General features: G+C 46.7%; 2 protein-coding genes across 2 annotated transcripts; one reads left to right on the forward strand and one right to left on the reverse strand.

Annotated features, from left to right (window-relative positions):
* Positions 1 to 28,038: 28,038 nt before the first annotated feature.
* Positions 28,039 to 83,224, reverse strand: PLA2G4A (phospholipase A2 group IVA). The gene is made up of 17 exons (XM_054384430.1): positions 83,192 to 83,224; positions 74,862 to 74,943; positions 58,132 to 58,280; positions 57,006 to 57,119; positions 56,398 to 56,435; positions 55,355 to 55,496; positions 52,981 to 53,117; positions 49,022 to 49,244; positions 48,612 to 48,726; positions 43,378 to 43,515; positions 42,371 to 42,463; positions 41,828 to 41,899; positions 39,526 to 39,768; positions 32,423 to 32,607; positions 29,678 to 29,873; positions 29,314 to 29,471; positions 28,039 to 28,170 (listed from the first exon to the last, which is right to left on the reverse strand). Exons 1-17 carry the CDS (start codon positions 83,222 to 83,224, stop codon positions 28,039 to 28,041), a joined length of 2,250 nt encoding a protein of 749 aa, XP_054240405.1.
* A 43,615-nt stretch (positions 83,225 to 126,839) lies between these two features.
* Positions 126,840 to 133,198, forward strand: PTGS2 (prostaglandin-endoperoxide synthase 2). The gene is made up of 10 exons (XM_054384287.1): positions 126,840 to 126,891; positions 127,414 to 127,530; positions 127,638 to 127,781; positions 128,478 to 128,621; positions 129,170 to 129,351; positions 130,170 to 130,253; positions 130,442 to 130,688; positions 131,623 to 131,909; positions 132,066 to 132,213; positions 132,792 to 133,198. Exons 1-10 carry the CDS (start codon positions 126,840 to 126,842, stop codon positions 133,196 to 133,198), a joined length of 1,812 nt encoding a protein of 603 aa, XP_054240262.1.
* The last annotated feature ends 10,981 nt before the right edge of the window (positions 133,199 to 144,179 follow it).

The raw sequence follows: 144,179 nt of genomic DNA on the forward strand, positions 1-144,179 counted from the left end.
TGGACTGATGTTTGGCTTGATACAAGAGGCAAACAAGTCTCTTAGATCCTGAGGCTTCTGATACATGTGTAGTTGTTCCAAGACTGTAAGGAACCCAGCAGTTTGCACTGATGTAGCTTGAAGCACCCGAGTTCTGGGGATGAACTCAGTATTGCTTTTATCCCTTCCTGATCTCTTGTATGCTTGAAGAATCTGCAGTCTCAGTCCTAGGCATTTTCTAACTCCAGGCATGCCAAGATGCTGTCTTGTACATGAGAAACCCCTGACCTTCATTTAGTTCAATTTTTCTTTATTTCTCCTCTCCCACTTCCTTGCACTCTTTCTTTCCCTTCGTTTTAGGTGTATCATTTGCAATGCCTGTTAACACACCCTGGGGTGTTTCATAAAGATCACGTCTTCTCCTTCCACTCTTAATCATCTTCAAACTTTATTACAAAAAAATCTGAAAAACATGTGAAACAAAAAGTCCCAATTTTTAATAAGCTTTAATCCACATTAATTGTAATTTTTTTAGAGGCTTCTTCTGACTCAAACAAATAATGAGTAGTCAGAAGCATGAGAGCTTTCCCATCCCTATCTTTCTCTATCCTTCCTGAATCTCTGAGCATATTAATATTCCTTCACAACAGTTCTGTGCCTTTAAGCATGTTTTATGTTTTGCTTGCAAGCTGACTTTGTCCCTTTGCCTACAGTTTACTAAATGGGAAGGGGACAACATTAACATTGTGGATTCATTTGATTGATGTTGCAAATGCCAACAAATTCTGCCTGCAGATATACCTGTATGGCAATTTTCAGTCAAAGGACTGTAGGGAAAGTCAAGAAAATGCTCACCTGATAAACAGATGTACACTGGAGCAAACACTTGTGCTTCCCTTTGCAAAAAGAATTTAGCTCTCTATTTCCCCCACTTTATTTGCTTTATCCCTTCAGCATTTCTGTGAGCAAAGGATAATTACTAGTTAAATGATTACTAAAAGGTATATTACAAGTATTGCAAGCAAGCCTGAAGGACTTTCTTCTCTTTAGTGGTTATCTCCACAGTTATATCCTACGGTGTCACTAACCTACAAAAGGCTGACTGTTCCAATGTCAAATCTCACTCCTGGAAGCAATAAATCACATCTGAAATATGTAGGACTGTAGAGAGAAAGCATGAAAATTTAATAAAGAATTTAATATATTCTGAACATGTCAACATGACCTCAAAAGCATTTATCACACACCTTAAGACATTGAGCTTCAATAAGAAGGTGTCTGAATTGCTAGCTTTAATGTCAGCTAAACCTAGGCTTATAAGAGATGCCATCACCTTTTGAGTTGGGAATATATCTCTTCAATAATCACAGGAAGTCATCATATCTTTTAGTTTACCAATATATATTTCTTAGCTTGTCCATTTGTGATTTTAAAGGCTCTAACTATTTTTCTCCAGCAGTAACCTAAGTAATAAAAGGGCTATAGTGAATCTCGGAAGCATGTCAAAATACCTTCTTTAGCACATGGGGAAGTGAAGGTGGACACAGCCATTCTCACTACAGATAAGCTTGTGTTTATTAAAAATATTTTTCCTGAGTAATTCCCTTCAGTAGAATCTTGTGAGAGCATTTTTGTTAGGTGGCACAATTTCCTTGCAGCATCTGAACTATATTTGCTGTGGTGTTTTTCCTCTCTTCCCCAAGGCAGAGTTCAGTAACTCCTTTTTGTTACCAGCAGAAAACAAACAGAGAGGGAAGAAGATCTTTCCCAGGAAGCAGAATAATTATTAGGAAGTTTCTAGCACAGGATGGTTGATTTCAGTACCAGTATTGCATAGGCCAAAGCATATGCAATAAACAAAAGACACTAGGGAGCCTGATTTTCCATTCTTACTCTCTAATTCTCTGCTACAGATTCTGAGGTGAGACTTGCCAATAGAGAGCTTTTGTCTTCTCTTGTGCCTCCTTTTCACCATTCAAGTAGCATAGAGCAGTTCTTGGAAGGAAACTTCACTACAGAGTGCTTCTGCTTGTTGGCTTTTGACCTTTATTAAATAATGCTTTGAATCCTTAAACCAAAGCACCAGGACATTCCTATCCTGTGGGTGAAGCATCTGCTAATTCTATTACAGTTTCCAATACATAAGTAATTAGTGTGGAATAACTTTAATTTCCTTTCCTTCTGCAGACTTCTCCTTCAGTAAGGTGACTTACCTTACATTATGACAACAAATGACTCCTGTATAAATTCCAAAGGGCGAGGAGGCATTAGAATATGACAGCTGCCTTTCCAGCTGAATAAAATGGAACAAGAGTGACACCTAGTAATCAGTTCTGGTAAACACTGGGGTATTCATCTTTTAACTGTATTTTGTGTCCTCTAATGAAATGCTTGTAAAATCACTTAAAATGTGATTTTCCACTTACAATGGAAAGTGTCACTCATTTGCAGAGCTCAAGTACTTCACACACAAGGATTATTGTCCCACTCTTGTTAGCAAGTTTTAAAATCAATTCCAGTTTATAGGCGGGTAAAAACAGCGAGTGAAACATGGCTCCTCCAAACTCCCCCGGAGTTAGGAACAGGACATTGTTTTTTACCATAGTTGACTTTCACTTTCCATAAGTTACACTATCTTGAATTCTCAGGAATGAAGTAATTTCCACTGTTACTGGTGTACTTGACAAGGAACCATCTCCTGCTCCCACTAGATTTACAGTCCACAGCTGAAAAGGTGTAACATGGGAACCAACAACATGTGTACTGCAAACCATATGCAGCCAACTACGAGAGAGTTCTGTCAGCACTTTCAGAGGAGTGCAAGAACTGTAATGGCAATTGCAGTGTTCTGGTGGTGCTGCAGCACTTGTGAGTGCCACCTATGAGTTCTAAGTACTGGGGTTTGATGCTTGGGACAAGTTCTTTCCTATTTTAATTCAAACTACCTTTTGAAAATGTTTGCCTGCATACTCGGCTTGGTGTCATCTGCACCCTCAGCAAGTATGCAGATGATACCAAGCTGAGTGGTGCAGTTGATAAAACTGAAGGATGGGACACCAGCCAGAGGGACATAGGCTGGAGAGGTGGGCTCGGGAGAAACTCACGAGGTTCAATAAGGTGAAGTGTATGGCACAAGAACAGCACCAACAGCAAGGATTTCATCACCAGCCCCAGGGGTATCAAATGCAGGCACTCAGCCGGCCACGTGCAAAGCCTCCTCTGTGGCAGGCACCTACCACCACCACCTGCCCACCCCCCTCTTCTCCAGCAGGCATGAGGCTGTGTGGTCTGGCATACACCATGGGCTGGTTCAGCTGCTGTCCTGGGAGTGCACCCAGGTCCTTTGTGAAGAAAATTAACTCTCTCCCACCAGACCAAGGCCATGCTGTTACAATTTCACCTGAAAATCACTTTTGCCAGCACCTCTGATGAGGGTTCTTGAGGTGACCTTAACCACTCCTCCACCACAAGGGCCTGGAGGACACCTTGGGGGTGACTCAGGGGAATTCTGGGCACCCTGGAGGTGCCAGAGAGCATTTAGGAGACTCTGGGTGACCCAGATGGGTGTGGAGGATGGGGGTAGATCCTGGAGTGACCCACAAGGACACAGGGGGGTGATGGGGGACAGGTAACAATAAGACAAAAGTAGGGAGTCCATGTTGGCCTAAATGAGGCATGGGGATTGAAGACATCCCTGTCACCACTGCCACCCCCATTTCCCATAATCAGGTGAAGTTGTGTACTGCAGGGTGGCCCTCTTTGGCTTTGCACCTATCTGGCCAGCAACCTCAATGTCATCTCCCTCATGTCCAGCTGCAAGCGTCCCTGTCTTTGTTTCTGTCCCTGTGCCAAATCCCAGCCCTATCCCCACCACCAATACCTTCCAGCTGCTCACCTGTGAGATGAGAGCACCAGGTCTCAGCACTCCTTGACCACCACCCCTGACATCATTTCCTCATCCCCTTTCTCATTGTAGTCCTTCCCCCTCCCCACTATCACCACCCTGAGGTGATGCAGGGGACCTGAATATGCCCTTGTGCTCTTGTAAATCCTGTCCCACACCAGCCCCTTTTAGGTATCCCTCATCTCCAAGATACTCCACAAGACTCCCAAACTGCCACATCCCCTCCCTGTTGCTAGCTGGGCTGCACCCACACCCATCACATCCCCCGAGAAGGGCCCACCCCCAGACACCTGGTCCCTGGGTCCCCCCTGTCTCCCACAGGCAGCTGGTACTCACTACGGGTACTGGCTCAGGCCAGAACTGAGGGGGGTCCCTGGCACCCCTCCCAGCAATAAAAGGCTCCAATGAAGCTGTCAGCATTGTTTGGGACACTGGCACATGGGGAAGAGGGACACACAGGGGACACAGAGGCACAAGGAGAGGACAGAGACAAAGAAGGGATTTTATTGGCCAACTTGGTGAGCTGCCAGCTGGGACAGCCACTGCCCCAGTGGGGGGACTTTAGGTATCCCCAGGTGTCCCCATCCCCTCCAGGGTAGGACCATCCCCCCAGCTAAATAAATACTTGGGGACAGGGATGGGGACAAAAACAGCAGTGCAGTCTGGGACAGGAACAGCGCAGTATGGGAGTACTGGGACACAGACAAGGACAGGGATGCAGACGGGTACAAAAGAAGGGACAAAGACAGAGAAAGCATGAGGACAAAAACAGGGTTGGGAGCAAGAACAGGTATGGGGTCAAAAGGGCACATTAGGGTGGCAAAGGGGCCCCCCCAAGTGTGCCAGCACGGGTGGCCAGCAGCAGCTGGAGGGGCATGGGAGTGTAAGTGTCACCATCATCATCCCTGTCACCATCCCCATCCCTCTCTGGCCGCATCATACGGTCGTGCAGACGGTTGAAGTGCCGGGCACGCAGGCTGCAGGGGACAGAGGGGACGTTGTGGGGGACCCCAGCACCTGGGAAGGGGGACACCCAGGCATCCAGTGGGGACACAGGCATCCAGGTGCCCAATGTGAACCAGTATGTACCAGTATGGGCGGCGCTCTCTCGGGCTGAGGCTTCGCCAAAGCTGTGCCAGCTCCCGTGTGACCACAGTGGAGGGCAGTCCCGGGTGGGCTCTGGTACCATCACCGGGGGTGTCACCACCTCAGGGGATATCTCCCTCAAGTCCCCATGTCCCAACCCAGTGCTCACGTCTCCTTTGACTGTCCCCACCCTCCTGGGGTGTCCAGGCCCCCATGTTCCCATCATCTTTGGGGTCCCATGGTCCTCCTGGGGTCCCAGTGCCCCCATCCTTCCCAAGGGTCCCCAGGTTCTACCTGGGTCCCCATGTCTCCATCCTCCCCAGTTCCCATGCTCCCCCCACCGTCCCTGTGTCCCCACCTCATGTAGGGTTTCCGATTCATGCAGCAGAACATGATGAACCCGTTCACACATTTCTTCTTTTGGCGAGGGGGGCCACCTTGTCCCCTTCCCCGCTGTCCCTGCGGTGCCCTCCCCATCCCCACGGCCGCCCTGGGGGTCACCGTGCTGCCATCAGCCACTGCCTCGTGCGGTGCCATTGCTGGGGCCTGTGGGAATAGTCATGTTTCGGGGTGACACTGAGGCTGGGGTGTGACATCGAGAGAGAGTGACACTGGGGGGGAGGGGGGAGGGGGCAGATGACGGTCCCCACCTGCGGGCTGAGATAGATGTCTGCGAAGAGGGCTGGGGGGACACAGTGACCCTAAGCAGGGGACACACAAACACATTGTCCGGCCCCCTCCCCTCTGGTCCCCCAAACGCACCTCGTATCACTTCATCGGGGGGCCCCGGGGGGGGCGGCGAGGCCAGCAGGGAGGGGCTGAGCCCCAGCAGGCCCTCCTGCTGTGTGGGAGGGGACAGGGGGACCCCACCTTCCCAGCCCACTGCCTCCCAGGAGGGCCCAGTAGGGCCCAGCCAGGGGCTGTCGGCCCCTCCCAACTCCTCGTCCTCCTTCTCCTCGTAGGGCACCAGCTGCTGCCTGCAGGGGTTGGGGGGTGAGAGGGAAGTCAGCACTTTAGGCTGCTCCCCCATACCTCCCCGCCCCCCCCGCCCAACCTGTCACATACCCCTGTGTGGCCTGAGCACTCAGTTCCACCTCTGCGGTGTCCCCGCCACCGGGGCAGCCTGTGGGGATGGGGGGGTGTCAGCAATCTGGGGGGACGTCCCTGAATGGGCAGAAAGGCTGGAGTGGGGCCTGAGGAGCTTGAAGGTTGAGGGTGCAAAGGAAGGTATAATGGAGGGCCCAAAGTGAATGAAGAGTCCCGGGGCGGAGGGGGGGGGGGGGGGGGGGGCGCGGAAACATCAAAACTCGAGGCGGGATAGAGAGGGGATTCTGGAATTGAAGGAGTCACGGGGAGGGTCCCAATTACCTGCCCCACCCTGAAGGATGCTCAGGGTCCTCTGCAGGTACTGGATGTACCCCAGGACGCTCTCCAGCACCTGTGCCTGGGGGACGGGGGGAGGGGGAGTCCGGGGGGTCCAGGACGTGCAGCGCCCCCCCCCCCCAAGCACCCAGACCGCCTACTAGACTTCGCCATCATAGCGACAATCCCCAGCACTTCCCCCCGACTCTCCCCATGTTCCCCCTCCGCCCCCCTGCAGCCGTCTCCAAGACTCCCCCCCCCTCCTCCCCCAGCTTCTAGGATTCCCTCTCAGACCGTCACCAACCCCCTGCCCTCCTTTCCCGGACCCTTTCCCCGTACCTGAGTGCGGCGTCCCCGTCCCCCCCCGCGGGGCCACGGCACCATCTGCTCCAGGTCCGGCAGCAGCGAGCGCCAGTCCCGGCGGGGGGGCCTGAGGAGGGAACATAAAGGGGAAACACCGGGGGATACCATGGGGGGTAACAGCGTAGAATGCACAGGGGGACAGAGGGCTGAGAGCGGGCGGCAGCAGAGGAGACGTGCTGGGAGACGCTGTGGGTGCTGGACATCAGGGCACAGCCCAAGGAATGCACACCGCGGGGAGGACACGGAGGGATACCACAGGGGGACACGCCGGAGTGGGGGACATCGGGGGGTAAAACACAGGGGGAGCAATCAGGGGGTCGGGGCTACCATGGCAGGGGAGATGGGGGAATGAGCATCAGCGGGAGGAACACAGAGGGGCCCGGTGAGGCACCAAGGGAAGGGTGGTCGGGGATCCACTGAGGCGACACCCATAGGTGACGTGGGTGGTGTAACCGGCAACAGGACGCGGTGCCCCCCACCAGGTCCCGGCCCCCTCACCAGCGGCTGTGGGACTGCTTCGGGCCCCGGGCGCTGCCCCCCGGTTGCGGCATCTGGGGCGGGATAGGGGCGGGGCAAGTACCAGGGGTCAAACGACCTCGGTGGGGAGAGTTTGGACCCGGGGGACCCCAGGCCGAGTGGTATCCCCAGGCCACACCACCCGTGCTCGAAACCGCCCCAGCGAAGCCGGAGCCGGGTGCGAGGCGTGGCCTGGGGCTCGGGGCGGAGCCAGGGCAAGAAGCGCCATCGATTGGACGAGGACCCGCGAGGGGCGTGGCTCGTGAGCAGCCAATGGAACAACGAGGCTCGGCTCCGTTTTCCTACCTCGAGGCAAGCAGGATCTGGGAGCGACCCGGGCTTCCCTGAAGGAAAACTGAAGTCAGCACCTCCCTCAGGTGGGCGGAGGCAGACACTACTTTCCAGCACGGACATTTCCCCGGGAAAAGACTGTGATCACCGGTGCATCATTGCGGTGAGCATGGTCCAAAAGCCATCCCCTCCCAAGAGCAAGGTAGAGAGGAACCATGAGAGTTCCAGGAGGAAAAATCTATCTGATGGCGAGAGTGAAGAGAGACAGGATGACACCTGTAAAAACGGTACAGTATTCTGAAACACAGGTAGAGGATAAAAAATGGAAGAGAGAGAGACAACTTCTGGAGAAGGTTTGGTATTGTGGGCCTCCAACTCTACATCCTGGTGCATCCTCTTTCGGGACACCTTGTGTGAGACGATGCCTGTGATTGGGCAATAAAATTAATGAGGCTCCTTTTGGCCATTCAGCAGGGTGAGAGGGCTTTTCAGGAGCCAAGAAAATGAGTAAAGAAGGTCTGGGAGGCTGAAACAGGAGGCAGAGGTGGATGGGAAGGCAAGGAGGGAAGCGGGGCACTGTGAAGGGACAACAGTGAAGAAGGAGAATAGCAGCAAGTGCAGGACAAGTAGAGCAGAAGGAAGGAAAGGACCTGGGTGTAATTAGGGAGACAGCCTCTCACATGCTATAACAGACCAGGATTTCTCCATTTGTGCCTGACTGAAAATGAATTCCTTAATATTCCTTATATCTGATAGTCCTAAGTGCAAACTCTTTCTCAAGTTAGATGGAAACATACTTTGACATGTATGTGTCTAGGGGAAGGAAGCAAAGGTGCTACAGCTGTTGGTGGAAAGGCTGCAGCTGCAAGGAAGGTCCAGTCTTCATATAGAAAGTATAAAATCCACCAGGAATTACAACTGAGTTCAAACCACACGAGCTTATGAAATCATTGCTTCATCACTACTTAAAACTGTGAATTCCCTTTCCTGTCTCACAATCTGATTCTTTACTTTTAGCCTATGATGAAGATTTGGAATCAGATGAAGAAGTGACTGAAGAGGTACTGGAGGAGATAATTGGACCCCAGAAATAGTCACTGTTTTAGTGTCATGACCTGATTATGCTGTACCAACCCTGGTCAGCAGAGATGGTTGTGCTAAGATTCAAATAATTCCCCTGGAGTAAATAAAGGCAACCAACACCAAATAGCTGCTGAGTTTGGTTTGGTTGGACCAGAGTAGAGGGAAAATGGGAAGGAAAAAGGGAAAAGCAGAGAGAGAAAGAGGGGGAGAGAGGGTAGAAGAGCAAAGGATGAGATATCACCATTCTCTGGATCCAGCTTGTAGAATTATCACAGGAACAGTCCCAAGTTCTGCACCGGGCAGCAGGTGCACACTGTGAAAACAGGGGCCCAGAAAAGCAGCAGTGTGGAGCTGGCAGGGCGTCGCGGGCAGAGGGAGCTGTCCAGGCTGTGTAGGCAGTGTGGAGCAGAACGGTGGTGGGAGCTGGGGGCAGTGTGGGCTCTGTGGAGTGGTGCAGAGCAGAGGGAGCAGTGCGGCAGGGCCGGCTGTGAGGGCTGTGTCAAGGGGAGCCATCAGGCATGCTGTGCACACCCACGGTCCCCCAGAAGTTGGCATTCCCCCATTTCCCTCTGTGGGGCAGGGATGGAGATTTTGGCAGAAGCCAAACCAACACAATTTGTTGCTTCTTAGAATCATAGAATTGCTTTGGTTGTGTGCTAGTTTGAGGCCAACCAGAACATCTCTTGTCCTGAAAGGGACAAAAGAATGACACACACAAGCAGATTGGAGAGTGATGGAGAGTTTAAATGGAAAGGCAATTGGTGAAGCTACAAAAACACTACAAAGCATAGTGGCAAAGAACATCCTAAAGCATACAGAGTCCCTTACACAATTCCCAGAGGCTTCCAATCCTTCCCTCCTCCCACCTGAGGGTCTACCCAAACCCCCAGGGCTCTTTCTTCCCCCCTCCCACTGCTAGGCAAGTCTCAGGCTGGCCAGGTCCGAGACTGCCTCCCCCCCGCCCCCCCATTCTCCTCCTGGCATTAGGCCTAGTCAGGCCTAAGGGGCCTGAGATACTCCCCCACCGTTACCCGATAAGAAAGCATCTCCCACGGGGGCAGAGAGGGAAGAAAGAGAAAGAATATGACTCTGCAGATGGATTTATGGGGTGCAGGATTTATGGGTAGAAATACGCTGTTTCCTGTGTCCACCCCTATTGGGTGGGCACCTGGGACACCAGAGGTGTATCTCATGCAGCAGTGGCAGGGGGCACCCAGCCTAAACTGCCACAGGTTGGAAGAGTCCTCTAAGATCATTGAGTCCAACCTTCAACCCAGCACCACTATGGAAATTAAACCATGTCCTGAAGTGCTATGTCCACACATTTCTTGAACACTTTGGGGATGGTGACTCCACCACCTCCCTGGGCAGCCTGTTCCGATCCCTGACCACTCTTTCAGCAAAGAAGTCTTTCCTAATTTCCAACCTAAACATCCCCTGGTACAATTTCAGTCCATTTCCTCTTATTCTGTCATCTGAGACAAGGGAGAAAGGACCAACCCCCATCTCACTCCAACCTCCTCTCAGGCAGTTTTTTGGTTTTGAAGAAGTCAGACAACCACAGTTTGCTTTTCCCCACCAGCTCATAACACACTGGGTGTCTCCCCCTTCCCTCTACTCTTTCTGTCAACTCAGACAATATATGGGACTAGCTCTTGGTAAGTGATTTTTTTTTTCCTGGAGGTAAGATGAACCTCATTAAGTTCATCACAAAAATGTCACTGCTGGGAATAAGCTGGAAGTGACACTCAGAAATAGAAATCAGCTACACCAGCCAGAAAGGCCCCATAAGACAAACAAGCTCACACCTCGACATAATGTACCTGCTCGAGTAGGGGTGTCCAGGGACCTACTGCACAAGCGTGCTGGGCCTGGGGACCTTCTGAGGACCAACCTACTGAAAGAAAGAGGTCAATAACTGTGTTGAAATTAGAGATTACCTGGAGTGAGAGACATTGGGAAGAGTCTGCAGGTTCTTTTAAGTTTCCACCAAAATCCCTACCCTAAATTGTATGCTACAGTACACTAACCAAGCAAATTGCAAGGAAATCTCTTCCTGCAGAGCATTTCTCCACCACCCCATCCACTGGGAAAGCAATAAAGCTTTTTGTCACCTTGGATGTAGCTTCTGGTACTTCATGCAATCCAGGGCCTGACTAATAATACAGCCTTGAAAGCAGAATTCCCAAACATTCTGCTTTTGGACCATCTCACTTAATATGCAAGGTTCTTCAACTGAAGAGCTTTGCAGCCTTCAGGGAAAACATTTTACTCCTCTGTCTTTAAAGATAATATATAGAGACTAAATTCTTTTTTTACTGTAAGACCAATTTAGCTACATAAACATGTAAATGAGAATTTATCTGATGGCATTGATATCCCAGCCTTCAGGGCAGGCTTCCTAGAGCCCAAAGTGATGCACTAGCAGCATCCTCATCTCACAGAATTACAGAATGCATCAAGTTGGAAGGGACCCTTGATAGTCATCTTGTCCAAGCCCCCTGTAGTCAGTAGGGACACCTCCAACTAGATCAGGTTGCTCAGGGCCCTATCAAGTTTGACCTTGAGTGTCTCCAGGGATGGGGCCTTAACCACATCTCTGAGCAACCTTTTCCAGTATTTCACCCCCTCATTGTAAAGAACTTCCTCTTGATGTCCAGCCTAAATCTACCGAGCTCCGGTTTCAAACTATTGCCCCTTATCCAATCACCACAGCAATAAGACAAGGGGCAATTGGCACAAACTGGAACCCATGAGGTTCCATCTGAACAGGAGGAGAATTCTGCTGTGAGGGTGCTGGAACTCTGGAGCAGGCTGTCCAGAGAGGTGGTGGAGTCTCCTTCTCTGGAGAGATTCTAAACCCACCTGGACACTGTGATCCTGGGCAAGATGTTGTGGGTGATCCTGCTTTAGCAGGGGGGTTGGACTGGATGATCTCCAGACGTCCCTTCCAACTCCCCCCCATTCTGCATGATTCTTTGTGAAGGAATATCCTCGTGCTTTTCCAAGCCACTCCACAGCCCTATGAACTGCTGTTATTAGTTGCACTGTTCTCCTGGCAGTTAATGTTGTCTCCCCCAGCTGGAGTCAAACTGCAAATAAAGAGGAACATAAAAATGTCAAAGCCCCATCCATTACAAAAGGCAGAGGTTGGCAACCCTTGTTGCTGGAATTTATGAACTGCTTTTCACTTTTATCATTTTATCTCCCTTTAATGGCAAAATCAGTTAATCCTAGATGGCATCATAAAACTTGTAAACAGAGACAGACCATGATCAGCAAAGTCATTCTTGGAGCTTTGTGACACAAATCTGTGTTGTAAAGAGTGGTAGAGGTTAACTCCTTCCATAGGGCTTGAGGCAAGCTACTAAAAGGTTATTTAGCTCTTTAGCACCACTGCACTTCCTGGCCTTTGAAGGTAGAAAGTGGCCTGAAGGAACAAAGTCCTTTAATTAGTCAGCCAAGTCCATTTAGTTTTGGAGTGGGGAGGTGAACCTAAACAGGTCTTGTCAAACGACAAGATGGCTCAAAGGGTGATGACATTGGAGGGCTCAGATACTGTGGTGGCTTAGATACTGCAGGCACAAGCTGGAAACAATAATTTTCAGCTCAAATGCTCACCAGCCATCCCACCCATGGTGATGCAGACCTTCATTTGCAGTTCCTCAGCTAATGCCCCAAGGTTCCCTCAAGCGCTCCACTAATGAATGAGATTTTCATCCAAATGGTATCCTGGGATCCCAAGGGAAAGCCATCACCATCTGCTCCTTCTTCTCTCCACATGCCACCAGGGGATCACAGATCATCATGTAAAACCCTCCAACACATACCCTGCTGGGAAAAATCTCCTTTCCTGAGATGAGTTGCAGAACTGAAATGCATTGTCTTAATCGATTATTGAAACTTTAATCAGTTATGTCTGAGTTTGGATGAATAAAAGAGAAGCAACAGGGAACTGCACCTGTGCTTCTGTCAGCTAATAAAAAGGATTCTGGATCTCATCCTTCAATGTTCTCACATCAGGCTGTGTTCTCCCTATAAAGTGGGTTTCTGTCAAATGTCTGGGATGGGAAGAGTCTTAGGGAGTAAAAAACTCCCTAAAAATAGCAAAAGATAAAACAAAATCCTCAACTAGACTGCTGATCATTGTGACTCAACAGAGGTTTACAGAGGCAGTTCTGGAAGCACTTTCAGAGATGTAGATTTTTCTTATTTCATAGAATCATTACTTCTTACCCTACTACCACAGACCTTTATAAATTTATATGTTTACATCTAGTCCATTTCAAACAGCCAACAAGAGCATAGAAGAACAGAGTAAAAATAGATAAACAAAATACATTGGCAAAAAAAGAAAGGCCTTTCAATGTAATGTCAGAAAATAGAGTTCAAAATGCATTTGGAACAGGATAGAAAACAGTAAATATAATATAATGTAACCTTTGAGTTCTGCTGTCAGCCAGCTATGGGGAAATCTTCAGCACCGTTTCCTGGTTTTCCCAAAGAGTGGAAGTGAAGGGACAGGAAATTGGCCTGACTTGCAGCTTCAGTATATTCCCAGATGGAGAAAAATCAACCCCTTAAGGAAAAAATTAATAGACTTAAACAAATTAAAGTGCAAGTCTATCACTTCTTGGTCCCTCATACCATGAACGCAAGCTGGTGATAGAGAAGCTTTAAAGAAGGAGGGGAGGGACTGCTTAAAATTTGTCTACAAAATTCTGAAGTATGTAACTTCTGCTTCCTTCACAGGGGAGTTTTAGATTGGATATTAGAAATTTTCTTTTTTGCCAGAGAAGAGCAACAAGGCTGGTGAGGGGTTTGGAGGGCATGGCATACAAGGAGCAGCTGAGGGAGCTGGGATTGCTTAGACTGGAGACAAGGAGGCTAAGGGGAGATCTTATTGCTGTCAATAACTACCTGAAAGGAGGTTGGAGTGAGGTTGGCGTTGGTTCCTTCTCCAAAGTAACTAGAGATAGCACAAGAAGAAATGGACTTAAGTTGTGCCAGGGGAGGTTTAGATTGGACATTAGGAAAAACTTCTTTACTGATAGAGTGCATGCATTGGAACAGACTGCCCAGGGAGGTGGTGGAATTGCCATTCCTGGAGGTATTCAAGAAGCTGTAGACGTGAGATGTGGCACTTCAGGATATAATTTAGTGGTCATGGTAGCTGGGTTACAGTTGGACTCAATGCCCTCAAAGGTCTTTTCCAATCTTAACTATTCTATGATTTAGCTAGACAGCTTGTAAAAGGTTTATTTGCTTTTTTTTTGTTTCACTTTTATGTATTAAAAGAAAACAAATAAAATCCCATTTCAGCACAGAACATTAGCCTCAACATGAGTGAAATTCTAGCAAAGAGGTAAAATTGTTCTAAGAGTAAGTTTGTACTTTCCACTTAAATAAAGGAGTTGTATAGGAACAGTTATTAGTGCTGCAGCCAGCGTTAGAAGTCTCCCATATTTATACAGGGGACAAACCTGGAGCTTCACCGGATGACCACAGGAGGGCACAATTGCTCCATGAGAACAGTTTCTCCACATTGTAGTAAGAAAACCATTGCTGTCTTAAGTGTATTGGAGTTGCTCAGTATTTACACACATTAATGGAGCCTAAAATGAGGCAGAAGAGTCCACTTGCAGCCCTCCATCTTGCTGTGGGTTCAGCAAGTGTTCCATACTCTTGGCGTGTGCCACCAGTGCCCGTGCCCAGCGGGAACAAGTGCACAAACCTTTGCACCATCACTTTGTCACTCTGCTGTGGGAGCTTTCTCGTGCATCAAGCCAACCCCAAATGACAATGGCAAGTGTTTGCTCCTCGCAGACAGGTGGGGAGAACAGAAACTGAAAACTGCTCTGTAAGGATGAGAGCAGCACGTCACCAAACAGGGCCAAAATCAGATAGAATTTGAGGGACGGGTTTTGCACACTGCAGTTTGATCTTTGCCAGTGTGACATGGTGACTGTCAAGAGAGGGAAGAGACTGGTTTAGCCAGTCAAAAAGGCAGGTAGGTCAAAAAACCAAAAGGCCTGTAGGAAGGAAAAAGTGCAGAGTTTGGTTTTCTTGCTTCTCTTCCTGTATGATGCCCATGTCTATCCTGTCCAGGCTGTCTTCCTGTGTCTGGCTGTGAGAATGGGGCTGCGCTGGCAGTTCCCACACTCCAGCTCTCCCTCCCTCCCTCCTGAGAAAGAAAGGGTCCCTGTGGAGGACAGTTCTGGTCTCTTTACCCACTGGAAAATAAGCTGGAACTCCCATATAGGTATAAGCACTAAGCCAGTGAACAGCACTGAGTGTCAAGCTGGATGGCTGTGGTACCAGTCCTATTGCTGCCTTTACCCTAAAATTGAATTATTTGGCTTCTAGTTGAGGACAGTTTTGGCTGTTTCTGGTTTATTTTCCCCTATGTAAGAGACAAGAGCCAGGCTGGACTCGGCTTCCTCCTGAAAGGCTAGGATTGACTTCAGCATCTGCCTGCCATCTCTCCAGCTAAGTAAGAACAGAAGACAGGAAGGAAGAAGCCCACCCTCCTTTCTTTCCACCCCCACTAAACACTGTGGGTGACTCCTCTTTTGGGAAGGATTTAATATTCCCCTGTGCAGAGGAAAACGATTCAGGGGGCAGAAACCCCTCTGCAAGGTGTTACTGGACCTGCGTTAGGACTCAAATGAAGTATGCTAGGAGCGCCGCGCAGTGCTTCAGGGGGCAGCAAAGCCCCGACGCAGGCTGGTTGCAGGGTAGTTTCCTGCTCTCTGGCGCCAGCGGCAGAGCGGCCGAAGCCGGCAGCTGTCGCGAAAGCGGCAGCGAGCCCTGCGCGTCGCCCGGGCGCCGACGGGAGAGGCCGAGGGCGGGAACGGAACACAGCGGGCGTTCGAGCGCGGCTCTCATCGGCACAGCGCAAGCCCGTCTGGGGCACAGCAGCTTCTCCTGAAGCAGGGGAGCGGCCGGGCTGTAGAGAATCGCACCGAGTCCTGGAGCTGTTGCAGCTTCAGCACGTTCGCTGGGGGCAGGCCAGGAGAAGGGACAGCACCTAGCAGTGACCGCAGAGGGACTGACAGTGCGACAGGGTGCAGTGGAGAACACCACCTCCCACGGCAGGGACCTGACCTCCGTTAGCCTGAGAGACCTTAACGCAAGATACTGCTAGAGTCACTTGCCTCCCAAGGGAACAAGGCCTGCCCATATGGCCTTACCTTTGATGCTCCCTCCCCTGCTGTTGCTTTTCAACCCACGGGCCGATTCTGATGAAAGGATTTTGGTCACTGTGATGACAGCAACAGGGTTGCAAAGATGAATCTGAGCAATTCAATAGCCCCCTTTGTGCCTTCAGAAAGGAAGAATTTGAAAAGCAATAAAAACTCAAAGATGTTTGGGCATGCAGAATTGTTCTTTGCAGGTGTGAACAGGCTGTGGTTGTCTTGGATGAGAAAGGAACCACAAGATGCAGCAGGAGGTGGTGGTTGTGGTTTGAAACACTCAGCCCTCTCCCCCTATAGTAAATAGTCCAGACTCAGAGTGCATCCAGGAGAAGTGATGTTAAGGGCTGCTTTATTTGGGTGTGGAAAGGAAACCTTCCAACAAGTCTCTGGGTTTTGGGTTGTGCCTGGAGAAGGAGGCATGCAGAAACGTGATGCTCATGGACTTGTGTGGGCACAGGGGTGGAGGAGGTAAAGGATCTAAGCTGGGGCTTAGATCCTCTTCTCATTGCCAGACAGGGACGTGACAAAGAGGCAGTGACTGACCAGAGAGGATAGAGCAATGCTGTCAGTATTCATTGCAAGAATGAGGAGTTGGAAAGGAAGTCTCCACTGAGCTCCTGGTAGAGAGGCCACCAGCCCTGCAGCTTTTTCTGCTGCACAAAGCTCATGTTTTCTCCTGGGATAGCTGCTCTGATTTAACAGCGGCATCTGCAACTACCATCTCTGCAGTATCAAGAGCGCTCCAAATGACAATTTGTTTTGCAGGCCACCATACCCTGTCCATGGGCTTGCAGAGGCCAGTGGTCAGGAAAAGACAATCCCACAGCACAAATCACTGGGAGCGGGAACAGGAGGGCTCTGCCCTGACAGAGCAGGGCCATCACAGTGCTACCACTTACAGTGCCACTGCCATGTTTACTGCACTCCTTGGGGCAGGCAGGTCTCCATGTGGCTTGTTTCTGTGGCTTGGTGTCCTTCAGAGAGAAATGGCATTATTTAGCAAGACTTTCTTTTTCCAAAGTTTTCCCAGTTTTTTTAAAGATGGTTAAATGCATAATGGATTGAGGTTCCGCTTCCCTAGAGAGATCCTGGCATTAAAATGGAGCTGTGGAGAAGGAAATCTGCCAGTCCATACACACAGGTGGAATAGATGCTTGCCCTTCTCTGTGCTCTGTGCAAGCCTGGACAGACCCAGGGGAGAGGGGCCAGCCCAATACTTAAGGCTGAATTGGTGCCAAACTGATGCTTTGCTTGTGAGTGTGGCAGGCCTTACTGAGGCACAGTAACAGGTTAGGGCTTTGTTCCTCTCTTTCCTGCTGTAGCTTTTAAATCCATGTAACAGGTTAATGCATGGTAAACGGGTTAAGATGCCTGTTTTCCACCAACACAGACGTGAGAGAAAGTAACATACACACAGTGCTTCCTGTCACAGGAAGAAACAACTTTTCTTTGGCGGAGTGCCACTGAAGCCATGCAGATGTTTTCAGTGATCCTTGGTGTGTTTCTGGCATTCAGTATCTCTAGGCCAGCAAAGTGCAGGGCACTGCATAGTCAGTAGGAGTTTGGTGGTGTGAAGCCTTTGTGCGTGTGCTGTTGTGGTTCTGTAGGGGCAGAGGCACTGTACTGCTGTTTTTTAGCATCTGCTTCCTCCTCTCCTTTCTCTTGTTTGCAAATAGAAGCTCTGAACATACCAAGTCATTTTTGACTCAATTTGATGCATTCCCCACTTTCTTCTTCACTGTGAAGCAGCTCTGAGCTCTGCCTAGGCCTGGCATCTCAGGCACAGGCGGCTGCTCTGAAGAAGGAAAGGGATGCTGCCAAGAGCAGAACAGCTGCCAGCCGGCAGCTTTCCAGTTGCATTCACTTTCTTCCTCACCTCAAAGTACCATGACTGGGCAAATCCCAGTGAGTGACTGCATTCCAAAAGCAGTGCAGCCTAGAGTTTGGGAATGAAGGTGACCCTTTCCCAATTTCAAACTGTAGCTAAAAAACAAACAAACAAAAAAAACCAAACGCAAACATAAAAAGGGATTTTCTGTCTTCAGGAGACAATTAACAATTTAAAAGGGAATGAGCAGCTTATTCCCAGGGTGAGAAGGAAGGCATTGTTCCAACTGAATTTGCTTTGTCTTCACTTGAGGCAGCAAAGCATTTTTGGACATTACCTGTCTGTCTTAACCCCTATTTCATCTTAAAGGAGCCAGAAAGCATGAAGGAGACAAATGATGCTATTTTATTCCTGGAGAGACTGAATTGTTCTTCCACCTGCTGTAAGGACTGGGGCCATTGGCTGCTTCAGTTGTCCATCTGTCTTGCAGCACAAGAGTTGAAGCATTCTCCAGTTGTTCCCAACCCTGCTCCCAGAAGGTTGGCCTCAAGCTCTAGTGGCTGCCGTTCTTCACCTCCTTTGATGCAGTGGTAACAGGAACCAGGCTGGAGAGGAGCTCATCTGATTTCACAAATAGATGCTGTCCAGAAGGAGAACAAGCAATGGACCATTATTTCCCAAACTTAGATACTCACAGGCTCAAGCACTGCTCCTCTGCTTACCAGGAATAGTCACAGATAGGACTGAGGGGACTACCTGCACCTGCACCTTGGTGTCCAGTTACTTGTTGTCACAGCCAGGCATGGCTGAGGGGCAGAAGCCATTCCTCAGGGAACCCCAGTACCTCTAGGAAATGTTGATCCCAGTGGTGTCTAGGCCCATGTGATGTTCAGAAGGCCACTGAGGTGCAGGTTTTCATCACCAAGACAAGAGCAGGCAGACACATGGCAGAGCGCTGATAGCTCTGGCTTGCAGCAGAACAGGGCTCTGAGCAACCTGCTGTGCCTGCTTTCTGCAGGGAAATTAGACTAGGATGATCTTTAAAGGTCCTTCTCACCCAAAGCATTCTGTGATTCTACTTGTTCTTCATTTGAGAAGCACCGAGTCTGGAGACTATGAACAGGGTCTGTAGATGCCTTCAAGTTTTGCTGATGAGAAAACCATTCCATAGTGCAGCTGTTTCCCATGCAGCCCTTTGTATTTTACCTCCACAAGGTCCTTGACAGACCACCTCCTCTCCACATCCACCTCCAGGCAGCAGTTAAGGAAGTCCTGCAGCCCAGATGACAGTTGCTCAGGGTTCTGCAGCTCTGGGGTCCTATTGCTGGCTATCAGGTTTCTCATCTAGATAAAAAGGAAACACAAAACTTGGTCTGTTTCTTTCATATCCACAAATGCTCACACAGACCCCTCTCTGTTTTTTAAGGTTCGTTGTCCAGTGGCAGTTTCTTCCCTGGCAGAGTTAGAGATGATGTTTCTAGACCAACAAAGAACCCTCCTGATGCAGCCACAGCTATTTCAACATCAAAATGACCTTGCCTTGACAGGCGATTGCTTTGGCTGACCTAGTGAGTATGAACTACATCAGCAAAAGCAGATTTGACTTCCATAAAACAAAGGTAGTTCCAGTGTTCTGCTCCCTTATGGATACAAATGGTAACCAGATCTGATCAGAACAATGAGTAGTCTCATCCCTAGGCTAAGGAGTAAGCCATGGGAACTGCTGGGAGTTTGAGAAGACTCCTTTGCCTGCAGATAGAGCTGAAAGGCTTCTCCTGAAAATTCCCCCAGTTGGAAAAACTTGCCGCTGGAAAACTCTTGAGACACAGCTCAAAGAGAGTTCAGATCCACAGGAGAAATGTCAAGCCTGGTGCATTTCTGCACTGGGTGTATGTCACCTCTCCTCTGAGGTTCTCCTCTTAATGTAACCAAAGTTCTCTACTGGTTATGCTGATGTGCTCCAGTGCCATTTATAGAAGCAGGCCTTGTTGGAAGTAGTTCCAGATGCTGTGACTAAGATTTTACTTCATGGGAGACAAACCATGGGGCAGATAAGACAGACACTGGAATATATTTATTTGCACCTTACCTTGCTGTAATGCTCATGCATGTAAGGTGGGTCTCCTTCTGCCATCTCAGTTGCAGTGATCCCAAGGGACCAGATCACCTTGGGACTATATGGCTCTTGTTTGACCACCTGAGGTGCCATCCATTTCTAGATGAATTGTGAGCAATGCCAGAATATTGTGCTGTTAAGAGGTTTAGTCTGCTGCTCCAACAGTAGCAGAGTCATAACCTTCTAAATGAAGGCACAAGTGCTTTTGGAGGAGAGATGTCCATTGTTTTAGACTGTCTCCTGAAAGCACAGACAGAATTACTGCTGCTGCCATAGATGTGCTACCTCCACCCGTGTGACAAACTCTGTTTTGCCCAAACAGACAAGTCCCTTCCTTCAGTATGAAGTGGATCAATTTTGGGTGGGAGGTTGCATGACAAGAGATTTTATGGTTAGGCTCTGTAACAGATATGAAAGGGGCTGTTAGTCCTTTGTCAGAGGCCAACATTCCGTTTTGGGTGGAATCATCGATTCGTAGAATTGTTTCAGTTGGAAGAGACCTCTCAGATCATTGCATCCAACCATCGACCTAAGACCACCACAGCCATTAAACTATGTCCTGCCAAGCTGAAGACTCAGAAATGAGTCTGGTTTGCTTTGCAGTTAGTTTAAATTCTGCCAGCAGCACGTTCGCTTTGGCAGGCAAGGAATGCAGCACAGACACACTCCAGGGAAAGGGTGAAAGCCACAAAGTGGAAAAGAGCAAACCTGAAATAGAGCACAGTAGGAGTGTAAAAGAGTGAAACAGGAGAGTGCAAGAAGTGCAGTGATCCTGGCAGGCAGTTCACTTCATGTGGCCTTTCCTTTCCATACTGTAAAAGCAACAGAGAAACAAAAGCCTCTGGAGAGGACATCACTCTTGTTATTACCAACATGAGCTCTCAATGTGCACTTGCAGCCCAGAAAGCCAATCAGATCCTGGGCTGCATCAAGAGAAGTGTGGCCAGCAGGTCAAGGGAGGTGATTCTCCCCCTCTACTCAGCTCTGGTGAGACCCCACCTGGAGTACTGCGTCCAGTTCTGGAGCCCCTGTTACAAGAGGGATATGGACATGCTGGAACGTGTCCAGAGGAGGGCCACCAGGATGATCAGAGGGCTGGAGCACCTCTCCTATGAGGACAGACTGAAAGAGTTGGGGCTGTTCAGTCTGGAGAAGAGAAGGCTCCGAGGTGATTTTATTGTGGCCTTCCAGTATCTGAAGGGGGCTACAAGAAAGCTGGGGAGGGACTTTTTAGGATCTCAGGTAGTGATAGGACTAGGGGGAATGGAATAAAGCTGGAAGTGGGGAGATTCAGGCTGGAAGTGAGGAAGAAGTTCTTCACCATGAGAGTGGTGAGAGCCTGGAATGGGTTGTCTAGGGAGGTGGTTGAGGCCCCATCCCTGGAGGTGTTTAAGGCCAGGCTGGATGAGGCTCTGGCCAGTCTGATCTAGTGTGAGGTGTCCCTGCCCATGGCAGAGGGGTTGGAACTAGATGATCCTTGTGGTCCCTTCCAACCCTGACTGATTCTATGATTCTATGATTATTAGATTTTGGGCTTCCCCAAGGTCAGACAAGCATTGGTTCAAATGGGGAAGAGGTTCCTAGATGGTGGGAGTCGGAAGGGACCTCTGGATCTTTCCTACTCCAAACCCCCTGCTGAAGCAGGGTCATCCAGAGCAGGTTGTCCAGGCAGCTTTGGAATCTCTCCAGAGAAGACTCTGTTGAGCAAATGTCAATATGCCAAGCACTGCACAGGCTGCTGGGCCATTGATTGCTCCCAACCTTAACTGTCGGCTGTGAGTGCTGCAGTGGGATGGCAAAAACAAGTTCTGGAGGCAGGCCATGGCGTATGTCTCACCTCAGCACTGACTGGGCTTTCATCCACTGAGTCAGACCTGGCTTCAGCCTCAGCACTCGTCCCGCTGTGGGATCCATGGGCAAACAAAGTCAGGGCTCCTCTGCAGCCATTGCCTACAGCACCCTGTTGTGGGGCTATGGACAGACAGATAGACTTCCACAGCTGCATCTGCCAGTACGCAGATACTGTCTGGTTGAGGCTGTGATGTTCCTGTTGACAGCTGACACAGATTTGTTAATGTCATCAACAGTATCTGACCCTAAACCAGAAGCAGCCTGTGGCAGATCCCCAGGGTGTAGCAAACTGCAACCAGAAGGAAGGGTTTGTATGAAACCCACGGCTGCAAAGCGTCAGTCTCTGCTTCCCAAACACACAGGCAAAATCCTTGCTTCTATCTCTTTTCATGTCAGCATGTTCATTCTGTTTCACATTTTCCAGAACACACCCTAAACAACATGTTTGCAACAAAGCCTCTAGCACGTGGTCAGCACCGGCTGGATGCTGAATGTGCCTCTTACAAGAACTTCCTCATCTTAAGCATTTAATGACCAGCCTCACAGGAGAGGTGATTTTCCATCTCCTGTCAGGCCGGCTGCTGGCTCCATCTATCTATCTATTCATCCATCCATCCATCCCTTCCCCCATCCATCCATTCCCCCAACCACATCCAAAACATTGGCCAAGAAGCAGATAAGAGGGTAAATCAGGAAGTGGTAACAAAGGAATCGTCCAACTATGTAGCTTGTTCTGTGATGGTAGAAGTTCTGGTTTCACACCTGGGAAAGAATGAATTTGCCTATTTTTCCCTGTTCACTTTTGACTTGCTTATAAAAATACACCTGGCTGAGAATTAGGCAAGAACACAGAGGCCAAATGCATCCCAAAACACTCAAGTTTCTCCTTCTAGCTTGGCCACAAACTTCAAGGAGGGGGCAACAGAAGAGCATTGCTCTAATTAGAGGCAAAATGTTTTTTTGAGCATAATCATAGAATGGTCCAGGCCAGAAGGGACCTCCAAAGGTCATCTAGTTCAACCTCCCCACAGTCAGCAGGGATATCCCCAACCAGACCAGGTTTCCCAGGGCCTCATCGAGCCTCACCTTGAATACCTCCAGGGAAGGGGTTCAGTTCCCAAGGCTTTTCTGGCAGGTCTTAGGAAAGCATCATAAACAAGGCTGATGACTCCAGGTGCAAGGGGAGCTGCAGGTAGTCTCAAAGAACTGTCAGGATGGTTCCCCTCTGAGGGCATCAGACATCCTATAGAGAAAGACTGAGATGGTTGGGGTGGTTCAGCCTGGAGGAGGATCCAAGGAGACTTTCTGGTGGCCTTGCAGTACTTAAAAGGGCCAATCAGAGAGCTGGGGACAGACATCTCAGCAGAGCGTATTGTGACAGGACAAGGGGTGATAGTTTAAACTGAGAGAGATTCAGACTGGAGAGAAGTGAGACATTTTTGACACAGAGGGTGGCGAGACCCTAGCCCAGGTTTCCCAGAAAAGTGATAGATGTCCCATCCCTGGAACCATTTCAGGTCAGGTTGGTTGTGACTCTGAGCAACCTGTTCTAGTTGCAACTGTCCCTGCTGACTGCAGGGGGGGTTGGACTGGATGAGCTTAAAATGTTCCTTCTGACCCAAACCAGTCTGTGACTCTCTGATCCCTCCCTCCCCAGCCTTTGCACCTGGGTTTCCCTTTTCCCCATTTGCCCCAAGTTATTTCTTAGCCTCAGCTATATTTGTAGCATCCCTGGTGCCCAGGGTTTCTTCTGCAGTGCTGGGGTCTCTCCTAGTCCATGCTGCCTGCTTTAGGACTTTCTTTCTATTCTCATACATCCTCTGTCAAAACCTAAAGAGAGCATAAATTCTTTTGGCTTGGCCTTTGGCCCCTGATTTGTGCTTGAACCAAGTTTGTGTAGAGCAGGTAATGGCCACCTAAGGAATTTCTGTTCCTATTGTCTGAATATTGCATTTTTTGGTCGGTGTAAAGGTTAACCAGTCAACTTGATTGCCACACTGCTCATCCTTTGCATGCAAAATAGTATTGTGTTGTGGTTGTTGTCATGGGGAATTCCTTGCTGGTGAACTGGGACAGTCTTTACTTTCTACCTAGCATGAGAAGGCTCAGGGTATGAAGCTGAATAGGGTGAGTCACATGCACACACAAAGCCAGCCCGCATGGCAAGTGCAGAAGCAGCAAGAGTGATGATGGGTCAATTTCCAGCTTCAGGAAACGTCTGCATGCTTTTGCTTTGAGTGAGCAGAGCTTATGTAAAGGCTGGTGGTTGCACAACTCACTCCTCAGTGTTCCTGAGCTCCTGGCCCACTGTGTGTGCTGAGCAGCTGAAGAGCTCAGCAAACCCAAGCCTACAGCGGCTCGAAAGCAGAGACCTGTGGGTGATCTGGGCTGTGTTAAAGAGAACACAAGAGCCTGTGGACACCACTGCTGCACTTCCATCCCACAGACAAGGTACGCTGGGATGGTCAGAAAGCACGGACGCAGAGGCCACATCTCCCTGCCAAAACAAATTTTCTTGTGGCTGATGCAAACACTCCTGAGGTGAGCACTCTCCTGCTTTCCAGCTCAACAGGATTTAATTCTAAGCATCTGCTTCCACTGCTAAAACAAAAAGACAAGCAGAGATTTCAGATGCTGATCCTGGCTCCTGGAGACTGCCTGAAGGTCCTATCGAAAAGAAACACAACCTGAGGGCCAGGTTTGGTGCCAGGATTCCCCAGACACACAGTGCACACAGTCCTGCTCTTTAGGAACTGTGCTGACCTGTAAGGCTGGGCTCTCTGCAGTCACTCTGGGTTGGCACAATGGCACTTCCATACCCTCCAGGCATCACCTAAAATAATTTCTGGCACCTGAAATAATTCATTCTCCAAACCCATCTTTTGCTGCCCTCTAGGTATATTTTTGGTTGGAAACAATACCGCAGCCATAAATCAGGTGAAAGAGGGATTAAAGGAAGAGAAAATGAAAAACAAAAGGCCACCTAGACCTGCAGAGAAGGACCTGAGTATCCTGGTGGACAAGGTCTCCATGAGCCAGCAATGTGCCCTCATGGCCAAGAAGGCCAACGGTCTCCTGGGGTGTACTTAGAAGAATGTGACCAGAAGGTTGAGGGAGGATCTTCTGCCACTCTACTCTGCCCTGATGATCCAGTAGTTCCCTGTCTTTTGAGCTGGAGAGCCCAGAGCTGGCCAGACCACTCCAGATGTGGTCTCACTGGATCAAAGTAGAGGGTGGGGAGCATCTCCCTCAACCTGCTGACCACACTCTTCTGAATGCACATTGAACAGCTCAAAAATGTTACAGTTTTAACATCTATGCTAAAAGTACGGAATTGTAAGCAAAACATTGAATTTCTTGCTTATGAGCTGTCCCACCAGGTACCCCACCACAGACCTGTTCCTCCAGGTCCCACACCACTGAGCTGCCCCAGAGAAAACATCACATCAATGATCAGAATGAAATGAGGTGCCAAAGAGAGTTACATTTTATTCTGTATTGCATGGTAATACTGTGAGAATACGAACTATATGAAAGAGGGGAAAAAATATTTCCATACAGCAGAGCAGGTAGATACTGGAAAATACAAACCACAAGTATCATCACTAACAAGAGGAAGTGGGGGGGAATCTTGAAAAAGAGAATTTTACAATAAAATAACAGTACCAGTTTCTTCCTATATTCCAGACCTTAATGAAAATATTTAAATTATGCAGCAGTAGGATAAGTTTCTTTATTTTCCCTCTTAGAATCACAGAATTGTTTTGGTTGGAAAAGACCTCCAAAATCATCAAGTCCAACCATTCACCTAACACCCCCAGCACAGGAAGGACATGGAACTGCTGTATTGGGTCCAGGAGAGGCCATGAAAACGATCACTGGGCTGGGGAACCTCCCCTATGGGCACAGGCTGAGAGAGTTGGGGCTGGTCAGCCTGGAGAAGACAAGGCTCCAGGGAGATCTTTGAGCAGCCTTCCAGTACCTGAAGGGGGCTACAGGAGACCTGGGGAGGGACTTTTTACAGAGGCTTGGAGTGATAGGATGAGAGGGAACAGATTGAAGCTTGAGGAGGGCAGATTTAGACTGGGGATTTGGAAGAAATTCTTTCCAGTGAGGGTGGTGAGACACTGGAACAGTTGCCCAGGGAGGTGGTTGAAGTCCCCTCCCTGGATGTGTTCAAGGCCAGATTGGATGAAGCCTTGAGCAACCTGGTCTAGTGGAAGGGGTTGGAACTACATGATCTTTAAGGTCCCTTCCAACCCAAACCATTCTGTGAATCTATACAAAAGACAGAGGGAGAAATTCAAACCCTATTAACATCAGAAGGGATACTGCGAGTGAAATTCCATTTGAAGTGTGTTGTGCACAAAAGACAGCAGTAGCTAGATCTTGTGCATGGCCAGCAGGGACCCCATCAGCTCTTCCTGATCTTTTCCATGTCACATGCTTGCTGATGAGAGGATTTCAAAGAGGTTGGAAGGTTTTGGAGGCATGACTGCATTTTTCTATGCATTTGCAGAGTTAACACTTGCTGAGATGGCACAGGAATGAGCTGTCTGCACAGGGCTTGTCATTATGCAGTGTACTGAAAAGGTACCTTTAAAACCAGCCCTTGACACAGGAGCTACAGCACATTCTTCACCCATCAACGTTTCTGCTGTCCCCAGTAAGCACTACCATGGTCCTCTGGCAGAAACACGGTGGTCAGATGGAAAAATCACCTCTAATTTCTCTGTCTTGGTCAGCAATAAGGTATTAACTTCTTCCTTCAACAACTGTTAATTAGGAAACCTTAGCAAGAGATTTTCTAAGAAATTAGGAAGAAATTCTTTAGAGTGAGGGTGGTGAGACACTGGAACAGGTTGCCCAGAGAAGCTGTGGATGCCTTATCCCTGGAAATGTTTAGGACCAGATTGGATGAGGCCTTGAGCAACTTGATCTAGGTGGGATGTGTTCTTGCTCATGGCAGGAGGTTGAAACTGGATGATCTTCAACATCCCTTCCAACCGAAACCATTCTGGGATTCTGTGATCTTTCCTCTTGGGCTCTCCATGCACCATCACCCTCTCCCTGAAGGTATTCAAGGCCAGGTTGGATGAGGCTTAGAGCAACGTGGTCTAGAGGTGTCCCTGCCCATGGCAAGGCGCTTGGACCTAGATGATCTTTAAGGTCCCTTCCAACTCAAACCCTTCTGTGATTCTAATGTAATTTTGTGGAGCAAGAGAAAGAAGCTCCAAGAGGCTGGATGCACACATTCTTAAACAGTAGTGGAGTTCACTTTGTGTGACAATACTTGAAATTAAGATTCAGGAGCAGATCCTCCTTAGCATCAGTTACAAAAGCTCTACAAGCATTAATAACCAGCTGAGAAACCTTTTCTCAAAGATGCATAAACCCCATTTCTCTGATCCCCATCTGCTGGGTTTTTTAAGGGACACCATGTGTGAGAAATGTGGAATTTGAAACACAGGTAGATGGTGGAGTTTTGGTCAGGTCAAGACAGTCAATGATTGTTAGCGAGCAAAATCCCTTCAAGGGTAAGAAATCAACCCTGACACAGCTGGTAAGCAGCCAAACAACTGAATGTACCTCAGGGGGAGCTGCTGGAGCCTGGTCACCAACTTGGGTTTTTCAGACCACAGTGAGAGGAAAGCTTCCCATGGTTACAGAGCTGAGCAGAGTATGGGACCAAGCCCAGCTACACAGAGAATGGTGGGCGTTAGAAGGCACCTCTGAAGATCACACAGTGCAAATCTCCCTTGCTAAAGCAGGGTCACCCACAGCAGCTTGCCCGGGATCACAGTGTCCAGGTAGGTTTAGAATCTCTCCAGAGAAGACTCTGCAAGCCTTTCTGGGCAGCTTGCTCCAGGGCTCCAGCACCCTCACACCAAAGAAGTTCTCTCTCTGTTCAGGTGGGACCTCCTGGGTTTCAGTTTGTGTGTGTTGCCCCTTGTCCTGTCACTGAGCACCACTGACAAGAGTCTGGCCCTGTCCTTTTGCCCCCCTACCCTTTAGCTCTTGCTGAACATTGATCAGATCCTCTCTGTATTGTCTCTGTATCTAGATTTGTTTCTCCTGTGGTTCTCATTTCATCCCATGTTCCAAGACATACCCAGTTTCCATCAATCACAAACCAGACAACAGCCCTATTCTGAGAACCCAGGGCTTGTCCTTTTGTAAGCAATAAAAAGCTGGACACTGAGCCCAAGGAACATGATCAACCCCACCTCAGTCCAGAGTATTTAAAGTCAGGTTCTCAGCATGCTGAAATGTATCCAGGGCTTTTGCTGAAAAACTGAGTACAAAATTATACTGACACTTGGAGAACTCACAAGCAGACGTTTGCAGGAGTTGTGCACAGCCCTGCTCAGCAGCAGCAATGCTTTGATAATGTCTTTTTTTAATCCAGTTATAAAGACAGAACCAGTCTCTTGAAGGAGCAGGACCTCTGGCACATCCTCTACGTGTGGTTGTTGTTCAGATTGTTCTTGTTGAAGAATCTCCGTGCTTCCACGCTGCTGAGGGACACGGAGCAGCGAGACGGGTTCTCCTTTCTGTATTCAATGCTCTCCATCATAGCTTGCTTGATCACCTGGGAGACAGGCAACAACAAGGTGTCATTCAGGGAAATAACCAACACAGAACCAGATCAAGGAATGGTTCAGGTTGGAAAGCACCTGCAAAGGTCATCTAGTCCAACCCCCCCCTGCAGTCAGCAGGGACATCCTCCACTAAATCAGGTTGATCAGAGCCTTGTCAAGCCTCACCTAGAATATTTCCAGGGATGGGGCCTCAACTACCTCCCTGTTGCAGTGTTCCACCATCCTTGTGGTTCAGAACTTTTTCCTAACATCCAATCTAAATCTCCTCTCATTTCAAACCACTTCCCCTCATCCTATCACTGCAGACCTTTAGAAACAGTCCCTCTGCAGCCTTCTTGTAAGCCCCTTCAGGCACTGGAAGGTTGCTGTTAAGTCTCCGTGGAGCCTTCCCTTCTCCAGGCTTGCTCAGGTATCCTGCAAGGCTTTGGATGGCAAAATGACCAAACCAACACAGGAAGCGAACTAGAAAATAGCATGAACTGGAATGGATCCTAACAGGGCCAGGCTCAAACACTGTGAAAAGCACACACATAACTACACCCTAGCAGTGCTTCCATTTGGAAGATGGCCACAATGTTACATCAAACCTTTCAGCCAGGATTATTTTTCTCCACTGGAAAGCACCTTTTCAGCAGCATATTTACTTAGTGGTTTATTATTGACAGAACATCATATATGGTGACAATTCCTACAACACTGATACTTCAAGAGCTTCAGAAAAAGAGGTCAAATGAAAAGACCAAGTGCTTTTCTCATGGATCTGTGTATCTCATCCGGCTCTGTTTGGGGAACCCCTGTATCCTGCAGTGCCTGGACTCTTCTCTCCTTCCCAGGTCAGAAGGACACAAACTGACCACATCAGTTTGTGCATGCTTTCACACAAGCTCATGAAGAACTTAGCTGGGGTATACACCAGCCCTCACTAAAATCAGATTTTTCCACCGATCCAGCCTCAACTCTGAGACGTTAAAGGGGCACAAGGAAATGTAGGAAGCACTTTGGATGTCCTAACACTCAGGCAAACACTGAGGTGAACCCCTGCAGCTCCAGTAGGCAGCGTTAGGGCTTACATCACCTACTTTTCTGTTTAATGACCTAGACCCTTGAAGGCCCTTCCACACCAGCATACGTACATCTATGTTATTGAGGGTGTTGAATTCCATCAGATCATGGAGCCTCTTGAAAGCCTCATTAGGATACTGGAAGTTGAAGGTAGAGAAGGGTGTATTTGGATCATCAAAAATATCAAAGTCTGCAAAATCTTTCTCTTCCTGAGTTTCTCTTGGAACGCCTACACACAGAACAACAAAAAGACAATCAAAATGTTGGGTCTGAAGACCTCCCATCTTCTTTTTAACACCTCTTTTGAGATCTCTAACTACTACAGACAGACTCAGGAGTTATTTCTGAGACAAAACACGTCCAGTATGACATCACAAGGCCATGACAAAGCTTCAAAGGGACAGCCAGATTCAGCATCAGAAGCTGCATGCTCACCTGGAGCTTTGTACTTCCGGAAGTTGATGTTGGCCAAAACAAAATGGATTATAGTTGGGCAGTCTTTCTCTGAAGAGGTGTCCTTTGGCTTGAAAACATAGCACTCCTTCATGCCCTCTCGATCAAACACATTTGGGTCTATTTTGGGGAATGGAAGCTTGTTCATCTTGGCCCATTTCTCAGCAAGTAGAATCTCCTGAAAAGAGAACAAAGACCCAGGTGCAGGTAAAGCATCCATTGCGAAGAGAGACTCAAGGCAAATTGGGTAGGATCACAGAACGGTTTGGGTCAAAAGAAACTTTTCAAGGTCATCCAGTCCAACCCCTCTTCAGTCAGCAGGGACATCTGCGACTAGAGCACGTTGCTCAGAGCCCCAAACAACCTGACCTGGGATAGTTCCAGTGAGGGGGCATCTCCCACCTCTCTGGACAACCTGGGCCAGGGTCTCACCAACCTCAGTGTGAAAATTTTCTTTCTTCTCTCCAGTCTGAATCTCCATCTTTTAGTTCAAACTATCACCCCTTATTCCTGCCACAAGAGGGCCTGCTCAAAAGTCTGTCCCCAGCTTTCTCATTGGCCCTTTTAAGTGCTGAAAGGCCACCAGAAGGTCTCCCTGGAGCCTTCTCCGGGCTGAACAACTGCAACTCTCTCAGCCTGGCCTCACAGTAGAGGGCTTCCAACTCTCCCATCTTGGCTGTGGTCTGCTCTGGCCTCACTCCCAACAGCTCCATGTCTCTGCTGTGCTGAGAACTCCAGAGCTGGCCCCAGCACTGCAGGTGGAGTCTCAGCAGAGTGCAGCAGAGGGGTAGAATCCCCTCCCTCCACCTGCTGCCCATGCTGCTGGGCTGGCAGCGCTCGGTGCCAGCTCATGTCCTGCTTTTCACCTACCACACTCTCAACCCTGCTGCATCTCTAAGCTGGCTGGATGACTGTTGGCCCCACTCATTCCAACTCTACCCACCTGGTCCAGGTCCCTTCTGGCTGCACCACAGTTTGCACACACACATTTGCTTACTAGAAGCAGTTGAGCTCATGCCTCTTTACAGTAGGACTGATGAAGTTAACCTTTGTACAGATGACCCAGTATGGCAACCTGAGCACCTAATGGAGCCTGCTGAGCTTCACCACCTATGGTGATGATTCACAGGAAGGAGAGAGCTGCTCTGTCACATAAATCTTTGTGTGGATTTATAGAGCTGACAGCTAGAGGCAGCCATCTGTAATTTCAGTGGCAAACTGAGTAGCAGTGCTATGGAAACCAGTGAGAGCTCATAAACACCAGTCCACGTGGGGCTCTGTGTGCAGTGCCAGCACAGCAAGGCATCTGAAAGCATGCTAAGTGAAGAAATAAGTTTGGAAAAGAGGCTTTTTTTTTTTTCCCCTTGTGGCAAACCCAGTAAACACAATAATTGGTAAATAATGACTCAAAAGCATGTAATGAGGGTGTGTGAGAGGGAGGAGAGGGAAGGTCAACGTCTTTAATCTTGGGTTTGAATGAAATAGGGCCCTTCTTTGGGCAACTGTTTTGGATACACAAGAGATTAAACAATAGTGGGTGTAAAATGATAAACCAAGAGCAGAGTCATTGACTTCTGCTGGCTGATTTCCCTCTCTGTAGCTTCAAGTGCTACCACAGGTCCAGGCCAGATCTTGAACTGGAATCTGTGATGAAAGTAGAACCAGTGGGATTGCACAGGTTGCTCAAAGCCTCATCCAACCTGGCCTTGAGTACCTTTAGGCACAGGGCATCCACAACCTCCCTGGGCAACCTGTTCCAGTGCCTCACCACCCTCACTATAAAGAATTTCTTCGTAGTCTCCAGTCTAAATCTCCTCTCCTTCAGCTTCAATCCATTTTCTCTCATCCTATCACACCAAGCTATTGTAAAAATTCCCTACACAGCTCTTCTGTAGCTGCCTTCAAGTTCTGGAAAGCTGCTCTAAGGTCACTCCTGTATCCTTCTTTTCCCCAGGCTGAAGAGCCCCAAACTCTCATCCTGTACCCACGGAGGAGGTGCTCTTGATTCTGATAATCTTCATGACCTCTTCTGGACCCACTCCAGCAGTTCCATGTCCCTCTTATGCTGGGGGCACCAGAACTGGACACTGCTCCAGGTGGGGTCTTAGCAGAGAATCCCCTCCCTGTCCTGCTGCTCTCACTACTTTGGATGCAGCCCAGCACACAGCTGCCTTCTGGGCTGCCAGTGGCCATTACTGGCTCATGCTGAGTTCTCCATCAACTAACATCCCCAAGCTCTTCTCCTGAATAGTAATGAAGTTAGCTCCACTTCCAAAACCTTGGGTACTTAGAAAGAGGAAAGAGTGAGACACACTTCTGGGAGGTTTTGACAGAAGCTCCTTCCCTCACACCCCAGACTCAGCTGTGCATAGCTGGAGTGGCAGCACAGTGGTACCTGACTGACCGAACTGGTTAATCCTGACCCAAAAGGGAGCTGTGCGGCACAGTGTGAAGGCACGGCTGCCATCACCACAGCAGAGCTGTGACTTCAAACCAGCTGCATCAGCTTGCTTTGTGTCAGCTGCCTCCTGTGAGTCATGTAAACAGGAACTGAGGCAGAGTGCAACACTGTGCCTTGACATGGAGACAAATTGCTCCAGTGTTGTGAATACAACAGCACTGAGGCCTTCTGAAACCATCAAATGTCCAACCAACCTGACTGGAAGAGTAACACTGAGACAACTTTACATCTTGATCACATGGAAAGGAACGGTCTGCCTTACTTACTTTGAAAGGAGGACTGGAATCACTTGGCCTTGCTGAAAAATCAAAAGAGATGATGAGATCCACACCTCTTTGAGGTCTCAAGATAAGTGGGTATGGCAGGTTAAACGTCAGCCCACTGTCCACTATATGAATCTTCTTGCTCTTCACATCCAGAGGTTCATAGATTCTCTCAAACTCATCAGGATCTGCGTGGAACAAACGAAAATACAACAGGAACAGAGAGTGAGGAACTGATGTTCTGATGGGCTCCCCAGGGGTTTCCCAAGTACTGAAGATTCCACAGAATTTAGAAATGTGCAGCATCCCAACTAAACATACCATCAGCTCCTGCAACCTTAACTCTGGTCTTAACAACTGGACAGTTAGATGAAAACAGAGCTGCAAGGGACCCCAGAAGGTCAAGTACACCTATGTCCTGTCCCAAGGCAGAAGCAAAGGTGACTTGAGGCAAAACTGAAGGGGACAAAAGCCCAGATTTGACCCTGTCCCTCCCACCTTTACTCGGTCATCCCCAACAACCTGCACACAAAGAAAGTTGGGGTTGTTCAGCCTGGAGAAGAGAAGGCTCTAGGGAGACCTTCTGGTGGCCTTTCAGTGCTTAAAGGGGATGATCAGAAAGCTGGGGACAGACTTTTGAGCAGGGTCTGTTGTGACAGGACAAGGGGTGATGGTTTGAACTAAAAGTTGAACATTCAGCCTGGAGAGAAGGAAGAAAATTTTCACACTGAGGATGATAAGACCCTATCCCAGGTAGCCCAGAGAGGTGGTAGATGCTCCATCCCTGGAAGTATTCCAGGTCAGGTTGAATGGGACGCTGAGCAACCTGCTCTATTTGCAGATGTCTCTGCTGACTGCAGGGGGTTGGACTATCTGGTGTTTAAAGGTCCCTTCCAACACAAAACATTCTGTGATTCTGTGAAAATGTTTATGGAACAGTAAGTGACAGATTCCTGAGATACATCTCCCAGTGTCCTACAAGCCCTGTCCAAACCTATTCCTCCAGGTTCCCTCCCAATCCCCTGTCCTTCCCTGTTCCTATTCTCCAGCTGAGATATGCCTCTGAAGCCTTGACATGGCTCTGATTCTGTGTAATTCTTGTCCATGCCTGCTTCTGTCCCTTATACTTAGGACTACCAAGCCTTGCCTTTCAACCTAAGCGATGGCTGATGACCTCATACTTGCTAATAGGCCTGGGATAGAAGGGAACAGCGAACCACATCTGTATCTGAAACAGAAGCACTGGGGAAAAATCACATGTAAGCCACTCTCTACTGTTACTGTCATAGAATCATGGAATTGTTTTGGTTGGAAAAGATCTCTGAGATCACCATGGCAGAGTATTCAAAGAGCTTCCTATCTCTAAAGCCCAAACTGAGGCTGAAGAAGATGCTGCTTCTCCTTCAACCTCAATATTCCCTAGGTTAAACTCTGGGTAAAAATAAGTAATTTTTCCCAAGTGTCTGTGCACTTCTCCAATTCTCTGGATACTACTAAAGGGTCATAAACTTTTTCCCCTGACAGTTTTTTTCTTGCTCTAGATCTTAAAAACATTTCCAGTGCATGTGTTTGACTTTTAACTGCAGACTGATGCTCGTATCTGCAAAGGGCACTGTAAGCTAGGGAATGCTGAACAGCACAGTTATCACAGAATGGTTTGGCTTGGAAAGGACCTTAAGCTCATGTAGATCCTAGGACAGCTTTGACTATACCAGCTTGCTCAAGGCCTCATCCAGCCTAGCCTGAACACCTCCAGGAACAGGGCATCCACGACCTCCCTGGGCAACTGCTCCAGTGTCTCACCACCCTCACTGTAAAGAATTTCTTCCTAATCTCTATCTCAATCTCCCCTCTTCCAGCTTCAATCCATTCCCTATCATCCTATCACTCCAGTCCCTTGTAAAAAAGTCCCTCCCCAGGTCTCCTGTAGTGCTCTTCAGGTACTGGAAAGTTGCTCTAAGATCTCCTCAGAGCCTTCTCTTCTCCAGGTTGATCATCAGCCCCATCTCCCTCAGCCTGTCCCCACAGGAGAGGCTCTCCAGCCCTGTGATCATCCTCAAGACATCCTCTGGACCCACTCCAGCAGTTCTATGCCCCTCATTTGCTGGGGACACCAAAACTGGATGCAGTTGCTGCAGGTGGGCTCTCAGCAAAGCAGAGCAGAGGGGTAGAATCCCCTCCCTGTCCTGCTGCTCTCACTGCTTTGGATGCAGCCCAGTGCACAGTTGCCTTCTGGGCTGCCAGTGACCATTGCTGGCTCATGTTGAGTTTGTCTTCGACTGACACCCCCAAGTCCTTCTCCTCCATACTGCTCTTGAGCCACTCCTTGCCCAGCCTATATTTGTACTTAGGATTGCCCCAGCCCAGGTGCAGGACCTTGCACTTGGCCTTGCTTAACTCCATGAGGTTGGCTCGGGCCTGCCTCTCAAGCCTGTGCAAGTCCCTCTGTAAGGATCCCTTCTTCCAGCACGTCAACCAGGCCCCACAGCTTGGTGTCATCAGCAAACTTGTTGAGGGTGCGTCAGTGCCACTGCCCGTGTCACCAACAGGATGTTAAACACTGGGCCCAGTCCCAGTGACCTATCATCCTATCATTGTTTCTAGCACCTATTTATCAGCAATAGAATTAACATGAACGTGAAATATTTTCATGTGAAGAGAGTCCTTCAAAAAGAACTCCAACTCTACTGTCTACCATTTCAGGATCCATAGGAAAAATTTAGTGTTATGGGCAGCCACAAAGACCATCAGAACAGATGTTTTGACTTTTTATTTCTGTTATTACACCTTTGACGGCACTCTGCTAAAAAATGAGGCACCACTGTCCTCATGTCTGCCTTGTTATCTGAGGGAGAAAAGCAAATCATTGCTTCATGATAAAGGGTCAAGGATGTGTACTGATCTAATTTAGAACCAGGTATATTTATAATCATAAGCTTAAGTCAGTGAAAATATCTGAATGTTTACCAAATTCATCATCATTTAAAAAAACCACAACAAACAAACAAAAAATAATTGCCAAAAAAAGTCATAGAATGGTTTGGGTTGAAAGGGATCATCTAGTTCCAGCCCCCTATTATGGGCAGGGACACCTCCTAGATGTGAAGAAGTGGTCAGGCATTGTGACAGGCTGCCCAGGGAGGTGGTGGAGAAACCTGTGGTCATGGCACTTTGGGACATGTTTTAATGGCCATGGTGGTGTTGGGTTAACGGTTGGACTTCATGATCTTGGAGGTCTTTTCCAACCAAAACAATTACTTGATAATATGACCTTTGAAAGTCCCTTACAACGCAAACCACTGGATGATTCTATGAATTGTTTGGAAGTAAAAGAAGAAAGCATCTTCTAGAGAGCAAGGGTTGGGACAGATGGCAGCTTCAGTGTACGTATGGGAAATGAAGGGACATCTGCTACTGACGTGCACCTCCCGTAACAGTTTCCATAAATACTGAAATAAGGAAGCAGGCACCATGAGTTATTTTTTCCCCTATTGGTATTCACATACAAGTGATTTTGGAGTGTTGTAATACGAAGGCACAGAAGCAGAACAACTCTGAGTTCAGAATGGAATCATTCCAGGGGTGTAAATTTTAAAGCCTACTTGAGATCAATGAAGAAAATGCTCAGCAGAAACAGGATCCTTAGCAAAGTGAAGCCAAGTGTTGGAGATCAGGCAGTTGGGATCTCTGCTGTACAGAACCAGAGAATGGGTTTGGTTTCAAGGAATCGCTAAAGGCTATCTAGTCCATTCCCCTGTAGCCAGCAGGGTCATCTGCAAGCAGAGCAGGTTGCTCAGAGCCACAAACAACCTGACCTGGAATGGTTCCAGAGATGGGACATCTACCACCTCTCTGGGCAGCCTGGGCCGGTGTCTCACTACTCTCAGTGCCAAAAATGTCTCCCTGAAATTAATTCACATCATTAAAATCACACCTATCACATGACTGAGCAAATTGTAGACTGACTACTGAAATTTCAAAGGGTTTTTAACTGTTCTTGACCATAATAGAGCCCTCAACACAGGAAGGATGTGGACCTGATGGAGTGGGTCCAGAGGAGGCCATGAAGACGATCAGAGGGCTGAAACACCTCTGCTATAAGGACAGGCTGAAGGAGCTGAGGTTGTTCAGCCTGAAGAAGAGAAAGCTCCAGGGAGACCTAATAGCGACCTGAAGGGGACCTACAAGAAGGCTGCAGAGGGACTGTTTCCAAAGGCCTGCAGTGATAGGACGAGGGCAATGGTTTGAAATTAGAGAAGATTTAGATTGGATGCTAGGAACAAGTTCTGCACCATGAGGGTGGTGGAACACTGCAACAGGTTGCCTGGGGAGTATTGGAGGCCCTGTTCCTGAAGATATTCTAGGTGAGACGTGTCAAGGCTCTGAGCAACCTAATCTAGTGTAGGATGTCCTTGCTGACTGCAGGGGGGTTGGACTAGATGACCTTTGGAAGTGCCTTTCAACCCAACCCATTCTATGCTTTTATAATATTGCAACTACTCGTAGCTGTTGGCTTTGTTTCATCAGGCTTATGCGTGTAGGCAAAATAGTGCAGTTAAGTCACAGCTGTGGCAGACGTTTTGCCCAAAGGAATGTCAAGAATTGTCTCTGAGGTGCAGGCCCAGCATCCTATTTCAACTGAAATTAAACCCCAGGAAGTTGAAGATTGATTCTGAAGACCCTCTACATGCCTTAATTATGCAAAATTCTAATCATCTGTCATTTTTTCCATAAATTTACTACTGGCTTTCCTGTCTTTTACAACTACTCTAAATATTAAGATTACCCAACTGTAAACACCTCTGAGATGATAAAAATATTTAGAAAGAGAAGTACAGATGGAAATTACTCCACAAGCACTCCAAGGGATTTGTTACACTAACAAATACACAGCAGAGCTCCTCTGCTACTTGAGCTTTTAAACGACATCTGGTATTTACCATTGCATAATGACCAGCCAGGAAATAGGGGCTGAAGTGCCTATAGTTACCACAAGGGATGGGTGGTAGTGGTGTGCCTCTACACAGAAACATGGACAGAACATAGAATCCTAGGCTGTGAAGGTGGAAGGCACCTTTTTGACCATCAAGTCCAATCTCTCACCTAGAGCTCACAATCCCACCACTACTGCTAAGTCACTGGCACTAAACCACATCCCTGAGCACCACATCCAGGTGTCTTTTAAATCCCTCCATGGATGGTGACTCCACCACCTCCCTGGGCAGCCTGTTCCAGTGCCTGAGAGCCCCTTCTGGGAAGAAATGTTCCTAATACCCAATGTGAACCTCCCCTGGCACAAGTTGAGTCCATTTGCTCTTGTCCTGTCTCTTGCTGCAAGTGAGAAGAGACCAATCCCCACCATGCTCTAACCACTTTGAGGTAGTTGTAGAGGGTGATGAAGTCTCCCCTCAGCCTCCTCTTCTGAAGACTAAACAACCCCAGTTCCCTCAGCTGTTCCTCATAGGACTTGTACCAGCTCATGTTTGCTTTGATAGCTAAGGGAGAAAACACTTTCTATATGCTCTTCTTGAGACATGCTCCAGCACCCCCAATGTCCTTCTTGTAGCTCCTCAGATTGATGGATGTCATTAATAAGCCAAATAAAACAGAGGCTTTACAGTTTATGGTAAAGAAATTTTAAGTGGAAGCTCCACCTGTTCACTGTCCGTATCTTCACTGAGCTGTAACTGTTCTGTGGGATAACTCAGAATCATGGAATCACAACTCACATCATGAAGTCCTACTGAAGAAGGAAAAAAGCTCAGCCATGACAGAAGAACATTGAGAAATCAATTGGCTTTCACTGAGGTGGTTGTAATGAATCTTAAAGATATTAACTGGTTGTGGTCCCTAATTCTTTGCAGCTACTTTCCCAGGCATCAGATGCTTCATGGACTGGGGAAGGCTGTCAGCTTCTTGTAGAAATTACCATTTTTCTGAAAATCTTATTTTCCATCTGCAGTCCCACTTCAGTCAACAGGAAATGTAGATGCAGCTACACATCAGCCATATGGGAGATGTGAATGCACCTGACAGATCAGTCCCACTGAAGCAAACAGTGTCACAAGGACCTACAAGAAGGGTGTTGACTCCACAGGTTTTTTTCAGAGGAAGACAGGAGAGCTGCAAAAATTTTGCCATAGGGATGCCCTGTAGAAGAGCAAGGAAAGGTTTGATTTCTACCAGAAGCATCAATAAGAGAAAATGAACCACACAGGATACTCTTTGGAGAAGTCCAAGCGAGTGAGGAAGTGGTCTTAATGAAGGAAACCACACACAAAAGCAGCTTGGTCACCTCTGCCAGTAATTCCGTCAAACTAAGGGCTACTGCTGCTCCCAGTAGCAGCTACTGCTGCTTCCAATGAATCATGGAATCATTTAAGCTGGAAAAGACCTTTAAGATCCTCAGATCCAACCATTAACCCAGCACTGCTAGGTCACCACTAAACCACGTGCCTCAGCACCTCAGCTACACAGCTTTTAAATCTCTCCAGCAATGGGGACTCCACCACCTCCCAGTGCAGCCTCTTCCAGGGCTTACAAACCCCTTCCATGAAGAAATTTTTCCTAATGTCCAACCTAAACCTCCCCCGGCACAACCTGAGGCAGTATCCTCTTGTCCTATCACTTGTTACCTGGTAGAACAGACCAACACCCTTTTCACTCCAGCCTCCTTTCAGGAAGTTGTAGAGAGCCAGGTCTCCCCTCCTTTTTCCAGGCTACACAACCCCAGTTTCCTCAGCTGCTCCTCACAGGACTTATGCTCTAGACCCTTCACCAGCTTCGTTGCCTTTCTCTGGACAGGCTCCAGACTCTCAATGTCCTTCTTGTAGTGAGGGGCCCAAAACTGAACTCAGTAGTTAGAATGCAGCCTCACCAGTGCCCAGTACAGGGGGACAACCATCATGTGGTGCCCTCTGAGGCACCCAGTTCCTTCCCAACCTCTGCTGTTGATCAGTACCCATGGCTGCCTCTACAGAAACTATCTCCTGCTTTCTGGTAGGTGCTGCTGCAAGCCTCGTAAGCTGGATGGCACCACACTGAGAAGTCATTGCTTCTGGTGTTACTAATAAACACACAGCAATGGGGGCTTCCTGCAAACTCACCTGCAACAGCTGCATCTAGTTCATCTTCCTCCACAGACTCCTGCTTCAGAAGGTCTGCCAGAGGAGAGAGTGGGTAGCAGCTGTTGAGGTTCAATCCCAGCATGAAGTTGTGCACTTTGCCAGCACGCCCTTCCCTGGTGTTGAACAGGGCACTGTCCCCCACCAACGCCATCAGCATGCGCTGCACCCAGCTCTCCTGGCTGCTGTTCTGATAGTCCTGATTTCCCTCAGCGTTTTCAGTGCCTGCAGAGGAAAGTGAAAATATACAATGGTGAGACAGTTAACCTTCTGAAGTGTAAACCCAAATCACAGATTTGCAGGTTGTCCACTGTGGCTACAAATCATGAGAGAGATGTAGTGTTCAGTGGTGGCTGGAGTGCTGACAGGAATTCTGCAGAGAACATGGCATCACCCTCTTGTTATTTTATTTTGCAGAAGTAGCCATTTCACTGACCTAATGACATCATCTACTGCCTCATCTCCTAAGGTTTTCTTTTCTTCCTGTAGATTCTAAAATGACAAAGACCTGCATTCCAAGAGACAAACAGAAATATTCTGCTTGGAAGAGATCTTCAAGATCATGGAGTCCAGCCACTAACCCAGTACTGCCAGGTCACCTACCTGTGTCCCTTAGCACCACATCCACACAGCTTTTCAGTCTCTGCAGGGATGTGGACTCCATCACTGCCCTGGGCAGCCTGTTCCAGGGCTTGACAACCCTTTTGGGTTTGTCAACCCGAGATTTACTCTTTGGTTTGGTTTTGTTGTTAAAAAAGTGACTGACTTCTTCAGGTGAAAAATCACTGTTGTGCCCAAAAGGATCATCAAATTATTAGGGTGAGACCGAGACTCTGACTAAAATCAGCAAAATTCCCAGATGGTTTTGGTACCTAAAGATAATTTTCAGTAGGATCTTTTCCTCCCACTGCTCAATGTTTCCCTTTGTGCTTGTGGCTCTTCTGGGAACCTGGATTTGGGCATTGTTTAACAGATGACGCCAAGCCCTAGGAATTTCCTGTATCAAATGTCACTTGTCAAGGTGCTAGAAGGTATCTGAGAATGCTGGAAGCACAAACTAAACCCTTCTCAGGAAAATATTTGACCAAGGAAACCTTGAAAATAATGATAGTGTCAGCTTGCTGTGTGGGTAAGAATTCAAACATGCCTCTGAGCTCTGTAGCTTGCTGGTCACAGGCTTCTGGAGATCATCTGACTCAGCAAGCCTCATTTTTGGGTGTATGTGAAATTGATGAGTTCTCTGAAGCCATGTTGGGCTGACATCAAGACTGAGGATGTGTGAAGAGAATGATCTGACCATTGACTTGAGCAGGAGGCAGGAAGTCAAACCAAAGGCCCTCCTGAGGTCTCCTGTTCAATATATTGCTCTTTGGCTGAGCCACTGGCTCCTTTGAGATCTTTGGGCAAGGTAATTAAGTTTTACCAGTGGTATAAACAAGAGCTGAGCTGTCATCTGTCCTGGTCTGAGCCAATTATGTTCAGTGCTGTCACTTCCCAGTTCAGGCTCTGCTCACTGAAGCACTTTCTGAAGTTCAGGGCAGGTTTGCACAGCCAGTGGCTGCCTCTAGATGGGAGAAGCCGAAAGGGAGAGCTCCTGCTGAGGGCTGGGCTGCAGAAAGGCTCTGCCTGAGACTTGCAGAGACCAAGGGTACTGCCATAACTTGTGCCCCACCTTGGGGGGTAGGAAAGTCAGAGAGGGCACCGGCTGGGAGGAGCAGACAGGACAGGTGACCCTCAACTGACCAACAAGGGATTGCATCCCATGGATGGCATCTGCAGGAGAAAGCTGAGGGATCAGCAGGGTCAAGCCTCTTCTTCACTGGCCAGTGTCCCAGGAGGACTCTGTCCCTTCTGCTTTCCATCCTGATCTGTGTTCCTGAATCCAATTCCAGAATCCAGCTCCTGAATCTTGTTCCCATCTGCTGCTGAGTCCAGTCTGCGACTTCCCCAGTGCCTGCCACCAGCATCAGTGGTGCCACTGGTGATGCCATTGGTTGGGTTGGCTCATGGTTTGTGTCTCTGTACCTCTGTCTTTCCCAGCCCATCAATCTCTTTCCCTTCTTCCCTTTCTCTTCCCTTTGGGAAGCAGAGGGCTTCATAGAGAGCCTCTGGCACTCATCTAGCAGCTGGCCCAGCCCTGATCCTTGACACATTTGTAGGAGACTATTGGTAAGATTAAGGAAAAGCAGCTAGGGCTAGTTAACCACATCTGGAAATCTGATCAGGCCACAGAAAAGCTGATGTGAAAAGTAAACTAGGAAAGAGAAGAGGAAGATTTCCTTACCTTTCGGTTGCTGCGATTCATCTTCACTGTCTGAACTGTCATTGCTCACAAGGTGCTTTAGCCTAATATTTTCTGTTGAAAGAAACATAAAAATCACTTTAAAGTGCTACAGTTTCAATGTCAGAACAGCCAGGAATCTTCATAATACATCCAGAGAGTTTTGAACTGTCCTGAATGGGCACCCCCACTTCAAAATAGTGGGGGACAATCAGAAGGCAAGATGGTTATGAAAGCTCTGCTGCAGAATGTGTGGAAAATAAAGGTCAGTACAGTTGGGCAGGTAGAAAACAAAATGGTTTTAATCTCATAACGCCACAAGAGAGAAATAAAAAGAGAAAGGAGTGAACTTCTCTCCAAACTCTGCATTTTGTTACCCTTTACAGCTTTGTTCTCACACAACCACAGAGTCATTGCTAACTGTTCATTACTGTCTCAAGGTATTATTTCAAAGCTAAAATGACTATGGACAAAGCCATCCTTCCACAGACGACTGAATCTTGCTAATTGCATTGGCACAATAGATTAATTAGTTCCCAGTATTACCTAATTCTTCTTCCATGGTGGGTCCTTTGTTTTGAGAGTTGGAGACGCCAAGCACTCTGTTAAATAATATAGAAAATGCACTGCCCCAGACACCTGGAAGGGGAAAAGCAAACCATGAAGAGAAGGCTGCTGGAACTAAAACCTATTTCTTGCACTATTGAAGCAGTTATTTGCTTTCTGAACACACCTCTCATTTTGGAACATGCTAAGTCATAAGCTCAGCTGTACATAGCCAAGAGGGCAAATGGGCTCCTGGAGTACATCAGATGTGTGTCCAGCAGGTCTAGGGAGCTTCTCCTCTCCCTCTTACTCTGCCCTGGTGAGACCACACCTGGAATACTGTGTCCAGTTTGGGGCTCCCCAGTTCAATAGACAGGGATCTGCTGGAGAGAGTCCAGTGGAGGTTAGAAGGATGATGAAGGGGCTGGAACATCTCTCCTATGAAGAAAGACTGAGAGACCTGAGACTGTTTAGTCTGGAGAAGAGAAGGCTGAGAACGGATCTTATCAATGTCTAGAAAAATCTGAGGGGTGGGTGTCAGAATGAAGGTGCCAGGCTCTTTTCAGTGGTGCCCAGTGATAGGTCCAAGGGCAATGGACACAAACCAGAACACAGGGAATTCCACCTCCCCATGAGGAGACACTTCTTTACTGTGAGGGTGATGGAGCCCTGGAGCAGGCTGCCCAAAAAGGTTACAGAATCTCCTCTGGAAGCTTTCAAAACCAACCTGGATGTGTTCCTGTGTGACCTGCCCCAGGTGATCCTGCTTTGGCTGGAGGGTTGGGCGTAATGATCTCTAGATGTCCCTTCCAACCCTTATCATTCTATAATTCCATGATAGCAGGAACAAGAAAAAGAATACCAATCCACATCTGCAAAGACTTTCAAATGGATGCCTTAAATAAACTGAGAACTCTACTTCTTGTTCCTAAGTTTGTGTGACTGCCCTTGTCCATGAACTACTGAAATGAGTTTTATTTTCAAGTCTCTTGCTGTCACATACTCACCCATCAAGAAATGCAAGGGATTTTCATTATACTTCTTCACCACTGTCCCCATAAAAAATTTGCTTCCAAACAAATCTGGAGACATAAAAGTGCCATACTTGGCCATTCCAATCTCATAGGGACTGAATTCCACCCAGTCTGCAAAAGAAACCAAATTGTGCTTCTTTAGCAATCTCAACCTGAATAGAAACAGAAGATAAGACATAAACAAATGAAAATTCTGTCCAAGCGAAGAAATTTTGATTAAATGGGAAGTTAAATAACCGAGAGGAAGAGCTCTTAGGTTCTGCAGAAGTGAAAATATTGATTTCAAGTGAAGGACATTCTAATGTCTCAGCAGAGAAGGAATATTGATTCTCATTCTCTCTTATCACAACAAACTGTGCTGAAAAGAGATGAGGTTGTAAAAACCTCATCATGAACAAGTAACCCTCATAAGTATAAAACCCTCCTAAGCATAAAAGTAGTGACCATGAATGAAAAACCAAAACGACATCTGGTTTTTGTCTTATCACATCCAAGAAAGGGACCTTGAAGATCACCTAGTTCTGATCCCCATATCATGGGCAGGGACACCACCTTCCACTAGGCCAGGTTGCTCAAGGCCTCACCCAACATGGCCTGGAACACCTCCCTGGGCACTGGAACACATCTAATGGTAGGTGTCCCTGGCCATGGCAGGGAATTTGGAACTAGATGATCTTCAAGGTCCCTTCCAACCTGAACAGTTCTGTGAATCTATGAAATGCAACAAGGGTCTCAGTTTTAACCTTCTTCTCTTCCACTGTGATCATACCAAAAGCATGAAGAGAACTGAAAAGAAAAATTAATAGCACAGAAGTAGGGAAACAGTCTAGGAAAGGCATCTGGATTCTAAAGTTTCTAGTGAAATCCAAAAGGAAAAGGCAAAGCTGAGATGTAGCTGAGAAACTTCACACCAAACCACATCAAAGAGACTTTCTAAAGTCTGTATCATCGTGTTGAACAGAGGGCTCCAAAAATCTATGGAATAAAATGTCCAGCTGCATTTTCTGATCTTAGCAGGATGTTTCCAAAGCCATTTGCATTATATGATACATGGATGTGAAATGAACCCTTCCTGAAAAGGCATTAAGGCTGATTGGGAAATATTTCCTGTGGTACCAGTGGAGTTGGTTACATCAGAGAATTCACTGCATAAAGAGAACAATAACAAACAAAAAGTACCCTAAAAACCAAAGAGTACCTGACATGTCTTGTATTGCACCCTTTTATTTTCCATATTTTTACTCGTGATTGATTCCACAGCTTCTGCAAACACATCAGAAGTAGTTCTCAAATTAGAAGGGTGTCCTGGTCTGAGCCAGACCACAGCCAATTCTGCTCATTGCTCTCACTTCACAGTTCAGGCTCTGCTCACTGAGGCACTTTCTGAAGTTCAGGGCAGGTTTGCACAGCCAGTGGCTGCCTCTAGATGGGAGAAGCTGAAAGGGAGAGCTCCTGCTGAGGGCTGAGCTGCAGAAAGGCTCTGCCTTAGACTTGCTCCTCTGCACACCAAGGACACTGCCATAACTTGTGCCCCACCTTGGGGGGTAGGAAGTCAGAGAGGGCACCGGCTGGGAGGAGCAGACAGGACAGGTGACCCTGAACTGACCAACAAGGGATTGCATCCCATGGATGGCATCTGCAGGAGAAAGCTGAGGGATCACCAGGGTCAAGCCTCTCCTTCACTGGCTGGTGTCCCAGGAGGACTCTGTGCCTTCTGCCTTCCATCCTGATTCATGTGTTCCTGAATCCAGTTCCCATCTGCTGCTGAGTCCATCTGGGACTTGCCCAGTGCCTGACCCCAGCATCAGTGGTGCCAATGGTCACTGCCAGCAGGGATTGGTTCCATATAGGTTTGTGTCTCTTTGTCTCTATTCGATGGCATTGTTCTACATTCCATCCCAGGTAGTTTACTCTCTTTCCCAACCCCATCAATGTCTTTCCCTTCTTCCCTTTCTCTTCCCTTTGGGAAGCAGAGAGCTTCATAAAGAGCCTCTGGCACTCTTCTAGTGGCTGGCCCAGCCCTGACCCTTGACAGGCTGCCATCTACCCCTCAAGACACTGAGTGTTTCTGCTAGAATGTTAAGCAGAAGATTAACCACTCCTCCTGGAAAGGAAAGGTTTAATCATGACTGCTGAGAGCTTCGCTTATCTGCAAAGCCAAACATAACATCCTATTTTCCAGATAAATCACCCACAAATCTTCACATCCACTGGAGCAGAAGGAAATTCATTTGAAGACCCACTCCAGGAATTTAATGGAATTTCCCATTAGATATATAAACAGGAATTGGCAGGTTCAGAACCATGCTGAGAGTGAAACTGAAGTGTTAGAATTAATTTAATCTGCAATATTCCACTTTCATTGCGTGCTTGCAGACATGATTTCACAGATGCCAGATCCAGCTCAGGGAACCAAGATTTCTGCCTTAAAATTAAATGGCTTCAGCAGTACCTCCTGCCATTCCAGAAACTCCTTGAGACAGTGTCCGTTTAAAATGTCATCTAGTCCAACTCCCCTGCAGTGAACAGGGACACCTTCCACTGACCAACCTGGTCTTCAATGCTTCCAGGGATGGGGCATCCACAACTTAGTCCATTAACTTAGTGTCCCAAGAGACAAGAACTCTACATCAAGGGAAATACTTAGTCTATAAATCCCTAGTTTCTTGACTGTGGTTCAATCCAAAATAGAATCACAGAATCCTTGGAAGAGACCTTTCAGATCATGCACTCCAACCATTAAGGCAGAGCTGCCAAGTCACCACTAAACCATGTCCCTCAGCACCACATCTACATGGCTTTGAAAACCCTCCAGGCATGGGGACTCCACTGCTGCCTTGGGCAGCCTGGGCCAGAGCTTAACCACCCTTGAGAGAAGCATTCCTCATGTCCAACCTAAACCCTCCCAGGTGCAACTTGAGACTATTCCTTCTTGTCCTACCACTTGTTACTTGGGAGAGGGTCTCACCCCTACCTGTCTCCAACCTCCTTTCAGGCAGTTGCAAAGAGGCAGAAGGTTACACCTCAGCCTCCTTTTCTCCAGACTAAATACCCCCAGTTCCCTCAGCAGCTCCTCACCATACCTGTTCTCCAGACCCTTCACCAGCTTCATCACCTTTCTCAGGACCTGCTCCAACACCTCAATGTCCTTCTTGGCATGAGGGGCCCAAAACTGCACCCAGTACCAGGGCCGAGTACAGGGGCACAATCCTTTCCAATCGAAATCTGAAGCCAGTTAAAATAAACTTCACCAAGGTTGTTTCCTTATGGACTTGAACTGGTGGTGTCTCACTGGTCTTGAGAACAGGGGGACAATCCCTGCCCTACTCCTGCTGGCCACAGTATTGCTGATCCAAGCCAGGATGCTGGTGATCTTCTTGGCCACTCTGGCACACACTGGCTCATGTTCAGCTGGCTGTTAACCAACACACCTGAGGTATTGATGCAATAATCAAAGGTACAGCAATATAGTAGAGTAATAAAAACAGCAAAGCTGTCTTTAGCTAAATCACTGTAATTATGCTCAGTTAAACTGATTACTGCAGCTCTGGCTATGGCAGGTGCCACGCAGGTCAGAAATGTTCTTGGGAGGAAAATATGCAGAGCCTGAGGCATGAAAGGTATTAGCAGCTGCCTGACATCTTGTACCATTTTTTCCCCCAAAAAAGTTGTCTGATATTAATTAATGCATATCAGCCTGAAACAACATAAAGGAGCTCAACTGCGTTTCTAGTCTACTAAAATAAGAAAGGGTAAATGTTTCTGTTCAAAACTTATTATGTATTTCATGTCAAGAGTGGCTGTTCAGTTCTAAGAAGGGAAAACAATCTACAAATGATAAAGCTCTCACATCCTCTATGATGAGACAGATGGAAGCCTCAAAAGAGGAAACTCTAGATCCAGAGGCAATGTTTTTTTTCAATCAGTTGGTAAGGCTAAAGAAATTGGGGCAGCCTTCAGGTGCCTCTGGCCTTGCTTAGAGAAGGTCATTATTGACTAAAGGTCATTGTGCTTGTAAAACCATAAATAAGTAACCCCAAGGCAATGTCTCAGAAAGCAGGTGGTCATCAGAAACCAAAACGCTTTGCACACAATCCCAGCATGGTGGGGGTTGGAGGGGACCTCTGGAGAGCATCCAGTCCAACCCCCCTGCTAAAGTAAGGAGCACCCACAGCAGCTTGTCCAGGATCACAAAGTCTTGGTGGGTTTGGAATCTCTCCAGAGAAGGAGACTCCAAACCTCTCTGGGCAGCCTGCTCCAGGGCTCCAGCACCCTCACAGCAAAGAATTTTCTCCTCATGTTCAGGTGGAATCTCCTGGGTTCCACTTCGTGCCTGTTGCTCCTTGTGCTGTCACTGGGCACCACTGACAAGAGTCTGGTCGCATCCTCTTGCCCCCCACCCTTTAGTTCTTGCTGAGCATTGGTCAGATCCCCTCTCAGGCTGCTCTTCTCCAGGATAAACAGCCCCAGGGATCACTTATCTCTGTGCAATTTCTTATTATAGATTCAGAGTGGTTTGGGTTGGAAGAGACCTTGAAGACCCTCAAAGTTCCAACCCCTGTGCCATGGGCAGGGAGGCCTCATCCAGCCCAGCCTTGAACACTTCCAGGAAGGGGGCATCCACAGCCTCTCTGGGCAACCTGTTCCAGTGTCTCACCACCATCACGGGAAAAAATTTCTTCCTCATCTCCAGTCTAAATCTCTCTTTCTCCAGCTTCAATCCATTCCCTCTCATCCTATCACTCTGAGTCCTTGTAAAAATTCCCTTCCCAGGTCTCCTGTAGCCTCTTCAGGTACTGGAAGGGCACTCTAAGGTCTCCCCGGAGACTTCTCTTATCAGATTCCACTGTCATATTCCCAGAAGCCACTGAACACAAAAAGGACCATTTCCCAAACACCTTTTTACACCCACCAGAAGAGTCCTCATGATGTTTGATATATCCTTCAGCATCAGCACTTCCTACTCTTGCTAAGAATTAAAAAATCTCCTTGGACTAGGTTCCTAATGATACAAATTTGGTTGAGCCCTGAGGAATGTTTCATATTGTGGCAAATTTCTTCCTAAGCCTTGCCCTAAGACTAATAATTTCAAACTCTATCAAATTACAGGGTACAAAAAGTATTAAAAAAAAAACAAGCTTTTTGTGTCAGCCATGTATTTCTTTCTTCTTTTCCCAAGTGACTCAACAGGCAGATTGAAAACCTACCTGCAAACATCAGCTCTGAGACATCTGGTTTAACGTGGAGGCAGGTAAAGAGCGGCAGAGCACACTGAGCACTGTTAATTTTCTCCTTCATGTTGCTCAAAGTGGAGTCCATTCTCTACACGAAAGGAAAGACATCATAGAATCAAATAATTATTTGAGTTGGAGAAGACCTCCAACTCATCAAGTTGCTCCAAGACCATCAAGTCCAACCATCAACCTAACACCACCATGGCCACTAAACCATGCTCCAGAATGCCATGGCCACACATTTCTTGAACACCTCCAGGGACGGTGACTCCACCACCTCCCTGGGCAGCCTGTTCAATGCCTGACCACTCTTGCAGCAAAGAATTTTTTTCCTAATTATCAACAGTTTCTCAGCTCTGATAATCACCAGAAAATGAACTCACGTTATGGATAAGGGTTTCACCTATCAGCATTCCAAAGATATCCGTGAAGGTGACAGGCTGTCCTGAGCTCTTCTTATTCCACAGAGCTTCAATGTAGCGTTTGACTTTCTGAGGAGTGAGCAGCAGGAGAGGGTTGTGGCTCACAGAGTTCATCAGTTCTTGATTGATCTCCTTGGGTCCCTTCTCTGGAAAATCAGGGTGTGAATACAAAGTGGACATGTACCTGCAACAGGAAACAGGCTCTGTAAGTGTCAAAGCCCAGGTCAGTGGCAGGTGTCTGATGCGGGCAATCAGCTCCTAAAGAATTTGCTATAATTACTGATAAAATCAGATTAATTTACTCACCATTAATTGCCTTTTCCTTTTTCCCAAGGCACAGAAAGCTAAACAATTTCTTATAGAGAGCAATGAGGGCCCCCTTCAGCCTCCTCTTCTTCTGTGTAAACAACCCCAGTTCCATCAGCCTCTCCTTACCAGACCTGTCCTCCAGAACCTTCACCAGGTTTGTTGTCCTTCTCTGGACCTACTCCAGCCCCTCAATGTTCTTCTGGGAGTGAGTGGCCCAAAACTGAACCTAGTATTCAAGGAACAACCTCAGCAGTTCCAAGCACAGAGGCATGACCACGTTCATGCAGTTCCTTCCTCCTTATGTCCAACCGAAACCTACCCTGCTCTAGTTTCAAACCATTGCCCCTGGCTTGCTTTAAGGAACCCTAGGGGTGATAAGCTAGGCTGCCCTTATCTCTGGGACAGTCATTTCAGTGTTGCTGACTGCAGGAGCTGGCTCAGGAACACACACCATGCTGCAACACATTCAGACACATGCTGGCCAAGATCAGCCCTGAGGTCACTGCCCAGCAATTCACCTGACGGCCTGATGAACCCTGTCATGTGCATGGGGTAAGAGCTTGGCTCACGAGGCCTTGCACAGCCTCCGAAGCTCAGCCTGCAGGTCAGCTCCACATGAGCAGAGCAAGGACAAGGCAGAATGAGGCATTCAGCACAGGGTTGAAGAAGGGTGACAGAAAGAGCTGCTCCAAAGTTAGGCATGCATCTCAGTGAAGAAGTGAAAACCTGCCTCTCCTGCCAGGAAAGGAATTCTCCACCCTTCAGGAAAAAAAGAAAGAAAAGAGCATTATTCCCAAGTAATGGACTGCATGGAGAGAAGGAAAAGAGAGTGCCAAAGTGTCCATTCATTTATTCATTAAGCAAGGAAAGTCTGAAGAGGTAACACGAAGACAGCAAAGGCAAAGTTCAAATACAGCTGCTTCTGACATATGACTGAATCAGTTCAGAGAGAACCACAGAATTACCAAGGCTGGAAAAGACCTTTAAAACCATCAAGTCAAGCCATCAACCCAGCACTGCCAGGCCACCACTAAACCATATCCCTCAGCACCACATCTACATGTTTTTTTTGACTGCTTCCAGGGATAGGGACTCCACCACTTCCCTGGGCAGCCTGTTCCAGGGCTTAACCACTCTTTCAAGGAAGAAATTTTTCTTAATGTACAATCTAAACCTTCCCTGGGGCAAATTTAGGCCATTTCCTCTCATCCTCATCACTTCTGTCACTTGTCACCTGGGATTAGAGACCAAGCCCCACCTGGCTCCATCCTTCTGTGATGGTTTCAAACTGTCTTTTTAAGTTTTCCTTGCAAAGTTCAAGCAGAGAAAGTGAAAGAGTGTGAATAAGTCACTATTGGGTGTAAGAAAGCAAAATACTGATTGTTCTAAACACTTCCATTGGATAGATAGAAATGTTTAAGAACTATTACTCAAAACAAAGTGGGGCATTTCGACACTCTGCAGTCAGGGCAGCTTGCTGGGCTGTCTGGCTGCTGTTTGCTTCTTCTCTTCTGGCTGAAGATAACACACTGACCTTGGCAGCTAAGTTAACAACTTTTTCTGCTTTAGTTAACTCTGCTTTCTGCAAGGGGAGTCTGGGGGGAGGCAACCCGTGGGAGAGAGGCCCCTTGGGAAAGTCCCCTTTGGGTGGAAGCAAATGGGGCTTGGTTGTGCTTTTCTGTTGATTGTATATATTTGTAAATGTTGTGAATTTTGTATATTTGTACATATTCATTGCATTTCATCATAAATTGTAGATTTTGCTTGTAAATACAGCTCTCATTTGCTTCCAGACTGAGCTAGCCTAGTTATTGTCGGTGGGGGGGAATTTCAGCTCACACTGACACACCTTCTTTCAAGGAGTTGTAGAGAGCCAGAAGATCTCCTCTCAGCCTCCTTTTCTCCAGGCTGAACAACCCCAGTTCCCCCAGCTGCTCCTTAGCAAGACCTGTGATCCTTACGTGACCTCATAAGCTTCACAGAAGTGAAAGAAAATCCCCCACAAGGAATAGAACAGGTCATCATTGGAACCAAAATTCAGATTCACAGATTGCATTGGGTTGGAAGGGGCCTTCAAAGGTCATCTTGTCCAACCCCGCTGTAGTCAGCAGGGACAGCTCCAACTACAGCAGGCTGCCCAGGGCCTGATCTGATCTTGAATGTCTTCAGGGACGGGGTGCCTCAACCACATCCCTGGGCAACCTGTTCCAGTATTTCACCACTTTTATTGTAAAGAGCTACCTAAACCTACTCTGCTCTACTTTCAAACTATTGCTCATGATCCTCTCACTCCAAGCCCTTCTAAATAGTCCCTCACCAGCTTTCCTGTAGCCCCCTTCAGGTACTGGAAGGCTGCTCTAAGGTCTCCCCAGAGCCTTCTGTTCCCCAGGCTGAACATCCCCAGCTCTCAGCCTGTCTTCATATGGGAGGTGCTCCAGCCCCCGGTCATCTTTGCAGCCTCCTCTGGACCTGCTCCCGCAAGATGTGCTTGGGTTAAACCAGGGGATAAAACTCATCCCAAGCAGTTTCCCAGCTCATTTATCTTTAGCTCTTCCAATCATACTCGTCTTCCATCACTCTGAAGGAATGAGTGAGACATTCACATCGTATCATTTAGACTGCAAGGAACCTCAAGGTCTTCACTGCAGCTTCCTGCTCAATGCAGAGCCAGCTCAAAAGTCAGATCAGGTTGTTCAGGACTTTGTTCAGTCAAGTTCTGCTTTCACCTGAAGTATTCACTGAGTCAAAGAGAGAGAGAGAGGATGACACCTTGCCCCACCCTGTTAATTCAGGATGGGGTAATACCTTCCAGTGACTGACCACTCTCACTGCAAAAGAACTCTAAGAGGTCATCCAGTTTCTCTTGTCTTGAGAAAGGACAAGGAGGAATGGCATTTCCAACAAGAGTCTGGTTTCTTTACAGCTTACTCAGTAGGTAGATGAAGATAACAGTAAGATTTGCCACCACCGCCTTGGCCTGCTCCTCAAGGCCACACAAATCCAGCTACTCCATCTTCTCATGTGCTGTTCCCCCAGTTGCCATGCTGGTCCTCTGATGGAATTAGCCAGCTAGGGGTTGGTCTTTTCTCCCACGTAACAAGTGATAGGACAAGAGGAAATGGCCTCAAGTTGCACCTGGGGAGGTTTAGGTTGGACATGAGGAACAATTTCTTCCCCAGAAGGGCTGTCAAGGCCTGGATCAGGCTGCCCAGGGCAGTTGTGGAGTCCCCATCCCTGGAGGAATCGAAAACCTGTGTAAATATGCTGCTGAGGGACATGATTGAGTGGTGACCTAGCAGTGCTGAGTTCACAGTTGGACTTGATGGTCTTAAAGGTCTTTTACAACCAAAATCATTTTCTGATTCTGAGATCATTTGGAGACTGAGCTGTCCTCACCCTGTGAAGCATTTTGAAGCATCACCTTCAGCAGACCCACACCACTGTCCCACTGTGCTGCAAGGTAGTTAGTTGTTCTGTAGGTCTTTTCTGCACTGGCAGTGCAGTAACATCTGCTGTGAATGGAAACCTTTGAAGGAAGTCAACTCTCATGAAAATCCATTCTTGAACTTCCCAAAGGAAAACTGAGGACAGTCTAAAGATCTCCCCCTTACCATGTGGATCCTGAGAGCCCAGCAATGTAAGTGGCACAGTCTAGAATTCCAGACTCATAAAGAGCTTTCATGACTCCAGCAAACCCCACCATGGCCCGAAATCCACCTCCTGAACCCAGGATGGCTATCACTGGTACCTGCAGAGGGGAGAAGAACACACCAGATCACCACATCCATTCTTAGACAGACTCAGTGGTAGTAACCAAACACTATTCATCAACCACTGCCCAAACCTGACAGCCTTGTGGAATAGGTGACCATCTGAAGATCCTCACAGCAGAGAAGAAACCCCTGCTTATCCAAAACTTCTAAGAAGCCAAAAAGATGTTGTGCAGTCTTTCAGTGGTGTAAGTGTAAGACAATGGCAAAATCACAGAATCCCCTCAAGGTGGGGGTTGGAGTGACCTCTGGAGATCAGCCAGTCCGACCCTCCTGCTAAAGCAAGGAGCACCCACAGCAGCTTGTCCAAGATCACAATGTCCGGATGGGTTTGGACTCTCTCCAGAGAAGGAGACTCCACAACCTCTCTGGGCAGCCTGCTCCCGGGCTCCAACACCCTCAAAATACTTTAACAAAGTCCTTTGAGACATGACTTTCAAACACCCTATGTAGCATGGGATAGTACCATGATCCCACCCATGGAGTTACCTGTCCCCCTCAGATTCCCTGGGCCCAAGAGTGACATACAATGTCTCTGTGTCATTTACTTCTGTGTGTTGCCCTCTACAACTACCTCAGAGGAGGCTGGAGAGTGGTGAGGGTTGGTCTCTTCTCATATGCAACAAGTGATAGGACAAGAGGACTCCACAGGGGGACGTTAGAGCTGCCTTCCAATACCTGAAGGGATCCTACAGGAAGGCTGGAGAGGGACTTTTCATAAGGGTGTCTAGTGATAGGACAAGGGGGAATGGTTTGAAGCTGAGGGAGACTAGGGTTAGACTGGATCTTAGGAAGAAGTTTTTCAATATGAGGGTGGTGGGACTCTGGCATGGGTTACCCAGGGAGGCTGTGGCAGTGTTCAAGGCCAGCTTGGATGAGGCTTTGAGCAACGTGGTCAAGTTGAGAGGCATCCCTGCCCATGGTAGGGGGATTGGAGTAGATGATCTCTAAGGTCCCTTCCAACCCAAATCATTCTGTGAATCTATGAAACTCCCCTGTGGGCTGAAACCTCTGAGTCACATGGAAATGACCATATCCAGTGCCCAAGTGAGTTGAGACATTTCTCCATGCTTCCACTCTGCAAAAATGGTTTATCCCTGATGCAGTCAGATCATTTGATCCTTGTCTTCCTACGTTTTAGGCTTTAGTAACAGAAACCGCAGGTATTTAGAGGCATCAGCACTCATCATGCTCCTCCAGAGATAGCTATCAAAAAAAAAAAATGACAAAACAAAGGTAAAGTTTGGGATGTTTTGTTAAGCCAACACCCCAATAACACAGCAGCTGCTTTGAACCAAAGAGCCACATTACTAATCACTTTAATCATGGACCTGAGGCTTTGAAAGCTCTTTACAAACACCACCTAATTAACCAACAAATCCCAACAGGATAAAGAGGGTGGTTTGCAGGTGCAAGCCTGGAGAAAGTATGTGAAAAGCCTTCCAAAGCACCACTACTCAACAGATCTACTCATCAGCCACGGTGGCATGAGCACAAAGGAAAATCTGAGTTGCCTTCAGGATGCAAAGAAAGCTGTAAGGAAGATCAACAAGGAATGCAGAGAGGAGTCACCAGCATTCTGACAGCAAACATTTCCTGTATTGAGTCCACAGGCACTCCAGATTCAGATTCCTGTGCTGGGGAGTGTGGGGATCCCACGAAGCATGGAGTTGTAGAATAGCACTTCATTTCCACCTGATACAAAGCAAGCAGCTGCCATCTCAGGGCAAAAATTCAACTGAAGAGCTCTAGACCAGAGGCAAGGAGCTTAACTAAGTTTTCCACAGCAAATTAGATCATAGAACCATAGAACTGGGGAGGTTGAAGAGACCTTTGAGATCATCAAGTCCAACTGCTCATCTAGAGCTCACAATCCCACCACTACTGCTAAGCTAAACCCTCAGCACCACATCCATGCATGTTTTAAATCCCTCCAGAGATGGTGACTCCACCATCTCTCTGAGCAGCCTGTTCCAGTGCCTGAAAATCCTATATGGGAAGAATTTTTTCTTAATATCCAACCTGAACCACCCTTGGCACAGCTTGAGGCTGTTTCCTCTTATCCTGTCACTTGTTGCAAGTGAGAAGAGATCAAGGACCCCCACCTCGCTCTAACCCCTACTACTTCCCTGGAGAGCCCTTCTACTTCCTATGTCTCACTCATTCCATTGAGACACACATGCAGGAGTCCAAAGTTGATACTCTCCAAACTTACATCACGGGAAGTGGTCAGGTTCTTGCTGCCTTCCTCTCCCAGGAAGGATTTCATGCTGTGCATGATGTTGTCTTTGCGCTGCTGCCGGAACCTCTTCTCCTCATCGCAGAGAGCCATGCTGAACCGCAGGTCAGTGGAGGAGCTATGAGGCGAAACAGACAGGAGTGAGCAAAAGGTAGAACTCACAGATGGGTGAGGAGTGGCTCAAGAGCAGTCTGGACGAGAAGGACATTGGGGTGTCAGTTGATGAGCTAAAAGGGTAGGGGCACGATTCTCAACCTCTCCAGAGAACCTCTCTGGGCAGCCTGCTCCAGGGCTCCAGCACCCTCGCAGCAAAGAAGTTGCTCTTCATGTTGAGGTGGAACCTCCTGTGACCCAGTTTGCCTGTTGTCCCTTGTCCTATCACAGGACACCACTGAAAAGAGCCTGGCACCTTCATCTTGACACCCACCCCTCAGATATTTACAGACATTGACAAGATCCCTTTTCAGCCTTCTCTTTGTCAGACTAAACAGCCCGAGGTCTCTCAGCCCTTCTTTATCAGACAGATGTTTCAGTCCCTTCATCATCCTAATAGCCTCTGTGGGACTCTCTGTTGTATATTCCTATGCCTCTTGAACTGGGGAGCCCAGAACTGAACACAATACTCCAGCTGTGGTTTCACCAGAGCAGAGTAGAGGGGACCACACTTTTTAATGCACCCCAGGAGACCATTGAGCTTCTTGGTCATGAGGGCACATTGCTGTGTCCTGGATAACTGAGACATATGGATAAATGAGCTATTACACATGATGGGCTTGCTCCTACAAGGGCAAACCTACAGTAAAAATGATGGTGTATAAGTCAGGGACAGAGATACCATGAGAAATTTACCCTCCACTTCCACATCTTTACATTACTTGAGATTTCTGTGTTAAACCAGGGCATTTTTGCACTCTACCTGACATGGTTTTAAGAAGATACTAACAAACAGAGTAAAAGTAACAAAGAGTTTTCCTGCTAAATATATTCTCCACCTTTTTCTTTTAATGTGAGATACTTACCATACTTCAAGAGACATTTCCAGAATCATTTCTGTCACCTAAACAAGAAGTATTGAAACTATGGTTACAGCACTTAAAGAGGGGATAAAGACACAAACACACCTGGAACACAAAGTGATGATTAGTCAGAAATATTCTTTAAACCCCCATTTTACAGAGGACAACACCTCTGGAAGACACCTTAGAGCTTAGTTTTTAGAAGCACACAGTGTGATTTCAAATTACACCACTAGCAAACTGCTCCCATTGCTGACTTCCATTCACCAGATCCCATCTCTTGGCTTTCTTCCACTGAATCACCTTTTGAAGGCGCTGTTCACCTTTGGCTTGAAGGGATCTAAGTTTCTTCAAACCCTTTTGATCCTTTATTTCTCCTGCCAGCCACAGTCTGAGACTTGCTTCACAGTTCACAGGGTAATCTTCATACTCAATTTGTGTCTCAAAGACCTGTGAGGGGATGCAGCCCAGGACACAGATTCACAGACTGCATTGGGCTGGAAGGGATCCTCAAAGGTCATCTTGTCCAGCCACCCTGCAGTCACTGGGGACATCTCTGCTGTGTTCAAAGCTGCACCAACAAAGGCAAAGCCAGAAACATGGCAACTTACATCATTGAAAGTTAAATGGACCTCCTTCTTCTCTCCCAGTTTCAGAGAGGATATAGGAAATGTGGATGTGCCTAGAGTCTCATCCATGACGTAGTTGGCATCCATCAAAGTAACCTAGAAAAGAACTCAGGCACTCAATTCCACTTCAACAAATCCCTTTTTTATCTCACCCATCCTATGTCTAAAGTAAAAACAAATTACATGGAAAAGGAACAGGCCTAATCCAACCCAGTCAACGACCAGTAACAGACATGTTCTTCTACCACAGGGTAAGCTCATGAATGCCATGAATGCTTTCAAGGCATTCAATTGCATGGTTATAAAAGCATCATGTCTAAGGGGCTTTTCATGTGAGCACCATTCTGTCAGCAGATACTATCATCCTTCCAAGCAGGTATAAGAGCTTCAAATTACACACCTACAATATGCAATACTTCAGATTGCCAGTTAGTAGACCTTCTCCATGGAGAAACTTCTCCTTCCTCTCTACTCTGCTCTAGGGAAGACACATCTGGAGTCCTGGGTGCATTCTGGTCTCCCAAGTTCAAGAAAGACAAGGAACTACAAGAAAGAGTCCAAGGAGGCTATGAATGAAATGAGGGGGCCTGGAGCCTATCTGTGAGGAGGAAAGGCTGAGAGCCCTGTTGCTGTCTAGCCTGGAGAAGAGCAGCCTGAGAGGGGATCTGATCAACGCTCAGCAAGAGCTAAAAGGTAAGGGACAAGAGGATGGGGCCAGACTCTTGTCAGTAGTCCTTTTTGGAGGGGCCCAAAACTGAAGTCAGTACTCAAGGTGTGGATTCACATGTTAGCTTTAGCTTCTGTCTCAGCTGGTCAGGTTAGACTGAAACTCCATAAGCCTGGGTCTGAAGACTTCACATGTTAGGGCCATTGCTGAAGGCTACTCACCCCTTGGCTCCAGGTACAGAGGAGACAGCAGAACCATGCTTCTGCTTTCTGTCTCTTAAGGGAATGGGCTGTGACTTGACTTTACTCCCACCTATTATGTGTCCATCAGTGTAGGAAGCACAGAGAACATAATTCATGGGTGATGTGAAGAACAGTAAGGAACAAGCTATTATTCTTTTAACCTCCACTGCCACAGACTCAGCTTGGCCACAGGATTTACCTCCAGAACATTCTCCTGGTTTGGGTCCAAAATGAACTCAAAGGTCTCATTCCAGACAGGATTGACATCATTATTGAAATGTTTGGTTCTCTTCCTGCAGTCAGGGGCAGAGGGGATGAACAGCTCCACGTAGGGATCTGGAGTGTCAACTACGAGGCAAAAGAGATGCTCATGTTAGGTTAGGCTCCAGTATGGGTTGTGATAATCAATGAAGTTATGGGAATTCAGAGGTTAGCTCATGGTCTGTGATGGAAAACTGTTTAAATCTATGAATTTCATAAATGTAAGACCAGGAAAGATACAGGGATCTTAACAATCTCTCAAAACTAACAGATATCACATTTTTTTAAGAGAGGAGGAGAAAAGCCTTCAATAAACACAGTGCACTGGGGATGATCCAAGCTCATTGACCTCCAGGTGGAGAGTTGAGTGGGGGGGAACCTCATTAAATTCAAAAGAATCACAGCTGGGAGGAAGAGGTGGAGGAAAAGGCCAACACAAATGGGTTTGGTATTTTCAAATGGAATTCAATCATCTATTGGAAGAAAAACAACAAAGCAACCAGGTGCTCAGGTGTGCAATAACATCCTTGCCTGGATCAGCAATAATGCGGCCAGCAGGACCAGGGAACTGATTGTCTCCCCCTACTCACCACTAGCGAGGCCACACCTCAAGTACTGGCTTCAGTTTTAGCCCACTCACTTCAAGAAGGACACTGAGATGTTGGAGTGTGTCCAAAGAAGGGCAATATAGCTGGTGAAGGGTCTGGAGAACAGGTCTTGTGAGGGCAGCTGAGGGAACTGAGCTTGTTCAGTCTGGAGAAAAGGAGGCTGAGGGGAGACCTTCTCACTCTCTACAATTCCCGGAAAGGAGGTTATCACAAGGTGGGGGCTAGTCTCTTCTCCCGAGGATCAAATGCTAGGTCAACAGGAAAGAACCTCAAGTTGCACCATGGTTTAGGTTGGACATTAGAAGAAACTTCTTCACTGAAAGCATGATTAGGCATTGGAACAGGATGCCCAGGGTGGTGGTTGAATCCCCATCCCTGAAAGTATCTACAAGATGCAGAGATGTGGTGCTGAGGGACATGGTTTAGCTGCAGCCTTGGCAGAGTTAGAGAATGGTTGGACTCGATTATCTTAAAGGTCTTTCCCAGCAGAAACAATTCTATGATTCAAAACAAAAGGCTTTTTGAAACCCCCCAAGAGCTTCTGGATTTTTACCAGAGCAAAACAGAATCAAAACTCAAATGTTTGGCCTCCTGGCAGTTCTAGTGGGGAACACCGGCCAGAAATAACATGCCTTCTGATGCCATCTCCAAATAGAACAGACACTGAACCTACCCACACAGTACTTCAAATAGCTCTGGAAATGCAGAATTGCACACCAGGGTCACGCTGTGAATGAAGTATTCCAGGAGAACTTAAGAAACAAACCTTCTCTCCTAGACTCATGCTCCCTCAATTCCAAGTTTGTATGCAAACAATCCTTATGATTCAGAGATCTGACCATGTGAGAACATCCTTGGACTGCTACAACACTCCTCATAGAGCTTTGCACTGTGCTCCACATCTGCAGGTCTTAGGTAATTGATATGATTTCACAGATTCAAGCTGCTACCTGTGCAAGTAACCAGCAGCTATTTAAAGTTGGGGATTAGTGTGGAGAGGCTTTAAATAGCAAACTTGATTAGCTCCCAAGAATTTACGGCTGATCTTGTCTCTTATTTAAAGTCAGGGGAGTGGGGGGGATCAACCCCCAAGTGCTTATTGCATCTCTTTCCTCACTGGCAGATGGAACCAGCTAACTCCCACTGAAGGCATCAGCTCCCATGGATTCCAGCACAAAACTCTGCCAGAAGGAAGGGGATCAAGGCCAGCAGGTCAGGAGAGGTGATTCTACCCCTTTACTCTGCTCTTGTGAGATCCCATCTCAAATGTTGCATCCACTTCTGATATCCCCATCATAAGAAGAACATGGAACTGTTGGAGAGAGTGCAGAGGAGGGCCACAACGATAATCCAAGGGCTGAAGCACCTCTGCTATGAGGATAGGCTGAGGGAGGTGGGGTTTTTCAGCCTAGAGAAGACTCCACCAGGACCTTAGAGCTGCCTTCCAACACCTGAAGGGATACTACAAACGCTTGGGGTGTAAGTGAAGTCTTGCTGCTGAAGAGAGTCCTGGGGAAAACATCCATATGTCCCTTTCTGTTCCATTTTTATATGAACAGTCAGCAAAATTATTTTTCCTTTCAAACACAAGCGGCAGATGGTTTCCTACCTGCAATCACAAGCCCATGGCATGGCACAGCTGGCAGACAGATGTATCACTAACTTCCTATCTCATGTAAAGAAACGAAACCCAAGGCGGGGAACAACTAAACAAAATCATTTGGCATCGCTCAGGGTTGCCAAGCCACCCCCTCACTCCCTGCTTTCAGCATCTGTGGTAACTCAAGGCAAGGAGTTAATCACCTGCCCTTTCATGTTTGAATGTTCATCTTGTGCCACTGGTAGTAAGAGAATTAAATACCTTCTTTTTTTTTTAAACTCTTTCTTCAGATGAAGAGGAAAAACACTGGAAGATGTTTGAAGAAGGGCAGCAAAGCTAGTGAAGGGTCTAGAGAAGGAGTCCTGTAAGGAGCAGCTGAGGGAACTGGGGTTGTTCAGCCTGGAGAAAAGGAGACTGAGGAGAGACCTCACTCTCTACAACTCCCCAAAAGGAGGCTGGAACCAGGTGGAAGTTGGCCTCTTTTAAATAGTAACAAGTGATAGGACAAGAGGAAATGTACTCAAGTTGCACCAAGGGAGGTTTAAGGTTGGACATGATGAACAATTTTTTTCTCCCAAAGGGCTGTCAAGGCCTGAAACAGGCTGCCCAGAGCAGTGGTGGAGTCACCATCCAGAAAACAATAAAGATGTGTAAACGTGGTGCTGAGGAACATGGTTGAGTGGAGAGTTGGCAATGATGGGTTAATGGTTAATTAATATTTCAGAGATGTAGTTTCTATTTCAGTCACTCCAATTTCAGTTCTTTGAACAGACAAAGAAACTACATAAAGCTTGTTCCAAAGCACCAAGGATGAAGCCACTGTCATCATACAATAAATTTATCTTCTTTGTCTATCAAAGGTTCAAAAAAATCATCAAATGGTTTGGGTTGGAAGGAACCTTAAAGATCATCTAGTCCCAAGACCTTGCCATGGGCAGGGACACCTCCCACTAGACCAGGCTGCTCAAGACCTCATCCAACTCAGCCTTGAACACCTCTAGGGGCAGCATGCACAACCTGGGGGTACTGGTCGACAGCCGCCTGAACATGAACCAGCAGTGTGCCCAGGTGGCCAAGAGAGCCAATGGCATCCTGGCCTGCATCAGGAGTAGTGTGGCCAGCAGGAGCAGAGAGGTCATTGTAGCCCTGTACACAGCACTGGTTAGGCCACACCTTGAGTACTGTGTCCAGTTCTGGGCCCCTCAGTTTAGCAAAGATGTTGAATTGCTGGAGCATGTCCAGAGAAAGGCAACGAGGCTGGTGAGAGGCCTTGAGCACAAGCCCTATGAGGAGAGGCTGAGGGAGCTGGGATTGTTTAGCCTGGAGAAGAGGAGGCTCAGGGGTGACCTCATTGCTGTCTACAACTACCTGAAGGGAGGTTGTAGCCAGGAGGGGGTTGGTCTCTTCTCCCAGGCAACCAGCACCAGAACAAGAGGACACAGTCTCAAGCTGCGCCAGGGGAGGTTTAGGCTGGAGGTGAGGAGAAAGTTCTTCACAGAGAGAGTGGTTGGCCATTGGAATGGGCTGCCCAGGGAGGTGGTGGAGTCCCCCTTCAGCTTCAATCCATTCCCTCTCATCCTAAAACCTCAAGCTTTAATCCATGGCCCTCATCCTATCACTCCAAACCCTCGGAAAAAGTCCCTCCCCAGCTCTCCTGTAGCCCCCTTCGGGCATTGGAAGGCCACTCTAATGTCTCCCCAGGGCCTTCTCTTCTCCAGTTCTTGAAATATGCCAAAATCTGGTTTGCTACAAAAAACCCCAAATCTTCATTATAAGAATTTGTCTTCAAAGATAAAGAAACTTTCCAAACCTGACTGGACAAGATCCTGGGCAAGCTAGGTGACCCTGCTTTAGCAGCAGGGTTGGACTGGATGATCTCCAAAGGTCCCTTCCAACCCCCACCACTCTGTGATTAGTGTGCTCTAGTCAAGAGAACAATCCAGTTTTCTAGGAGTGTGCCAGAATCCAAGGGGTTTGGGGTTTTTTTAATTAAATACCCAGTTCTTAAGAGCATTTTCAGTGCCAACATCTCACTCTGCCAAGACAGAAGCAGGAGGAAACGAACACTGGCACGGCTGCCTACTTCAGCTGTAACTACAGGTCCTTGATTATGCCAGATCTGGGCAGAGATAATTCAGTCTTCAGTGGGTTTAGGCAGATCACTGCATTCCTGGTCAATGACTCCAATCCCACAGGATGACTTTCATGCCAGGGTGATGTTAGCTGATGGAGTATGTATGATGCCTAGCCTGTCAGAAAGTCAGTTTCTACAGCCCTACCTTGGCAATAGTTCCTGTATCTGCAGAACAAGTTTACACTGGATCTGTGTTTGGTATCATGAGGCTTCAGAGGTTTTGGTTATCCACCAGCAGCCCTAGAGCTTCATTTAATATATTGCTGAAGCACAGCCTCCAGGCTTCTGAGGGAGAAGAGGTTCTGCCCTGGACTTCTTAATTCAGACAACTGGGAGGAATGTTTTAATCACCCAGAGCTGTCCTAAGTGGGCAGAACTGTTTCACCTCAAATATTGGCTTCAGCTCTGGGCCACTCACTCCAAGGAGGATAGTGAGGTCCTGGAGCAGGTCCAAAGAAGGGCAAGGAAGCTGGTGAAGGGTCTAGAGAACAGGTCTGGTGAGGAGCAGCTGAGAGAACTGGAAGAAAAAGAGGCTGAGGGGAGACCTCATTGCTCTCTACAGCTCCCTGACAAGGAGGTTGGAGCCAGGTGGGAGTTTGCCTCTTCTCACTAGCAACAAGTGATAGGAGAAGAGGAAATGGCCTCCAGTTGTGCCAGGAGAGGTTTAGGCTGGACAGGAGGAACAATTTCTTCTATGAAAGAGTTAAGACCTCAAACAAGCTGCCCAGGGCAGTGGTGGAGTCACCATCCCTTGAAGGGAAGTAAAAGCCATGTAGATGTGGTGCTGGAGGACATGGTTTAGTGGTGACTTGGAAGTGCTGAGTTAATGGTTGGACTTGATGATCTGAGGTCTCTTCCAACAAAAACAATTCCATGACTCTAAGTATAGGCTCAGGTTAGCTATGTAAAGATCACATCTTCATAAACCCATCATCACTGCCAGTGCAAGCCACCACAGGAAACTCAAAACGAAGTGACACCTGTGAAGTGTTCCTGCCCCAGCCTTGCTGCTCAGCCAGGTTCTTGCAGACATTCCATTCAGAGGAGTGAAGAAGGGCTTGGGAAGCACTCAGAGCAGCATTTGCTCATCAATGCTAACGGGTCCTTAAGGGAGATGATTGTGCAGGTGACCTAATCAACTAAGCATGGCACAACCCAGCATTAAGCAGATGTTCCCTGTAGCACTGTTGGCTGGATGTTCTGAGCAGAGATTTCAGTACCAGCCTTTACAAAAGCCTTCTTTTCTGTTGTGGTGAAGATAAGGAGGGTTGATGATTTTTTTACTCCCTTTCAGAGCATGTTCAGTCAGAAATACAAAACCAGACTCATTTGAAGGAAATTTTCTTTGATACTGACTCATATGACACCCTGTGAAGACTGGCTGAGTTGGAGTTGTTCAGCCTGGAGAAGGTTCCAAGGAGACCTTAGAGCAACCTTCCAGTACCTGAAGGGTGCTACAAGAAAGCTAGAGACGGACTTCTCACAAAGGCATGGAGTGACAGGACCAAGGGTGATAGCTTCAAACTGGAAGCAGCTCAACTTTTGTTAGACATTAGGAAGAAATCTTTCATGATGAGGGTGGTGAGGCACTGGAACACATTACCCAGAGAAGTTATGGAGGCTTCAAGCCTGGAATTTTTCAAAGCCAGGTTAGATTCAGCCAGATCTAGTAGGAGGTTTCCCAGCCCATGGCAGAGGGGCTTGGAACTAGATGATCTTTAACGTCCCTTCCAACCCAAACCATTCTGCAAAATGCAAGACAGTAACCAGAGGATGCCTCAAATCAAACCATTTTCAAAACAAATTCAAAGTCTTCTTTATGCAGTAAACAGGAACTGGCAGAACTCCTTACCAAAGGAGGTGAGGATGAGAAGATTCAAGAAAAAACAGTGAAGTTTATCCAAGAGAAACTCATTGAGGGCTACTAATTACATCAGAAGCACATCCAGCTGAGGGAACATCCTTACTGAAGACAAGCTGAGTGCTTGGAGAGGATCAGAGGAAAGTTCACATCCTCACCCTAGAAGTGCTTTGCTTTTGTATCTGACTATGACTGATGTCCTTCCTGATTATCCCTTAGGACCTGGCGTTAACCCAAGCCTAACACAACTTCAAAGCCCTCCCTGGGAAGGGAGATGAAAAAGAAAAATAAAGGAAAGCAAGAAGAAATCAAATTATTACAGATGACTGCTCCTAAATGCAGAGTGAAAGGCTCAAACTAAGAGAAAGTGGTGTCCACAGCTCTCTGGAGTAAAAGCCCTGCCATGAAGTTCTGTCTGGAGACATGACAGCACATAAAACAGAAACAGTTCCCAGTCACCATCAAGCTCCAGTTGGTCAGAGAGTGGCAAGGGCTTCAAGCAAGTTGACTGGGAGGTCCTTCAACTAAATGATCAGGCAAGTAGGATTCTTAGACTAAGCCAGCATGACTGCTTTGATATTATCATTACAGTGCAAGGCAGTAACAGGAACCTTCTTCCAGGATGGGAAGAAGCCTGCACTAATATTTCACAAGAGCTGTCTATGGAGCAAGTGTCCAGAGGCAGGATTTCTCTCTAAAAAGACCTTTTTGCAACCAGGAAGAGCAGCGTTGCCTGGGTTGGTTTCAGCATGGAACACATGAGGGCATTTCCAACACAACTGTCACCTTTTAGCACCGCTCGACCTAGCCCTACCACATGGCCAAAATATTGCATGTGTCAAGGAAATGGGAATTTGGTCTCCAATTGCCCCTGTGTTAGTCTGACATCTGCAGTAGACACTTCATGAGCAGTTGTTACTGCTATTGTTCACCTTTGAAGGATATACATCTTCTAAGGATCCTCTCCTTGTAGGAGAAGAACCCCTCTGCTGTGAGGCCAGGCTGAGAGTTGGGGGTTTTCAGTCTGGAGAAGAGAAGGCTCCAGGGAGACCTTCTGGTGGCCTTTCAGTGCTTAAAGGGGCTGATCAGAAAGCTGGGGACAGACTTTTGAGCAGGGTCTGTTGTGACAGGACAAGGGGTGATGGGTTTGAACTAAAAGAGGGAGATTCAGTGTAGATCTAAGGAGTAATTGTTTGACAGTGAGGGTGATGAGACCCCAGCCCAGGTTTCCCAGAACTAGATGGCATTAAGAGGTCCCTTCCACCCAAACTACTCTGTGATTCTATGATATTTCAGCACCAGTACATAGCTCTAGACCCACCCCAGTCCAGCTATGGTTGGTGATAGAGCCCAGACCACTACAGGACATGACCAACAGCAGGGCTGCTACAAAGACTGTTGAGAAGAGTCACATCAAAAGGGGTTACTGAAGCCCACAGAGCTTGGTAACCCCAGGACTCAGCTGCCCATCCAGACCACTCTAGCACAGACTGGTGAGCATGGGTCTAACTGGGAACATTTCTACCTCCTTCCTTTTCTGGAGAAGAGGAGGGTCATGGGAGACCTTGCTCTCTACAGTTCCCTGAAAGGAAGCTGGAGCCAGGTGGGGGCTGGTCTCTGATCCCAAATAGTAAGTGATAGGATGAGAGGAAATGGCCTCAAGTTGCTCCAGAGGATGCTTATGTTAGATATGAGAAGAAACTTCTTCACTGAAAGGGTTGTCAAAAACCAGAACAGGCTGCCCAGGGAGGTGCTTGAATCCCCATCCCTGGAGGTGTTTAAAAGAGGCAGAGCTATGGTGCTGAGGGACATGATTTAGCACCAGCCTTGGTAGAGGTAGAGAACGGTTGTACTGGATGATCTTCATGGTGTTTTCCGAACAAAATGTCTTTGTGATTCTATCCTGTCAGCATGCCTCCTCTGCTCTCTCCTAGGCATGGAGTACCTCTTGCAGCTCCTGCTCACATGAAGATCTGCATGTGCAGGTTGTAGAACCTGGAAGATTGGCCAACTCTGACCTACTTTTTCCAGGTTGCTCAGATGCAAAGGGGAGGAGTTTGAATTGTTTTCCTCTTCAGTTCCCTTGTGAAAACCAGATCTCGTTGCACAGCCTTGCAGGAAGAGTGTTATCTGATGACACTTCAATAGATGCTCAAGTACGGTTTAGCTAAGTCAGGGTGCGAGACCAGCCAGCTGTGCCAGAGAACAGATGGATTAGTCCCACATGAGCTGCTGCAACACCAGATGTTGTGTCCCTGCTCTGGAACAAGCCTGCAGATCTCCAGTTGGGGTTGAAATCAGTGCACACAGAACTGCACCAGACTGTGGGCACCACTGGCTTCCAACCAGACAGCTCCAACACCACAAGCTATGGCCCACAGGGAGCACAACCCCAGGGCAAAAGATGAGGAAGAGAGAAACGGTGACTGAACCTGCACTGGACATCCACCTCCTCTTCACTTCCATATTGGTGAAGTAGATCCTACAGTGAGGGCCAGGCTGGCACTGAAAGCAAGGAACGCACCCCACACAACACAACAGCTCCTCATCTCTTTGGAGAAGCAGGAGGCAAGCAGGAAGTACATCAGGGACATTGTCCTATCAGATGAATGTCTGCTGCTGGTTGCAGCAGCATGAGCTAACTGTACCAAAGGGCCACCTCTAAGAGCTGCTTTCTGACTCCATGATTCATAGATTCATAAAATGGTTTAGGGTGGAAGGGACCTTAAAGATCATCTAGTTCCAACCCCCCTGCCATGGCCATGGACACCTTCTACTAGAACACATTGCTCAAGGCCTCATCCAGCCTGGCCATGAACACCTCCAGGTAGGCAGCATCCACAACCTCCCTGGGCAACCTGTTCCAGTGTCTCACCACCCTCAATGGAAAGAATTTCTTAATCTCCAGACTAAATCTGCCCTCTTCAAGCTTCAATCCACTCCCTCTCATCCTGTCATAGAATCATAGAATGTTCTGGGTTGGAAGGGACCTTCAAAGGTCATCTAATCCAAGCTCCCTTCAATGAGCAGGGGCGTCTTTAACCAGATCAGATTGCTCAGAATGCAAATCTTACTGCAGCCTCTCTGCAAAGAGGAATCATGAACATTTGCAACCTCACAGCAACTCAGAGGTACTAAGGCCATTGCAGATCACCAAAACAGCGATACAGAAACCAGATATGGCCAAATTCAAGAGAAGCCAGGGAAGCTACACTGATAAAAGAATGATGAAAGACAATTGCCGATCTAGAAATCATCTCTGGCCACAGAACTGATTGTGTCACTTGACAAATCTAATTCACAAAGCTGCTGTGGGAAACTTATTTGCTGATGTTTAATCAAGTTAGGATTTTTTTTTCCTAGAGAATTAGAAAACTTGTAAAGAACACAAAGCCCTTGTAAAAAGTCCCTCCCAAAGGACTCCCTCTTCTGTAGCCCCTTACAGGTACTGAAAGGCTGCCTTAAGGTCTCCCTGGATCCTTCTCTTCTCCAGGCCAAACAGCCCCAACTCTCTCAGTCTGTCCCCATATGAGAGGTTCTCCAGCCCTCTGATCATCTTCATGGCCTCCTCTGGACCTACTTCAGTAGCTCCACATCCTTCTTATGCTGGGAGTCCCAGAACTGAAGTACTGCAGGTGGGGTCTAAGCAGAGCAGAGGGACAGAATCCCCTCCCTGTCCTGCTGCTCTCGTTGCTTTGGATGCAGCCCAGCACACAGCTGCCTTCTGGGCTGCCAGTGACCACTGCTGGCTCATGGTGAGTTTTTCATCAACTGACACCCCCAAGTCTTTCTCTTCTAGACTGCTTCCCAGCCACTCCTCACCCAGCCTGGATTTGTTCCTGGGATTGCCCCAACCCAGGTGTATGGCAAGTTTTGCAACTAGGGTTGAACTCTGTTGCCAGCACTGCTCCCCATACTTTGATATGTTTATCTGAACAGCCTAACTACAGGGGAAACGCATCCTTCATTCCAACAGGATGGACACAAACTGGGAGAGAAGCTGAGCACCAGCACTTTAAACACAGTTATGTTTTCAAAGAAAATATTTTTTCTTTAAAATGTTCAGAATTTCACTTGTTGTCACAGCATCAAAAGAAGAAGCAGCAAATAAAAGCTGCAAATCCAAAACAGGATTGTGCAAGATCAGTGATCACCTAAAAGAGAAGAGTCATACAACAAGTTTCCTTTGTAGATGCTACCAGTTGTTTTGAAAGAAAAATAGATCTTTAAAGATGTAAGAGAAATGTTACACTGCTTCCTTTTGCCTAGGTTTCCACCAAGCCCCCTGAAAATTGAGAAGGGGAGAGATCCTATAGAAAGAAGAACCACAATTTGTAGGTATTTCTCTCAGAATGCTGCAGTTTGGGATTCTGGGCATTTTCTACAAGTTCTTGTGCTGCCATGGAAGTAAGGAAAGGCTCTGCAGTATGGTGGGGTGTCTGGAGGTCATTCAAAGCTAAACTGGACTGGAGGCAAGGTCTTTTCCAAAAGTTCCTGTAATGGTTTAAATCAGAACAAAACATGTCAAACCGAACCAGCGGGCTAACCTGGCTACCTCCCAACACATAAGTGAGGGAAAAGTAACACAAAAACTCGGCATTGAGACCCAAAACCAAGTGAGATAAGAATAGAGTTTACTGATCAAAATCAGAAAAGCATGGTACAAAATGCAGAATTACCTTATCCTATTTGCAGAAAAAGCATAGCACAAAGCAGCAGCAAGCAGCAGCAAACGAGCCAAAAGCCCAAGCCAGAAAACTACTCCCCCATTCCTCCTTGTCTCCCAAGTTCCAATCTGAACTTCAAGCCCAATAATACTTTGCTCCAGCTAGCACCTTCATTTCTTGTAGTTGGCATGAGTGAAGCATGGTGTGACTAACAGCAGCAGATTCAACTCAGTCCATGACAGCTCCAGTGAGAAAATAATCACAGAACAGTGATCATTTGTTTGGAATGACTGGAAAAGACTTCTGGAGATCATCTAGTCCAACTTGGAATGGTTGGAAAAGACCTCTGGAGACCATCCAGTCCAACCCCCCTGCTAAAGCAGGGGCACCCACAGCAGCTTGCCCAGGATCACAATGTCTGGGTTGGTTTGGAATCCCCTCTCAGCCTTCTCTTCTCTAGGCTAAACAGCTCCAGGTCTCTCAGCCTTTCTTCCTCACAGAGAAGCTCCAGGCCCCTCAGCATCTTTGTAGCCTCTGCTGTACACTCTCCAGTAGTTTCCTGTCTCTTTTGAACTGGGGAGCTCAGAATTGGACCCAGTATTCCAGCTGTGGCCTCAATTTTACAATGTCTATTGACCCTTGTGACCAGCAGCAAGCTAAATAATTAAGATAATCAAGTCCTCATCAAGAACATGGAGGTTTTGAGATATTCCACCTCATATTTGGTTTATGTGGCAGATTTTGGGCAGCAGAGGGCTGAAGAGGTGACTTCTGTAAGATACCAGATGCTGCCCCAAGGTCAGACAGAGCCAGTTTTAGCTGGCTCCAAGATGGTGCACAGCTGCTAGGTGAGGCTGAGCCCACCAGTGGCACTGGTGGCTCTTCCATGATCACATATCTAAAGAAGGGTAAAAATCAGTGCAGTGGTTGTGAGAGAGGAGTGGGAATGCGAGAGAACCACGCAGACATCAAGTCAGTGAGGAGGAGGTGGTGCTCCAGGTGCCAGAGTAGATATTCCCTCATAGTGACTGAGGTAGAACCTCTGCAGCCAGAGGAAGATCATGGTGGAACACTGCATCCTGTGGAGGATTCCACAGTGGAGCAGGTGGATGTGCTCTGAAGGAAGTCACAGCCCATGTAGAACCCACACCGGAGCAGACTCCTGGTCAGGAGCTGCAGCCTGTGGAGAGGAGCCCATGAGCCCATGCAGGAGCATGTTTTCTGGCAGGAACTGTGGCACATGGAGGACCCACAAGGGAACAAAATGTTTCTGAAGGACTGCAGCACATGGAAAAGTGCCCACACTGGAACAGTATGTTCCTGAGGAACTGTACCTCATGGAGAAGGCCCATACTGGAGCATAGCCCATAGGAAGGACCCACGTTGGAGAAGGTCATGAAGGATTATGCTGTGGGGGGATGACACGCTGGAGGCAGAGAAGTGTGAGGAAGGAGTGGCAGAGACAGCGTTACAGACTGACTGCAATCCAGTTGCCAGCCCCTGCAGCACTTGAGGGCTGCAGAAGAGTCAGGAGTGAAGCTGAGCCTGGGAAGAAGGGAGGTGTAGGGAGTGAGGTGGGCTTAGTTTTGCTTCTTACCACCCTGCTCTGTCACAATTAATTGCCAATAAAGGAAAGGTAAAGTGGCAATAAAGGAAAGGTTATTTTATAGATTTATAGAATAGTTTGGGTTGGAAGGGACCTTGAAGATCGTACAGTTCCAACCCCCCCTGCCATGGGCAGGGACACCTTCCACTAGACCAGGTTGCTCAAGGCCTCATCCACAACTTCCCTGGGCATACTGTTCCAGTGTCTCACCACCCTCACTGTAAAGCATTTGCCCATGGTAGCAGTAGGTCAGTGATATTCCTGTCCTCATCCTGAGCCATGGAAACTTTCTTCATCTTACTTTTTCCCCCCATCCTGTTGGGGATGGGAGGGGGAGTAATAAAGCAGTTTGGTGGCCAGCCAGAGTCAACATACCACACATCTGCTCCAGCTGCTTGAATTGTAAATCTTCCAGCCTGTGAAAAAGCTTAGCCAGAACAGTTGAGCACAGCTGTAAGAGAAGGAGTCACTAAACCAGACGTGAAATCTTTTTGTGAAGATAGAGCTGCACCAATGGGATGTTGATAGGACAGCACCTAGGGTGTGAAAGTTACCTGGAAAGGGACACCCTAAAATTAAACCAAGTGGAATCAGTAAATGCTGCTACACAAAGGCAACAGCAAATGGACCTGAAATAAGAAGGGATTTGGATCATGTAGGGCAAGTCACACAGGAACACATCCAGATGGGTTTTCAAAGTCTGCAAAGGAGGAGACTCCACAACCTCCCTGGGCAGCCTGCTCCAGGGCTCCAGCACCCTCACAGTAAATAATTTTCTCCTCATGTTGAGGTGGAACCTCCTGTGTTCCAGTTTGTACCCCTTGCTCCTTTTCCTATCACTGGGCACCACCAAAAAGAGCCTGGCACCTTAATCCTGACACCCACCCCTCATAGTTATAGACATTGAGAAGATTCCCTCTCAACCTTCTCTTCTCCAGACTAAACAGCCCCAGGTCTCTCAGTCTTTCCTCATAGCAGAGCTGTTCAAGTCCCTTCATCATCCTCATAGCTCTCAGCTGGACTCTCTCCAGCAGATCCCTGTCTCTTGAATTGGGGACCCAAAACTGGACACAGTATCCCAGGTGTGGTCTCACTAGGGCAGAGTAGAGGGGGAGAACCTCCCTAGACCTTTTCTTGATACACCCCAGGATACCACTGGTCCTCTTGGTCACAAGGGCACATTGCTGTTCCATGGATAACTTGCTGTCCACTAGGACTCCGAAGTCTTTCTCCATGGAGCTGCCTTCCAGCAGGACACCACTACTCTTTACTAGGGCAGGGGGTTGTTCCTCCCCAGACGACTTGTCCCTATTGAACTTCTCATGAGGTTCCCCTTCAGCCAGCTCTCATCCTGCTACTGTAGCTTAGCTCCTCAGATCCTGGTGTGACCCAGATTTGGATTTGATTGCTTGTCTTCATCAGATCCCTCCACAAAAATGTTCAAGCTTGCAGAGACAATGGGAAATCTCAGCCAAATCAAATAAAGAGAGAAGGCTGGAAGCTATCCTAGCTCTAGCTCTCTGTTTTTCCAACCACTCAGATCAGCCAGGCCACTAAAAATATGCTTTGAGTCAGCAGTGCTCTGTGTGAGCTGCTCCCCGCAGGAAACTCATGGCAGGTTGCAGTGCAGTGGGCACCTATTCCCCAGCTGTAAGGACAACACAACCATTCAAGCTCTCCAGTAACGAAGAGCTCAAGAGCTCTTGACTATCTTCCTTAAAATACTGCTTATATGCCCAGCTCAGGCTTGAGGAGACAGAGATGGGGGATAACTGTGCCAGAGAAGTCATGGGCACTCCATGCCCACCGAAAGAGTGTACACCAGACCTCTCCTTTCAAACTCCTTGAGCAGAAACTGACCTCAAGTCCTTAAAATGAAAAATTTGAATCATTTTGTCTGGAAAAAACCTTTAAGATCATTGAGTCCAACTACTCTAACTCTACCAAGGCTGGTGCTAAACCATGTGCCTCAGCACAACATCTTTGCCTATGTGAAACACCTGCAGGGTCAGGGACTTGACCACCTCCCTGGGCAGTGTTTGAGAACCCTTCCAGTGAAGAAGTTTCTTCTAATATCCAACCTAAATCTCCCCTGGCACAACTTGAGGCCATTTCCTCTCTTCCTATCACTTGTTACGAGGGAGAAGGGACTGATCCTCACCCGGCTCCAACCTCCTTTCAGGAAGCTGTAGAGAGAAACAGAACTATCACAAACCCCAGAAAAATTAAGGGCTTCCCTATCTTTAATCAGCTTTGATTCACTCAGATCTTTCACAACTAGTCCAGAAAGTCTTGGCAAGACTGATAAGGAAAAAGAGAGCAAAACGTGATACAAAATCCACCTCCGCTGCTCACTGCTTCACGCTTGAGTAATTAACATGATTAGTGATGTGATCAAACAGCTTCCAGGCTCCAACCCACCATCTACATGGGAAAGAAAAACAGTTTTCATTTTCCTAAAATAAAAATAGAAGCAACAATCAGGGGAATTTTCACTTCAATGGTTTTGCTGCTACCGGAAGAATCCCCAGGAACTTGGAAGCTCCTTCTGAGATACCCCAGGTTGGAAATGCTTCAGGCTATGAAGCACTGTACCTGCCTCAGACAGGTAATCAAGCAGCTTTCAGAGGGCCTTGAGTGCAGCTCTGTCAACTTTTAGCAAACTAAAAAGTTCTTCTTGAACAGCTTTTTGGGTTTGGTGACTTGGTAAGACAGGAATTTTTTCTGGAAAATAAATAACCTGATGACACTGATGGATGCTATTTAGAATTCATACTGCAGGAGCATTTCCTGAGGGGACAATAAAAATACACTAAAACAGTCATAGCCTTCTGGTATTCTTCACCTTTGTCACACTCCTTTTTAACATCACATCATGGGGGCCCCCATTTCAACCAACCTTCTCACGTTCCTCACACTCTTCCATGAATCACAGAATGGCTTAGGTGTACTGCATACAGTTCTAGTGTCTCCAGCACAAGAAGGACACAGAGTCTGTTGGAGAGAGTCCAGAAGAGGGCCACAAAGATTATCCAACGGCTGGAACACCTCTGCTATGAGAATAGGCTGAGGGAGCTGAGGTTGTTCAGCCTGAAGAAGAGAAGGCTTCAGGGGAACCTTAGAACTGTCTTCCAATACCTTAAGGGATCCTACAGGAAGGCTGGGGAAAGATTTTTCATAAGGGTGTCTAGTGACAGGACAAGGGGGAATGGTTTTAAGCTGAGAGAGAGTAGGTTTAGACAGGATCTCAGGAAGAAGTTCTTCTGTCCGAGGAACAGGTTGCCCAGAGAAGTTGTGGATGGCCCCTCCCTGAAGATGTTTAAGGCCAGGTTGGACAGGGCCTTGAGCAGCCAAGTCTAGTTGAAAGGTCTCCCTGCCCATGGCAGTGGGGTTAGAACTAGATGATCTTCAAAGTCCCTTCCAACCCAAACCACTCCACGAGTCTATGAATATGCCAAGCGAGCCTGAGGAGAGAGCAGGAGCAAGGCACCACATTCATCCTCCCAGCCCCAACCTGCAAGTCCTAGGCTATGGCATGCTCTGCATGAAGCACCAGGGCAACAGATCAACCTGACAGCACAACAGTTGTACCCAAGAACAGGAATACTCTTTTAAGCTTCAGCCAGTACATTGTTCTCTCCCTCTTTCCCCCTCAAGAAGTTTTCCTTGGTCATTCTCCCCAGTGGTTTCCTGTTCAGCTGCAAAGTCCACAGGCTCGGAAGCTGATCAGAACAGGGCAGAAGTGCTGGTGTCCTGCACAGACACCAGGAGATCTGCTTATCCACTTTGGGGTTTTTCCTTTTGCTTCTTACTGCAGTGACTCAGCAAACTCCTTGGCTTCTTTCTAAGTGTTCCCACCACCAAACCACAGCCTTTCAAAGGCAGCCCAACTACCAGTTTCACTCCTCTTCAGAGCAGCACTTCTGACTGAGCCAAAAGACTCAGGGTAGGTATTGCTGGTAGGTAAATAATTTACAACTCACTCAGCTTTCTGGGATCAGTGGAAAGAAGCAGCAGCAAACCTGCTTTTGGAGTTAGTGGGTGAGCCATGAAACGTGGGCTTTGCCCCAACTTTAACAAGCAAGACACACAAACCAACCCCACCAGCCCACTAACAATCATTTAAAGCATGCTGGGTCACCTGCCTCCAGCCACAAGCTCCTGGAAGAAACAAAACAGATAAAATACTCACGCATGTCACCAATGGCTCCTTTGGTGACATTGGTGGCTCTCCTTACTGTCACAGTGAATACGTGTGAGTACTGGTGTTCCACCTGCAAGTCACAGAGTTAGAGGTGATTAAACTCCAGAATCCACCCTCCCTCCCCCCCCAAAAAAAAAAAAAAAAAATCTATCAAAATAGGCTTCATTTCGTCCAAAAACAGAGAGAGAGAAATCACCCAGTCAAAATGTAAGTGAAACTCATACTGGATAGAGCATCTCAGAGCTGAGCTGCAGCCTGCAGCTTTACTGGAAGGTCAGCCCTTCTACTTGATTTTCCTGCAGCCACACCTACTAATCTCAATGAACAACACTCCTCCTCTCCACACAACCTGCTTGAAGGCATTGAGTCAGGCAGGGACAGGTTGGCAGGGGGAGGAAAAAACATTTCAAGGGGGCTATTTTTACAGTGTGCTGGTGTTTGTCATTGCCTTCTCTCAGTACAAAGATACAGTAAACCATGTGCTGGGCTGTATCACTGAGTGTGGCCAGCAGGGCAAAAGAGAGGATTCTGCCCCTTTACTCTTACGAGACCCCACCTCAAATACTATGCCCAGTTCTGATGTTCCCAGCATAAGAAGGACACAGAGCTGTTGGAGAGAGTCCAGAGGAGGGCCCCAAGGATGATCATGCAAGGGCTGGAGCACCTCTGCTATGAGGATACACTGAGGGAGCTGGGGTTGTTCAGCTTGGAGAAGACTGGGGGCACTTTACAGCTGCCTTCAAATACCTGAAGGGAGTCTGCAGAAAGGCTGGAAAGGGACTTTTCATAAGGATATCTAGCAAAAGACAAGGGAGAATGGCTTGAAACTGAGGGAAAGTAGGTTATGACTGGATCTTAGGAAGAAGTTCTTCAGTATGAGGGTGGTGAGACCCTGGAACAGGTTGCCCAGGGAGGTTGTGGATGCCACATCCCTGCAGGTGTTCAAGGCCAGGCTGGATGAGGCCTTGAGCAACCAAGTATAGTTGAGAGAGATCCCTGCCCATGGAAGTGGATTTGGAGTAAATGATCTCTAAAGGTCCCTTACAACCTAAGCCATTCTATGACTTCAAGGTATAGGTTGTGGAAGAGCTAGAGGCATCCTGCACAAGCAAGGGGTAGAGTTAGCAATGCCTGCAGTACACCCTTTTTAGTAGGGATCAGTGTTCAGTGTGCAAGTGTCCCTAAGACAAAGGAAAGAAGATGAAAAACAAACTGTTCAAACAGCCACAAGCAACTTGCATGCAGCCTTTGGAGCTTCCTGTTTTGTCCAAAGCCCAAACATGACGCAGGAGCTGCCTTGCTACAAGCAGGTATATCCTGAACAGAGTAGGGGAGTAGAAACCCAGGTGAAATTAAGAAACAAATGCAAAATCCTTCATGAAAAGAGGTCTGTAACTCAGATCTATTGGTGCTTTACCTCCAGAGCCCGAAGCCTGACCAAGGTGCTGCACACCAAAGTGAGACAGCACTGCACACTGCAAGGCAGACACAGGTTAGAGCCCTGGGGGTGTGCTTTGAGCTTTGTGCATAGAGCCAGGCTCAGGCCCCACACAAGTGCCTCTCAGCACTCACATCTACACTGCCATCTTACTGCCACTGTTAAGCCTCTCAAGGCTGCCCACAGTGCCTAGACATTGACTCACATGCTGGTAAAACCTGGAGAGCACCAGCTTGCTCTCCTGCAACAGGAACTTGGGTACACTGGGAGAAGCTCTGCTTCTGCAAAGAGCATCAGGTCCATGGTGCTGCTCTGACAGCTGCATCAGGAGTTGCCCTCAAGTAGTCACTTCTCAAGCACAGTGAGACACCCCTACCTCAGGCTTCCATTTCTAAACCAGAATTCCAGCGTGGTGGGGGTTGGAAGGGACCTCTGGAGGTCACCTTATCCAGCTCCTCCTGCTAAAGCAGGGTCTCCCACAGCGCAGGTTGCCCAGGATGGAGTCCAGGCAATATGGAAACTGTGCTATTTCCTCTCATTTCCTAAGCACCCATTAACCTTGTGTAAGACATGAACAGAAACACTGTGTCTCAGTTGTGGGCAGCAAAACAACTAACCAAAGGTGAACAATCTTACAACACATTCCAGTCAGGAGGAAAAGGGGAAAGCACCAGAGTCAGGAGATTCATTGAAGTTTATCTAAAATGATGGACAATAGCCTTGAGCTATTGGGACCCCCTTATTCAGGCTGTTCCTGTTGCCTTCTTGCTCCTTCACAGAATCACAGAACAGTTTGAGTTAGAAGGGACCTTAAAGATCATCTAGTTCCAACCCCCCTGCCATGGGCGGGGACACCTCCTACTAGACCAGGTTGCTTAAGGTCTCATCCAACCTGGCCTTGAACATTTCCAGGCTTGGAGCTTCCACAGCTTTTCTGGGCAACCTGTTCCAGTGCCTCAGCACCCTTGGAGAGAAGAATTTCTTCCTAATGTCTCATTTAAATCGAGCTTCTTCCAGTTTGAAGCCATTGCCCCTGGTCCTGTCACTCCATACCTTTGTGAAAAGTACCTCCTCAGCTCTCCTGAGGTTGGAAATTACCTCTGAGATCAATGAGCCCAACCATCAATCTAATACCACCATGGCAATTAAACCACATCCCCAAGTGCCATGTCCACATGTTTCTTCAACACCTCCAGGGATGATGACTCCACCACCTCCCTGGGTTGCCTGTTCCAATGCCTGCCACTCTTGCAGCAAAGAAAGTTTTCCTAATCTCCAACCTGAACCTCCCCTGGCACAAAGTCAGGCCATTTCCTCTCATTCTATCATCTGATACTAGGGGGAACAGACCTTGGGAGTTCACATTTGTTGAGAAGCAACTTCAGCTTCACAGCCTGTCTCTTGCTGACATGAAGACACAGCAATGATTTCATGACACCGATCACCTTTTGCATCACAGCTTCCAAAAGTGGATGGAAAGGAGGTTGGGATTTCTCCCTGACAAGCTTCTGCCTCTGCTACATGGCAAATAAAGCCCAAGGTTTCCCATCACACCATGGTAAAGAGGGAACAGCTGGTACTGCTGTGAACACAGCTAGAGCAAGTCACTCCAGCTCTGCCATTCCCTTGCTTCAGGAATTGTTACAAGCTCCAAATCAAACTGCTGGAGCAGGTCCAGGGGAAGCCATAAAGATGATCAGAGGGCTGGAGCACCTCCCCTGTGTGGACAGGCTGAGAGAGTTGGGGTTGTTCATCCTGGAGAACAGAGGGCTCCACAGAGACCCTAGAGCAACCTTGCAGTACCTGAAGAGGGCCCACAAGAAAGCTGATGGGGGCCTTCTGACAAGGGTTTGTAGTGATAGGACAAGGGGCAATGGATTGAAGCTGAAAGAGGGCAGATTTAGACTGGAGATTAGGAAGAAATTCTTTACAGTGAGGGTGATGAGACACTGGAACAGGTTGCCCAGGAAGCTCGTGGATGCCTTCTCCCTGGAGGTGTTCAAGGCCAAGTTGGATGAAGCCTTGAACAACATGGTCTAGTGGAAGGTGTCCCAGCCCATGGCAGGGGGCTGGAACTAGAGGATCTTTAAGGTCCTTTCTGACTCAAACCATTCTATGAATCTCCAGAAAACAGCAGCTCTCACTGCCCCTTGTTTTCTGTTTGCTTCTTGAAAGTGCTGGAAGCTGTATCCTCAGTGGGTGCCACCTTCACACGCATATCAGATCATCCAAGTGTGGGTTTCACAACGTGCTGCTGGCCTTAAAGTTTGTTCACCCAGACGGATGTAACTCCTTTGTCAGAGAACCTTATAATTAAGAGAAACAGCCCCAGGTACAAACATCACCCTCCTCCTCCTTCTCAGCTGTTAAGAAAGAGCCTCTCCTCACTAGAGGCCACAAGTGGGAGATCACTGAACATTCATCAAGCAGGCGGATGCTGGAGTTGTAATTAAGTTACAAGTCCAAGACATGGGTGTGATGGCTTTAGCTCGCAGCTGGAACTCGCCTGCAGTTCTATGCCTCAGACTCCTGGCTGGAAACCATGGATTCCACAAGATGCTCCCTGACAGAAAGCCCTTCTGCAAAGTAAAGCATCTCCTAGGCCTACTCCTGGAACTTGCACGCCTAAGTCAAATACCTATCACCAAAAATATGGGAGTCCTCATCACAGCTGAGACAGGAACCTGCTGGAGTGGGGCCAGAAGAGGCCACAGCAATCATGTGAGGGCTAAGAGCCAGGCAGACCTTCTGGTGGCCTTTCAGTGCTTAAAGGGGCCAATCAGAAGGCTGGGGACAGACTTTTGAGCAGGGCCTGTTGTGACAGTTTAATGATTAAGAGCGAGATTCAGACTGGAGAGAAGGAAGACACCTTTTACACTGAGTGTGGTGAGAGCTGCCCAGGATGGTGGTAGATGCTCCATCCCTAGATCCATTCCAGGTCAGGCTGTTTATGGCTCTGAGCCACCTGCTGTAGTTGAAGATGTCCCTGCTGACTGCAGTGGGAAGATGGACTAAATGAGCTGTTAAGCTCCCTTCCAACCCAAACCATTCTAGGATTCATAAAACCAGCCCAAACCATCGCTTCCCAGTGCATTCTGATAGCAGTAGAGTAACTCCACTAGTTTCTATTACTGGTTTGCTAAGACTATCAGAAGAGATGCTTTTTCTTGACTTCAAACCCCACTGGTCCTGCTGTTGTTCTGTCAAGCAAGTCAAGTCTGGTTTAAGATCTGGTACCCTCTGAGATGTATGCAAGTACAGAGAGGTCTGGCAAGACAGAAAAACATTATCTCCTCTCCCCATGCCTCACCCAGAATAACACCCTGAGGGTTATCATTACAGAGTTATTAATATTTGGCCATAGTCACACACTTGGAAGACATTTTCAGCTACTAAAATAAACTATCTGCCTCTCAGTGAAAAAAAAATAAATCCACAGAGATACAGGAAGCTCTCAAGTCCAGATATTTTCTTACCACCAAAACAGCTTAAGTGCAAACAGAAATGAAGGCAATTTTCCACTTAGGATCCAGTTTCTAAGGGCATTAAAAGATCTTGATGTCCATAGTTTCAGCTGGGACAACTTCCAGAAGCATTGCTTCACAGAATCATAGAATGGTTTGGGCTGGAAGGGACTTTAAGATCATCTAGTTCCCCCAGTTCTTGTAGGCCCTCTTCAAGTACTGGAAGGCTGCTATGAAGTCTCCCTAGATCCTTCTCTTCCTCAGGCTGAACAGCCCCAAGAAGTGTCTTGCCTCTAAATACCTTTATAAATGCAGCCCTTGCTAGTTCAGGTGACTAAGCTGCATGTTCTGAGGTGACTTATGTTCACCTGAAACCTTGATAAAAATCTGTACATTGCCAACTCCTCCATTACTTCTGAAAAGTAGACCATGGTATATAAATCACTTCAGTGTTGCAACAGTGAGTGAAGCAACATCTGCATACCTTTAAAAATCTTAGCCAGTGAGAATAAACCATTCAGAAGCTCACAAGTAACTCAAACCCATAAATCTTGTCAGTCAGTGACTGAGCTTTACATGTGTGTCCCATTTCACAGCATCAGGTCAGTTGGAAAGGCCTTTGAGAGAATCCAGTCCAACCATTCTCTAACTCTATGAAGGTTGGTGCTAAACCATGTCCCTCAGCAGCACACCTCTGCATCTTTGAAACCTCTCCAGGGATGGGGATGCAGCTACCTCCCTGGGGAGCCTGTTCCAGTGTTTGAGAACCCTTTCAGTGAAGAAGTTTCTCCTAACATCCAACCTCAACCTCCACTGGCGCAACTTAAAGCCATTTCCTCTGGCCCTATCGCTTGTTATTTTTGTCAGAAGAGACCAACTCCAACCTGGCTCAGACCTCCTTTCAGGGAGTTGTAGAGCGCCAGGTCTCCCCTCAGACTCCTTTTCTCCAGGATGAACGACCCCAGTTCCCTCATCCACTCCTTGGATGGCCATTTCATCCTTCTCCATAGATTTAGAGTTTTCCATGTGCCCTCTCTAAACCTGGCTCTTCTGAGTTACCAGAACTCCACTGCTCAGTATGTACTCTCTGTTGCTTCCATTCAGAATGTTTTCCCAGTATCAAGGACAGCCATGGTTTAACATCTCCTATTCTCATACCACAGCTCCCCAGCTACGAGGATGATGAAGGGACTCAAACATCTCTGCTATGAAGAAAGTGTGGGAGACCTGGGGCTGTTTAGTCTGGAGAAGAGAAGGCTGAGAGGGGATCTTATCAATGTCTGTAAATATCTGAGGGGTGAGTGTCAAGATGAAGGTGCCAGGCTCTTTTCAGTGATGTCCTATGATATGACAAGGGACAATGAATAAAAACTAGAGCATGGGAAGTTCCACCTCAATGTGAGGAAAAACTTCTTTACTGTGGGCAAACCACCCAAAGAGGTTACAGAGTCTCCTTCTCTGGAGACTTTCAAAACTCTCCTGGATACATTCCTGTGTGAGCTGCCCCAGCTGTTCTTGCTCTGGCAGGAGGGTTTGGACTCCATGATCACTAGAGGTCCCTTCCAACCCCTGACATTCTGTGATTCTACAATCCCTTCAAACTCCCTCCTGCCTCCTTTATTCCTCTCCCAACTCTGACTGCCATTTGCCTGTTTTCTAAGCAAGAGATACTCATGAAGTCCACGAAATTCTTGAGGTAAGAACAACCATTCACTTTTCAAGCAATTATAGGATCAGCTGTTGCATTAACAAAGTTCCTTCTTCCATTATCAACACCCTCAACAGCAGAGGTTCTGTGCTGCCAGAGGGCTCTTACTATATTCTAGGGCTCCATTCTATTCAATATCATCCAGGTCACAAGGACTTGGGGCTATCAGTTGAGGAAAACTCACCGTAACCCAGCAGTGGTTGCTGGCAGCCCAGAAGGCAGCTGTGTGCTGGGCTGCATCCAAAGCAATGAGAGCAGCAGGACAAGGAGGGGATTCTGTCCCTCTGCTCTGCTTAGACCCCACCTGCAGTACTTCATTCAGTTCTGGGACTCCCAGCATAAGAAGGATATGGAGCTACTGAAGTAGGTCCAGAGGGAGGCCATGAAGATGATCAGAGGCCTGGAGAACCTCTCATATGGGACAGGCTGAGAGAGTTGGGGCTGTTCAGCCTGGAGAAGAGAAGGCTCCAGGGAGACCTTAGAGCAGCCTTCCAGCACCTGAAGAGGGCTAATTCTTTCCAGTGGGGGTGCTGAGAAACTGGAACAGTGCCCCCAGGAGGCAGTGGATGCCCGCTCCCTGGAGGTGCTCAAGGCCAGGTTGGATAAGGCCTTGAGCAACCTAGTGGAAGGTGTCCCTGTCCATGGCAGGGGTGTTGGAACTAGATGATCTTTAAGGTCTCTTCCAACCCATAGCATTCTATTATTCTGTGATATCTTAGTATCTTTTCTGTGAATGATTCACTGAAATATAACTGAGTGCCTCAAGAGCTCTCCCAGAAAGGGAGACATTCCAGCCAGGAGAGGGCACTGATGCAGAGAGGAGGAAGCTAGTCTCCTGTTTTAAGTCAGTTAAATACAGACATCAACCTGAAGTTTGTCTTTGCAACGGCTTTCACAGCACCATAGGGTGAGTAAAACACAAGTTTGGCTCCTGCTGTCTGCAAACTCATGTAGAGGATGTGACTGCATGGGGCAGAAGCCACATAATTGATAAGAGCTCATGTCAAGGAAGCTCAGGCTGTATCTTTTAGCAATAAGAAAGTTCAAGTTCAACACTGTGACAAGTGGAACCTAACTTGTCTGTGAGTACATAGCACTTCTCCTGCCAGGAGACCTGGGACTGTTAGGAAAAGTGCCTGATGTGAACACACCCAGTTTGTGTCCAGATTTCTCAGCAGGAATTGCAGCTTCAGTGTTTATTCAAGCCAAGGGCTGGAGCACCTCCCCTCTGGGGACAGGCTGCAAGGGGCAGTTCAGCCTGGAGAAGAGAAGGCTCCAGGGAGACCTTGGAGCACCTTCCAGTACCTGAAGGGGGCTACAGGAGAGCTGGAAAGGGACTTTATATAAGGGCTTATAGTGACAGGACAAGAGGGAATGAATTGAAGCTTGAGGAGAGCAGATTTAGACTGGAGATTTGGAAGAAATTCTTTTTACAGTGAGGGTGCCGAGGCACTGAACAGGTATCTCAGGGATGTGGTTGAGGTCCCATCCCTGGAGACACTCAAGGTCAAATTCAATGTCCTGGGCAGCCTGATGTAGTTGCAGATGTCCCTGCTGACTACAGGGGGGTTGGACAAGACTGACCATGCTTCCCACATCTTTAAGGACTTGATGATAACCCTAATGCTGTGAGCTTATTCAGAGCAACTTCTAACAGGACACATTCCAGAGACAACACAACAGGGACAGAAGATCCAAAGCTACTTACCACAATGTGTTGATAGGGATCTATAACAGACATTTTTGCCTTAGTTTTTATTCAAGACAGCTATCAAAGGTCCTGTTTCAGTTCTACACAGAAGAGGCTTCCCACTTTTCAAAGCTGAATTCAGTATGATGGATCCTTTAACTAGTAAATAAAGGAAAAAAAAATATTCAAATTCTCAACTCCCTTTTAAACTCTATTTTGTAACAGAGCAAATCAGTTCCTCCGCTTCAGGAAGGTTCCCACAAATTCTTTGTTTACCAAGAACTTAGTTCCGTGTAAGCTATGGAGGTAGAGAGATTTACTTGCCTGAACTGGAGAAAGCTCTGGTGCTCACTTCCTCTGCCTCAGGGTAAAAAGACAAAGCAAGTATCTTGAATTCCAGTCACCCAAGTCTTTCTAGCAGCTCTACAGAAAAGCAAAAAGAAAAATGAATTCTATTTATCCATTACATACATTCCAGTGTGCACTTCCATGCAGATGGGAGGGAAGGAATGTTGTGTTTGTAGATAGAGTATAGCTGTCTTGTTCTGTTCAGCTGTGTTTCACCTTGGGTCCTACTTAAAGTTATCATAGAATGGTCTGGATTGGAAGGGACCTCCAAAGGGCACCTGATCCAACCCCCTGAAGTCAGCAAAGACATCCTCTACTAGATCAGGTTGCTCAGAGCTTTGTCAAACCTCACCTTAAATATCTCCAGGGATGGAACTTCAACTACCTCCCCAGGCAACCTGCTGCAGTGTTGCACCACTCTCATGGTGCAGAACTTGTTCCTAATATCCAATCCAAATCTCCTCTTCTCTAATTTCAAACCACTGTCCCTCATCCTATCATTGCAGGCCTTTGGAAACAGTCCCTCTGCAGCCTTCTTGTAGGCCCCTTCAGGCACTGGAAGGCTGCTCTAAGATCTGCCCAGAGCCTTCTCTTCTCCAGGCTGGACAATCTCAGCTTCCTCAGTATGACAGAGAACTTTGGTAAAGAAGCCCTGTTGTAGGAGGTTTTGAGGAACTGCTGCAAACTTCAAAGGAATTAAGGGAAGAGTGAGGGCTATGCAGGCACTGTAAGGAGGAGGAAATTTGGAAGCCACAAAACATAAAATATACCATCTCCTCTGACTGCAGAGTCAACTACCAAGAGATAACCACACATTTTGAGAAGATAAAATCCCAGCATGGTGGGGGTTTGAAGAGACCTCTAAAAATCATCTTCTCACAGGTAATTAATGATAGAAAAAGAGGGAATGACCTCAATCTGCACCAGGGGATATTAGGAAAAAAAATTTCACTGAAAGAGTGGTAAAGCATTGGAACAGGTCACCCAGGGAGACGGTGGAGTCACCATCCCTGGAGGTGTTTAAAGGCTGTGTAGATCTGGTACTTGGCAATATAGTTTAGTGGTGAACTTGGTAGAGTAGGGTTAATGGTTGGACCTGATCTCAAGGGCCTTGGCCTTTTCCAACCTCAATGCTACTATGATTCTAGTCAAAACCTCATGCTAAAGCAGCTTGCCCAGAAGCATGATGTCCAGGCCAGTTTGGAATCTCTCCAGAGAAGGAGACTCCTCAACCTCTGGGCTGCCTGCTCCAGGGCTCCAACATCCTCACAGCAAAGAAGTTTCTCCTCTTGTTCAGATGGAAACCGCTGGGTTCCAGTTTGGACTCACTGCCCCTTGACCTGTCACTGGGCACTAGGGAAGAGTCTAGCCTTATCCTCTTGACCCCCTGTCCTTTAGATATTGGTAAGACTAACCAGTCTCCTCTTCTCCAGGCTAAACAGCCCCAAGCCTCCCAGCTTCTCCTCATCAGAGAGATGCTCCAGTCCCCTCAGCACCTTCATAGCCCTGTATAGACAGAACTAAGTTAAAGACACTACTCCATCTGCAGAAAGAAGAAAACGGGTCAGGTCTGGGTCAAGAAGCCTGGTTCCAGTTATTTGTCCAGCAGCCTAGAGGCAGAGTTCCAGCTCTCCAGATCATCACTGGACTGGTTGACTGGCTTAGACATGAGATCATCTTCTCTTCTCCTGCAACCCCCTGCCTCATTTATTTCAACATCTGCAGGAAGCAGGTTTGTGATTCCGCAAATAACGGTCTCTTTGGCTACGGAGCTGTGAAGAATCCCCAAGCGCCGCCTGCCCTCCATGCTGAGTGAGGCAAGGATCATGCAGGCGGAGAAATATGCGCTCACGTCAGGAACAGCACCACACACACTGGGAACTGAGCAGACAGGCAGAGGCGTCGGCTAGGGAGAAAGACCTCAGGGAGCAAGCATCACACAGTCCCAGCATGGTGGGGCTTACTCCACCGTTAGTCTCACAGAGCAGGAAAGCTCTGCAAATGAGTAAAGCCCAAGAGGATACCATTATCACCAGCAGAATGTGTCCTCAAGATGGTTCAAAAAGAAGCCCCAGTCAGATACGAGGAGATTGTTTACATCAAGCTGCCCAATTCTTCTTCAAAGACATGGACAACTAAAACAGTCAGTGAATGAGTGCAGCTCACCATCACAGTAACTGCTTGATCCAACCCGACAAGAGCAAGGGGCACAGAACAAGTCAAGGATTGACTCAGGCTCCTGGTATGAATGTCAACAGCCAGGTCTGTCACATCAGATGAGAGAAGTGTGTTTGGTTACAGATCCAGGCTCTGATTGTCTATCAGAGATAACGAATAACCTCTCGATGATTTTGCCTGCCATCCTGGAAAATCACTGATCTTATTGCTTCTTTTTGGTCTTCCCACTGTCATGGGTCAGAGCTGGGCCAGTCACAAGATGAGTGTCAGAGGCTCTCCATGAAACCCTCTGCTTCCCAAAGGGAAGAGAAAGGGAAGAAGGGAGACAGACTGATGGGCTGGGAAAGACAGAGACACAAACCAGTATGGAACCCAACTCCTGATGGCACACAATGGCACCACTGGTACCACTGATGCCGGGGGCAAGCACTGGGAAGTCCCAGATGGACTCAGCAGCAGATGGATACTGAATTCAGGAACACAGATCAGGATGGAAGGCAGAAGGGACAGAGTCCTCCTGGGACACTGGCCAGTGAAGAAGAGGCTTGACCCTGCTGATCCCTCAGCTTTCTCCTGCAGATGCCATCCATTGGCTGCAATCCCTTGTTGGTCAGTTGAGGGTCACCTGTCCTGTCTGCTCCTCCCCATAGGTGCTACCTCTGCCTTCCTACTCCCCAAGGCGGGGCACAAGTTGTGGCAGTGCCCTGGGTTTCTGCAAGTCTCAGGCAGAGCCTTTCTGCAGCCCAGCCCTTGGCAGGAACTCTGCCCATCAGCTTCTCCCTGCTAGAAGCAGCCCCTGGCTGTGCAGACCTGCCCTGAACTTCAGAAAGTGCCTCAGTGAGCAGAGACTGAGCTGGGAATTGACAGCACTGAACAGAATGGGTTCTGCCCTAGCTCAGAGAAAGACACTCAGACAGGAAACAAGTTTAATTCTTACTCTGTGTAGAGCCACCCATCACTCCACATTAATCACAAGTGGCATAGAATATGCCTAGCTGATGTGCAATGATTGCTATTTCCATGCCTTGCTAAGGGAGCATGGCTAGAAGGAAAGATCCTGAACAGAAACCTAAAAAGACTGACCTTTGTGCGAGATTCTTGGAGGGTGCTCTGGGGTGAAGTTTGGCAAGAAAAATGACACAGCACAAATAGCTAAACAGGGTATTTTAAGATTGGGAAACCACCTCTGACTTCCTGCTGAAGGGGATGTAAAAGCTGAAAAGATGGTGACTCTCTTTTGAAGGATGTAAGCAATTAGTGAAACTGGAGATGACACAGTAACTAACACTTCATTTTGATGGAAGGAGGGAGCTGTAAAATACTGCAGCAGGGTAGAAACACCGGAAATGCCAAGGATTTCTTCAGCAAGGTAAATTCACACCTTGGAAACTACTTCAGAGACAAAAGGGAGGAAGATAGAAGCGGTAAAACTTTCAGGCCAGTTCTCCATAGTCAGCTGCCCAGCACCTCTTGGAAGACTCCAGGTTGCAGCAACCTTGGAGGAAGGTAAGTCTAGGTGAGTCAGAGGAAATAAGACATGCTCCTGCAATAAAATGTATTAAGATGGATTTAGTCCAATAAGAAAAAAACACAGTAAAATAGATTGCTATCTTACATTCTGCAAGGAATGCACCTGGCGTGGAATACCACCCTGCACCAGCACAGGGCAGGAGTGATCTGCTGGAAAGCAGCTCTGCAGAGAAGGACTTGGGAGCGCTGGTGGACAAGAAGTTTCCCACGGGCCAGCAACATGCTCTTGTGGCCCAGAAAGCCAATGGCCTCCTGGCATGCGTTCAGAAGGGTGTGGCCAGCAGGTCAAGAAAGGTTCTCCCCTATCTCTACTCTGCCACAGTAAGGCCACATCTGGAGTACTGGGCCCAGTACGAGAGAGACAGGGAACTACCAGAGAGCGTCCATCAGAGGCTACAAAGATGCTGAGGGGCCTGGAGCATCTCTGTGAGGAGAAAAGGCTGAGAGACCTGAGGTGGTTGAGACTGCAGAAGAGCAGCCTGAGAGGGGATCTGATCAATGCTGATCAATAACCAAATGTCAGATGTCAACAGGATGGGGCCAGACTCTTTTCATTGGTGTCCAGTGACAGGACAAGGGGCAATGGCCACAAACTGGAACCCAGAAGGTTCCACTTGAACATAAAGAAAAAATTCTTTGCTGCGAGGGTGCTGAAGCCCTGGAGCAGGCTGCCCAGAAAGGTTGTGGAGTCTCCTCCTCTAGAGAGATTCCAAACCCACCTGGACATTGTGATCCTGGGCAACCTGCTGTGAGTGCCAGGGGTTTGGACTGCATGGTCTCCAGAGGTCCCTTCCAGCCCCCACTATGCTGGGATTCTCTGAATATTCATGAGGTTGGAACCGTTTCTGCCTGAATACCTGCACCTACTTCACATTGGTCATGGAAGTTCCCAGCACAATTCCCATCCAGACAAAGAATTTTTTTTGGCCACAAACACAGGGATGCAGGAAGAAGCCACTGGCCTGGGGCATGAGGGTTTCTCTCCCAGTTGCACTGCTTGCGAAATGGAGAGTTAACAAGAAACACTCAGTGCAACAGTTAGCAAAACGTTACCAACAAAAGCTATGTCATCATGCCTGGACTTCTGGTGTGATGAACTTGCAGGAGTATTAGAAAGTGGAACTGAGGAAACTCAAAGTAAGGAACTAATTTTTCTTCGGAGGATTAAAGAGCTCCTTGAATTAAGACCTTTGCCTAACTTTTCCTCCAACGTCTTCCATCCAATTTCAAATTTGCACTAGAAATAAAAAACAGCCTTGGGTGGAAAAAAACAAACCAAACAGAAATAAAAACAGAAAACCAACCCAAGACACCAAAACAACAGAGCTCAGCTGAGGAACTCCAAGAATATGATTTTGAAATGGCATAGATAACTGTCTTTGTCTACAGATATCCAAGCCACAGATTTTAGATGGCAGAACCTCAAAACTTGCAGCATGTCAGTAATCCCCACTTTGTAAGTGAGAGTCCCTGAGGCTTACATATGAACCAGCCAGCTTGCTTTTCCAGCAAGAAGGTCAAAAAGCAAAGAATGTAAAAAATCTGATGAAACTTTCATGAAAAACAAAAAATATCATTAGGGTATATTCCCTGTAAAAACAATTACAGGACACTAGGCAAGTCCACCTATCACAGAATTCCAGCATGGTGGGGGCTGGAAGGGACCTCTGGAGATCATCCAGCCCAGCACCCCTGCTCAACCAGGGTCACCCACAGCAGCTTGCCCAGGATCACAATGCCCAGGTGGGTTGAGAATCTCTCCAGAGAAGGTGACCCCACAACCTCTCTCAGCATCCTGCTCCAGGGCTCCAGCATCCTCACAGCAAAAAAGCTTTTCTTTGTGTTCTGGTGGAACCTCCTAGGTTCCAGTTTGTGTTCCTTGTCCTTTAACTGGGCACCACTGAAAAGAGCCTGACCACATCCCTCTTGCCCCCCACCCTTCAGTATTGATCAGTACTGATCAGATCTTTAACTTATCTACACCTTTATTCTTCCTTCAGCTTCCCTGCTGTAAAATAGGAGTGGTTTAAAACAAAAAGCTTAAGGAAGCATTCAAGGAATATAGCAGGTTGTAAGGGACCCTCAAAAGTCGTCTTGTACAACCCCCTCTGCAGTCTGCAGAAACACCTCCAACTAAATCAGGCTGTCCAGGGCCACATCAAGACTGACCTTGAATGTCTCCAGGGATGGGGCCTCAACCACATCCCTGGGCAACTTGTTCCAGTCTTTCACCACTCTCACTGTAAAGAACTTCCCTCCTGTGATGGTTTGAAACTGTCTTTTTAATTTTTCTTTGCAAAGTTCGAGCAGAGAAAGCTAAAGAACGTAAATAAGTCACTATTGGGTGTAAAAAAGCAAAATAATGATTGTTCTAAACACTTCCATTGGATAGATAGAAATGTTTAAGAACCACTACTCAAAACAAAGTGGGGCAGTCTGCAGTTGGGGCAACTTGCTGCGCTGTCTGGCTGCTGTTTCTTCTCTTCTGGCTGAAGATAACACACTGACCTTGGCGAGCTCAGTTAACAGCCTCTTTGCTTTTAGCTAAGTCTGCTTTCTGCCAGGGGGGTCTGGGGGAGGAGGCCCCTGGGAGAGAGGCCCCATGGGAAAGGTCCCTTTGGGGGGAAGCAATGGGAGCTTGATTGTGGTTTTGTGTTGATTGTATATATTTGTAAATGTTGTGAATTTTGTATATTTGTGCATATTCATTGCATTTCATCATAGATTGTAGATCTGCTTGTAAATACAGCTCTCATTTGCTTCCAGACTGAGCTAGCCTGGTTATTGTCAGTGTGGGGGGAATTCCAGCTCCCACTGATACACCTCCTGATGTCCAACCTGCTCCACTTTCAAACCATAGCCCCTTGCCCTATCACAAGCCCTTCTAAACAGTCCCTCCCCAGCCTTCAGATATTGAAACGTAGCTCTCCCCAGAGCCTTCTCTAGAATATTAAAATATTTATTCAAGTATTTATTTGACTTTGGGGCAGAGGCAAGCATGCAAAGCTGCCCAGTGATGTCAGCCTTCAATTGCAGATGACAATTCTTCTGCACTGCAGTGGTTACACAAAAAAGAACAACCACAATAACAGCCAAAACCAAGAGAAGCTGCTGAAAATAACAACTGGCTTCTGTTCAGGTAAAACAGGATGGCAATAAACCAAATTTAGCTGGAAGTTAGGCAAACATTTCTTTAAATACCTTTTTAGATCATTTTCCAACCCAATTGGTATCCAGAGCAGGTTCTCCAAACTGCTCTTCCTCCCTGAAGTCCCTGGCATTGCAGGGCACAGCAGAAGGGCAGCCAGCACACATGGGCACTGGTCTGCTGGCACTACAGGGATGGTGCAAGGGCTGCACGCAGAAGGTGCTTTGTCATCTCACACTCACGGCGTCTGCCCAACATGACTCAAACGGGCAGCTTTCAGCTCCTGGGTCTGGACTAGTCTACAACGACGGGGACAATTGTGCTGCACTTCCTCTGGTCTGTATGGTCATAGCATTAAGAACCTGGCAAAGTAGTTCAGAGTGACTCAAGGAAATTTGTCAGGACTTTCTAGTAAAAGCAGTCAGAGACACTCCTGTCACTGGGATTTCTCAGCCTCTTTGAAATGAGGGAAAGAAAATTTATAGAGAAGCATTTTATGGTCATTGCCAAGCTGGACTTAAGAAGCAGGTTTTTATTCAGGTGACACTTGCTTCACTTTCAGACAACTACCTCAAGTGCTCCCGTTACCAACATAGTCACAACCTGAGATGAGAGGAAGTAATAGAGGTGTATATCCTACACACAAACACAGACGGTGCTACTACAGCTCTGGTGGCCTTTCAGGACTTAAAAGGGAGGAGCAGAAGAAAGCTGGGGACAGACTTCTGAACAGGGCCTGTTGAGACAGGACAAGGGGTGATGGTTTAACCTAAAAGAGGGAGATTCAGACTAGAGAGAAGAAATGTTTGACACTGAGTGTGGTAAGACCCTGGCCCAGGTTGCCCAGAGAGGTACTAGATGCCTCATCACAGGAACCATTCCAGGTCAGGTTCTGTGGGGCTCTGATGACTGCAGGGGGTTGAACTAGAAGGCCTTTGAAGGTCCCTTCCAACCCAAACCAGTATAAGATTCCAGTTTTCCTGAAGTGAGAAATTCAGTGCAACTCACACAATGAACATTTCTTGGCATTTTTAACATACAATTTTCTAATCAAATGATCTAATCAGTAAATACCAACCCTGGCAGACAGCCCAACTGCCCTAGCCATTTTCTTGATTAGTCTGCAGTTGGACATTCCTACGATATAAAGTGCATCAACACCAGTGGCCTTCATCTTGATCTAACACCCAGCTTCCACCCAAAGCCTGCCTGACCTCATAAAGCCTCAGAGATCCCAGCTTGTGTTTGAAGACAAACTGACAGTGGCAAAGCATTCACTGTGTTTCATTCAGGCTGTTTAGTCCGGAGAAGGCTGAGAGCGGATCTTATCTATGTCTATAAATACTTGAGGGATGGGTGTCAGGATTAAGGTGCCAAGCTCTTTTTGGTGGTGCCCAGTGACAGGCCAAAGAACAAGGGGTACAAACTGGAACACAGGAAGCTCCACTTCAACATTAGGAGAAAATTCTTTATGGTGAGGGTGCTAGAGCCCTGGAGCAGGCTGCCCAGAGAGGTTGTAGAGTCTCCTCCTCTGGAGTCTTTCAAAATACACCTGGATGTGTTCCTCTGTGTCCTGCCCTACATGATCCTGCTCTCATAGTGGACTTGGACTTGATCTTTAGAGCTCCCTTCCAGCCCCTAACATGCTGTGATTCCCAGCTTATGTTGAAGCCAATCCTGTGTTTTTTGAAGCCATTAGCAAAGCACTTACTCAGGGTGTTTTGATTCTCTTGACAAATTCAAGACTCTGTGGTGGTTCCTCCACCCATCTTCCTCCTCAGGGACCACACAAAGAGTGGCACATAGTGCCCCTTTCTTGAGGTTCCTCTTTCTCTATTGTGCCTCTCAACTCCTCGGAAGCTCTCTGTTCCTTGGTCATCTCTGCCACCTGTTCTCTAACCACAAGCACCTGCTCTTATCCTAGGGTAAAAGTGGCAGCTTCCAAAAGGTTTGAATCTTCTGCTGCACCATTTCAGATAAGTTTTGAGTAAGCAAGAACACCAAGCTGCCAAGAGATCTAGTGCAATCTCACTGATGATTTAGGATGAAGGCTTTGGTTCAGGTGACGCTTGCTTCATTTTCATCTCAAGTGCTCCTGTTATCAACAGTCAAGTCCTGAGATGAGGGGAAGGATCAAAGTCGCTATTAATGGCTGCACAACATTACCAGTACAGCAACTGGAAATTGTCCTCTTTTTCATAAGCAAAAAGATATGTCAGACCTTCCTGTAATCTGCTTTGATCACTGCTGAGTGGTTAGCTACACCAGTGGTTCTATAAAGCAAACAAAAACCACAGAGCTAAGGAAAAGGCAGCAACTGCTGGCTACTCAGACCTTAAATGTGGCCTTTAGGAATGCCATACAAACAATTTAACTCTCTAAGGAGCCACAGGCAATGACTCAAGAAGTAAATGGAGAGTAATCCAAGTCAGGAAGAAACCCCAGATTGACACATTCCCTTTTTAAAAGGGCTCTGCAAAATTGGGAACATAAGGAGGACTTTCATACTCCTCTGAGCCACAGAGGACTGGTCAGGCAGAGAAAGTTCTGAAAGCTGGTATGATCTGTGACTACTCTCTTACCTAACTGCCTAAGCTTTTCATTTAGCTAGTTCTTAAGGCACCCGAAGGCTCACTATGCGCCTTGCCAACTCGCACTCACCCTTGGCATATTCAAACACCTGCTGACATGCCCACTCAGTGCTGAAAGGGAAACGACTGCCATGCAAGAGAGGGCAGCTGGCCTGGGCTCCTTCAGCCCTGCATTTCATAAAATGTGCTTTCCACATGCTAACATGGTCAAAATGAACATTTCCTTTAGTAGTTAAGTCTATGAATATCTGCCAAAGTAATTCTATTACTAGCTGAAAAAAACCAGCCCTGGATTCTTTACTCTAAGCTCCAGGCTGCACCACTACTTGGAACACAGTGTCCAGTATTGGGATTCCAGTTCCAGAAAGACAGGGATGTGCTGGAAAGAGTCCAAAAGAGAGCTACAAGGATGATGAAGGGACTTGAACATCTCTTATATGAAGAAAGACTGTGACATCTGGGGCTGTTTAGTCCGGAGAAGGCTGAGAGGGGATCTTACAAATGTCTATTAATATCTGAGAGATGGGTGTCAGGCTTAAGGTGCCAGGCTCTTTGCAGTGGTGCCCAGTGATAGGACAAGGGGCAATGGACATAAACTGGAACACAGGAAGCTCCACCTCAACATGAGGAGAAACTTCTCTATGGTAGAGGTGCTGGAACCCTGAGGCAGGCTGCCCAGAGAGGTTGTAGAGTCTCTTCCCCTGGAGACTTTCAAAATACACCTGGATGTGTTCCTGTGTGACCTGCTCTAGGTGATCCTGCTTTGGCAAGGTGGGGTAGACTCAAGGATCTATGGAGATCCTCTCCAGCCCCTAACATTCTATGATTCTTCAGCATGAAAGTGTTGTACAGAACAAGATGATTTCTATAAAAGAGACCAGATCAGTGCAGTCTCACCAGGGCAGAGCAGATGTCCAATGACAGTGCACCACTTCTCTCATGCAATATTGCCACACTATTTTTTTCTATTATAAATTAAAAAAAAAAAAAACAAACTAAAAGCAAACAACAAACAAAACACAACAGAGGATGAAATGTAAACCTTAATGAGTTACTTGGATTTTAAACAGATTGTAGGGAAAGTACAACAGGAATGTCTTTGAAGGTTCACTCCTGCTTTGTGAACCTCTTTTTCAAGTCCTAGAGAGCCCCCCCCCTCCTATCCCTGCACCATGGACTGAGTAACTCTGCTCCAGACATTGACACACAGGCTACTGGAATTGGTGCAGCCAGGAAATTAGTATCATTTCCCTGAGGTAAACAGCAATCTGAAGCCCTCAGGAAAGTCTGAATACAAGGATGGGCTTTGATTTATTTTTTTTCTCCTCAAAAAAAAAAAAAAAAAAAAAAAAAAAAAAAAAAAAAAAAAGTCCTTGTGAGAGTTCTGTTACTCCATGATGCTATTCTAACCTAGGGCAGTGATGAGATCATTTCCATTACTAAGGCAGGTTCTGGGATTTGTTTTTCAGACAGTTATATCACTGAGGCAGAGCAAACACACACCAGAGAGAGTTCATCACCTCTCAGGCAGATGAGAGCCAATTTTGCTACCACCACCCTTGAAATCACAGAGAAACCCTGCCACAGCTTGCACAGAGCTTCTGTTTAGAAAGTAAATGAAATCAAACCAGACCAGTTGTAAGCTCAATATGATGATATATGTGGAGACTGGTCTCCCAGACTTCAGGCAGGAGTTGAAACACCAGCTGAACCAGAGCTGGAGGAGAATATTTGATCATCTTGCTGCAATCAGCTCCAGAACATAAGTCACAGCTATTTTTGACATGGACTTGTCCTTATAGCAACCACTGAAACACTGACTTCCCTATCATCAATCAGGGAATCACAGGCTGGGATGCATTGGAAGGGACCTTCAAACTTAACCTAGTCCAGCCCTCCTGCAGTCATCAGAGATCTGCAACTGAACATGGTTGCTCAGAACCCCATCCAACCTGACCTGGAGTGGTTGCAGGGATGGGGCATCTAGCACCCCTCTGGGCTACCTGGGCCATGGTCTCAGTATAAAAAAATGTCTTCCTTCTCTCTAGTTTGAATCTCCCTCTTTTAGCTTCAAACCATCACCCCTTAAACTGTCACAACAGGCCCTGCTCAAAAGTCTGTCCCCAGCTTTCCAACTGTCCCTTTTAGGTACTGAAAGGCCACAAGAAGGTCTCCCTGGAGCCTTCTCTCACAATATCAAGTAAACAAGTAGTCAAGGATTCAGTTTTGCTCACTCAGTGTCACTCCCCTTCTTAGGCTACTGCCCTGAAGGTATTTCATAGCAAGCGAAAAACAAATTTGAATTTAATCTCCCATCTCTCAACTCCACACACTACCCATGGGCCATACCTGTTGTGCTACAAAGTTTCCACACCCCATCCCTGGAACAATTCCATGTCAGGTTGTCTGGGGCTGTGAGCAATCCATCTATGTGAAGCTGTCCCAGCTCACTGCAGGGAAGTTGGGCTAGATGACCTTTAATGGTCCCTTTTAACCCAAACCAGTCTGTGATTCTATGAAATTAAGTATTTTCTCCTATTTTATAGTCAGGTTTTGTACATTTGAACTTCTAGGTTAAGCAGGAGACACTTTGTCTGGCTACCACACAAGTCTATCCATGATACTCTCCAGCCATTCAACAAATTTAACTTGAATGCACCAAGTCTCTAGGGCAGCTTCAGTTCTACTGCCAAGGCAACCACCATATGGAAGTCACCAAAGTTGCCACACACCAGAATATTGCACATCAATTAAAACAGATTATAACAGATCCAATTCCTCTCAAGGGGATCCACATGAGTTCTGAAAAGAGCATCTGAAAAGTCACTGCTGCACTGCACTCAAAGAATCATTTAGGTTAAAAAAGATCTTTAAGGCTGGTGCTAAACCATGTCCCTCAGCACCACATCTCTGTCTCTGAAACACCTCCAGGGATGGGGATTCAACCACCTCCCTGGGCAGCCCGTTCCAGTGTTTGAGAACGCTTGCAGTGAAGAATTTTCTTCTAATATCCAATCTAAACCTCCCCTGGTGCAACTTGAGGCCATTGCCTCTCCTCCTATCACTTGTTACAAGGGAGAAGATACTGAATCCCACCTGGCTCTAACCTCCTTTCAGGACATTGAAGAGAGTGAGAATGTCTCTCTTCAGACTCCCTCTCCAGGCTAAATTGGAGATTTAGCCCCTTGGTACTGACAAGAATACACAGGACAAGAATACAAGGAAGAGAGAAGAAGTTACCCAAAATGCTGGTGGAGCCTGCTCAATGGCTTTGCAGAAACACCTCTGAAAGAAGTACTCAGGGCTCACTCCACACTCAGGATTTTTCTCCTGTGTATGACCAGAAGTTAGGAACTACAGCATACAAAGGTAAAACCAAATTGGCTAAAACATTTCCCATTCCAGCTATTTTGGGCTAACTGACAAGAGTAATTTACTTAAATTACCATGACAGTTCAAGAAGGGCACCCTATGGGAACTATGTTCAATGAAATACCTTCAAAGTGAAAGGAAAAATCAAGCATGCAGCATTTGGGGAGGGATTGGTTGTGTTTGGGGTTTTGTTGTGTGGCTTGTTTTTTTCCCCAATTCTTCTAAGAAAAACAAGTCATAAACAGCACTTAGTGTCAAGAGCCAAACTGGTATTTTTCCAGTGCAGATTAACTGGCCATGGAGGAGGAGATTTAATTATGCGATTCATAAACATTTTCAGTTCTTTTTTTGTTACATATCCCATTGCAGAACAAAAGAGAGCAGAAAGGTGGTGATAAATGATTCAGAGAGACAACAATAGCAACTACACTGTATATTCAAAACCTTACCCTCAACAGGAAGAAAAATAAAATAAACACATTAGTTTTAGGTTCACATTTTCTATCTGACATGCTTGGTAGACTGAACAACTCCTGGCAGCCACAAAGCAGCTGATCCTATAGATCGTTTCATACAGTAAGCACCTGAGTTTACTTTCAGGACTGAACTAGATGACCTTTAAAGGTTCCCCCCCCCCAACCATTCTATGATTCTGCTGAGGTGCTGAAGACCATTCCTGCAAAGAGTATCCACTGCAGTTAGAAGTCCTACACACACCATTGCTCCTCAATCAGGATTACATCTTGTCTGATTCGGGAACCTACATGCCCTCATCTGCAAGGAACCTTCAAACTGGAAGTTCCACACTCCACAGTTCAGGTGGCCGAAGAGATTTTCCCCAGCAGCATGAGACAAGGTGCTGACAGGCAAGTTCTGCAAGGGTAACACAGCCAAGAGGTGCTGGAGCCCCAGCAGCTCCAGCTCACAGTTCAAACCCACTGCCAGTGGCTGCTCAGGGGAAGGCATGAGACTTCATACCAGTGCAAACCCCTCAACTGCTGGGGGTGGAGGGAAAGCACAACCACCAGCACAGGAACTGATCATACCACAGAAGCAGCAGCTTCTCCAAATGGTGCAGCAGGACTAACCAGAGGTCAGCCAGGACCACAAATTAACCTCTACCATACACATGCACATTTGGTCCCAAAGGGGATGCCATGAAAACAAGGGATGTAGGGGAAATCATGCTTCTAATAAACACTAACAGATGCAAACCATTCTATAAACCTATGCCTGCTGCATCTCACAAATAGGAACTCTTGAAAGTGCATTTTTCTTCAGATCAGACACAAAAGAAAAGCTGCTGTTGCAGACATTTTGTGAAACTTTTCCATAGCAGATGTGTTGGTTTACTTCCCTATAAATTTCAAGGCGATTGCTTCATGGCTCATACTCCGTGGGGATAGGCAAACGAGATGGCAGAGTTTGCAGTAACCACTGGCAAATCCAGTTCCAGCGACACCAAGAGAAGGCAAGCGCAGAACTACCACCCCAAGACCGAGGGGCTGACAATGAGTAGTGCATTTCAGGGCATTTTTTGAGTCCTATTTGCCACAGGGCCACCCCGGGCATGCCCTGGTACCTGTGGCTGCACGTACTTCACTGACTTGGCACACAAGCAACGCAGTGAACACCTTTTACTCCCCACTGCCTTTCTTTAACCTCATGAACGCCCCGTTTCACGCAGCTCTGTGCTCGGGGAGGACGGACGCCCTAGAGGGGTACCAGAGGTGTTTCTGGCAGTAGCGAGCAGCCACAGGCGCGCTGCCCGAAACGGGGCTCGGCTAGGGCCAGGCAGGCAGGCAGCAGGTGCCTGAAGCGGCGGCTGCAGGAGGGGCTGCTCCGCGATGCCCCAGCCCCGGCCACCCTCCTCGGTGCTCTCCACAGCAGGAAGAAGGCTCGATCAGCCGCCTGCCCTACCGCGGAGGAGGGAGAGCAGCCTGCACCTTCTCCCCACGGCCGCGCCCTGGCCCGCCCTTGCCAACGTTTCCACTTCTTCAGCCCGGGCCCTCCGCGCCCTGCCTGCCCCGCAGGGCAGGGCGCAGCGGCGGTCGCGCACCCCCATGCGCCCTGCAAGTCTTCCTTCCCCCCGCACCCCGTGAAGGAGGCATCGCGCTTACGCTTGCCGGGGGTCCCGCGGGCTCAGCCGTCCCTCTGGGCTGGGGCAGAGTCCCACTCCCCATCACAGGCACACAGCACTTTTCTCCCGCGCGGCGGGGGAGGCGCCAGCCGCTGCCACATGGCCGCCGCCTCTTAAGGAGGCCTGAGGCACAGCCCGCTGGTGGCTCTACCTGTGTGGGAAGTGCCGGGTTTGGGTTCGGCTTTCTGCCCTGGGCTGGCTGGGCGGCACGCAGGGTGATGGTGGGGCGGCGGGCAGGCTCCGCCGCGGGCAAGGCAGCCTGTGGGACAGACGGACAGCCTTAAGTGCGGCCTGCCTGCCCGCCCCAAGGCCGAAGACTGGCTTCCCTAAGGAGAGGCGGCGGGACCGGAGCGGGCACCGCCGCACTGCTTGGGGGGTACCGGCTCTCGGCGGGGCACTTCAGCGAGCAGCAGTAAATTGAAGCCGTTGAAAGCAACCATGTGCTGGCTGTGACAAACAGGAAAAAGATCAATTCCTTAACGGGCGACTAGGTGAAGTTTGTATTAATTAAAAAAAAAAAAAAAGAAATCCTAGAATCACAGAATTGCTTGAGTGGGAAAGGACTTTTAAAGCTCATCCAGTCCACCCCCCTTGCAGTCAGCAGAGACATCTGCAACTAGAGTAGGTTGCTCAGAACCACAATCACCCTCACCTGGAATGGTTCCAGGAATGGGGCATCTCCCACCTCCCTGAGCAACATGGGCCAAGGTCTCACCACACTCAGTGTAAAATTTTCTTCCTTCTCTCTAGTATGAATCTCCCTCTTTTAGTTCAAAGTCATCACTGCCCCTTGTCCTGCCACAACAGATCCTGTGAAAAAGTCTGTCCCCAGCCTTCTGATTGGCCCCTTTAAGTACTGAAAGGCCACCAGAAGGTCTCCTTGGAGTCTTCTCTTCTCCAGACTGAACAACCCCAACTCTCCCAGCCTGGCCTCACAGCAGAGGGCTTCCAGCATTGCTGTGGCCTCCTCTGGCCCCACTCCAACTGATTCCTGTCTCTCTTGTGCTGAAGACTCCAGAGCTGGCCCCAGCACTGCAGGTGGGGTCTCAGCAGAGCAGAGGGGCAGAATCTGCTCCCTCTATCTGCTGCCCACACTGCTGGGGATCAGCCCAGGACACGGCTGGCTCTGGACTGGTGGCAGACAGTGCTGGCTCATGTCCAACTTTTCATGCCCCAGCACCCCCAACCCCTAAGTCCTTTCTCCATGGGGCTGTTTTCCATTCCTTCATCCCCTAGCCATTACTGATACCATGGATTGCCCTGACCTGTATGCAGGACCTTGCACTTGAGCTTGTCGAACCTCATGAGGTTCACATGAGCCCACTTCTGAAGCTTGTCTGCATCCTTCTGGATGGATTCCCTCCCTCACCCATGTCAACCATACTACTCAGCTTGATGCCACTCAATCCCACTGTCTACGTCATTGATGAAGATATTAAACAACACCCTATGGGACATCACTTGACTGCATTTCAAGTTATTATTTTACCACCCTAAGGGTTACAAATGCAAAGCAGCTGAACTTATGCACACATGGGAGTCATTCCTCGTCACTGTCAATTTTGTTACTGACAGGCTACTGCTCCCCTCACACTTCAGAGTTATCAAAATTTCAGTCTGAACCACACCCCCATCACACCTTACATTATGCCACTACCTTCTCATGTGCAAAGTTAGAAGTTGCACGTTTTGGCTGTGCACTGTGGTCTTCCCTGGATAAAGGGGAAGTCGGAAGGGGGTGATTAAGGAAAGCAGTGAGGTGGTATGGGTTGTTTTGCAAGGCAACACATTCATTTTGATTACTTCATAGATTCATAGAAGGGTTTGGTTTGCAAGAGAACTTAAAGATCATCTAGTTTCAGTCCCCCTAGATGATCTTTAAGGTCCCTTCCTACCCAAACCATTCTATGAATCTATGATTTTTTTGCTGCATCATTAACACCCAAAAAAATATGTTCCACCTGGTCTGCGGACTTCACAGTGACTCACTGGGAGAACCTGACTGGCTTGAACCTTAGCTGCTGTTCTCCCATAACTACCACTCCCAACATAACAGATCTCAGAGAAGCCAGTTCTTCTCTAGATGCACCAAAAGACTTTGAGTTTCACTTCACTATTGACGTCAAACTCTTTCCAAATACCCAGTTTTATTGTTGGGATTTGCACATACTTAAGTATCTAAATAGAAACTCACTTCTTTGAAAAATGTGGCCGTTAAAAAAATAAAACACCAAACAAAAAATCACCAAAGATAATAGAAAGAAAGAAAAAAAATGCTTAAGTGACTCAAGTAGGACCTCCTCAAAGCACAGAAAATCAAAGAGTACTCTTCCACAAGTGAGAGGTACCCATGCCCTTTCTGTTAACAAGGTTCCCAAATGTGTAGTAAACTGGTAGCCACAATTAGAGGACAGCAAGCCACTCCTTGGCGCAAAGCAGTGTGAGCCAGAACCCTCATTACCTCCATTGCTTTACTAGTCTCCTGCTATGATGCACTGCAACAGCTGAGCAACGCTGGCCATTACTTTTAACCTAGTTTTCTGTCTCGTCTCCTAAGGAAAAAAGGCATGGTAGGAAAGTGCTGTCTTCTAAGTGCTGTCACAGAGAAGGGCAAGTGTATGTTTAGAAAGCAAACCTAGGGCTGCCAGCTCAGAAAGGAAGTATTTGATGTGGAGAACCTCTTCACCCACTTCCTCACCATGCCTATTTGAAGGAACATCAGCCAGAAAAATCCAGCAAAACCACAACAGTGTCATTATTCAGGTCCTTTTGACTACCACGTCAACTACTGCCTGAAGATCATCATCAGCTCATCTTTTGGTAGGAGAGGACTCTTTAAAATGTGTCATAAGTGTTCATTAGTGGTCTTGAGACACGTAGAAATGACAAAAGGCATGAATAGGATTGCTCTTAGCAAGTTAGTAACTTTTTCCCTTTGACTGGTGATTGATTGACAAGGCTGAGGGTATGACCACCCTTTCTGTGCCCTAAATCCCCCAGATTTCCTTCTTTTCAAGTGTCCAAGACATGCACTGCTAGTGCTAGAGGGACAGAGTTTCCAGGACCTGCCTGTCTCAGAGGTGACCATGAGTACCCACCAGTCCAATGCAGGTATGAGCTATGTTCAGATTCATGGATTCATAGAATGGTTTGGGTCAAAAGGGACCTTAAAGATCACCCAGTTCCTACCCCCCTGTCATGGACAGGGACACCTTCCACTAAACCAGGTTGCTCAAGGTCTTATCCAACCTGGCCTTGAACACTTCCAAGGAGGGGGCATTCACGACTGCTCTGGGCAACCTGTTCCAGTGTCTCACCACCCTCACTATAAAGAATTTCTTCCTAATCTCCAGGCTAAATCTGCCCTCCTCAAGCTTCAGTCCATTCCCTCTCATCCTATCATTATAAGCTCTTGTAAAAAGTCCCTTCTTGGCTTTTTATAGCCCCCTGCAGGTACAGGAAGGCCACTATAAGGCGTACCTGGAGCTTTCTTCTAACCAGGCTGAACAGCCTCAACTCTCTCAGCCTGTCCCCCTAGGGGAGGTGCTCCACCCCTCTGATCACCGTTGTGGCCTCCTCTGGATCTGCTCCAGTAGTTAAATGTCCCTTTCTAAGGGTCTTGTTGCTCAGACTTCTCCCAGGTATGCCCACCCTGGCACAGCCCTACTCCAGCCACACAGCACCATCTGCGGAGCCGCACGTTGCTCACAGGCTTGCTTAGCTGTCCTTGAACTGTGCCAAGCAAAGGTTATCTGCACTGCAAGGCATCATCCCCAGCTCTCTTCCTGGGCACTTTGAATGTGTTCAAACCACACTTCCCAGGGGCTGGCTCTGCTTATGTCCTTCTGTGGGGTTTTACAGATAGCGAATGCAAAAATAAACACAAAACAAATTCCCCAACAAACAGGGGAACTCCAGCATTGCCATCAAGGCTCCCTTAGTTCCCAGTAGCTAAACTTGGATTTCTCCCTGTCCAAGGAAACGACGCAGACTCTTGATAAGGAGCTGAGTAACTAACATCAAAAATTCCCTTTCCCCTGATGCAGGAAGGAATGAAAAGCTTTCTTTTATATTGTGACTGTACCTGTTATTTCATGGAATATTATGAAAGCTATTTTTGGTCTTAATCTTGTTTTTTTCAAGAAAATGGCAGGTAGAGTTTCATGATATTATTTTTCCTGTGACAAAACAAGTTGAGCAGATACCCTTCCCCATCTCTCATTCCTCCTCACACACCTCATTGTGCCTGTGTAAGATTTTGTGGGGTGTCTCATCAACTAATCTCTGAACTATATGGGTTAAGTAACTTCCTTTTATTCCTTTTTATTTCAGCCCACCTGCTGCTGCTGTTGGTTCCACAGTACCCCACAGGGTGAGCTGTCACCTTAGCCCTCCACTGATCCACCCGTGCTGTGTGTGTATTTCAGTCTGCAGGAGCCCCCCAACCACCAGCTGCCTCCTTAGCTTTCCTCCTGGTCCACAGTGGAAACCAGCCATGGGCTGCGGTGAGACAATTAGAGGGTGTGGAACACGGCATTGTGAAGCAGGGAGCAGACAAAGTTTTTTTTTTCTGAAGCAGCCTTGTAAGGGAAGCTCTGACAAATTAGAGGCCAGTTTAGCACACTGCTGGAGGGCGTCAAAACTCAGACACAACCTCAGGCAAACCATGGAAAAGCCAGACTGGGCATATCAGGACAAACAAGCAACTAAGCAAACAAAAAGGGATATTTTGTCAGATGCTTCACCCAAACTCGGTGTTTTCTTCTGGTCATTTTTAAGCACGGACTCCTCAGAGCGTATCATACAAAAATCATTCTTTGATCAGGTTTACAAACCCAACTATTCCATAAAGAACTACCTCCTCTTCCACCCTCCATCAGGCCTGAGACAGTTGCTCCTTTCAAGACAAAATGTTTCTCTCTCTGGTGAAAATAATTGAATTAGTTGTCTATAATACCATGGGCAGGGTGGGGGAATTGTAAATCTTGCTATTAAGATTTCTTCTAGTGAAAAATAGCCATTTGCTTATCAGTCACAGAATCACAGAATGCTTTAGACTGGCAATGGCCTTTAAGATCATCAAGTCCAACCTCTTAACTGAAAATTACAAAGATCACTGCTAAACCATGTCCCTCAGCACCATATCTACATGGATTTTAAATCCCTTGAAGAATGGGGACTTCATCACTGCCCTGAGCAGCCTGTTCCAGGCCTTGACAACCTTTTCAGTGAAGATTTTTTTTCTGATGTCCAAATTAAACCATCCCTGGCACAACTTGAGTCTGTTTCCTCTTGTCCTGTCACTTGTTACTCAAAAGAACCTACCAACAGCCACCTCCCTACAATCTACTTTCAGGTAGCTGCAGAGAGCATGAACTGCAATAGTGTAGCTGCCTAAAGCTGCATTTCCAGCTATCCAGTGCCTCCTATCATTGATTTTTGGCAGAATAAATGCACCTTTAATTTCCAGTTGGCTCCCCTAAGACAATTTATCAGACATATCAGTACAGCAGAGATAAGAAATTTCCTGTAAGCCTGTCTGCCTCCTCACTGACTCCCCCACATCCACAGGCAAACATTTCCCCTATCACTTAAAAAAATAACTAATCATTCTGGAAGACTTTCCACTGCAAATAAGAAACACTGGCACTCCAAGGGTATTCTGCTCAGATGCCTGATTCCTTGGCAGACCCCTTCTTTCTGTCCCTCCTCCCACCTACACATGGTTTTCTGGAGTTGTGGCCAAGGCACCCATGGCAGTTATGAAAACAAACATGAAGGGCTAAAATAACAGCAGGTCCTGCGATCCTGAAATATCTTCTGAGAGCTTGAAGTGCAGCACATCAGATGAAACCTTCGTATTAGGGAAGGTTTTAGTCTCTGTAATTGTTTCCTTTTTGACCTCATAAAATGATAGGAACATAGGGTAACTCTGCCTGGAAGGGACCTCAGGAGGTTTCTGGCCCAACCTCCCGCTCAGCGCAGAGGCAGCTCTGGGGTCAAAGCAGGTTGTCCAGGGCATGATCCAGTGGGACCATGAAAGCCTCCAAGAACAGAGCACAACCTCACTGAGCAGCCTGTGCCAGAGATCCCTTCCAACAGCCACCATGCTGGGATTCTGTGACTTTTCATGCTGTAAGAGTGAGTAATTTGCTTCACACCTTTCAAAATCAGCAATCAATAGATTCACAGGTTGGAAGGGACCCCCAAAAGGTCATCTTGTCCAACCCCTCTGCAGTCAGCAGAGACACCTCCAACTAGATCAGGCTGCTGAGGGCCACATCAAGTCTGGTCTTGAATGCCTCCAGGGATGGGGCCTCAACTACATCATTTGTAGACTCTGTCTGTGACCACTGTTCCAAGCTGATGAATCCATATTTATTTTGTTTCTTTCTTGAGGTGTGTAAGTCACTGCTCTTTCATTTCCATTTTCTTCTATATTCTCAGTAGGATGGCTGAGAAGAACAACACGTGTCATCCCAAGCATGCGCTATCTGTGAGTGCAGACAGTAATAATGCTTTTGCTTCTTTTTCTTTCATAGCTATTTTTATCTCTCTCCTTGACTTTTTGAACTAGCCACAGTGATGGCCAGCTACGCTTCCTAAACAGCGACTGCCCAGGGAGGTGGTGGAGTCACCATCCCTGGAGGTGTTCAAAAAAAAGATTGGATGTGGCACTTGGAGCCATGGTTTAGTTATCAGGTGGTGTTTGGTATTAGATAAGAGGTTGGACTCAATGATCTCTGCAGTCTTTTCCAACCAAGTTGATTCTGTGATTTTGGATTGACATCTTGGTAGAGAGGTTGTGTAGTCTCCTTCTCTGGAGAGATTCCAAAACCTCCTGGACATTGTGATCCTGGGCAAGCAGGTTTCCCTGCTTTAGCAGGGGGCTTGGACTGGATGATCTTCAGATGTACCTTCCAACCCCCACCATACTGGGATTCTAGGATTCTGTAAAGATACAACAGTTCAAGCTACACAAAGTAATTCTGTTTGCTGCAAAGCCAGGTCCTTCACTATTAAACTTGTTTTCCTTTCCCTGAATGGATATCTTAAGGACCACAGGCTCCAGAAGAGATTCCACTGCTATCACGCTCAGTTACAAAACCTGAACACTCCTCCCTGTCCTTTTTCTCCTCTTTAAACCAGTTAGTAATTAATGAGAGATGGATGTTTTACTTTCATTCCAGAAATCCCAGTTTATCAAACCAATCACCTAAAGAGTGGATTTGTAAGTGATAACTTTCGCCTTGAAAAAATTATGTTGAGATCACAGGCTGTTCAGCGTGGAGAAGAGAAGGCTGGAATGAAGGAAAGGAAAACAAGTTTAATAGTGAAGGACTTGGCTTTGCAGCAAACAGAATTACTCTGTGTAGCTTGAACTGTTGTATCTTTACAGAATCCTAGAATCCCAGTATGATGGGGGTTGGAAGGTACATCTGAAGATCCAGTCCAACCCCCCTTCCCAATCCTAGAGGGATGGGCAGCTACTGGAGAGAGTCCAGCAGAGGCTGTGAAGACACCAAGGGGACTGGAGGATCTCTGTGAGGAGGAAAGGCTGAGAGGCCTGGGGCTGTTTAGCCTGGAGACGAACAGCCTGAGAGGGGATCTGATCAATGCTCAGCTGCCCATCTCTCTAGGATTGGGGAGCCCAGAACTGGATGCAAGATGCTATATGTGGCCTCCTTAGGGCAGAGTACAGGGGAAGGAGAACCTCCTTTGGCCTCCGGGCCACACTCTTCTTGATGCACCCCAGGAGACCACTGGCCTTCTTGGCCATGAAGGCACATTGCTGGCTCACAGTAATGAATTGCACCCTCCTACAATCAGGTAATTTTTTGTCACATAAGAGAGATGTGGAGATCCCTACAAGAAGCTACTGTGAGGGTGGAAATGCCAAGTGAGTTGAGAGACCAGAGAGCTACATGAAGAGTATGTCCATAAGCAGCCACTAAATGCATCATTACAGGCATCACCTCAGCCCCAGTAATTTCTTAAACCATTGCTTGCTGAATGCTGGCCAGGATATTCCACCTTTTCTGATTTTCTTCTCTCCACCATACACTTCTGAACAACACCAATAAGCTCATGGTAAAGAAGGTGAAACCATCTTGTCAAACATGGTGGTTTTCTCCCCACCAAACAATGTCTTCTGTGAAAGCCTCCCTTCATAATCCTTCCTTCAAACTGCACGTCTCACTTACCTGGGGGTAGAACCAAACATTTGATTGCAGAAAACCAGAAAAGCAACTTTCTTGCCTGGAAAAGAACAGGCTGAAAGCCCCATTTCAGTAAATACTGCCTGAACATATCAGAAGCTGATGTTGCAATTTTTGAAACCCCCTTTAGCTTCATTCTCAGTCTACCTGTCCACAGTAAATACTGCCTGAACATATCAGAAGCTGATGTTGCAATTTTTGAAACCCCCTTTAGCTTCATTCTCAGTATACCTGTCCACTACACATGCCACTATCTACTGGAGAAGAATAGAGAATAACTGGCCAAAGAAAACAAACCTTCTACATGACTACAAGAAGGCTGGAAAAGGACTGTTTACAAAGGTCTGCAGTGATAAGATGAGGGGCAATGGCTTCAAACTAGAAAAGAGCAGATTTAGGTTGGATGTTAGGAACAAATTCTGCACCATCAGGGTGCTGGAACACTAGAACAGGTTGCCCAGGGAGGCAGTTGAAGCCCCATCCCTGGACGTATTCAAGGTCAGGCTTGACAAGGCTCTGAGCAGCCTGATCTAGATGAGCCTATCCCTGCTGACTGCAAGGAAGTTGGACTAGATGATCTTTGAAGGTCCCTTCCAACCCAAAACATTCTATGATTCTATGGCTTAGGAGAGAATGTTATTGTTATTCAGTAGAGTGTAATCCCTTCTATTATTGACTAAATGGCTGCAATATCTCAGCCCCCTCTGATCATGCTTCCTTTAGGATGAGAGGAAAAGGCCTCAAGTCGCACCAGGGGAGGTTTAGCTTGGACATTAGAAGAAGCTACTTCCCTGAAAGGGTTTTCAAAGACTGGAACAGGCTCCCCAGGGAGGTGGCTAAATCCCTGTCCTTGGAGGTGTTTCAAAGACACAGAGATGTTGTGCTGAGGGACATGGTTTAGCACCTGCCTTGGTAGAGTTAGACAATGGTTGGACTCAATGATCTTTTCTAACCAAAACAATCCTATGATTCTATGATTCACATTCCTGGATAGGCCCAAATTAAATTCTTTTAAGGGACAGAACTCCATATTTACCCTTGGTACAACACCCCTGTGAAGCTGCCAAGTAAAACAACTGAAGAAAAAATAATTACAGCCTGAAGTCTAAACTGTATTTTTGTTAATATAGGGCAGAAGAATGTTTCAGTAAAACAAAAGTTGCCCATTACTGGCAGGACACACATAGTCTTGTGCCAGGATATTTGGAGGAGCAGTCAGGTGAATGAGACAGGAGGAAAACAGTAGACTATATTGGTGCTGGCAGAAGGACCCCAGCAGAGAATTATTACAGTGACAAGGAACTCCAGTATGGAAGTTATTAGAAATAGTAAAGAAGCAGAAAATAAAAGAGGGCAAAGCAGTTCTGGGGCATGGAACATTTCCAGGAATTATCTTTTCTTTGGTCTTCCTTGTATTTGGTGGAGCTCTGCAGAGCAGCACTTGTGAGAAGAGCACCAAACACAGACCAGGCACCTGCTCTAGTTGCAGGTGTCCCTGCTTGCTGCTGCAGGCTTGGGCTTGATGACCTTTAAAGTGGTCTTCCAATCAAAACCATTCTATGATTCTACGATTCTACCTCAACTGTGGCTGTGTCCTTCATGTCTGGATTTCCAGACCGTGCCCTTTGTGCTTTGTTCTGCTTGTGTGGTTTTTTTTAAACTACAGAAGCACCACAAATCATTGCAACCTTCAGCAAGCCTTGTCTGTCGATGCTCTCACCTCAGCTAGCAGAGCTCTTCTTGCTAACTGGCAACCTGGGCTTGACAGCAGGCTCAGCACAGTTCACATCAGCATTCCCTCTGCCTCCATGTCAGGAACACAGAGCTCCTTCCAGCATGATGCCTATCAAAATAAAACGCTTGCTTCCTTGCTGGCTTCCTCTTCCCTCCCATCTCATGTGGCAGGACATGGGGTGCACAAAGAAGAGTGTGACCTGAAGGTCAAGGGAGGTTCTCCTCCCGTTTCGCTCTGACTTGGTGAGGAAATTTCTGTAGTCCTGAGTCTAGTTCTGGGCTCCCCAGTCCAAGAGGATCTGATCAATGCTCATCAAGAGCTAAAGGATAGGGGACAAGAGGATGGGGCCAGACTCTTTTCAGTGGTGTCCAGCAACAGAACAAGGGACAACAGGTAGAAACTGGAACCCACGAGGTTCCTTCTGGACATAAGGAAAAGCTTCTTTGCTGTGAGGGTGCTGGAGCACTGGAGTAGGCTGCCCAGAGAGGTTGTGGAGTCTCCTTGTCTGAATACATTCCAAACCTGCCTGGACATTGTGATCCTGGGCAACCTGCTGTGGGTGCCCCTACTTTAGCACAGGGATTGGACTGGATGATTGCCAGAGGTCCCTTCTGGAGACCCAGGATTCTGGGATTCTTTGAAGATGAAATGGATGGTAAGAGTCCTTGCAGCATGTGCCAAAGGCTCAGCGCAGTCATTTCACCTGGTGATCCCAAGGAGCAGGTGAAGTCAGGCTCCTGAAGTGAGGTGCTGTGACCTGACCTTGTGTGCCACCTAGTGCTGCTATTAGAAAAGAAATCTCCTGAATTAGGCAGCAAGGTGAGTCACTAAATCACACCTACACCTGTCCAAGCTCCAGCAGGCATGTGTCAGGCACAGGATTCAGCTATGTTTGAAATTTAGACTCTTTGACCACTTTCCAGAAACCTTTCTCCAAACACAACTCTGTTTTCAGATCCCTTCTCAGCAAGCATTGAGAGAGACCTTAATTGAAAAAGTATAAAGAGAGCCAGGCCAATGAGCAGGGATATCTCTGATAATAATGCAGTGCCTCACATAAAGAGGAAACTTGTGACAAACTAGAAACACACAAAAGAGTTACTCACCTCTCAAAGTTTGCTTTTACCTGCCCCCCTGCCATGATACTCTTGGTGACAAGTGGCTTGAGACTTAGGTTAAGGTTTGAGAACATTCATGTTGTCCGTATGTTATTAATGTAGAGTTCATGAAACATACTGCAAATCTGACAAGAAGAATGTTGAGGACAGAATCAGAGAAAGAAGATAGAAGAGGGCATGTATGCTCACTGCTCTTCATGATTTATAGACTCTCATGAACTTCAGCACAAAGGGACCTGAATCATACACAGTGCTGAGAGCACTGTGCTGTGCAAAGAGTTTGAAAACCAACATTTTTCCCTTTAGAAAAGGAAGTGAGAAGATAGCAGGAGGAGAACTGAGGAACAGGTCATAGTTTTCAGTCTTGTTAAGTTCTCACCTTTTATTCTCTAGGCTGTCAAATAGACAAAAAAAGCAACAGCAAGCCAAAATGGATCAACTTGGTATGACCATTATTTATCAAGTCCAAAATCTGAGCTGGAGACACTATCCCAGCCAGGGTAAACTGGTGCTGCAGAGCCTGCAGCTCACCATAATCCCCAGGCTTTTCACCAGGTGGGGTTTTTGCCACCCTCTGTGAGCTGAACAATCATGGTAATCAGAGAAGGCAAACACACCCCTCTCACACAGCTCCTATGCCATGTCACACCACATGGACACAAGGAGGTGGTGTGAATGCCAAGAAAGCGGCTCCCACTACCACAGAATTTGTCTGGATTATTTTAGGATGAATTCCCTGCGTACCATTTGCACGTCAATTCAAATTTGTGATCTCATTTGCCTAATGGGACTTTATTCAATAACTAACCAAAACCTTTATTTCTGTCAGCATTGTTTCCTTTCACGTTAATCATTAGCTTTGAGTTCTGAAGTTAGCACATAAATTTTGTTTCTTTTTGTTGTTGTTGTTATTGTTTCCCAAAGGTTTTTATTTTTATCCTTGCCCCGCCATGAGGTGCAATACCCAGCAGGTAAACGAACGCTCAAAATTGGCATTGCCATGTGGCAATGTGTCTGAGTGGAAAAAGATGAAGGGACAAGCTAGAAGACTGGGAGAAAAGGAGATTTCAGATCTGTACTCCTTTTTGTACAGAAATGTTAAAAGTGGTGGCTCGTGGTTCTCAAATCAGCTGGAACAAAGAGTTGCATTTGAAATAGCATTTAATTCACCACTTAAATCAGCTTGGCCAAAGAAATCCATCAAAGTACCTTATAGACCTTCTTGCACTCTACAACTCCCTGAAATGAGGTTGTAGCAAGGTGAGGGTTGGTCCTTCTCCCAAGTAAAAAGTGATAGGACAAGAGGAAATAGCCTCAAGTTGCACATGGGGAGACTGAGGGTGGATATCATAAGACTGAAAGGGTTCTCAACTACTGGAATATGCTTCTCAGGCAGGTGATTGAATCCCCATCCCTGGAGGTGTTTAAGAGCTGCAGAGACGTGGTGATGAGTGACCAGCCAGAATCACTCATATGGAATCACTGTGGTTGGAAAGTCCAACCATTATCTAGCTCTACCAAGGCCACTACTACACCATATCCAGATGACTTTTAAGTCCCTCCAGGGATGATGGTTCAAGCACTTCCTGGGCAGCCTGTCCCAGTCTTAAGATAACCCCTTCAGTATAGTTTTTCCTAATGTCTAACCTAAACCTCCCCTGATGCAATTTGATCCCACTTCCTCCTGTCCTATCAGTTGTGACTTGAGAGAAGAGGCCAACACCCACCTCTATAACAAGGACAAGGGACAAGGAGCACAAACTGGAACCCAGGAGCTCTCCAGCCCATTGACCCCAGATACTGACAATTTAAACAGGTAGCTAAAAATGGCTTTATGAGATGTGAAATCCAAAGAGAGAGAAAAAGATTCCCCTTAATACAAGGACATAGCTATGCTAGATGGAAAAGCCTGGTTTTAATGCACAGGAGGTTAACAACTTGTTATTATTTTGGTTAAGCATCTGAGCAAAAAGGAACAGCTCAGTAAGAGAAAAATTAGAATTACCCCCCTAACTGAGATGGAATCAGAACAGCCTGGAGATGATTTTGTGATTTTTCAAACTTTCACCTGGATAAAATCCAAATTGGCTGAAACACATTATCCCAATCAGAGAATCACAAAATTGTTTTGATTGGAAAAGACCAATTTTTGGTGACTGCAGGTCTAAAACCATTGTTTTAGCACAGGAAGTGTTTTGAAATTACAGTTAGGTAAGTGTTATCCAGTTGATAACACTTACCTAGTGACATGGTAGAGTCTCCATCTCTGGAGACATTCAAAACATGCCTGGACATGTTCCTGTGTGACCTTCTTAGGCGAAACTGCGTTGGCAGGGGGATTGGATTTTATAATCTCTACAGGTCCCTTCCAACCCCTACCATTCTGTGATTCTGTGATGGGCTGATAGCAGTGTAATAAACCTTATGGACTGGAAGACAGAGTCCTGCCCACAGCCTTCTCTCACTCCAGTTCACCACATTTTAATTGTCCCGATTCTGATGATGTGTGTTGTTTCACATTCATCTTACACTGCCTTGTGCTGAGGAGGACTCTCAGGCATCACTAAAATATTCCATCCTCAGAGTAAGGCTTGTGAAGAATCCAAAACACTGCAGTGTAAATCTCAGTGGAGCTGCAGAGACTTGTTTGGGAGCAGATAACAAATCAAATCATACCATAATAGTGTGTGCACAGCAAAAAGAAAGTGCAGCATTCCCTGATAGTTCCTGCTGTGCAAAGTGCGCTGCTTTTGTTGGAGTATTTTCTCCACTTTTTGGCACTGCTCATAGTGTGACAATAATATGTGACTTCCCACAGCACTGCCTTTGTGTCATTTACATACATTACTGCCAAAGAGCAGGGAACAAGGAGCCTTGGGCAAGGGGGCTAATCATTCTTAGCAGCCAAGTGAAACGAAATGTTCTACACATAAATATTTCTCCTCTTTCCTAGCCTCTGGAAGTTCTGTAAACCTTCCCAAGCCCCCAAGAGCTACGTTATAACACCTAAGAAGTGCTTTGCATGAAACACTCTGTATTTAATTGATACAGGCAGGAGCACCAGCTATTGCAAATGAGTTCACCCAGAGGAAGTTCACAAGGTCTTGCTTGCCACATCCACACTTCCATCAGCAGCCACCCTGAGGTGCCCACGGGCCTGACCCAGAATCATCCAAGTTCAGAGAGTCCAGGAAAGAGGGTGGAGGAGCCTTTGGGGAGTTGTGTTTGCGGTTACAGCAAGCCATGGAGGAGCTATTTGCGTAGGAGCTATGGCTCTTCCCTGCAAAACTCAAGTCAAGGGGAAAGACACACACTGCAGATTGTCAGGTGGGTTTTGTTTTCCCAGCAAGAGCTGGAAGTCTGAAGGACCTGCAGGCAAAGAAGAGAAGCTCACCGGAAGGCAGCAGGGAATGGTAATCCCTATCTGTCCTGCCACCACCTGCTGACCTCAAACCCACTGAAGGCCTATCACAGGACTGTGATAGCCTTTGCAATAGCCTGGAACCAGGCACTTCAAAGGAACTGGCCATGGCTCAAAGAAGCAGTGACTCCTGGGGGCCACCAGCACAAAATTAGCTCCCCAGACAGAACTCTACACTGGTGAAACAAACCCTGCTATTTCCATCCAATCCTGGCCTCAAGCCAAAGCTGAAGGCTGACTGGCGACTCTCTCCAAAACAATCCCAAAATACCAGGGACTGCCAGAGCACAGTGCAAAGCCCTCATTTACTTAATGAACTAACTACAAGGAGCACACAGCAAGGAACACAGCAGCACCAGCACACAATTTCCACGGCTAGTGGAAACAACTGAACCAGACAAGATAAAATGTTTTCAGTTGGGTTTAGATGATTGATCTCTTCACTGAGAGACTGAAATTTTCATTGATTCATAGAATGGTTTGGGTTAGAAGGGACCTTAAAGATCATCTAGTTCCAATCTCCTGCCATGGGCAGGGAGACCTCCCACTAGACCAGGCTGCTCAAGGTCTCATCCAACCTGGCCTTGAACACCTCCAAGGAGAGGGCATCCACAACCTCTCTGGGCAACCTGTTCCAGTGCCTCACCACCCTCACTGTGAGGAATTTCCTCCTAATCTCCAGTCTAATTTTGCCCTTCTCAAGCTTCAATCCATTCCCTCTTATTGTATCACTACAAGCCCTTGTAAAAAGTCCCTTCCCAGATATTTTTTGTAGCCCCTCTTCAGGTACAGCAAGGCCACTATAAGGTCTCCCTGGAGCCTTCTCCAGGCTGAACAGCCCGAGTTCTTCTTCAGCTGGGTTTGTATGATTTGTCTTCTCTTCATTGAGGGTTAGGATGAGAGCTAAATCCAGAAATATTTTAGAGACCACCTCTAGAAAAAAAAAAAAAAGCAGAAAAATGGTAGCAATCACGTTAATAGTAAACTAGACTGACAACTGCTCTATAAAAGAACACCATCAAAACTCATGCTAGAGGATAAATTGTGCAGAATACAACAATAAAACCTGTTCCCAAGGTACACAATGAGATATTCAGAGTGAGTCCTTTAACCTGCATGGTGACAATTCAGTATTTGGAACAAAATACCCTTTTCAGAGGAGGCAATCCCTCATTCTGATGTTGTACAGACCAGTTCCTACAGGCAGAAGGTACTCTGCCTGTGGTTGGTGAGACCACACCTGGAATATTGTATTCAGTTCTGGGTTCTCCAATTCAAGGGATCTGCTGGAGAGAGTCCAATGGAGAGCTATGAGGATAATGAAGGGACTTGAACACCTTTGTTGTGAAGAAAGACTGAGAGAACTGAGGCTGTTTAGTTTGGAGAAGAAAAGGCTGAGAGAGGATCTTATCAATGTTTATAAATATCTGAGGGGTGGCTGTCAAGATGAAGGTGCCAGGCTCTTTGCAGTGGTGCCCAGTGATAAGACAAGGAACTGGTACAAGCTGGAACACAGGAAGTTCCACCTCAACATGAGGAAAAACTTCAGTGTGAGGGTGCTGGAGCCTTGAAGTAGGCTGCCCAGAGAGGTTGTGGAGCCTCCTTCTCTGGAAGCTTTCCAAATCCACCTGGATGCATTCCTGTGTGACCTGCCCTAGGTGACTCTGCTTTGGCAGGGGGTTTGGACTGGATGATCTCTGGAGGTCCCTTCCAACCCCTAGCATTCTATGATTCTGTGATGTTTTCTGTGGCAGACACTGATCTAGCTGGGCTGTGGGTCTGACCTCTCATAGCCACTAGTGTTTGTATCTCTATTTTGATCTCTTTGATCATTACATATTTCCTCTAATTGAAAATTCTAGGGTACAGAAATTAAAAGCAGCAAGTCTTTCTTTCCTGATGAGTAACATGATTGCACTATCGCCCTTGGAGGCTTGGTTTTAAAGCCCAGCCAGCCAGTTAGCTTTTTACACCATTATGTAATTGGCCATCCCCCCTCCCAAAAAAAAAAGGCAGAAAAGCATTTGAACAATTCCTAACCATCTGCCTTTGCTTAGAGTCATGTGTCTTGGCAAGACATAACATGATGTGATGTCTCTTTCACCACCATCTAATTTTGCTTTGAAAACCAGCAGGAGTTTCTCCAGATTATGCATTTCCTTGGCAGACTCTTCCCAGGATACAACTCTTGTTCCAACCTGAGTAGTTTAACTCACAATACTTCTCCAAGTGCCTTCAATTCCCACTGGTGACTACAAATAATTGCAGTTTCTAAAAGTGTTTTGAAGCAAAAGGATCATAGGATCCCTTGAAGCAAAAGGATCTGGTCTCTCAGTCCTTTTCCCTCCCAATAACCAGCTTGTTTAATATAATTTAATAATTTTATTTCTTAATTTCTTCCCGGTTTTGTTAATTGTAGGAGTATAGTGGAAGTGAGAAGCCATTTCAAGAATATTGGCAGATACTCCTGGTTTAATCTGGAAATGGAGATGATAAGAAAGGAGACTTGGAAATTTGGGTAGCCTGTACTGGGCACAACCTGCTCCAGAAACCTCCTCTTCTCAGTGTAAGCTGTTACTGTAATTTGCATGGGCATGGTCCACTGTCCATCCCAAAGGGCTTCCATGGCATCTGTGTCATGGAACAGTGTTGTTTGCCTGACACCTGATGACTCCTCCTGCCTCCCAGCTGTGAAGAGCTCGAGTCAATAGAAATTAACTCAGTCTCATAATATCAACATGTAAATCCACATCTAGTCCTCCACAAAGACTGGAGGGTTGGACTAGATCCTCTTTAAAGGTTCCTTCCAACCCAAAGCATTCTGTAATATACCTCAAGAGCATCTTTCTGTGTGGGCACTGAGTGAAGACACTCAACAAAAAGATGTAGATTGGAGCTGCCTCCTTCTCAGAGTTGTTACTTAAAAAGATCTGCTTGATGAAACAATCTCAGAGAGGTTCTCATCCTCCTCTATTCTGCCCTAGGGAGGCCACATCTGGAGTCCTGGGACCAGTTCTGAGCGCTCCAGTTCAAGAGAGACAAGAGCCTCTCACTGGAGAGAGTCCAGTGGAGGCTAAAAACATGACAAGGTGGAAGTGGAGCATCTCTGTGAGGAGGAAAGGCTGAGAGACCTGGGGCTGTTTAGCCTGGAGAAGAGCAGCCTGAGCAGGGATCTGATCAATGCTCAGCAAGAGCTAAAGGGTAGGGGGCAAAAGTATAGTGCCAGACTCTTTTCAGTGGTGCCCAGCAACGGGGCAGTGAGCACACAGTGGAACCTAGGAGGTTCTACCTGAACAGGAGGAGAAACTTCTTTGCTGTGAGGGTGCTGGAGCCCTGGAGCAGGCTGCCCAGAGAGTCTGTGGAGTCTTCTCTGAAGAGATTCCAGACTAACCTGGATATTGTGATCCTGGGCAAGCTGCTATGAGTGACCCTGCTTTAGCAGGGGGCTTGGACTGGATGACCTCCAGAGGTCCCTTTTGGAGACCCAGGATTCTGGGATTCTGTAATACAGATAATTGATAGCTGTATATAGTTATGCATAGTTATATGTGTGGGCTATAAATCGTGTATATAGTTATGTATGTGGAAAAATATTTTAAGTGGAGTTAAAGGGCAAGGCTGCATTTGTGTCACATCCTGGGTTCAGCTTTTACGTTGAAGCATTTGCTGAACACTCCCATGAATGTTGTATCTACAGGATCTGTGGACTTCTTGTAGTGACTGAAGGCAGCTCAACTTACAGATCTAGGAATTCTCAGGAACCTCATAAAACCATGTGGAGCAGAGATTGCCAGATGGAATGGCAGTTTTTGCTCTGTTGTAAACTGAGCTGGTAAAGGCTCTAGCAGAAATAAACCCCTCTTCTTTGTAGAAAAAATGTTTACCTTCTGTAAACTGAATGAGGAAAGGGATTAATGAATAAAACTAAACAAAGTGCAGAGCCCAAAGAGGTGTTTTATGTGAAAAACGATTATGCTGAAACTCCTTCCTACTCAGTGAACCCTACTACAGTTTCCTTGATCCAGAGGAGTGTCAGTGTACTGGAAAGTGATGAAAAATTACAAAGTGTGGTATTTGCTGTGTAACAACAGAGCAGCCTTCAGCTGCACAACAACAGAGTGTGGGACTGGATAAAAGAATTCACTAGAAGTTAAGCAAGAAGTCGTTAACAGAAAATTCCAGCATCTGAAATGAGGAATGTTAATTCCTTACACATATCCTCTCTAGGGTTGGATTTTCTGTGGAAGTTTTCCACACAAATATAGCCTCATGCTTGCTGGGATATGCAATGCCTACTAAAAATGGCAAAACAGAGGCAATGAATATGAGTTCCAGCTGTTTTGTGACATGACAAAAAGCAGATAACACATGCCAGCTGACATTTCTTCATGTCAAGGAGTTACAAAATCTCGTGACATATTTTCTCAGAGCTGTGATCAAATGTCTACATAGGAAATACAAAGCATATTGAGCTGCACCAAGAAAAAAACTGGGGCTCTGCTACAAAAAAACAAACAACCCAGAAAGCTGAATCACAACAGCAGAGAAGTTCACAGATGAAATTCAGTAGCCGACTACAAAAAAAGAAACTTGTTTTCCTGTGTGAAAAATATTTTCCACTCCAATAGGTACAATTCAAGCAGGAAGAAAATCCTACAGGAGTGGAATCACAGAAGGCCTCTGAAAAAAATAGTTTGAAATTTAAAAAGCATAGAATCATAGAATAAGACAGTCACAGAACCATAGAACCAAACAAGCATAGAACCACAGAATCATGTAATTATAGAATCATACAATCATTTCCATCCACTGCATGGCTGCCAAAAACTAATAGCTTATGTTTATGGCCCCTTCCTTTAAATACACCATTAAAAATAATTAAAAGTCTTGCCACCATAAAAACAAACAAACCCCCCCCCCCCCCCCCCCCCCCAAAAAAAATACCCCACACAAAACAAAACAGGACAGAATCATAGAATGGCTTAGGTTGGAAGGGACCTTAGAGCTCCAACCTCCCTGCACTTGGCAGAGACACCTCTCAACTAGACTTGGCTGCTCAAGGCTTCATCCACCCTGCCCTTGAACACCTCCAAGACGGCAGCATCCACAACCTCCTTGGACAATCTGTTCCAGTATCTCACCACCCTTGTAGTGAAGAACTTCTTCATAAGATCCAGGCTAAACCTATTCTCCCTCAGCTTAAAACCATTCCCCCTTGTCCTATCACTAGACACCCTTATGAAAAGTCCCTCTCCAGCCTTCCTGTAGGATCCCTTCAGGTATTGGAAGGCAGCCCTAAGGTCCCCCTGGAGTTTTCTCTTCTCCAGGCTGAACCCCAGCTCCCTCAGCCTATCCTCATGGCAGAGGTGCTCCAGCCCTTGGATCATCTTTGTACCCTGCTTTGGACTCATTCCAACAGCTCTGTGTTCTTCTTATGGGGACACCAGAACTGGATGCAGTATTCAAGGTGGGGTCTCACTAGAGCAAAGTCACAGAATCCCTCTGTTGCCCTGCTGGCCACACTCCTCTTGATGCAGCCCAGCACACAGCTACCTTCTGAGCTGCATGAGCACACTGGTGGCTCATGGTGAGCTTCTCATCAACCAACACCCCCAATGAGATTTTCAGTCAGCCTCTGCCTCCAACTATCATACAGGACAAAAATATTTGGTTTCATACTCCACTCTTCTACTCTCCTTGGAAAAAACTTGTCCTAGAGTGCTCTGAGCTGAGTTTAAGTCATTTAGGGCTTGCTTTGCAGGAACTAGTCAGGCAGGACTGAATTTGTGACTACCAAGTTTACAAATGAGGAAAAGAATAATGTCAAATCCATTTCACCTGAAAAACAAAACAGAGGGTTCTGGAAGCCTTTCTGTTGAGGCTTCCTTCAGGAATTTTCATTTAAAATAATGTGACTTCAATTTCTAGTCACCTCCCAAAGCAAAGAGCTCAACCTTCCTTTGGATAAGGTGGAGATTCACAACTCAGCTGCTATTAATGAGCAGTTCTTGTGCTCTTTTTCTCTAGTTTTGTGACAAATTAATGCTTACCACTTGCCAAGAAGGGTGTAGATGCCCCATAGCCACACTGTAATACAGGTAACTGGCAAAGAATTTGCAAAGCAAACAGGCCTACCAGGGAGAAACTCAGCCATGATGCAGGATGATCAAGCATGAAAGGAGCCTCATTCCACATCCTCACCTCACTGCTTAAAGCTGACATAAAATTTACTCTTCTCTCTCTATTCTGCTCTGGTGAGGCCACACCTGGACCACTGTGTCCAGTTCTGATGCCCCCAAGACAAGAAGGACATGAAACTGTGGGAATAGGTCCAGAAGAGGCCAGGATGATGATCGGAGGGCTGGAGCACCTCCCCTATGGGGACAGGCTGGGAGAGTTGTGGTTGCCAATCCTGGAGAAGAGAATCTATGAATCTATGAAAGTTACTCTTTTGATGGAGTAATTTCACTCCAGCCTTTGACTCTTAATTGAGTTTCTCGAGAATGATGTAGAATTAAAACAAGAACTCAAAGACATCAATAAAAAAAAGCAGCATGCAAAGGGTTACTTAGATGATGTTTAATCTAAGCAGATGTTAATGATTGAAGCTACAATCTTTCAGACTGGAAATCATTCCTCAAAACTCCTGCTGGCTTCCAGATCAAAAACAAGCAGTGGATTTATGCATATTCTCCAGTAGCTGGAGTGCAAAGATAAGCTATGAAAAGGGAAGTAAACTTAATGCAGCCAAACTTAGAATCATTGAATCATGTAGGCTGGAGAAGACCTTTAAGACCATCAAGTCCAACTGTTAAGCCAGCACTGCCAGGTCACCACTAAACTGTATCCCTCAGCACCACATCTACACAGCTTTTCAATCTCTTCGGGGATGGGGATTCTACTGCTGCCCTGGGCAGCCTGGTCCAGGGACTGACAACCCTTTCAATGAAAAAATTTCTTGCCAATCCCTGTCCATGGTATTCTTGTGGAGTGCAAGGCAGTGCCACACCCATATCTCACATCCCCTCTAAGGGGCAGGTTTAGATTGCACATTAAGAAGAATTTTTTTCCCCAAAAAGAGGAAGTGGTGAAGTCATTGTCCCTGGAGGATTTTAAAAGACGCGTGGTGCTGAGGGATATGGTTTAGCACTGGACTTGGTAGTGTTAGATAATGGTTGGACTTCATGATCTTAAAGTCTTCTCCAGCCAAAATGAGTCTATGATTCTATATTCACAGATCTTTTTAACTGGAAGAAATTTGTGTTCCACAATTGCAGTAGTCTGGAAACTCCACAAACAAGGCACCTTCCTGGGAAACCAATTAAACTTCCCTTATTTTTAAGACAGTTAATGGTGTAATTTTGTTTTCCAGAAGAACCTACAGGAATTAAATGACTGAACTCAATTACAGCAGAATTTACTACACTATTAAACAGGGTTATGAGATTCCCAAAATCAAAAAGGGAGGGGAAGCCTTGAAAACATGTTCAAAACGCTGGAGGATAAAATTCATGACCAGTCCAAATGCAAGCACCCCCACTGATTCCAGTAATGTTTCATCCTTTGAGCCTGCTAAACATGAGGAGCCTTTGCTTTATTGCATGCTACACCTTGTGCTGAGCTCTCAGAAATTATCTGGCCAGCAGGACCAGGGCAGGGATTGTCCCCCTGTATTTGACATAGGTGAGGTCACACCTTGAACACTGGGTTAAGTTTTGGGCCCCTCACTCCAAGGACATTGAGGGGCTGGAGTGCGTCCTGACAAGGACAATGAAGCAAATCAATGAAACAAATCTAGAGAACAGGTCCTTTGAGGAGCATCTGAGGGAACTGAGGTTGCTCAGCCTGGAGAAAAGGAGGCTGAGGGGAGAACTTCTGGCTCTCTGCAACTCCCTGACAGGAGGCTGGAATAATGTGGGTGTTGGTCCCTTATCCCAAGGAGCAAGTGACTGGACAAGAGAAAACAGCCTCAAGGTGCACCAGAGGAGGTCTGTGTTGGACATTAGGAACAATTTCTTCCCCCTAACAAGTTGTCAAGCCCTGGAACAGGCTGCCCAGGGCAGTGGTGGAGTCCCCATCCCTGGAGGGATTTCAAAGCCGTGTAGATGTGGTTCAGTGGTGACCTGGCAGTGCTGGGTTAACAGTTGGACTTAAACGATCTTAAAGGTTGCTTCCAACCAAAATGATTCCGTGGTTCTGTGACTAACCTGAGAAGGCTCTGATGTGAATCTTTGTAACTACACATAGAAATATGCCCTTATTTAAAGTGCATCTATTAACTGTTTTCAAAACAGAATATTCACAGCAACACAGCTCTGCCAGAGCCATTCTGTCAGTCCATCCTGTCCTAGAAGCAGCTGGGCAGCCTACTGGCTGAGTTTTGGCATATTTTTATTATTTTTTATTAATAAAGGCTTACTATTTATTATTTTTTATTAATAAAGGCTTAGTATTTTTATTAATACCCATTTGCCATATAGTTTATTATTGTTGTGAGGGTAATTAATTAATAATAATTCCCCCCTCGACCACAACACAAAGTCAAACTCATCCTGGCATCTAGACAGCCACTCATACTCTACTTAGTATCAACGCCACAGTGTACTGTGGCATCAGCTCATGAGTGAGCAGAATCAGCAAGGGGATGTGGCTTTCTTCCTGGAAAACTAATCTTCCTGGGGTTGTTTTCACTCCAAGACATGCTACAAAATCCTCTCTCTCCCTATGGACACAATTTTAACAGGTCTATGACTTAAAAGTAGATTATTTAGGTATTAGACTAGATGACCTGTTAAGGTCCCTTCTAATCCAAACCATTCTGCAATTCTATGATTCTACTTCATTATTTTAACCAAATATGGTGCTAAAGAAGAATAAACTGACATGTCACCTAAAAACTTCAAGTTCTTGCACCATATAGAAAGAGACGATAGCTAGAAAACAACAGACAAGCAAAAATGCATTAAAAACTCAGTGTTTCATTTTTAAACCAATTTGGGAAGGTAATTTATGATTATAAAGTGGCACTATTACACCTTATGACAATAAACACCTTGTCTTTACTTCTGGTTGTTTTAGTCCAAGCAAATTCCAACTCCTAACCCATCATGCCTTTCAGTTTATCATGTTTCTCTGGTATCCACACAGAATCCAGCTCACAGGGAAAGCCCTTGGAAGTCATTTCCATGCATCTGATTTCAAACCCATTTTTCAAATTGTTTTTTTTTTTTTAATGGTGCAGTAAAATCTGGCAGTTCCAGTATTTTTCACAGCTATATTTTGAAATTGGGAAGAACAAAAAGTAATCCAACGATCTATGCCTCTTTTTATATTGAAATTGTTTAATATTAAACTTCAATTACTTAAAATTGAGAAAACTGTGACCAGTTGAAGGAGACTCTCCTCTACTCTACCCTAGGGCCACCACATGTGGAGTAATAGGTCCAGTTCTGGGATCTCCAGTTCAAGAGAGACTGGGAACTACTGGAGAGAGCCCAGTAGAGGCTATGAAGATGCTGAGGGAACTGGAGCATCTCTGTGAGGAAGAAAGGCTGAGAGACCTGGAGCCATTTAGCCTGGAGAAGAGCAGCCTGAAAGGGGATCTGATCAATGCTCAGAGAGAGCTCAAGGGTGCGGGGCAAGAAGATGGTGCCAGACTCTCGTCAGTGGTGCTCAGTGACAGGACAAGGGGCAATGGGCACAAACTGGAACCCAGGAGGTTCCATCTGAACATGAGGAGAAAATTCTTTGGTGTAAGGGTGCTGGAGCCTGGAGCAGGCTTCCCAGAGAGGTTGTGGAGTCTCCGTCTCTGGAGACATTCCAAACCCACCTGGACGTTGTGATCCTGGACTTATTCTCAAACAAGGCATCACCTAAACGGTAAGAAGAGCAAAAATCAGCTGCCTGTCATCACTTGTCATGTCATACAACATGAAAAATCATCCAGCAAAAGAGGCATTCTCAGATTTCTTGAAAGCTGTCAAAAACAGGTCATGTGAGGTTCTGTTAACTATTGGGACAAAAATCACATGTATTAGTTTATATCCCACTATGCACAGAATTCTCATTTGTATCTGCAGCTGTTCCAGCATGGCAGAGCCAAATTTCCATTCAGGGGTGCAAATATTCCCTAGGAGAACTGCGGAATTTACCAATTTTCCCGACACAGCCACAGCTATGGATAAAGTGAATGAAAATACTCAAGAGGGAAAAACTCGTTTGCTAGAAATATTTTGTGGCTTTGAAAGCCATGCTGAAAGCCTGTATATACCTCACAAGCAAGACACACAATGGGCTGTGCAAAGCCTCAACCTCCCTTTCCACAGAAATGCCATCTCAGGAGAATCATTCCCAGTAGAAAAAGAGCATTTGCCGTGGATTTGCAGAATTCATTGCAAAACGGAGTAACACCAATAATGGGGGATGAGGTTTACCCTGCTGTCCCATCTTTTAGTGGCATTACTGAAACAAATCAATCCTTATGGATTGCTGTATCTTCTGCCAATACTGCCCTGAAATCTTCCCGTAGGGAAGCAGCCACCTGAGCTCAGCAAAGAGGTGTGAAATTTGATATATATTCTAGATGATACCTTTCCTATGCTGTCAAACCTGAAACAGAAACAGGAACAGTTCTCAGGGAATCACCTCCTCCAGAAACTTCAGCCAATGTTAGAACGTTGAGGCTGAAGAAGCTACTCTGTTCCACACGCCGCTTTCATCTGGACCAAAGGCTACTTAAAATAACTATCACAGGTGCAAAAACAATACTGTTGGGTTTTTTGCAAAGATAGTTTATATGCTAAAAAAAAAGATTAAAAAAAAAAAAAAAGAGAGAGCACTTGTTAGCAGAGGCAGAAAATCTCCACCTGGTGGTGAGTCCCGACACAGCAAACTGGTTTATTTTGAAGTAACATTCCAGTTGCAACCCATAGCCAGTTCTTTTTTTATGGAGAATCCCAACACAACATGGGAAGGCCAGCCCTTACAACAGCTCTGTGGTGGGGAAGGGCAGCCTTCAGAACAACAGCACTATCATACCTCCCTGATTTTCCGCAATTTTGGAGAGCTGAAGCATCCTTTCAGTCACCCTGCATCTATCAAGCACACAAGCAGTCTTTCCCAGCTGAAAACTGAGCTCCTGTCACAGGTAAGGTAGGAAGGAAGGTGAAATGGACTGACTGCTTTTTCAGCTTCAAAAATGCCACTTCCCAAGGAGAAGCACCCTCTGCCACGGAGGGAGTTCAGCTCCGCTGCTCCATTTGAACATTGGTTATTTGTAACTGAAAACTTTGAACAGTTGCAGCTACCTCTACCTTTCTCCCTATATACATATATATATATATATATAGACACATATATATATCCCCAGATCCTCCAAATTATAGCACAGTTAAGCTTTGAGTTATCATTTTAGTGGTCATTCTCTAGATGTAGACAAGCTTTTGCTGATGCTGTGAGATGAGACTTTACTGAAGACACTAGGTGAGTGAGGGGCCTTTACTTTTTAAAGGGGCCTACAAGAAAGCCAGGAAGGGACGTTTTACAAGGGCTTGTAGTGAGAGGATGAAGGGGCACGGATTGAAGCTTGAGGAGGGGAGATTTAGGATGGAGATTAGAAAGAAATTCTTTCCAGCGAGGGTGGTGAGACACTGGGACAGGCTGCCCAGGGAGGCTGTGGATGCTCCCTCCCTGGAGGTGTTCAAAGCCAGGTTGGATGAGGCCTTGAGCAACCTGGTGTAGTGGAAGGTGTCCCTGCCCATTGCAGGGGGGTTGGGACTAGATGATCTTTAAGGTCCCTTCCAACCTAAACCATTCTATGGACATGAAACTATGAATCTATGAATTTGGCTCATGACACCTTGTAATGTTTTCATCCTTCCTTCATACTTGACGAGACTGAGTAATAGTTCGATGATGTGTACATAGCCACAACCTAGAGTTCACGCTGGAACAGGCACCCAACAGCCATCCTCTGCTTCAAGCCTCATGACCAAGGCAAGTGGGCTTTTTTTTTACACATATGTGTGTAAATACACAAATGTATAAATACATAAGCATGTAATAGAAGCCTTTCCCTATGCCAGGAGAAACATGTGATTACTGACTTTCGTGCAGCATTCCCTAAACCATCCAGGATGACCTCCTGCTGATGTACACAAATTATTCACCAACCACAATGCAATTCTTCTGGGCCAAAAATAAGATCTTGTTTAAACTGGACAAAACACACTTTCTGTAAAGTCATCGATATGCAATTTAAACACAAGCAGCATGGAACCTCAAAAGATATCTTTACTGAAACATGGGGTTTGTCAGTGTTTCATGTTGACATCATGGGCAAAAGCAGCAGCGATGGGCAGACTGCAGCAAGCCCCCAGCACTGTGCTGCAGAGGGTTACACAACTGCATTACATCCTACTTGTTTCATAACACATTTTCCACGCACAACGAAGATTAAAAATAGTAGTAGATCTCAAACAAAATAATCAATGACGAAAATGTAAAGCATCCTGCAACAGCCAAATCTGTGCAGCAACTGAAGAAAATGAGCAAAGATGTGTTTACAGATGTACTGCACAGAACTGTGGGGGGTATCTTGGAGCAGAAGCACTGAGGAAAAGTCACTGGTCATTTCAAAATAAGATGCTTAATAATGAGATTTGATCCCAGAAACACAAATACATACAAATAAAATTAAATATGCTCAGTATTCATGTCACAGAAACACTGAATCCCAGATACTGGGATTTGGCTCTGGAGATCATCTAGTCCAACTGCATTGCTAAAGCAGGGAGACCCACTAGAAGGCTGCCCAAGATCACAATGTCCAGGTGGGTTTGGAGACTCTCCAGAGAAGGAGACTCCACAACCTCTCTAGGCAGCCCACTCCAGTGCTCCAGCACCCTCAAAATTAAGTTTTCTCTTATGCCTTCCCTCCGTGCACGTTCATTCGCAAGTGCTGGGGGCTTCCCTCTCCCTGAGAAAAACAAAGTCCTCGAGCCCTTCTTTAATGAATAGATTAAAATTACCTCATTAACTATCTAAACCCACGTCCCCCAGAGTGTTCAGTGCTGTGTCAAACAGAGCACGGGGGGAACCCGACCGTCAGCAGGACTCTGATGGCACGGTGCCGGGAGTCCTTGGCAAGGTCTTCTGCCGGGTGACACTTTACGTTGCACTTTTTCTGTCGGTAACGAGCTGCGCTTTCAAAACATCCCTTGGAACAGAGGCAGTTGAGGGGGTGTAAGAAAACTGGGCCAGGGGAGGCATACCGGCAGCTCTGGTCGCCACGACCCCGCGCCGTTCGCCATCAAAGCGAAGCGCCCTGCGGCGCGGGGCAGCCGCTGGAGGCTCCCCGCCGCCCTGCCCTGAAGGGACGCCGAGGGCGGATCGGACGGGCTCGGGCGCTGAGAAGTCGCTTCAGACAAAGCGCTGCCTTCTTTCCCCCGACGCCGTCGGGGGTTCAAACGGGACGGGGTAGCCCCGGTAGCCCCTCTACGTCCACCGAGGCATGTGGTCCCCGCAGCCGCCGGCAGGAAGAGCCGCGGTGCCTCCACGGTGCAGGCCGGGCCGAGGCGGGGGAGCCGGCAGCACGGCCGCCACCGCCACCTCAGCGCCCCGCCGCAGTCGTCACGGCAGTCGGGGGCGGGCGGAGAAATCCTGGCCGACTGCAGGTGGGACCGGGCAGCTGCGCGGCGGGGCGGGACAGCTCTGAAATCCCCCAGTTTGGGTTGTTTCCGAGTGTGACTCACCGCCGGCGATAAATAGACGGGCGCGTACCTAGGAGCAGCACTGGGTTCTCGGCGTCGAGCACCCGCAGAGCCGGAGCTGCAGCAAGCACCACGCCATCACCAGCCCCGCCGGGACATGCTCCTGCCCTGCACTCTGGTGGCCGCACTCCTGGCGGCCGGCCACGCCGGTGAGTCCCGTCTCCCGTCGCCCCTCCCCGCCTGGCGCAAGCAGTCGGCCCGCGGCCGCCGCCGGTCGCGCCGAGCATCAGGATCTCTCTTCTATTCTCCTCTGTTCAGCTGCGGAATGGATTATTTTAGTGACTTTTCTAACGCGCTGTATTCTTTCCCGATTTCTGGAGTGTTTAATGTATGCGAGAAAGGGTTGCTATGGGGCTGTGTGAGAGCATCCAGCCCTGCCGAGAAGCTTTTTTTTTTTTGTCAGGAAACACAAACTCCTAACCGAACTTTTTTTTTTTTTTTTTTTTTGTTGCTGTCAGGAAATGCAGTCAAACTCCTTATATTAGTAACTCTTACCTGTAGCAGCCCAAAGGCTGGTGTGAATGGATGCTCACTCTGTTGACTTCCTGATAAGCCCCTAACATTCTGTGATTCTGTATTGCCCACTTAGGTTTGGAAAGTTAGTTCAGTGTGGTAAGAATACTGGTATATCTGTATAAGATGCTAAACTTGAGCATTTGGTTTCCTTCCAGCCAACCCTTGCTGCTCAAACCCCTGTCAGAACAGAGGAGTGTGCATGACAACAGGATTTGATCGCTATGAATGTGACTGTACAAGGACAGGATATTATGGGCAAAACTGCACGACGCGTAAGTATCTCACATCTCTTTTAATGGAAGTGAAGCTTGAACATTCAGTTGCAGGCCTGCAGATGAGTCTCAATAGCTAATTTACAATCATCTTTCTGTTGATACAGCGGAATTCCTCACGTGGCTGAGGCTAACATTGAAACCTTCTCCCAATACTGTCCACTACATCCTGACCCACTTCAAAGGAGCCTGGAATATCATCAACAGCATTCCCTTCTTACGAGATGCTATTATGAGATATGTATTAACATGTAAGTCTGAGTTCTCTTTCCTAGTCCTCTAAACTGGCATGAGCTACTTGTAGGGCTCTGAAATCTTGCAATTTAAAGGTCCATATATAAAGTTAGCAAGCTAAAATGCACTAAGGTGCACTCTAAGCAAAACTTGAGTTTGCTACATAGAATCACAGAATCATTAAGGTTGGAAAAGACCTTTAAGATCATAAAATCCAACCATAACCCAACTACCATGACCAATAACTATCTACAAGCTTCTTGAACATCTCCAGAGATGATGTCTCCACCACCTTCCTGGGCAGTCTGTTCCATGTCTCACATTCTTTCAGTAAAGAAAATTTTCCTAATATACAACCTAAACCTCCCCAGACACAACTTAAGCCTATTTCATCTTGCCCTATCTCTAGTTACTGCATGATGCAGGCTTGTATGAAACAAGCTTTGAAGTGGAAATGGATTTTGCTCTAATCTCTCATAGAATCAGCATTTTGCTAGCACAAACTTTGCACCAAATTGCTCATGCTAATAGTCAGATCCAGCTGATAACCCAGTACTCAGTCCTGTTATTCCGTAACTGTAACCTCATTTAACATCAGTAGCTGATATGAGTGGAATTTATCAATGCAACAGCTGCCAAAATATGTAAAAATTAAATTAAAAAAATCAAGTCTTGTGATTTAAAAAATAATCAAATCCCTTTCTCTTTTGCAGCGAGATCACACCTGATTGACAGCCCACCAACTTACAACAGTGATTATAATTACAAAAGCTGGGAAGCTTATTCCAATCTTTCCTATTACACAAGAAGCCTTCCACCGGTGGGACTTGACTGTCCAACACCTATGGGAGTTAAAGGTAAGGAATAAACCAGATGCAAAATGTTTACTTCTAGAAATTTCTACATACCTTATTTTCTGTGAGACCTTGTCTATGACCCTTTTGTCACTGTAGCTGACTTTTAAGAGGAGCCACATTTCAGAAATACTCTGTGAAGACCCAAAAGAGAACTATTCTGTTTCTTATGCTAAACCTGGGGAATTCACAGATGCACATATTGCACAGGGTTGAAAGGGACCTTCAATGGTCATCTTGTCCAGCCCCCTGCAGTCAGCAGGGACACCTCCAACTAGATCAGGCTGCCCAGGGCCACATTAAGTCTGGTCTTGAATATCTCCAGGGACAGGGCCTCAACCACATCCCTGGGCAACCTGTACCAGTATCTCATTCAGAGGTATCCTAAATCACAGGTTCCTGATAAAATCAAGAAAGGGAGCATAGAAAAGCTGATAATTCACTTTATGTGTACGCTGCTGTCCTCCAATAATACGTGGAAAGTCTGAAGTCAGGAACAAAAGCATTGCATAAACATAGTGAGATACTCAAGACCCTTATTTCTTTCACAGGTAAAAAGGAACTCCCAGATTCAAAGCTGATTGTGGAGAAGTTTTTGTTGAGGCGAAAATTCATTCCTGACCCACAAGGCACAAATGTGATGTTCACCTTCTTTGCCCAACACTTCACTCATCAGTTCTTCAAGACAGACCACAAGAAAGGACCTGCCTTCACCAAAGCTCTCGGACATGGGGTATGATCATAGCTCTGTAACTCAAACTCAGCACTTGGCTCTTAGTTGCTGCTGGGCAGCTGGAATGGTGTCTTACAGGTTGTCAGGGTGTACAAACACCAGTGCACATGGTGTGCAACACTGTTTAGAAAAAACTGATGGACTCACTTTGTCTGTAACCTCTCCTGAGGCAAAATTCCAGCAATTGATAGCATCTCTTCCTGGGTCAGAACCAGTTGTGCAAAGCATGTGGCTGTCTTAAATTATCTGCACTGTGATCTCTGACTCATTTTTTCATTCACAAGAATATGCTTTCACCTAAAGCATGTCAGATCTAGTGAGTATCCAGAACTTCTCTGGACTCTTCCTCTCAGCTGCAAGAAGCTGTATCCAGTGCTGAAAAGCAACTCTTGTGCTGACAGTTGAAGAGACTTGGTTTAAAACACTTCAAAAGCAGACTGAGATGTAGGATCTTTACAAAACAGGCAGCCTTTGGGCAAAGATCTTCATTTTAAGTGCAACAAGTGCATCTGAAACTAAGCTATAAAAACTCTGTGTGTATAGAAACTACTGTCTGCATAATAGAAAGCTGCTGATAAACACAGTCCTTTGTTAAATTGGCAGTTTAACAGCTTTCTGTTAGGCAGAGATGGCTCCACTTGCCAGGAAATAATTTGGCTCCATCTGAAATACCAGCGCATGATACTTTTAAGGTAACAATAACATAAGGTAAACATCTAGGGGATGAGATCCCATTGGCATCCATAGAAGTAGGATATATCCTAAAATAGCCAAACATGCAGGTTGGCTTCATGTTGGAAATGTTTTTTGTGTTGTAGGTTGACTTGAACCATATTTATGGAGAGACTCTGGAGAGGCAACTTAAACTGAGACTTCTAAAGGATGGAAAGCTAAAATACCAGGTAGGTCTTATCTCCAAATTCCTGCCACCTTATTGGATAACATATACTTCCAAAAACTAGTGCTATGTGCATGGTCTGATTGATCTAAAGTATAAGCCTAAAGGCAATGCTAACAAAGCCAACACAGCTTAACTCGTAAGTATCATAGCTCACCAGTCTTGTTCTTTTTTTTCCCTCCCCCTCTGCAGATAATTGATGGCGAAATGTATCCACCAACAGTGAAGGACACTCAGGCAGAGATGATCTACCCTCCTCATGTGCCTGAGCACTTGCAGTTTTCTGTTGGGCAGGAAGTGTTTGGCTTGGTGCCAGGCTTGATGATGTATGCTACGATATGGCTGAGGGAACACAACCGGGTCTGTGACATCCTGAAACAGGAGCATCCTGAGTGGGATGATGAGCAGCTCTTCCAAACTACCAGGCTCATATTGATAGGCAAGTGTCACTTCTTCTACATGCAACTCTAACCTTCTCAGAGTATGACACTTCTACCTGTTATCTACTACATTTACTGCAGCAGGTGTAGTAAGAGGGGGAAAAAGCTGTTACTTAAATTGGTGTGTGAGGGTATAGATCTGAGCCTTCATGACCTGTCACTGGGGTTATGTTGAGATGCAGCTTCCTCCCAGCCATGCTAAAGACAGAACTGAAGAAAACTGAGCTAAGTGAATCTTAGTTCCCTTATCTAAGGGAAACAGAACAGAAAGCAGTGAAAAGGCAGGAAGCTAAGATTCATTTCTGAGGAGAGAAAGTGTATGAGGCTTGATGACCTCAGGCTTCCACTTCTTGTGGGGTGTTTTGTGAGTGTCTTTCCCCTGGGGTTGGGTCAGTTCAGGTATGCTTTAAAAGAAAGGCTGAGATTAAACCTAAAGTTCAGGAGGTCATGTTAAGTGTAATTCTTCATACTTCTGTCTAATTGTTCAGTGTTGTTTCACCTTATGTCAATGGTGGCATACACCAGGCTTGAAGAGACCTTGCTCAGACTGACTGACACTGCATCAAGACAATTGTATTAAGCAGCTTTGAAGCCAAGAGTTGCTTTCAGACACCAACTTCCTTCATCCTCAGCCTCTGCCCTGGGGAGTATTGTGTAACTGAGCACAGTGTAGACAGTGTGCTGTGGGACATACAGGGAAGTCTGACTTGAGGGGGAAGCAGGCCAGAAACTCTTGGGGTCTGAAGTAGTTCCATCTCTTAGTCACACAAAATACATGATTTTCTAGAAGAGATTACAGAATATATTTATCCCAAGCACTGCAGTATCTTTCAGAACAGTCCAGAAATGCTTTTTTCTCTCACAGCAGGGTAACCACCTAAAGTTTCTCAGGCAACCAGTACCAATATTCTTTTCTGTTTCATTCACCCACAGGAGAGACAATCAAGATCGTTATTGAGGACTATGTGCAGCACTTGAGTGGCTACCACTTCAAACTCAAGTTTGATCCTGAGCTGCTATTCAACCAGAGGTTTCAATACCAGAACCGAATTGCAGCTGAGTTCAACACTCTCTACCACTGGCACCCTCTTCTGCCTGACACTTTCCAGATCCATGACCAGGAGTACACTTTCCAGCAGTTCCTCTACAACAACTCAATAATGCTGGAACATGGCCTTTCCCACATGGTGAAGTCTTTCTCCAAGCAAAGTGCTGGCAGGGTAGGTGTTTTCTCAAGTGGTTAATTAACCAGCATAAACTGGGAATGGGACAAGGGGGTAGGGTAAAGCTACCCAAAATTAATCATATACTGTAAAGAACAACTTTCACATTGGTCTAACCAGGAGATCTTACTACTTGTTATCTTTATTAAATAGGTTGCTGGTGGCAAAAATGTTCCTGCTGCAGTACAGAAAGTGGCAAAGGCTTCCATTGACCAAAGCAGACAAATGAGATACCAGTCCTTGAATGAGTACAGGAAACGCTTCATGTTGAAACCATTCAAATCGTTTGAAGAGCTTACAGGTAACTTCTCATCCTTTTTAACAAGGGACATTGTCTCAAAATGTCTGAGTCCTGCAGTGCTGTTACTGGAGTGCCACAAAAGTTATCTGAGGTCTGGAGCACTTCTACAAGGCCAGGCTGAGAGAGTTGGGGTTGTTCAGCCTGGAGAAGAGCAGGCTCCAGGGAAACCTTCTTGTGGCCTTTCAGTGCTTAAAGGGGCTGATCAGAAAGCTGGGGACAGACTTTTGAGCAGGGCCTCTTGTGACAGGACAAGGGATAATGATTTGAAACTAAAAGAGGGAGATTCAGACTGGAGAGAAGGAAGACATTACTTACATTGAGGGTGGTGAGACAATGTCCCAGGTTTTCCAGAGAGGTGGTAGAAGCACCATCCCTGGGCACCATTCCAGGTGTAGTTGTTTGGGGCTCTGAACAACCTACTCTAGTTGCAGATGTGCTAACTGCAGGGGGTTTGGTCTAGATGGCCTGTAAAGGTCCCTTCCAACCCAAACCATGTTGTGAATCTGACTTGAACAGAGCAGTCTTGCTGTGAAAACAGGACTTTTCCACTTACGGTTTTTACTCTTCAATAACTGCAGGAGAAAAAGAAATGGCAGCTGAACTGGAAGAGCTTTATGGAGACATTGATGCTATGGAGCTGTACCCAGGCCTTCTTGTAGAAAAGCCACGACCAGGTGCCATCTTTGGTGAAACCATGGTGGAGTTTGGCGCACCGTTCTCTCTGAAGGGGCTGATGGGCAACGCTATCTGTTCCCCAGAGTACTGGAAGCCTAGCACCTTTGGGGGCAAAGTGGGCTTTGAGATCATCAAGACTGCCTCCCTGCAGAAGCTGGTCTGCCACAACGTCAAGGGCTGTCCTTTCACCGCCTTCCATGTCTTGCACCCTGAACCCACCGAGGCCACCATCAATGTTAGTACCTCAAAAACATCAATGGAAGATATCAACCCCACACTACTACTGAAAGAGCGCTCTGCCGAGCTCTAACAAAGCCCCCTATTTATTTATTTAATTCTCTAACTTATTCTATTTATGGCTTGAGTATCTTCATTATGGGGATTGCCCTAGGTTCTTTTCTGGGGTAAGGCTTCCACTTACAAAAGGGATTTTCTCTGTGAACTCTGCAGTGTCAAGTCCCTTGTTTAAAGTCTTCTGTAACAGAACTATGTATTCCAAAGTGGACAAAAGTTTCAGCTTTTTTAATTTTTTTTTGTTGTTTTTTTTAATGCTGTTTTAATACTTGACAGAAGGTGTTGGTGTTTTGTTTCTTTACTTGATAGGTCACCTAGCACTACAAAAGCAAGTTACTGCCTCATCAACTACTTAAACTTGAAAACAGGCCATTGAGCTAAAAGTACAGGGGGGGGAAAGTTTGACTTAATGAAAACTGCCAGAAAAGATTTTGAATTTGGTGTGAGAACTGAGACTAAGGAAAAAAACAAACAAACAAAAAAACCCCAAACATGAGACTTGCTTGTTGATGTAAAGTCAGGACATAGTTCACATTTAGCACTGATACTACCTCTCCCTCCTTGCAGATAAGGCACTTTGTAACTTTTTTTTGGGTTATGTGTAAGTCTACTTTCATGTGGCATTATTACTTTTTAACTTAATTATTTAAACAAAACAGAACCTTTCTTGGATCCTACTTGGTTTTGAAGTATATGTCACAGAAGTATTATTTGTGTAAGGGAATGGCAATAAGGCATTGAGCTTAGAAAAGGACTCTTAGGCTGCAGTATGGGGCTGCTTGTGTTTTCATACAAATGTTTTGGGAAGGTCTTAAACTTAGTCCGAGGTCTTTAATCTCATAGTTGTTGTTCTCTGGTCTACTTGATATAACTTTAACCTCTGTCACTTTAAGGACATAAGGATGTAGCTTTGTGTATCCAAACCACAGAGATTACTAGGGGGTGGTGAAAGCTGAGAAGCTGTGTGAACACACACAGACTAAATCTAAAAGCTTCAAGGAACCCAGACTCGAAGGTTGCTTACGTCTATGTACACAAGCCATGCTGGTAATTTAATTCTATTTATTAGAGGGGAGGAGGGATAATGTTTTGTTTATAAATTATAAACAGAGGCATTTTAAGTGGCTTAAGCTTGATTTAAAACTATCTAGCTAGCACAAAAATTCCTAGACATAGTTGTCCTGATCCAGCACTTAAACCTCTAGTCCCATCTGGGCACATAAGAAGTTACACAGGATCTTGTACCAGCACTTCAGACTTTGCATGTAAGGGTATCTTTTTTTAATTTCTAGAGAGGAAATATAGAAGATGACCAGTCCATAAAATCAGCTGGGGAACTGTAGGTAAAAAGACAAAGTCACTTCAGACTGGAATAGAGCAGCAACCTGGCACTCTGTGCCCCTGCCCAAAATCCCTTGCCTACTTGTGGAAAAGGACTTGAGTTCTGTGTGCCATCTGCCTCCCTCAGGCTCTTGTGGAGGTTCATGCTTTGTAACGGCTGTGGCAGTGGCATAGCTTGGCTGTGACTCCTGCTCCTCTTGGTTTGTTTGGAGACACCGTTTGCCTTGTGCTGTGTAAGTTTAATTGTTAGTGTGAATGACTGAATGGGTCTCCCCTAGGGACTGGGTTGAGGTAGGAATGGTTTGGGAGAAGAAGGATATGTTTCCCTTTTTCTGCCTGGAGCATGAAGAAGGGGAAAACTGGAGTCACCTTGTATTTAAAGGTGGTTGGTACTTGTGTATGCTGACAAGTGACAACTGCTTTGACTCCTGTAAACACAGAATTGTTACTCAGATCCATCTTGGGAAAACCTCAGAGCACACTTCTGCCACTGACTCTAAGCCAAAGGCTTCTCCTTGCTAAAGGGAAACAAGCCTGGACATGTGGTTATTTTGGGTTAGGTAAAGAGGGATTCCTCAGATCATGTCATCTGAGTTACAATGTTTCAGAAATGGAGTCATGTTCACTTTGCATTTTGTACTCTGCAGCTGCATTTCAACCGTTGATTCCCTGTGACCCAACCTGCTGGGTTTGGCTGGGTTCTAGTTGCTCATGAGGATACATGTGTATGTTTGAGATTATTTATTTAAAATTCTGTGAATTGTTTTTCACTTTATTTTTGTAGGACAAGAATGTTTTTAAAATGCAGTTGTTTATAGAAATAAATTGAAAACATTACCTGTATGGGCTCCTTTGCTTGCGATTTCCTTCAGTTGTTTACTGTTACAGGGTGGTGGGGGTTGGAAGGGATCTTTGGAGATCACTGCTACAGCAGAGTAACCTACAGCAACTTGCCCAGGACCACGATGTCCAGGTGGGTTTGGAATCTCTCCAGAGAAGGAGACTCCACAACCTCTCTGGGCAGCCTGCTCCAGGGCTAAGGGAGCTCTGGCACCCTCACAGCAAAGAGTTTTATCTTCCTGTTTAGATGCAGCCTCCTGGGTACCAGTTTGTGCCCACTGCTTTTTATATACAAGATGAAAAGTCTTTCACCTTTTTTTTGCCACTCAAGATTTAGATAGAGAATTCTGGGGAATTACTAACAACATTAAGTTCTCTCATAGCTCAACCCCCAAATACCTGTACCCTGAATCATAGAATACCTTAGGTTAGAAAGGACCTTAGAGATCATCTACTTCAACCCCCCTGTCAATTGCTGGGTCACTCAAGGCCTCATCCAGCCTGGCCTTGAACACCTTCAGAAAGGAGGCATCCACAACCTCTCAGGGCAAACTATTCCAGAATTTAAACCTGTTCTCCCTCAGCTTCAAACCATTCCCCCTTGCCCTATTGATAGACATGCTTATGAAAAGTTCCTCTCCAAATCATCTAAATAGGGTTTCACAGAATTAACCAGGTTGGAAAAGACCCTCAAGATCATCAAGTCCCATCTCTCACCCACCACTATCTAATCAACTAAACCATGGCACTAACTGCCACATCCAGTCTTTTTTTGAACAGTTCCAGGGATGGTGACTCCACCACCTCCCTGGGCAGCCCATTCCAATGCCCAATCACTCTTTCTGTTTGGCTGTGGTTTGTTTTTTTTTCCCTTTGGTCACCAGTGAAGCGGCATTTTTCTCTGACATTCCTAGAGAAGCCACCTACTGCTCACCACAGTAAAGGTGTCATCAATGCTGACCCAGTTACTCAGGCTGGTGTAACCAACCTCCCTTCACTACTAGAGTACTAAGACTTTCCCATGCCAAAACAACCCACAGGTGTTTCTCTTCAAGCTTAGCCTACTCCAGAGGGAGAGCCTGCTTTGGGATGCACCACTGGAGAAGTTCTTTGCACTTGGGCATGTTTCCAGTAGTGGCAGCTTGTCACTTTTGTCAGACAGCAAGCTCTGAAGCTGTGGAAGCTACTCTGTCCACCTTCCCCTCTGCACAAGGGTCCTGCTTTGTTTTGTGTGTCACAATTATTGACTAATTTTGCAAGGTGATGAAAGCTGGCCAGCAAGGCTAGACAAGAGTCAGGAATGGCAGGAGTTGGTACAAGGTGTTCCTCTCCAGCAAAAAAACACCTCTGAGACCATCCAGTCTCCTTCCTACACTTTCATCTCTGATAAATGAGTGGAAGTTTTGAAGGAGACAACTGATGGGACCGTGCACTCCTACCACCTCCACCCAGCCACTGACCAAATGTCACCTCCAGCACCCATCTGTGTTCAGCCCCCCAATATTGACTCTCCAATACTCCCCCATCCCAATGTGCCAATATTGATGCTCTGTCTTCTTACAGCCTCTCCCCAGTGACCAAAACTATAGCCACAGTTCTTCATCCAGAGCTACCTTCTTTCCAATCACCCAAAATCCTGTTTGATCCAAGGTTCATCCCAATTACCCACAACTCTATACTCCTATACTTCAGCCCTGGGAATATGATAGTCCTCCTGCCCCTGCTCTGCAGCTCCTTTCCATCTCCACCAATGTGCAGTCACCTTATATTCCTATGGTACTCAGACATCTAAACACCTTCAGCAACTCTTCTCATCTTAAAACTTAGTCCTCATCACTTCAGTGATCATCTTCAGCTCCAAAAATGCAAGCCCTGAAGACTCTTCCAAGAGCATCACTCCAGTCTCTCTCCTGGCCACACATGGAGGCTGTGGGTGGAGGTATGTGCAGATCATGTATGAGCAATGTGAATTTTTCTTCTTTAATAACCAGTCAACTCATTTGCTCTCCAAGTTAATTCATTTCTGACATGTTTCTCTTTTGAGGGGTAGTCAAGCAAGGGAGCATGACAAGATGAGGCTGGTTGCTTCAGAGGGAGGAAGACAGGCTTGGCAGCTGCTGCTGGGGTGGTGAGGTGTGGCACAGAGAAGACAAGAGCAAGGTCATCCATGGAGAAGGTGTTTCAAGTGACAACTGCCTTAATTAGGGAAGGGCTAGTTGGGATGGATTCGGCACACGATGGATGAGACAGTTGATCATGGAGGAGCTCCTCCTTTCCTCTGAGCAGGGGCATGCCCTGATGATACAAGAGGCAAGAATGCTCCTCAGAGGAGATGTGCCCTATAAAATGTTTCCTCTCCAGCCTGGGTTGGGGTAACTGTTTCCCCCACAGCAATGCAGTAAAGGAGGGGGGCTCAGTGTCTAAGTCATTCTCTTGGAAGCATGCCCATCAATGAGAGCTCCGTGCTTTGGGAGCAGGTCACCCTATACCATCCCATTTACTGAGAGCTTTTACCATATGTCATTTACTCACTTCCCCACTGTGTGATCTTTATGGGTGCTTAGTTGGAGCCCTGCAGGCACCTGACCAGGTTTATTAGTTCTAACACACTTGAGGTGCACTGACATTTACAGTGGAGCACTAATGCTCCCAAGGCAGCCACTCTAACCCCATTTCAGGAGACATTTCCATCACAAAGGGCTTCTGCTTTGCAAGAAAACAGCCCTGTGGCTGTTGGCATCAATCCAAAGACGTCAACAGGTAAGTCTGACCAAGCTGCAGGAAGGCTAGGAAGGAGAGAGGGAACCTAGGTAGAAGGAAACGGACACATTGTTTGTTCCTTGCCTCCTCACAGCTACTGAGGGAGGGGAACAGCTCTGGAAAAGTTCATTGAAAAGAGGTGCTGGTTCCTTGAGAAAAACAGAAAGGTAAAAAGCTGCAAGTTGTAGGAATATGGATAAAGAGAGGGCAGAAAGGAGCAGGCTGCAGCTATGGACTCTAAATATGGAAAAGGAGAATGGAGAGATTATAGAATTGTTTCAGTTGGAAAAGGCCTCTAAGATAATTGAGTCTAACTATGTAAGACCACCATGGCCATTAAACCCTAATCCTAACCTTTTTGGTAAGGGCATAAGAAGCCATGCTAGGCAGAAATCATAGAACAGTTTTGGTTTGGAAGAGAACAATCATTAACTGTCAGGTCAATGCAGCAGCATCACAAAGGAACATCATATGGAAAATACTTTCCTTGGAAAGAGTTGAATGCTCCTCTTCTTCTAATCTGGAATTTCATTTTGAAAATTATATTCTACCAAGAGTCAACATGATTGCTTTCATTTTGTCCCTTGGTGTTAAAATGAGTATGGAATCTCCACTGGGTCTTATCAAATAGAGAGTAAAGCACAGAAACCTCAAATCATGGAGTCACAGAATTATTTCAGTGAAGGGACCTTAAAAGGTCATCTAGTCCAGCCTTCTGCACTCAGCAGGTTGTTCAGAGCCACAAACAACCTGACCTGGAATGATTCTGGTGATGGGGCATTTGCCACCTCTCTGGGAAACATGGGCCAGGTTCTCACCACCCTCAGTATAAACAATTTCTTTCTTCTCTCCACACTGAATCCTCCTTCTATTAGTACAAACCATCACCCCTTGTCCTGTCACAACAGGCCCTGCTAGAAAGTCTGTCCCCAGCTTTCTGATTTCCCCCTTCAAGCACTGAAAGGCCATCAGAATGTCTCCCTGGAGCCTTCTCTTCTCCAGAGTGAACAACCCCAACTCTCTCAGTTTGACCTCACAGCAGAAGGCTTCCAGCTCTCCCAGCATTGCTGTGGCCCCCTCTAGTCCTGCTCCAACAGGTCCATGTCTCTCTTGTGTTGAGAACTCCAGAGCTGGCCCCAGCACTGCAGGTGGGGTCTCAGCCAAGTGGAGCAGAGGGGCAGAATCCTCTCCCTCCACCTGCTGTCCATGCTGGTGGGGATGAGCCCAGGAGACATCCGGCTCTGGGCTGACAGCACTTGGTGCCGGCTAACGTCCAGCACCCACAAGTCCTCTGCAGGGCTGCTTTCCAGCCCTTCATCCCCTGCTTTGTGCTCATACCAGGGATTGCCCTGACCCAGGGGTAGGACTTTGCTCTTGGGCTTGCTGAACCTCATGATGTGCACTTCTCTACCTTGTCCAGGTCCCTTGCAAGTCTCTCCTATCTTTACTTAGCACAGTAGCAAATAAGTTCATGCTTGTGTCTCTAGATAAACCCCAAAACACTCACAGAAAGCACTGGCAGATCCTATGGGAAATGCCTACTTGTTCTGCACTGTGTTCTCTGACAGTAACCGGGTGTAGCTCATTACTTCAGGCTTACACAGTGGTGGATATAGGTGTGTGCAAGCACCCTTGTTGAAACCTGCCCTGCTGACAGGTCATTTTAACACCCATTCATTTGCCACAGAAAGACTCCATTTGTGGTAGGCTTCTCTATGAGAGCACATGGAACTGTTTAAACACACACACACCAAAATGAGGGGAAAAAAGTGAGAGCAATGCTCACCACGCTGAGCACCATGAAGCAGACAGGTAGCAGTTGGAGAAGTCATGTACCCCAACCGGTGTGTCAGCTTGTTTTGTTTTCCTCTATACTATGAAGATCTACCCAAAGGAAATACTTTCATCAAGGAAACGTGGAAGTTGTAGTGGCTTTAGCATAACACCATAATGTGTGGATGCTAGTAAGGATATTTCTGAATTGGTGCTGGCAGGTCTTCAGAGATGGAAGCTCTAATGGAAAAACCCAGCTCTGCAAGGCTGCAGAAGCATCAGTCCTTCTAATATGATTTGAATCTTCAGTAAATGATGACAGAGCAACAAATCATGGCTAAAAGCAGGACACTTATAACCATAGAGTCACAGAATAGTTTGGGTTGGAAGGGACCTCCAAAGGTCATCTAGTCCAATCCACCCTGCAGTCAGCAGAGACATCCTCCACTAGATCAGGTTGCTCAGAGCCTTGTCAAGCCTCACCTTGAATACCTCCAAGAATGGAACCTCAACCACCTGATCGTTTTCGTGGCCCTCCTCTGGGACCTGCTCCATCAGGTCCATGTCCTTCCTGTACTGAGGGCTCCAGAGATGGATATAGTAGTTCAGGTAATATCTTGCTCCAGTTAGGTTCTGCAGCACCTTCAACACCCTACTCAGAGAACTGACACAACCTGATAGCCTTTCAGTTGTGGCTTTTGAGCCTGTTGCCTAGACAATATTAATCCTGCCTAACAAATAATGGCAGAGTTGCTAAGCAGCAGTCATAGGTGATAATTAAAACAAACCTGGATTGAGTTTGCTCAACTGTGAAATGGTGTTTCTCACGTAAGGCTGGGATGTAATGTGAGATGATCCAATCACATCTAAGGGAAGCTGTTAAAAAGTTATTACAGCAAATGAGGCAGGAAAGGAAAAACCAAGTAAATCAGGGCTGAGATATTTATAGTGCAGAGAATTTCACTGAAGGCAGGGGGGGAAAAAAACCCCCAAACATTTTGAAATGGAAATGGACTAGATTTTCTCCATGTCCAATAAATTGTGGGAATTTTAGACAAATTCAGGACTTATTTCTGGCCCTGGAACAATAAAACCAGCTTCACTGTTTGCTAAGTTAAATGTTCCAGGGATTGTCATCATAAGTACTCAGTCTCAGTGGTAAATAGAAGATTTCCTAACCTGACCTTGAAATGGAAAAGCCTTCACAGATCAAGCAAAATGTATAAAATCACCTCAAAAGTAAGCTGTACTGAGGACATCCAAGCTTGGATGTTCTCAGTACTCCTCCCTTGCTATATGTTCTCCATTCTATTGTAACAACTTTCCTACTCAGTAGACAGAGATGGATAAAATGGTCTATGGAAGTTTCCATACGGTCTTCCTCAGTTTGAAGAAGGAAAAATGGTGCTTGCCTCATCTGAGTAAAATTTAAGCAGTATATGAGCACTTCCCATGAAGACCATATGGGTGTCTCTTATAACTACAAAACAAACATGAACATTTGGGTTGAGGGAGACTTTGAGAAGTGACTGCTTCAGCAGAGCTGCAGGTTATGGTTTCTGCAACTCTTTGGCACTTCTGAAAGACTCTCTGGAGATCTTGTGCCAAATATGTAAAGTTTTTCAGTTACAGTCCAGCACCTGAGGGGGGCTACAAGAAAGCTACAGAGGGACTGTTTCCAAAGGCCTGTGGTGATAGGATGAGAGGCAGTGGTCTGAGATTAGAGAAGAGCAGGTTTAGATTGGATGTTACGAACAAGTTCTGCACCATGAAGGTGGTGGAACACTGGAACAGGTTGCCCAGGCAGGTGGTTGAGGCCCCATCCCTGGAGATATTCAAGGTCAAGCTTGACAAGTCTTTGAGCAACCTGATCTAGGGGAGGATGTTCCTGATGACTGCAGGGGGGTTGGACTAGATGATCTTTGGAGGCCTCTTCCAACCCAAACCATTCTATGATTCTATGAAAATAGCACTTTAAATAAATCAGTGAGAAAAATAAGAGCAGGCAATGGTGCAGCAACAGGCCAAGATCCACAGTGTTTCAAAGGCTAATTTTCAAAAGCAGCAGCAAAAGTAAAGCTGTTTCTCATATGAATCATAGAATGGCTTGGGTTGGAGGGGACCTTTGAAGGTCATCTAGTCCAACTTCCATATGAAGACTTTGTGAATAGAGAATGGAAATCTCCAAGGTTCCTCCTATTTTTTGGAAGTTTAAAGTCACTTCCTCAGTCACCTTTGGTTACAACTATTTCTCATGACTCACTTTAAGCCCTCTATGCAAACATTTACCACCATCTTAAATATTTGCTTATCTGATAGTCTGGTCTATGATGACTTCATCATGTCTGGCACTGATGAAATTGCACATGATTTGAATAATGTTGTTCTGCTGCAAACAATTTGCAAAATTTATGTCTGTTCCTAGGAACAAGGGACAGCAGGTGGTACTTTCCCATCTGCATCTTCATCTTCAATGGAAGGACAGATACAAACCCATTTTCTACGTCTCTGGTTAGGGAGCTGAAAATTCTGAGAGTCATTCAGCATCAAACAGCCCCTTGGAATGCTTAGTACAGTGAAGGAAGGGCAACAAGGCTCATGAAAGGCTTGGAGCACATGGCCTGCAAGGAGCAGCTGAGGGAGCTGGGGTTTCTCAGTCTAGAGAAGAGAAGGTTCAGGGGAGACCTCATCATTCTCTACAACTACCTGAAGGGAGGTTGGAGTGAGGAGGGGGCAGCCTCTTCTCCCTGGTGGCAAGCCACAGGAGTAGAGGAAATGGTTAAAAGCTGTGCCAGGGGAAGTTCAGGATGGATATTAGGAAATATTTCTTCACAGAGAGGGTTATGGAATGGTCTGCCCAGGGCAGTCACGATCTCCAGGGGTGTTCAAGTGGTGTGTGGACCTGATGCTTAGGGACATGGTTTAGTGGTGACCCTGCAGTGCTGGGTCAAAGGTTGGACCAGATCATCTAGAAAGTCTCTCCCAACCAAAGACATCCCATGGTTCTGTGAAACAAACAAAAAAAATCCTCTTCTGTAACTGCACATCAGATTTAGAACTGAGGTCTGAGACACTGAAGAGCTTATCTGCATCTCCTGACTTCGTGGAAATTAACTGGACAGCTCACTAGGAAGGGTCTTCATGAGCTTTGTTATTTCTGCTTTCAGTCACAGTGAGATACTACAAAACTACTGGTGGGAGATGCCCCATCCCTGCAACAATTCCAGGTGAGATTGTTTGGGGCTCTGAGCAATCTGCTCTAGTTGCAGATGTCCCTGCTGCTGCAAGAGGGTTAGACTAGATGATTGCTCAAGGTCCCTTCAAACCCTGTGATTCTAAGACCAGCCTCTAACATAGATTTTTTTCTCCAATGTTTTTAATTCTTCACTTAAATACCAGGAACTAGAAGATAGGCTGAGGAACTAGTTGCTTCAGCACTTTCATAATGGTTGAGGAAAAAACATCGATTCAGAGAAGGATGTACTACTTACTGCCACGTTAAATCTCCTTGCTCATTGTTAATAACTCCAGGATCTACTGGGGCAGCTGGAAGTCAGAAAAAGAAGTAAATTTTCTTGAGTGACTAATGAAATCTTGATTTGTTTGCCTCTAGCCCCATTTCCACAGGAAGATCCTTCCTTTAGAAAATAAATTACATGACTTATGATTCAGCACATGAATGGGGAGGCAGCATGGGAGAGTATGAATAAGAATCCATATTATTAAATGGCCATAAATGCACCCGCCTGAACAAAGCTTTGACAGAGCAATCCGTCATCGGATTTTAGGCTGGTCTAGATTTGCGTGACTTGCACAAAGCCAGCCCCACCTTCCAGCTGAGAGCCACGCTTGAGTCTCCTCAGATCAGATCAAGTTCTCTTTGCTCCACTATTGAGGTTCGATTTAAAAGAATGCCATGACTGCATGCCTTCAGCTACACAGCAAAATCCCCTCCTGCCTTTGCTGCTGCACTCCCTGTTTCTCGTAACCCTCAGGGCGCTGACTCTAAGGTGGTCAGAAGGAAAGTGAGTTTGCTTGAAAAATGAGTTTCATAAAAGTCCTTTTTAGCTTATGTTATTCAGCTGGTTTGTACCAAACTAAATCCAGCTAAAGTCTGGAATTTTCTGCTTTTAGCTGCAGTCCATAATAGTTCCAGGTTTTTTTCTCCTCTACTGCAAGGACACAGCATATGGAAGTTTGATGACCAGTCAAGGTGATGAAGGCAAAGGTGAACACAGTTTTTGTTCAGCACTGTCCCACTGATACAAGCCTACTGCTTGGTG

This window comes from Indicator indicator, chromosome 10, assembly GCF_027791375.1.
Source record: "Indicator indicator isolate 239-I01 chromosome 10, UM_Iind_1.1, whole genome shotgun sequence".
NCBI lineage: Eukaryota > Metazoa > Chordata > Aves > Piciformes > Indicatoridae > Indicator > Indicator indicator.

Coding starts and splice junctions, on each gene's coding strand:
- PLA2G4A (XM_054384430.1), bottom strand. CDS start 83,224: ATGTCTGTTATAGATCCCTATCAACACATTGTG. Junction 55,497..56,397: donor GAAATGTCTCTTGAAGTATG/GTAAGTATCTCA, acceptor TTCGCCTCATAG/CTCCTCCACTGACCTGCGGT. Junction 41,900..42,370: donor CACCATGGAAGAAGAATTAG/GTAATACTGGGA, acceptor TTCTTTCAACAG/AAAATATTAGGCTAAAGCAC.
- PTGS2 (XM_054384287.1), top strand. CDS start 126,840: ATGCTCCTGCCCTGCACTCTGGTGGCCGCACTCCTGGCGGCCGGCCAC. Junction 127,531..127,637: donor TGGGCAAAACTGCACGACGC/GTAAGTATCTCA, acceptor CTGTTGATACAG/CGGAATTCCTCACGTGGCTG. Junction 131,910..132,065: donor CCAAGCAAAGTGCTGGCAGG/GTAGGTGTTTTC, acceptor TTTATTAAATAG/GTTGCTGGTGGCAAAAATGT.